Source organism: Henckelia pumila, chromosome 1 (assembly GCF_033568475.1).
Source record: "Henckelia pumila isolate YLH828 chromosome 1, ASM3356847v2, whole genome shotgun sequence".
NCBI classification, from domain to species: Eukaryota; Viridiplantae; Streptophyta; class Magnoliopsida; order Lamiales; family Gesneriaceae; genus Henckelia; species Henckelia pumila.
Genome location: NC_133120.1, coordinates 104,042,746 through 104,186,924, shown reverse-complemented (window position 1 = coordinate 104,186,924; position 144,179 = coordinate 104,042,746). Strand labels below are relative to the sequence as shown.

The 144,179-nt window shown below is 36.5% G+C and overlaps 8 protein-coding genes, 2 non-coding genes and 1 pseudogene across 21 annotated transcripts; 5 read left to right on the top strand and 6 right to left on the bottom strand.

Annotated features, from left to right (window-relative positions):
• Positions 1-21,860: 21,860 nt before the first annotated feature.
• Positions 21,861-25,968, bottom strand: LOC140871263 (uncharacterized; annotated as a pseudogene).
• A 20,805-nt stretch (positions 25,969-46,773) lies between these two features.
• Positions 46,774-48,735, bottom strand: LOC140875378 (subtilisin-like protease). Its single transcript, XM_073279045.1, has one exon. It carries the CDS (start codon positions 48,718-48,720, stop codon positions 46,774-46,776), a length of 1,947 nt encoding a protein of 648 aa, XP_073135146.1. The 5' UTR covers positions 48,721-48,735.
• Positions 48,736-53,005: 4,270 nt separating this feature from the next.
• On the top strand, positions 53,006-55,740 carry LOC140874364 (copper chaperone for superoxide dismutase, chloroplastic). 2 transcript variants are annotated; one of them, XM_073277654.1, is made up of 6 exons: positions 53,006-53,334; positions 53,448-53,474; positions 54,211-54,283; positions 54,386-54,520; positions 54,699-54,916; positions 55,328-55,740. In XM_073277654.1, exons 1-6 carry the CDS (start codon positions 53,071-53,073, stop codon positions 55,589-55,591), a joined length of 981 nt encoding a protein of 326 aa, XP_073133755.1. In that variant the 5' UTR covers positions 53,006-53,070; the 3' UTR covers positions 55,592-55,740. The 2 variants fall into 2 exon arrangements, with proteins under 2 accessions (XP_073133755.1, XP_073133753.1); XM_073277652.1 differs by having other exon boundaries at positions 53,006-53,337.
• Positions 55,718-59,948, bottom strand: LOC140874373 (nudix hydrolase 14, chloroplastic). The gene is made up of 7 exons (XM_073277660.1): positions 59,638-59,948; positions 58,271-58,376; positions 57,667-57,744; positions 57,403-57,495; positions 57,201-57,293; positions 56,625-56,723; positions 55,718-56,094 (listed from the first exon to the last, which is right to left on the bottom strand). Exons 1-7 carry the CDS (start codon positions 59,877-59,879, stop codon positions 55,858-55,860), a joined length of 948 nt encoding a protein of 315 aa, XP_073133761.1. The 5' UTR covers positions 59,880-59,948; the 3' UTR covers positions 55,718-55,857.
• A 998-nt stretch (positions 59,949-60,946) lies between these two features.
• Positions 60,947-66,408, bottom strand: LOC140875506 (uncharacterized). 5 transcript variants are annotated; one of them, XR_012148493.1, is made up of 8 exons: positions 66,279-66,408; positions 63,763-65,428; positions 63,511-63,661; positions 63,268-63,415; positions 62,921-63,166; positions 61,491-62,154; positions 61,285-61,381; positions 60,947-61,193 (listed from the first exon to the last, which is right to left on the bottom strand). XR_012148493.1 is itself a non-coding variant. In XM_073279211.1 (6 exons), the coding sequence occupies exons 2-6, from the start codon at positions 65,405-65,407 to the stop codon at positions 61,930-61,932; spliced, it is 2,415 nt and encodes an 804-aa protein (XP_073135312.1). In that variant the 5' UTR covers positions 65,408-65,428; positions 66,279-66,408; the 3' UTR covers positions 60,947-61,929. The 5 variants fall into 5 exon arrangements, 2 of the variants coding, with proteins under 2 accessions (XP_073135312.1, XP_073135319.1); XR_012148491.1 differs by having other exon boundaries at positions 61,285-62,154; XR_012148492.1 differs by having other exon boundaries at positions 60,947-61,381.
• A 3,513-nt stretch (positions 66,409-69,921) lies between these two features.
• LOC140879068 (probable sugar phosphate/phosphate translocator At1g12500) lies at positions 69,922-72,813 on the top strand. 4 transcript variants are annotated; one of them, XM_073282727.1, is made up of 2 exons: positions 69,922-71,266; positions 72,542-72,813. In XM_073282727.1, the coding sequence occupies exon 1, from the start codon at positions 70,187-70,189 to the stop codon at positions 71,240-71,242; it is 1,056 nt and encodes a 351-aa protein (XP_073138828.1). In that variant the 5' UTR covers positions 69,922-70,186; the 3' UTR covers positions 71,243-71,266; positions 72,542-72,813. The 4 variants fall into 4 exon arrangements, with proteins under 4 accessions (XP_073138828.1, XP_073138816.1, XP_073138813.1 ...); XM_073282715.1 differs by lacking the exon at positions 72,542-72,813 and adding an exon at positions 71,783-72,540; XM_073282712.1 differs by lacking the exon at positions 72,542-72,813 and adding an exon at positions 71,772-72,540.
• Positions 72,814-73,215: 402 nt separating this feature from the next.
• LOC140871251 (mavicyanin-like) lies at positions 73,216-73,808 on the bottom strand. Its single transcript, XM_073273676.1, has 2 exons — positions 73,649-73,808; positions 73,216-73,571 (listed from the first exon to the last, which is right to left on the bottom strand). Exons 1-2 carry the CDS (start codon positions 73,806-73,808, stop codon positions 73,216-73,218), a joined length of 516 nt encoding a protein of 171 aa, XP_073129777.1.
• Positions 73,809-74,735: 927 nt separating this feature from the next.
• On the top strand, positions 74,736-74,931 carry LOC140876709 (U2 spliceosomal RNA). The gene has a single exon (XR_012148947.1). It is a non-coding gene; the product is annotated as a U2 spliceosomal RNA (small nuclear RNA).
• Positions 74,932-87,468: 12,537 nt separating this feature from the next.
• LOC140876713 (U2 spliceosomal RNA) lies at positions 87,469-87,664 on the top strand. Its single transcript, XR_012148951.1, has one exon. It is a non-coding gene; the product is annotated as a U2 spliceosomal RNA (small nuclear RNA).
• A 17,628-nt stretch (positions 87,665-105,292) lies between these two features.
• Positions 105,293-107,638, top strand: LOC140888209 (guard cell S-type anion channel SLAC1). Its single transcript, XM_073295902.1, has 3 exons — positions 105,293-105,822; positions 105,971-106,776; positions 107,049-107,638. The coding sequence occupies exons 1-3, from the start codon at positions 105,307-105,309 to the stop codon at positions 107,407-107,409; spliced, it is 1,683 nt and encodes a 560-aa protein (XP_073152003.1). The 5' UTR covers positions 105,293-105,306; the 3' UTR covers positions 107,410-107,638.
• Positions 107,635-113,437, bottom strand: LOC140888217 (protein TPX2-like). 4 transcript variants are annotated; one of them, XR_012152075.1, is made up of 18 exons: positions 113,088-113,437; positions 112,576-112,731; positions 111,732-111,821; positions 111,342-111,498; positions 110,981-111,095; positions 110,638-110,694; positions 110,285-110,382; positions 110,091-110,166; positions 109,948-110,028; positions 109,745-109,831; positions 109,526-109,578; positions 109,082-109,154; positions 108,931-108,993; positions 108,789-108,851; positions 108,480-108,557; positions 108,353-108,397; positions 108,119-108,249; positions 107,635-108,046 (listed from the first exon to the last, which is right to left on the bottom strand). XR_012152075.1 is itself a non-coding variant. In XM_073295911.1 (18 exons), exons 1-17 carry the CDS (start codon positions 113,275-113,277, stop codon positions 108,166-108,168), a joined length of 1,539 nt encoding a protein of 512 aa, XP_073152012.1. In that variant the 5' UTR covers positions 113,278-113,437; the 3' UTR covers positions 107,635-108,046; positions 108,119-108,165. The 4 variants fall into 4 exon arrangements, 3 of the variants coding, with proteins under 3 accessions (XP_073152012.1, XP_073152018.1, XP_073152015.1); XM_073295911.1 differs by having other exon boundaries at positions 108,119-108,222; XM_073295917.1 differs by having other exon boundaries at positions 108,119-108,222; positions 109,948-110,007.
• Positions 113,438-144,179: the final 30,742 nt, after the last annotated feature.

Below are 144,179 nucleotides of genomic sequence, written 5' to 3'. Positions count from 1 at the left end.
ACAAATATTTTTAAAAAAATTCAACAAAAATCTTAATTAAATACTAAGAGATTGAAACACCAGATATTTGATTTTATTTGTTTGTAGACTGGATAAACGTATTTTTTTAAACAATCTTATATATTTTAATTTGTGTAAGGACCTATTGAGATAAATAATTATATCATAAGTTCATATTTAAATATAAAATATTATTAGATTTTTAAAGTTATTACTATAAAATAAGACGAATTTGTGATAAGAAACATACCATAATTGCACAAGAATAATTAAAAAATAATAAAAAAACACTAGCTTTAATAATTGCATAGGTTTCAATATCAATATTGTGACAATGTAAAACTACATTAAATACTATATTTATAATCTTACATGAGTTATGATAACGTCTTTTTCTAAACTGTTAATGTAGATATAAAATAATGATGACCATAAATGATAAAATTATTGAAACTCGGGTGTTACATTGTTCGAAAATATTGTAAATTTTTTATTAGTTGCAATATTAAACATTATATTGATTCCATAACTAAACATGTAATAGTTTTTCTTTCAAATAGTATATATATTACCAATATTATAAAATATACTTTATTTAAAGAACGACAACGCTTCAATAAAGGGATGATAATGGACCGATTCTAAACTTAGCATTGTATTAAACCTGCCCAGAGAGACGAGTTTAGACTCGCCTAAACGTGTTCACAAACTGGTCCGCGTGGGTCTTCGCGTTTGGCCAAACCCACTATAGAAATTGCTATTAATAAAGATGATAAGAATATTGATTTTTTCATAGAGAAAAAATAATGCATGGTAAATGGAAAAAATCGTGAAATAGATAAAAATTCAGCATATAAAGGAGAAATATATATTAATAATTAAAATTAAGGATTAGAATGCATTATTATTATTATTATTATTATTATTATTATTATTATGATCATCATCATCATAATAATAATTATTATTATTACATAAATCAATACTCGTAAAAATAGTAATTAACACATAAACTAGAACATTACAAAATAAATATTTTATTTAATTTTATTAGCATATCTTACTTATTAGCAAATACATAATAAATCATATCGATTCAAAGCATACATACATAAGAAAGAAAATAAAACAAATGCATGGTACCAAACATATCATACTTGCTCAATATTAATCAACCAAATGATGGGAACTCGAGTTAATAATTGATTATTTCACAGAGAAATAAAAAACGGATGGTAAATGAAAAAAAAATTGAGAGAGAAAAATTCAAAATATAAAAGGAAAAAATAATTGCGCAATAATTTAAATTAAGGTTTAAAATATATTATCTATATTACATTTGTTTTCCATAAATCAATAGTCACAAAATAAATAATCAATACTAAAGATAAGAAATTACAAAATAAATATTTAATTTAATTAACTTATCTCACTTATTAACAAATACAGAATAAATAATATTGTTTGAAAGCATACATAAATGAGTTAGAAAATAAGACGAATTCAAGATACGAAACAAACCATAATTGCTTAAGATTACTCAAGAAAACAATAGAAAATACTAACTGTAATAATTGTATATGTTTCAATATCAACATTGTGACAAAGTAAAACTACAATAAAATCTATATTTATAAAATTACATGAGTTATTGATAATGTCTTATTCTAAATTGTTAATGTAAATATAAAATAATGATGACCATAAATGATAAAAATATTGAAACCCGGGGGTTATATTATTCGAAAATATTGCAAATTTTTTTATTAGTTGCAATGTTAAATATTATATTGATTCCATAACTAAACATGTAATAGTTTTTCTTTCAAATAGTATATATATTACCAATTATTATAAATATACTTTATTTAAAGAACGACAATGCTTCAATAAAATGATGATAATTGACTGGGTCTAAACTTAGCCTTGTATTAAACCTGTCTCGGAGAGACGAGTTTAGACTCGCCCAAACGTGTTGCTATTAATAAAGATGATAAGAAAATTGACTTTTCATAGAGAAAAATAATGCATGATAAATAGAAAAAAAATCGTGAAAGAGATAAAAATTCAACATATAGAGTAAAAAATATTTATTAATAATTTAAATTAAGGTTTAGAATGCATTATTATCATTATTATTATTATTATTATTATTATTATTATTATTATTATTATTATTACATAAATCAATACTTGTAAAATAAGTAATTAACACATAAATTAGAATATTACAAAATTAATATTTTATTTAATTTGATTAACATATCTCACTTATTATCAAATACATAATAAATCATATCAATTCAGAGCATACATGCATAAGAAAGAAAATAAAACAAATGCATGGTACGAAACATGTCATACTTGCTCAATATTAATCAACCAAATGATGGAAACTCGAGTTAATAATTGCATAAGAATCAATATCAATATTGTGCAAAAAAAAAAAAAAAACTGCATTGAATATTATATCTATAGGCTAACATGAGTTATTGATAATGCATTATTTTAAACTGTTAATATATATAACTATAGAATAACAGTGACTGTAAGTGATGAACATTGAAACTGTAAGCTTTTGGTAAAGTGACAAGCGATCGGTCCTACAACTGGTATCAGAGTTAAGGTCATGAGTTCTGTAGTGACCCTGCATGGTATCACCTACTAACTGGCAACTAATAACATGCATTAAACTTAATAAAGCAATAACGCTTAACAGAGTAAAACGTGCGGAAACATAATCCATAATTACATATCAGCTTAGTAAAACATATTCAGGCTAAATCTGTAATGATACAACCATATCGAATAGTTTAAAAGTAAACATTATACAGCTATATCGAATCCTGCTGTATAATTAACTCCTCAAGGCTCCTGCTCCCTAGTCCTGCCTTGAACTACCAGCTCCGTCCATCCTGCGACCTGCCCCGTGAATAGGGTGTCCAAGATAACAACGCTAACGCCCAGTACATAAATATGAGTAAACATATATATACGATGCATGCAACATGATGACTGGTAAAAGGTCATCTGAAAAATCATGCTCAGAACTGGCGCCACATGAGTGCTGCCACCGCACGGATCAACCTCTGGGTGCAACCACACTCATCTAATACACCAGAGTAGTCAGACATAAATGCCCCCGCCGTCGCGGTACTCTCAGTGACAGACTATCGAATATAGAGCTGAGCGGCTCTATAGGCAGGTATAACAAGGTATAGGCTCAACGTGTATATGCACATGACATATGAATAAAGAAAGCGGTAAATCATATCTCATGTCATATAATAATGCCAAATAAAATGCAACATATAAACATGTATACTCGCTGGCAATCTCAGTCAATGTGTACGTACCTCTAGGCTAGTTCAAGTATAGTAGGATCTTAGGTTTCAAGCCTATATTCAAAAGTTCACCGTATCACTACACAAGTTCTATAAGCCTTTACTAAGCTAATAAGTACTCCCAAAACTTTAAATAGATTCTCGGACCATACCTTCGTCCATAGTAAGCCCTTTGGAGTCGCTAGTCCCGGATGACTATAACCACACCTTGGTTATTCCAAAACCTCTATTATAACCGATAGGGCCCTCAAGTGTATATCTCACACTATATAACTGAAGAAGGAAACTCGGAAATTCGTAATTCAAATAAAATCAAACAAGCCCTATTTATAGGAAAAATTCCCGGCCAGGATCGGAGCTTCCGATTTTGGGATCGGAGCTTCCGATCCAGATTACTGCGTGCATGCTTGACATGCCAGGATCGGAACTTTCGATCCGAAGATCGGAGCTTTCGATCTGCCCTCCGTTCGATACTTGTCAAAACTCGCGGCTGAGTCATCGAGCATTGCTGGCAGCTAGAGATCGGAACTTCCGTTCTTGGATCGGAGCTTCCGATCTCTGTGCTTCCGATCGGCTTCCGAAGTGGCTGGGATCGGAGCTTCCGATCTGGGTTCGGAGCTTCCGATCCGGCCCAAAGTCAAAAGCCCAAATTTCCTTCTGAAGTCCAATTACACTCCGAAATTGGTTACTTACTAACCTTTGATCATGTTTAACATATTATTATTTTAAAATAGAATCTGGGTTACTACATTCTCCTGACCTTTAGATATTTCGTCCGCGAAATAAAATCTAAAGACAAATTAAGATAATAATATGAAACATCAAATCATGTTTTATTACAACAACTGTAATTACATCTATACATGGTAATCAAAAGTACAAAGCAAACAACTCAGGATATTCTGCTCGCATATGGCTCTCGGTTTCCCAGGTTGCTTCTTCAACGCCTCGGCGCTGCCATTGTACCATCACAAGTGGTATAACCTTGTTCCAAAGAACTTTCTCCTTCCTATCTAGGATACGGAGTGGTCATTCAACAAAAGAAAGATCTGGCTCTAGCTGAATATCTGTAGACTGAATCACATGAGATTCATCAGCTATATACTGTCGAAGTAGTGAGACATGAAAAATATTATGTATACTGGAAAGATTTGGCGGTAACGCCAAGCGATATGCAACATCTCCGATCTTTTCCAATATCTGGAAAGACCCAATGAAACGAGGAGACAACTTGCCTTTCACACCGAATCTCATCACCTTCCTGAAAGGTGATACTCGTAAGAATACATATTCACCAGGCTCAAACTGAAGTGGCCTGCGGTGAATATTAGCATAGCTGGCTTGTCGATCTTGAGCAATTTTGATCCTCCGTTTGATCAAATCCACCTTGTCTACAATCTGCTACACCAACTCAGGACCCTCGACTTGTCGTTCCTCGACTTCATCCCAGAATAATGGAGTACGACACCATCAACCATACAATGCCTCAAAAGGTGTCATATCAATACTACGATGATAACTGTTATTGTAGGCAAATTCAATCAAAGGTAACTGATCCTTCCAAGATAAGCCAAAGTCCATAACAGAAGAACGTAGCATATCCTTCAAAGTACGAATCGTCCGCTCTGACTGCCCGTCAGTCTCCAGATGATATGCAGTGCTCAAACTCAAAGTGGTACCCAATGCCTGTTGAAAACTACCCCAGAAACGTGAGGTAAATCGCGGGTCTCTATCACTGACTATGCTTACTGGAATTCCATGTAATTGCACTATCTCCTGAACATATAAGCGTGCCATGCGATCATAAGAATATTCCCGGTTGTAAGGAATAAAGTGTGCTGATTTCGTCAAACGGTCAACAACGACCCAGATAGCATCACACTGACGTGAAGTCATAGGTAAGTGGGTGACAAAATCCATAGTCACGTGCTCCCACTTCCATTCGGGAATCTCAAGATTCTGCAGTAATCCACCTGATCGTCGGTGTTCAGCCTTGACCTGTTGACAAACCAAACATCGAGAAACAAATTGATACACACTACGCTTCATTCCCTTCCACCAGAATCTAGTTCGCAAGTCCTTATACATTTTCATGCTTCCAGGATGAACTGATAATTGACTCCTGTGAGCTTGAGAAAGAATATCATTCCTGAGTTCCGCAACATTAGGTACAACCACTCGATTAGATAAGCACAATAATCCATCTGCCTGAAAATGGAATCCAGATGTATTAACCCCATTGGCTAAACGTGCCAAACGCTGAGTCTTAACATCAGATATCTGAGCATCTCTGATCCGAGAATACAATGCTGGCTCAGATAAAATAGTATACAATTGAATTCCATTCCTCCCTTTCCTGTGCTTGAGCATAAAACTCAAAGAACAACACTCTTGTATCATATAAGATAATTCATTAGTCTGAAGTGCAGAAAGTCTCACCTGCCGACTCAAGGCATCAGCAGTAAGATTAGCAGAATCTGGATGATATTTGATTTCACAATCATAATCCTTCAAAAGATCCATCCAGCGTCTCTGTCGCATATTCAACTCTGCCTGAGTGAATAAATACTTCAAACTCTTGTGATCCGTGAATATCTCAAATTTCTCGCCATAAAGATAATGCCTCCAGATCTTGAGTGCAAATACAATGGCGGCTAACTCGAGATCATGTACTGGATAATTATTCTCATGCGTCTTCAACTGTCAAGAAGCATAGGTGTTAGAACCTAATGGGGGGGGGGGGGGATTTAGGTTCTATTGGCAACTTTAGCAATTTAAAGTGATTATGCAAGTACGCAAGCGGAAGACTTAAGCAATCAAATAATAAGTGCGGTAAATAAATGCGTAATGTAAATAAAGCAGTAAAAGGGATAAGAGATGTTTATGGAAGTTCGACGATAAATCGTCTACGTCTCCCCTTCTTGGTTAAGTCGATTAACCAAGGATCCACTAGCACTTCGAACGTCTTGGCCTTGATGGCTCCAAGGATAGCCTTACAACTTGACACGATCACCGCGCCGATACAATTCAACACTCTTGGCTTTAAGGGCTCCAAGGATAACCTCAACACTCGTAAAATACACTTGGCTTCACATACAAGTGTTTACAAAACCGAGCAACCAACTCACAAACTAACAACCCTCGATATTACAACCCCGAATACAACTCGATATGTGAATATATTTTGAACACTCAAAAGGGGCTACAAATTGCTCAATAAATGGCTTGAATGATGCTTGAGAGGATTGAGAGACTTGAAGATGTTGGAATGGATTGAATGGCCTCGGAATGCCTCCTTTTATAGCTGAAATTTTGGCATCGATCGGAACTTCCGATCCCTGCATCGGAGCTTCCAAAATTTGAATTCTGAGACACGCGGGTGTACAGGATCGGAACGTCCGATCCACTTCGAAGCTTCCGATCGGCGCAATAAATATGGTGTCGGGCAAAAGTCTTCCGGACAAGATTATCAGGCGGCCATTCAGGATCGGAACGTCCGATCACGTTCGGTGCTTCCGATCTGCTTCACTTCGTTGCCTTCGATCTGCTTCCGAACAATGTAAAAATCCCTTAGAAAATGATCGGACCTTCCGAACCATGATCGGAGCTTCCGATCCAGTTCTTCGTAGCTTCCGTTCGTCATTCCGACCATTATAAAAATCCCTGAAATAGATCGGAGCTTCCGAACCAAGATCGGAGCTTCCGATCTACCCTTAGCTTCCGAAGATGCTTCTGATCATGATCGGAGGTTCCGATCTCCAATCGGAGCTTCCGATCCCGTAGCAGTAAACTTCTTCGAATTTTGTTTCTGATCTTGAGTATGAATTTAGTATTAATTCATCTTGAAAATTTTAACTCTGTAATAAGCTCAATGTAAATATTAGTAACATTTTAACCTAGATTTGTTAATCATCAAAACATAGAGAAATAAGACTTGTTAATGCATTAAAAACATTAATCTCATAATTCGAGATTTATATGCGTTTAAGGCGTAACAATCTCCCCCTTTTTGATGATCACAAAACTTGGTTAAAAACAGGAGATAAAATATACGATAATCATAAACAATTTTTATAAGCAACAGATTTTAACGAATAAACAAATTTTATCAGATAAACAAATTTTATCCCAATTAATATTTTATCAGATAAACAAATTTTATCCCAATTAATATTTTAACCATTAATTCTCCCCCTTTGTGATAAACAAAAAGTAATGAAACATAGAATTAAAAAAGTACTCAACAATTTCATTTACAATAATAAATTTTTAATACAACGCAAGAAAGAAAAAAAATACAAATAAAAATAAAATAAAAATCTAAGAGTCATCATCATGCTGCGGAGGAGGGTAGCGAGCGGCGAAGTCATCAAATCGAGTCTCCAGAGAGGCAACTCTAGCAGTCAACTTGGTAAAATGAGTGTGCATACTCATCTCAATGCGATGAAGAGTCTCAAAGAGTCGGTCGCTAGGAAATTGGTTTATTGGTGTAGGAGGAACCTCAGGAGCCTGGAAAGGAAGATCGCCAATGGTAGACGCAAAGGCCTCAAAACTGGAAGAGGATGGAATATCAGTGTTGGGCGGACCAGTCGGAAAGCCTTTGGTTTGGATAGAGTGAGGAAGAGAAGAAAAGTCTCGATGAAAATCAGAAATAGGAGAAAATCTAGAAAAAGCTCGACTAGGATCATCAACCCATCGAGAATACACAGGATTCCAAGATAAATCCATCCTGATAATAGACTGATGGTTGATGATATGACTCGACTGGATTTCAAGAGAAGGGATCCCCTCAAAATCAATATCAAAACGACTCAAAATCCGGTTAATAAACCGGGCAAAAGGAAAGGAAACCTTTTTAGCCGTCGTTGCCGTGTGATGCATAGTCTGCATAACAAGGCGCGGAAGGTTACAAGGTCGAGAGGAGATGATATGAAAGAGAATATACAAATCCAGATATTTGCAAGTGGAGAGGTCTCCACTGCGGGGAACTATGGATGTGGTGATGAGTTTTTGAATGATTTGGAAATCAGGACAAAGACTCTTGAGATGGATTCGATCGTCAGCAGCAGTGGCTTGACGACCGAGAATAGTAGAAAGAAAGAGATCACGATCAAAGTTTGGATCATTTTGTGGCCAAGTTTGGGAAAAGTATTCACCGGGTCCATTCTTGGGAAGATCAAACCAGGAGGACAGATCAGCAGAAGAAAAAATGATATGCCTACCTTGAACGATAGTGGCAATGGTGATATCACCATGCCCTAATTCGAGTTTAAGGTTGGCATAAAACTCGTGAATCAGTGGAGGAAAGATTCGGTCGGGGACAGATGGCTGGAAAAAGGATTCCCAATGTTGAGCATTGATTAAGTTCAACAGTAGGAGATGGGATTGGGCCAAGTAGGTAGTATCTAAGATACGACCCGGATGAATCTGACGATGTAAATAATCATCAGGAATGGGCCTAGAAACAGCTGGTTGGGTAGGATCACGGACAATAATAGGGCGACTAGAACTTGCCTGATCGCGACGGCGTTTGACAGACATTTTTATAGATTGGAATCGGATAAAATAGAGATAAGAGAAGAATTTTAGGTGCAAGAAATCGGACTGAGCGATCTGATATTTATAGGGGTTGGAACGATCGGAAGCTCCGATCTGGATCGGTCGTTCCGATCGTGCGGTCCACTGAGGTAAGGCCACGTGTCGATCGAAAGCTCCGAACAGGCTTCGAACGTTCCGATCCTGAGACGGTAATTAAAGATAAGACGGTTAAAAGTAATTTGAAAAGTCGGATTAGATTGGGATCAGACGTTCCGATCGTGATCGGTGGTTCCGATCCGCATCTTGGAGGGAAAAATTACCGCGCAAGATGAAAAGTGGCGGGATACAGATCGGAGGTTCCGATCTGGATCGGTGGTTCCTATCTGGAGCGGTGGTTCCGATCTGCCTTAGGAAGAATGCATGATTTCGACTCTTTAAAATTTATTTTATTTAACATTTAAGCAAATAATTCACATAAAAATGTGAGCTTCTTAATTTTGAATAAATACAATTGATTTGTATTATCCAAAATTAATTTGCTCGAATTTAATATTAAGCTCCCCCTTCATATGACATTAAATTTTAATTTATGCCTACAAGTGATTACAACTCAATCATGCCAAGTTCACCACGCAAACGAATAAAAGTATTTTCATCTAGTGGTTTTGTAAAAATATCAGCAATTTGATTAGTTGTGTCAACATATTGAAGTTCAACTTCATTTCGTTCGATGTGGTCACGAATAAAATGATGACGAATGTCAATATGTTTGGTGCGCGAATGTTGAATCGGATTCTTTGTTAGACATATGGCGCTAGTGTTGTCACAGAAAATAGGGATTTTTGAAAAAGAGACGCCATAGTCAAGTAATTGATGCTTCATCCAAAGAATTTGCGCACAACAACTACCGGCAGCCATATATTCGGCTTCGGTCGTTGATAACGCAACACAGTTTTGCTTTTTGGAAAACCAAGAAACCAAATAGTTTCCTAAAAAGAAACAGGTTCCACTAGTGCTTTTTCGGTCCACCTTATATCCACCAAAGTCGGCATCGCAATAAGCTTTTAAATCAAAGAAAGAATTTTTCGAATACCACAAGCCGAGATTTGGAGTATTTGAAAGATATTTGAAAATGCGTTTTAAGGCGAACAAATGTGATTCCTTTGGACATGATTGAAATCGTGCACACAAGCAAACACTAAACATAATGTCCGGTCTACTAGCAGTAGCATATAATAAGGAGCCAATCATACTACGAAAGGAGGATTGATCTACAGTTTTACCATTTTCATCCTTGTCGAGTCTGATTGCTGTGCTCATCGGTGTAGATGATGATTTGGTGTTCTCCATCCCAAAATTCTTTAGAATCTCCTTAATGTATTTGCTTTGGTTCACAAAGAACCCATCTTTACACTGTTTGATTTGCAATCCGAGGAAATAGTTAAGTTCCCCCATCATGCTCATCTCAAAGTGTTCCTGCATAAGCTTGGAGAAATCTTGACAAAGAGTTTCGTCAGTAGAACCAAATATTATATCATCAACATAAATTTGCACAATCAAAAGATCATTTTTGACATTCTTGGTAAATAAGGTAATGTCGATCTTTCCTCTTGAAAAACCATTTGAAAGCAAGAAAGTAGACAGTTTATCATACCAAGCTCGAGGAGCTTGTTTCAAACCATACAATGCTTTGTTTAGTCTAAACACATGATCAGGCAAAGAAAGATCAACAAAGCCATCAGGTTGTTCAATATAAACCTCTTCTTTCAATTCACCATTAAGAAAGGCACTTTTGACATCCATTTGAAATAACTTAAAATTTCTAGAGCAAGCAAAAGCAAGTAGCATGCGAATGGATTCGAGTCTAGCAACAGGCGCATAAGTTTCATCATAATCTATGCCTTCTTCTTGACTATATCCTTTAGCAACAAGCCTAGCTTTATTTCTAGTGATTGTACCATGCTCATCAAGTTTATTCCTAAACACCCATTTAGTACCAATGATAGATCTATCATGCGGCCTAGGAACAAGAATCCAAACATCATTGCGTTTAAACTCATTCAACTCATCTTGCATCGCAATTATCCATGCATCATCTAACAAAGCATCATCTATGCATTTAGGTTCAACATGCGAAACAAAGGCAAGATGATTACAAATATTATTAAGAGAAGAACGAGTGGCTACTCCCTTCGAAGGACTTCCGATGATAAGATCCATTGGGTGATCTTTGTGAAGCGTCCAATCCTTCGGAAGTGGTGTTTCCTCAACGGAAACATCTATATCATTTAGGCTTGAGGAATCCAACTCTTCTTCGAGTAATTCTACATCATCAATGTTAGTGCGAACAATAGTAGACATAGATTCATCAAAAATAACATGCATAGATTCTTCAACAAGTAAAGTGCGTTTATTAAAAACTCTAAAGGCCTTACTTGAGGTAGAATATCCGAGAAAGATACCTTTGTCGGATTTGGCATCAAATTTGCCAAGGTTGTCCTTACCATTGTTATGTATGTAGCATTTGGAACCGAAAGCTCGAAAGTAAGAAATGTTAGGCTTTCTCCCTCTCCATAATTCATATGGAGTTTTCTTGAGAATTGGCCTTATTGATACGCGATTGATAACGTAACAGGCAGTGTTCATTGCTTCAGCCCAAAAATATTTTGGTAGAGAATGCTCACATATCATGGTCCTCGCAATCTCCACAAATGTCCTATTTTTCCTCTCAACGACCCCGTTTTGTTGAGGAGTCCTAGGACAAGAAAAATTATGACCGATGTCTTTCTCTTCACAAAAGTTTGAAAAACTCTCATTTTGAAATTCAGTTCCGTGGTCACTACGGATCTGCTTTATTGAAAGATTTTTCTCATTCTCAACTCGTTTGACAAAAGTTTTAAAATAATCAAAGGCATCATTTTTGTGGGCTAAAAACAATGTCCATGTGTAACGTGAAAAATCATCTACAATGACAAATGCATAAAGCTTCCCTCCTATGCTAGCGTTCCTCGAGGGACCACATAGATCTAGGTGAAGAAGTTCAAGGGGCATAGAAGTAGATATAAAATTTTTGCTTTTAAAAGATTCCCTTGTATGTTTGCCAAGTTGACATGCATCACAAATAGAATCTAATTTTAAATTGAGTTTTGGCATACCAACAACTAAATCAAGTTTAAAAAGTTTTTCTATGGTACTAGGACCAACATGACCTAGTCGTCTATGCCAAAGAATTTTGTCATCAACATTCAAGGATACAAGGCTTTTAATATTTGATAAAGATAAATTGTTTAAAGAAACCTTGTAAACATTTTTACTTCTATATCCTTTGAAATTTATGGATTTGTCACTAATAAATGATACAGTGAAGTGTTGGGGAGTGAATTTGACTTCATAACCTCTATCGCACAATTGACTTATGCTTAGTAGATTATGCTTAAGCCCTTTCACTAGGAGTACATCATCAATTAGACAAGAATTAGATATACCTATTGAGCCGATGCCTTCAATGACTCCTTTGTTGTTGTCTCCAAAGGTGACTGTTCCCTTCTCCTTAGGTTTGACTGATTGGAGTAGATCCTTGTTCCCCGTCATATGTCTAGAACATCCACTGTCTAGATACCATATGCTAGGAAGAACATTTTTCCTAGTTCCCTGAAAAGAATTGTTTTGGTACCCTTTAGTTCTTTTGGGTCCACAATGTTAGAAAAGAGAGATACAAAATAGACTTCTAATAGTTCAGTCTCTCATAGCAACATTATCGCCACTTTCTAAGAGTGCTCCCAGTAGTAGGTAGGGCATATGGCCACTTTAAAAACCTATTTCCTTGGACAGAGCAACGTTCAACAGGGAGACCAGCCGCAAGTCAAGGCATTTTTAAGCCGGTCTATATTGAACTCCCTTAGATTGTGATCTCATAATGCCGACTAATGAGTTGTTAAGTACTCTTAGGCCTCCATTTCATATAGCTCTTTTGAACATATTGATATTTCAATGATCTGCATTTATGTCTAACATGACCAGATTTGCAACAATAAGAACAAGTAGGGGGTGATCTCATCTTAGCCTTAGCTATTAGACTAGCAAAGTCTATAGACTTCTTACCATAGCCTATTCCTCCCTTATCAAAGCTACATTTCTGCATGCTAAGTAGGTTGTTCAATTTATTGCTACTCACATTGAATTTATCGAATGATTTTTCTAGGTGATCTAGGTCATCCTTAAGTCTAAGGTTATCATGCTCCTTAGTTTCTAATTCCTTTTTAAGATTTCTATTCTCTTTTCTAAGAACCTTAGCCATATCAAACATATCTTTATAAGCATGTAAGAGTTCATCGTAAGTAGGTACCTCGTCATCGTCGTCAGAGACGATGTCATCACTCTTAGCCATGAAGCAGAGGTTTGCTTCCTCGTCGTCGTCGTCGCTATCACTCCAGGTAGCTAGTAGGGCTTTCTTCTTTCCTTTGTCCACTTTCTTCTTGAGTGGGCATTCATTGGCGTAGTGACCTTGTTGTTGACAGTTGTAGTAGGTCACTTCTCTTTCAGGTTTCTTGTCTTTCTTGAATTTGTTTCCTCGCATGAATTTCTTGAATTTTCTTGCGAGGAGAGTCATGTCATCATCGTCATTTTCTTCGACTTGTGTAGTCAAAGCTATCCCTTTGTGCTTGACATCTTCTTTCTTTGATTCTTTTCTTGTGGACACTTCTAACTCATGGGTTTTTAGGGTCCCATGTAGTTGATCAAGATCATAGGCGGCAGTGTCCCCTTTGTTGGATTCGATGATGGCGGTTCTCTTTGCATCCCATTCTTTTGGTAGGGCACGAAGAGCTCTCCTCCAAACTTGCTTGGTAGGATATTGTTCTCCCAATTGTGCTAACTCATTGATGATTTGAGTAAGCCTTCGGAACATGGTGTCAACATCTTCATTGGATTCCATCTCAAATGTTTCGTATTTGAGTTGGAGTAAGTCGATCTTTGTCTCTTTCACTTGGTTGGTGCCTTCGTGACATATCTCTAGCTTGTCCCATATCTCTTTAGCGGATGAGCACATCGATATCCGGTTGTACTCGTTCATATCTAAAGAACAATGCAAGATATTCATAGCTTTAGCATTTTGCGAAATTAATTTCATGTCCTCTTTTGAAAAGTCATCCATTCCCTTAGGAATTTCAACCCCATCAACTATTTTCATAGGTGTATAGGGACCTTTCACCGTCACTTTCCATAGGTCATAGTCTACGGATTGGATATATAGGGACATACGATTTTTTCAATACCCGTAGTTTATGCCATTAAAAAGAGGAGGACGATTAGTAGATTGCCCTTGAGCATAATCACTCGCTAGGTTTGCCATAAAAAGGATTTGAAAAGTATTTTCAAATGGCTTTGATACCATTTGTCAGAACCTAATGGGGGGGGGGGGATTTAGGTTCTATTGGCAACTTTAGCAATTTAAAGTGATTATGCAAGTACGCAAGCGGAAGCTTAAGCAATCAAATAATAAGTGCGGTAAATAAATGCGTAATGTAAATAAAGCAGTAAAAAGGATAAGAGATGTTTATGGAAGTTCGACGATAAATCGTCTACGTCTCCCCTTCTTGGTTAAGTCGATTAACCAAGGATCCACTAGCACTTCGAACGTCTTGGCCTTGATGGCTCCAAGGATAGCCTTACAACTTGACACGATCACCGCGCCGATACAATTCAACACTCTTGGCCTTAAGGGCTCCAAGGATAGCCTCAACACTCGTAAAATACACTTGGCTTCACACACAAGTGTTTACAAAACCGAGCAACCAACTCACAAACTAACAACCCTCGATATTACAACCCCGAATACAACTCGATATGTGAATATATTTTGAACACTCAAAAGGGGCTACAAATTGCTCAACAAATGGCTTGAATGATGCTTGAGAGGATTGAGAGACTTGAAGATGTTGGGATGGATTGAATGGCCTCGAAATGCCTCCTTTTATAGCTGAAATTTTGGCATCGATCGGAACTTCCGATCCCTGCATCGGAGCTTCCGAAATTTGAATTCTGAGACACGCGGGTGTACAGGATCGGAACGTCCGATCCACTTCGGAGCTTCCGATCGGCGCAATAAATATGGTGTCGGGCAAAAGTCTTCCGGACAAGATTATCAGGCGGCCATTCAGGATCGGAACGTCCGATCACGTTCGGTGCTTCCGATCAGCTTCACTTCGTTGCCTCCGATCTGCTTCCGAACAATGTAAAAATCCCTTAGAAAATGATCGGACCTTCCGAACCATGATCGGAGCTTCCGATCCAGTTCTTCGTAGCTTCCGTTCGTCATTCCGACCATTATAAAAATCCCTGAAATAGATCGGAGCTTCCGAACCAAGATCGGAGCTTCCGATCTACCCTTAGCTTCCGAAGATGCTTCTGATCATGATCGGAGGTTCCGATCTCCAATCGGAGCTTTCGATCCCGTAGCAGTAAACTTCTTTGAATTTTGTTTCTGATCTTGATATGAATTTAGTATTAATTCATCTTGAAAATTTTAACTCTGTAATAAGCTCAATGTAAATATTAGTAACATTTTAACCTAGATTTGTTAATCATCAAAACATAGAGAAATAAGACTTGTTAATGCATTAAAAACATTAATCTCATAATTCGAGATTTATATGCGTTTAAGGCGTAACAATAGGAAATAACATATCCATGTTGTGTCAGAACACAACCCAACCCTTGACCAGAGGCATCAGTATAGACAATATATCCTCCTGATCCAGATGGTAGAGCTAGCACAGGTGCAGTAGTAAGACGTCTACGTAGCTCGTGAAATGACTCCTCACAATCCAAAGTCCAAATGAAGGTAACATCTTTTCGTGTAAGCTGTGTCAAAGGCCTGGCCAACTGTGCAAAATTCTCGATGAACCGACGGTAATAACCAGCTAGACCCAAGAAACTATGAATCTCAGCAACCGTCGTCGGACGAGACCAGTTCAGCACTGCCTCTATCTTACTAGGATCAACAGATATCCCTTCACTAGAAATCACATGACCGAGAAACACTACCCGATCAAGCCAGAATTCACACTTGCTCAATTTCTCATACAACTGCTTATCTCGTAATGTCTGTAACACAATCCTCAGATGCTGTGCATGCTCATCCTTGTCATGAGAATAGACAAGAATATCATCAATGAAGACGATGACAAATCTATCCAGATATTCTCGAAATACTTGATTCATCAGATTCATAAAGACTGCCGGTGCATTCGTCAAACCAAATGGAATAACCAAAAATTCATAATGCCCGTATCTGGTCCTAAAAGCAGTCGTAGAAATATCTGAGTCCCGTACTCGCATCTGGTGATATCCAGATCTCAGATCTATCTTGGAGTAAACAAAAGTACCCTGTAGTTGATCGAAAAGATCATCAATCCGCGGCAAAAGATACTTATTCTTGATGGTGACACGATTCAACTGCCTGTAATCAATACATAATCACATTGATCCATCTTTCTTCTTGACAAATAAAACAGGTGCTCTCCACGGAGAAACACTCGGACGAATATATCCCTTATCAAGCAGATCTTGTAACTGTTGTTTCAATTCCCTCATCTCTGACGGCGCCAGACGATAAGGTGCTCGGGATATAGGCATAGTTCCTGGTACTAAATCAATACCAAATTCAACCTCTCGAACCGGAGGAAAACTAGGAATCTCATCAGGGAATACATCAGGAAACTCGCTGACAACTGGTAACTGATCAATACTCGTACTACTCATGGACATATCAACTGCATAGATGAGGTAGCCCTCCCCACCTGACCCCAAGACATGACATGCCTTCAGAGCCAAAACAAGTGGCATCGGAGGTCGCGCACCCTCACCATAAAAATACCAGCTATCACCCTCAGCAGGATGAAACTGTACCAGACGCTGATAACAATCCACAGTAGCGTGATACAAAGTCAGCATATCTATTCCCAAAATACAGTCAAAATCTGCCATCGTTAATATCATCAAATTAGTCGATAACGTATTACCATCAAACTCTAGAAGGCAACCCATCACTAGACGCTTAGTTACTATCTCCTGCTCCAGCGGAGTAGATACAACTAAATTTATATCTAATGATACATAAGGTAATCTATGTCTCTTAACAAAACGACTAGAAATAAAGGAATGCGATGCTCCAGTATCAATTAAAACAAGTGCAGGAATACCACATAACAAAAAGATACCTGCCAACATGCGATCGCTTCCCTCAGTAGCCTGTTCTTGAGACAGAGCAAATACCTGCCCTTGAGACTGTGGACGGTAACCAGAAGAACTCTGTGGTGCTGGCTACTGTCGTGGAAAAGTAGAAGCCTGAGATCCAACCTGTGATCCCGATCCACTAACAGAACCCATGCGCTGAAGACAATCTCTCCGCAGATGTCCCTGTTGACCGCAAATATAACAAGCACCAGTAGCTCTCCGACATGAAGCTGCAGGATGCTTTCCTCCACAATGGCTTCAAAACTCCTCCTTCTTCTTCTTCTTCCCAAAATGGAACATACCTCGTGAACCATGAGAACTAGACGAAGTAGTAGGAGTAGAAGAAGACATAGGTCCAGATTGCACAACAGATTGAGCTCTAGGCTCAACAGATCCACTAGACTGTCCTGGCATCATCAACTGTGCCCTCCTGTTGCTGGTCTCCACCAGACGGCAACGGTTCACCAAAGTCTCATAAGATGTCGGATCATCATAAACGACAACTTGTGAGTAGATATCTTGATTCAAGCCTTGCAGAAAGATATCATATTTAGACGCATCACTGTTACTGATATGAGGATTGAAAGGTAGCAGATCAAGAAATTATTGCTGATATTGATCAATAGTCATTGATCCTTGCCTCAGAGTAAGCAACTCCATCGATCGTGCCTGGCGAACAGCTGGAGGAAAATACAGTTTCTGGAACTGCTGACAGAAATCTCCCCAAGTCACCTGTCCTCTCTCAATACATGCCTGAGCAGCTTTGGCATCCCACCAAAAACGTGCTCGATCTTCTAGAACAAATTCTAGAACTTCCAATTTCTGATCCTCAGTGCAATCGAAAGCACGAAAAGTACTCTCGAGTTTAGACATCCAACTTCTTGCTTGCTCAGGATTCTCGCCTCCCACCAAAGGTTTCGGTCCTAATTGCATGAATTTATTGATAGAGTAGCGACGTTTATCCTCATGATGACGATGTTGATCATCATGATGGCGGTGGTGACGATGATGATGACCACCTCCCTGGCCAACACTACCGTGACTCTCGTCAGCCATATCCTGAAAAGAATTGCACATTAAAATCCCAAATGCGCAAAAGTACTCAAGTCTAAACTAAATCCCAAGTACTAATCCCAAAATCTAAGCATGCTCTGATATCAAAAATGTAGTGACACTGCATAATATCACCTACTAACTGGCAACTAATAGCATGCATTAAACTTAATAAAGCAATAATGCTTAACAGAGTAAAACGTGCGAAAACATAATCCATAATTACATATCAGCTTAGTAAAACATATTCAGGCTTAAATCTGTAATGATACAACCATATCGAATAGTTTAAAAGTAAACATTATACAGCTATATCGAATCCTGCTGTATAATTATCCTCAAGGCTCCTGCTCCCTAGTCCTGCCTTGAACTACCAGCTCCGTCCATCCTGCGACCTGCCCCGTGAATAGGGTGCCCAAGATAACAACTAGAACGTGAGCGCTAACGCTCAGTACATAAACATGAGTAAACATATATATACGATGCATGTAACATGATGACTGGTAAAAGGTCATCTGAAAAATCATGCTCAGAACTGGCGCCACATGAGTGCTGCCACCGCACGGATCAACCTCTGGGTGCAACCACACTCGTCTAATACACCAGAGTAGTCAGACATAAATGCCCCCGCCGTCGCAGTACTCTCAGTGACAGACTATCGAATATAGAGCTGAGCGGCTCTATAGGCAGGTATAACAAGGTATAGGCTCAACGTGTATATGCACATGACATATGAATAAAAAAAGCGGTAAATCATATCTCATGTCATATAATAATGCCAAATAAAATGCAACATATAAACATGTATACTCGCTGGAAATCTCAGTCAATGTGTACGTACCTCTAGGCTAGTTCAAGTATAGTAGGATCCTAGGTTTCAAGCCTATATTCAAAAGTTCATTGTATCACTACACAAGTTCTATAAGCCTTTACTAAGCTAAAGTACTCCCAAAACTTTAAATAGATTCTCGGGCCATACCTTCGCCGTAGTAAGCCCTTTAGAGTCGCTAGTTCCGAATGAATATAACCACACCTTGGTTATTCCAAAACCTCTATTATAACCGATAGGGCCCTCAAGTGTATATCTCACACTATATAACTGAAGAAGGAAACTCAGAAATTCGTAATTCAAATGTAATCAAACAAGCCCTATTTATAGGCAAAATTCTCGGCCAGGATCGGAACTTCCGATTTCGGGATCGGAGCTTCCGATCCAGCTTACTGCGTGCATGCTTGACATGCCAGGATCGGAACTTCCGATCCGACGATCGGAGCTTCCGATCTGCCCTCCGTTCGACACTTGTCAAAACTCGCGGCTGAGTCATCGAGCATTGCTGGCAGCTGGAGATCGGAACTTCCGTTCCTGGATCGGAGCTTTCGATCTCTGTGCTTCCGATCGGCTTCCTAAGTGGCTGGGATCGGAGCTTCCGATCTGGGTTCGGAGATTCCGATCCGGCCCAAAGTCAAAAGCCCAAATTTCCTTCTGAAGTCCAATTACACTCCGAAATTGGTTACTTACTAACCCTTGATCATGTTTAACATATTATTATTTTAAAATGGAATCTGGGTTACTACAAGTTCGATTCTCATTGATTACAAGGAGTGCAATGAAGATTGTTGAATGCAATAATTTTTCTTGCTGGGTAAAACAATCGAACCATGAAGTTTGGCTGCTGTGCGGTTTAAAAGATTTGAGTTGCACTATTACTGCCAGTTATAGATTTTGGTAAAGCAGCAAGCGCTTGGTCCTATATATTGTTACAAATTATTAATAAAATCTTCTTTATTTATAGGACAACATCACTTCAATATACTACAAGATTTTAGAGACACAAAATAAAAAATATATACATTTATTCTCAAAATGGATAAGACGGTTGAAATACAAGACAAAATGTTAACAATTTTAATCAAAAGCATTCAACATTCTAGAAAAAAATTAGCAACAAAAATTATTGCATCAGTAGATTTCGAACAATTTAGCATGAAATTTAAAAATAGAAAAAATGTCCAATAACACATTGATTTTTAACGATATTGACTTGCAAGTAATAGAAGATAATAACACAAGAATTAAGTACAATGAAATTATTTATACTCTTTCAAAGAATTATTTCAGCATGATCCAACAAAAGAATAAAAAAAATAAAGATATAAAAATAAAAATAATTGATAGAGAAAACATCACAAGAATTATTATCGAATATGATGAGAAAATTATTTATTTTAAGAATAAATAATGGATGGCAAACGATAAAATCGTGAAAGAAGAAAAAATGGTTATGTAAAGAAAGAAAAAACGCTGTAATTTAACTTAGAATTTAATTTCAAAATTAGTAGTGGTAAAATAATTTTTCAACACTATGTATTACTTATTATATTTTTTCTTATATTTTATTTATTAAATATGTCATGACATCAAATTTTATATTTTTTTTAATGTCTAATTTATACAAAATTATAGTATTTGTTACAACCATTATTTGCAATAACGTCTATAAATTCAATTAGACTTGTAACATATAAAATATTTAAACAAAGGTTATGCGTACTCATTTTATAAAAAATGTTGTAAAAATCATATTACATTGAATTTAATATTTACTAAAATATCATGAAGAGTATTAACTAATTGCATGTTTATCTGTTCTCATATCAACTCATTTATTTAACAACATTTATCGATAATAAAAATTTGTTCCCATGTGCAACGCACGTGACTTTTACTAGTATATAAAAATAACACAATACTCAAAATCATAACATATTAAATAAAATGATACATGAGTGTATATATTTAAATGCAACATATATATTTTGAGGTGAGTTGAACCATTACATTGATTATGTTAAGCAAAACTTAAAGTATCATTTATAGCATTAAATATTAACATATTCATGGATACAAAAAAATTTACTAAAATTTAAAAACAGTTATCCTATCAAATTTCGGATCAATATTAATACATTATCATATATGTCATTTATGAAAATACATACATATATATATATATATATATATATATCATAAAAAATTTACCGATATTATGAAGCAGTGATAACATTCTATCAAATTTCAAATGTTTGAAACAAAAATTTAGTACATTGTAATAAAACATAGATTATCTTGTATTCTATTATAGCAAATTGAATATTATCTGCAGCTCTATATTGATATGGATTATGCCGAAGCGAACATGACGATAATAAAAATTGCGAAATAAAAATAATCAATAAGGACACCAAAGATTTTATGTGGTTCACCCAATATAGGCTACGTCCGCGGAGCTACTGCAAATCTTTATAACCGGATAAATATTACAAGTGTATACAAAATACTATATCTCACCACACCCAAGCCTCGAGTATTATCGAAAAAATATTTCTCTAACTCACAAAAGAGATCACCGAAAAAAAACAACTCTTTTTTTCTCTCTTTATTTTTTTCTCTAATGTTAATACAGAAGAGAGGTATGAGATACAATAACCAAAATAAGGAAGCTTTATTTATAGGAGATCTTCTCAATCAGTTTCGATAATCTTCCGATGTGGGATTTCTTTTTTCTTAATATTTTTATTTAATGTGGGTCTCACCCCATTAAATCTCACTTGCCTAACAATTCTCCCACTTGAAGAATTGATTTCAATCATGGCTTTACACAGTCAATGCAGCAGTTCATGCCTCCTCGCTTATACTTGCAATCCAACTGAAGTCGAACATAACTTCAGTTTGTCAGTGGTCACCGCCTTTGTGAACATATCAGCTGAATTTTTACTTCTAGGAATCTTTTCAAGCATCAAGATTTCATCTTCCAAAACTGATCTGATGAAATGGTACAGAACCTGCATATGCTTCATCTTAGCATGATAAACAGGATTCTTTGCCAAATGAATAGCACTCTGACTGTCACAGTGTAATGTGCTATCCTCAAGCTTCTGACCCAACTCTTCAAGGAATGATCCCAACCAAATCATCTCTTTGCTTGCTTCCGTGACTACAACGTACTCATCTTCAGTAGTCAAAAGTGCAACAATCTTTTGCAACTTGGACACCCAACTTACTGTCGTACCACCCAATGTGAACACATATCCAGTAGCAAGGGCGGACCCAAGATTTTTTTTCAGAGGGGCACAACTCATATAAAATCACAAAAACATGATTTGTATCAACTAAAAAAAATCAAAAAAGTTAAAATACTATCATTAATTCAAATGTGACTTACAATTGACCTTACGATCTTTCATTTTTTGATAATAATTCATGATACAATCATTTGATAAATTACTAAATATATCCTTTTCAATATATACCACCAAAGAGTCATTTAACCATTGATCACCCATTCTGTTGCGAAGTCGATTCTTCACAATCTTCATAGCTGAAAATGCTCTCTCTACCGTGGCAGTTGAAACCGACAAAATCAAAGCCAATGTTAAAAGCTTGTAAACCAATGGATATGTTATATTTCTTCTACTTTCCACCATCAGTCGAGTAATGTCGCTCAAGCCCTTCAAATTTGAAAACTTAATATCTGAACGAACATCTATGATGAAAGTCTGGAGTTGATTTGATAGTTCCAAAAGGTCAACATCAGAAAAATCTCTTGAATAAAATTCAGCTAACCGAATCAATTTTTGATTGTCAAAAGAAGCAAAAGAATTAGATGGATTTAAACATGAAACACAAAGCAATAACTCGGTGTTGCTCTCATTAAATCGACTATTTAGCTCTTGTAATTGCAAATCAATGGCAGTGTTAAATAATTCAACATGGTAGTGATGGAAATTTGTCACCTCTTCAATTCTACGTCGTGATCTTCCTCGAGCTACAAATGTATCATCCATATTGGGAACATGAATGCAATGTTTCTCACAAAATTTGGAAGCAACATCCAATAAAGAACTCCATCCATCATCCCTCATTGATTGAAGGCATTGTTTAGAAATATCAACCAATCTCATGACATTCTCAATATCTTGATCTTTTCTCTGCAAAGCTTGTGACAACTCATTTGTTATTCCCAATAATTATTGCATCAAATGAAGAGTAATCACAAACTCAAAAGATTGTATTGCCTCTAGCAAACGAGATGCCTCAAATTTTTTATCCGAAAATAAGCCCTCTTCCACGATAACATCAAGTACATCAATCACAGATGCAAATAATATAATTAAGCCATTTAGAGTTCTGTAATGTGATCCCCAACGTGTATCACCGGGACGAGAGAGATATTTTTCTTGATTCAATCCCCGTCCACTAACAATTTCTTCATTTTCTAGACTAGCAATTATTCTAGAAACTTGTGAGTCTCGCAAAGTATCTTGCCGCTTACATGAGGCTCCAACCACATTAACAATATCAGAAATAAATTGAAAAGTCCAGCAACAAGCAAATGTTTCCTCGCTACTACCACCAGAGATAATTGAAGTTGATGAGCAAAACAATGAATGTAATGTGCAGACTCGTTCTCTTTCAAGATGAGAGCCTTAAGTCCATTATACTCACCTTGCATATTGCTAGCCCCATCATAACCTTGACCACGCAACATTGAAATGCTCAAACCATGTGCCGAAAACAAATCATCAAGTGCTTTTTTTAGTGATTTTGCAGTTGTACTTCTGACATGTTTAAGACCCAAAAATCTCTCAACCACACATCCACTTTTATCCACAAATCTCAAAACAACAGCCATTTTCTCTTTTGTAGACACATCACGAGATTCATCAATAAGAACCGAAAATAATCCATCACCAAGCTCTTTAATTATAGCTTTAGTTGTTTCAAATGCTGCAGCCCTCACAATATCTTTTTGAATTTTAGGTGAAGTCAACTTCATGTTCCCAGGGGCATTTTGAAGTACAACTCTCCTAACTTCTTCATTATTATCAGCAAGAAATTGCAGTAGCTCAACAAAAAGTCCCCGATTGCTTGAATCTTATGATTCATCATGACCACGAAATGGGAGACCATGATTCATAAGAAACCTACTACACTTAATTGATGACTCCAATCGAATCCTATAATCAATTTTCGCTTCCTCTGTTTCTTTAACAAAATTATTCTCAATATGTTGTGCTTGATTTAGCAAGTCTCGACATTTGCTAAAAGATAAGTTATGAACACTATTTGGACCCCCCACATGCTCTCGTAACTTTTATTTCTTTTTCCAATTTGTAAAACCTTCGGCAACAAATTTATCACCACCTCCTTGCTCCCCACACTCTTGCTTAAAAAGATAACAGTATTGACAAAAACAGCATCTTTACTAATGCTATACTCCAACCAATCAAATTCATCAAACCATGATGGATTAAATCTTCTTGGCTTGTTATTGAAATCTCTACTTTTGAATTTATGCTCACGGGGTTGGCATGGACCTCTTAAATAATACTCTCTTCGAACTCTTTCACGAATATTTGGTTCATAATCCATAATCCTAAGTCTTAGTCCTGGATCCGACGGAAGATCAATTACATCTGAACCAATATGAAATTTATCAGAAGACTCTTGAGACTTTTTTTCAACACAAGTTTCATAACTTCTTTTTTCAGCAGACCGGTCAGTACCCCTTTTTTCAGAAGATGGTGATTCTTGAACATTTGATTTTCTTGAAAAATATCTTAACATAGTTCTATAAAAGAAATTAAGATATTTGTCAAAAAATAAGAATAATTAGAACCGAGATTCGAGTCATATCAATACTAAATAATAAAACTAAAAAAATATTCAACAATCAATACTCCAAAACCATATAAAATATTCATACTAATTCTGGAAAAAAAAGTAAAAAAATAAATAATGAAACAAATTTTGTGCAGAAAGTGCGACTATGAGATTTGTATAAATTGTGTGCACAAAATATATGAATATTTCATACAATCTTAATAGTTAATAAGCATTGATAGTATGATACTATAATTTAATAGCAATACAATATATAAATATCAATTATCAAAAGTTGTAGCCTGTAAATTAGGGCTTTTATATAATTACCTATCGTGGTTATTAATAGTAAATGAAAGAGGTTTCGAAGATACCGTGGCCAAGGCTATTGTTTATTGATACTTGATATAAGTTGTTGGAATTTGATAATGTTGAAGACGACGTCACGACGAATGTGATCTGGGTTTCTTCCTGATTTCAATTTTGTTTCTTACGGGCAAAGTGCAAAGAGATAGGAAGAAAAGTGTTTTATATTATTTATTTTATTAATTTTTTTATTAATTAAATACTAGGGGTATTATAGTAATTTCACATTAAAAATTGAGGGGGGCACGGGCCCCCCTGGACCCTTGTTTAGTCCGCCTCTGTCCAGTAGTACTCTTTTTGTCATCTAGGTCACAACCCATGTCGGCATCGACATATCCTTGTAAGTTCTGATTAGTCCTCCTGAAGCATAGAGATAAACCAGCAGTACCTTTCAAGTATCTGAGAATCCACTTCACTGCTTCTCAGTATTGTTTTTCAGGATTGCTCATAAACCTGTTCACAACTCCCACTGCATGTGCTATGTCTGGTCTGGTGCACACCATTGCATATATGAGGCTTCCGACAGTAGAGGCATAAGGAATCTTATTCATATATATAAGCATGCTCCTGCTCCGTCGATGGTGATTGGACTTTGGTTGGTTTGAAATAACTAGCCAAAAGAGTACTCACTGGTTTAGCTTCATCCATGTTGAATCTGCTAAGCATATTTTTCACGTACTTTGCCTGAGATAACTTCAAGACTCCGTTCACCCTATCTCTTAAGATCCTCATACCAAGAATTTGCTTTGCAGCTCCCAAATCCTTCATTGCAAATTTTTTTTATAATTCTCTCTTGAGCTTATCAATCTCTTCCAGACACGCTCTTGCTATCAACATGTCATCCACATATAGCAGTAGAATGATATAAGAACCATCAATCTTCTTCACATAATAACAGTGATCCGCCTGGAACCTCAGGAAACCGTTGTTATTCATGAATCCATCAAAATTCTTGTACCATTGTCTTGGAGTTTGTTTGAGACCGTACAAGCTTTTCTGAAGTTTGCACACCATTTTCTCTGACCCACGTACTTCAAATCCCTGTGCATGTTTCATATAAATTTCTTCATTTAGATCACCATGAAGAAACGCTGTCTTTACATCTAACTGCTCCAGATGTAAGTCTTCCTTCACCACTAGTCCAAGTACTGTTCTGATAGTGGTTAACTTAACCACTGGAGAGAAAATCTCGGTGTAATCAATGCCTTCTCTTTGTTGAAAGCCTTTTACAACAAGTCTTGCCTTGTACCGTTTGTTGCCATCAACTTCTTCTTTGATCCGGTACACCCACTTGTTGTGTAATGCCTTCTTGCCTTCCGAAAGTTCCGTCAACTTCCACGTCTGATTGGATGACAGTGAATCCATCTCATCTTCCATGGCTAACTCCCACTTGGTTGAATCATCATTTTGCATTGCTTCTTCAAAGGTTTCCGGTTCACCTTTATCTGTCAGCAAAATATAATGAAGTGTAGAGGAGTATTTCTGAGGTGGTCTAATTGTTCTCGACGATCTCCTGAGTTCAATCACCGGAGTTTGTGGATCAACTTCTTGTGCAGTTTCTTCTTTCTGGTTACTATCCTCAGACTCATTCATAGGAATATCTATCAATGACACTTCATTTGTCTTCTTAACTTCAGGACATTTATCTCTAGCTGGAATGTCTGATTTGTCCTTGTACAAAACTTGCTCATTGAAAATGACATTTCTGCTTCGAATGATCTTTCGATTTTGATCATCCTAGAACCGATAACTAAAATCATTATCTCCATAACCAATAAAGAAACACTTCTTTGATTTTGGATCAAGTTTCGTTCTGTTGGCTGAATCGATGTGAACATATGAGAGACAACCAAACACTTTCAAGAACGAAAGGTTTACTTCTTTGCCGCTCCAGACCTCCTCTGATATTCTGCAATCAAGTGGTACCGAAGGTCCTCTGTTAATCAGATACGCTGCAGTGTTAACTGCATCAGCCCAGACTGATTTCGGCAGTCCAACGTGAAATCTCATGCTCCTGGCACGTTCATTCAGGGTCATGTTCGTCATTTCAGCTATACCATTATGTTGAGGAGTACCGGGAATGATTTTCTCCATCTTGATCTCGTTCTGTGCACAATACTTCTTGAACTCAACATCTTCATATTCTCCACCATTATCAGATCGTAAACACTTCACTTTCAAGTTGGTCTCATTTTCAACCATGGTTTTCCATCTTTTAAAGGTCTCATAGACATCAGATTTATTTTTTAGAAAATAAACCCAAATCTTTCTATTCGAATCGTCGATGAATGTGACGTAGTATCTTGAGCCTCCAAGGGATGTTGGATGATGACAAGGGTGAATTTTGAAATTATAATTTATTTATTATTATATTTGTATTTATTTTTCTATATTTTAAAGTGTAAATTTTTAGCAAATAAAAACGTTATAAACTATGCAATTTGCGTCAATTATATGAGTTATCTTTATAAATTAAGTGATTATTTTATTTACGGTATATTTTATATGTAATTATTAAATCTTCTAAATTGGTTGTATTATTACAGAAATATATTAATTATTAAAAATTTATATATTAAAGAATTTATTTAATATATACGGATTACTAAAATTATTGAATTTGTATAGATTAATTAAGCAAATTTTGAAATTATAATTTATTTATTATTATATTTGTAGTATTTATTTTTCTACATTTTAAAATGTAAATTTTTAGCGAATGAAAATGTTATAAACTATGCAATTTGCGTCAATTATATGAGTTATCTTTATAAATTATATATTTATATATATAATATAATATATAATGTATGAAAGGAATTGTAGTGTTTAGAACATAAATAGAAATAAATTGTCTTAGTTTTCCTTTTTTAGCTAATTATTTTTGGCGGAATTTTACTATATTTGGCAAACACTCAATTATTATTATTATATATATATATATATATATTGATTGTTGAATAAATTATTTTGAAAAATTATGTAAAAATTTCTTTCTAAAGTGTAGCTTATTGATTTACATATTTTGAACTACTTTGATTATGATATTCAAGTTTTTAAATCTATATTTGACTTTTAAAACTAATGTAAGAGAACACATTATCTCGCATCAACTTGAAAATGGATGATGTCCCCTGTCCACCCAGGGGCAGCCATTGAAAAGGACTCATATTTTAAACTCAACCAGTGTCTCATTTTTCTGAAGACTGCCTAAGTCTCAAATTTAGAGGAAAATCTCGATTTCAAAAGCCAATATGACAAATCCCTCTCCCGACTAAAAAAAACATAGAATTAAGGATAAAAATTCATAGATATTCTGTAAAACAAAAAATAAATTTTCTATTTTCTGGTCTGATTTTGCACATTTGCAACCTACTTGAAAATATAGACAATGTCCAAACAAGCATGATGTGACCGAAATTTTCTCCGGTCCGGTGTGGTGAACCTGGCCTTCAAATCTCCGGTGCTTGGGTCAGAAATAAAAGATCTGCATAGACAAATAAGAGTTAGGGAGTGCTAGAAGTCTTTTAGACATGACCTCACCAATGCTTAAGTCGGTGCTCGGATTAGAAGTGCGAGAGAGAACTGAAAGAGAGTAGTGCCGAGTGAAAGTGAATGAATCTAACTACTAATTGGGAGCTACAAATTCTTCAATTTACGACTTTGAGGAAATATTGAAAATATAAAACCGTGATTCGATAGTAAATACATCTGAATCTGTTAAAAGTAATTGATATCTTTTATAAGATACGAGACCTTGTTACCATGAAAACATGAAATACTAAACTATTGAAGAAGTATCCAAGTAAATTAATTGCTAACATAGAATTTTTGTGAGGATCCGAGTACTAATCTCTCATTTCAATACAATTTACCAAATAATCATAATAATTAATCAAGCATCAAAGACTAAATAAAATAAACAAAAAAAATTTAAAAAAAAAAAAAATCGGAGCACCTCGCTCGATCGGTGAAAAACACCCGATCGAGCGAGCCCTGAAGCCAACTTCTCGGGTTGGGAAATATTTTGGCCTCGCTCGATCGGTTAATCTTCACCGATCGAGCAAGCCCAAAATTCTCACTCACTGTTTCCAATATAAGGGCCTCGCTCGATCGGTGATAATCACCCGATCGAGCAGGCTCATTGTGCAGAAAAAAAACAGAAGATCTTTTGCTGTCAAAAGTGTGTCCCTTCCATTCTTTTCCATTTAGCATCATCTCATGTATAATCTATACATAATCATAGGCTAACATGCATGATAACATGATATAGTTAAAGAGGAACAAGATCACCATACTAGAATAAAGTCTCATACTAGAATCATGAGGCTACAACATAATCATGCTTCTAGTGTTTACACTAAATATTGACAGCACAATGAACATCTAAACTCGGATCTCCACTCTAACTCTCAATCTCTATTCTTCATGCTCGCCTCTGTCCTGATCCCGAACTACCTGTTATCATGCACACATACAAACACAACAACAGCCGGATATCTCCGGTGAGAAATACATTTCCCAGTATAAGCAACATATAGCATGCTATTGAGTTCAAGTGTAATTACTATCATAATTAATTCATAAAAATATTCATGAACCACAATACATGCTATAATTCAAAGCATATAACAAAAGCATGCTATAAATCAAAGCGTAGCACAAAACATGCTATATTCAAAGCATAACATAATCAGCCACACAAAGTCATCTATCAAATCTAAGTAGTGTCTTAGTCTTGACTCTACTTTTGTTTTTGTATGACTTCTTGATCTTGACTCTTAGTCTTAACTCTAGACCAAGACTTGACTATTTTCTCAACTCTCATCTAGGGATCCCGGTTTGAATAAGAACGCAACAAATCTCCTACCTACTCTCCCATTCGAGGTGGCGGTACGTTCTTATTCCCAAACTTTGGTCCACTATATCGATCTTCAGTCATAGTAGTCGATCTACTCCTATGCATATCGATACAAGTCCAAACATTCGGTAATTTGGCACATCTGCCTTCCTAAGACATGGCACATCCGCCTTCAACTCTTTAAGATCTAGTGGCTTATCAAGATGCAACCAATTCTAGAAGCATTAATCTAAGCCACCTACAAGAGACAAGCTAATCTAGCAAGGAAAGGCAATAGACTTATCTATCTATGCCATCACCTATCTCATACAATTCATCTATCAATTAAACAATCAAGAACATATATCTATGGACTTGAAAATAAATCAATTCCAACAAGAAACAAATAAGTATGTGGTTTAGGGAAACTCAAATCAATCTAACTCAAGTTATATATCCCATGGTTCGATGTTGGTTTATACCTTTCTTGTCTTGGTTTCAAGCTCTTCAAGGCTATCAAACTCTGCTCCCAAATCTGGTCAATCCATATAACACAACCTTGTGTCAAAATCTGCTCAAACTTCAACCCAACTTCAAGGCAAAAAGGCTACAAACCTTGTTCTTTCTTCTACCGGTTTCGAAGTCGGGATTCTCGATTTGACGTCTCTTGATTGTAAACTGAAATCACAGCATATTTATCAAGGAAACATCAGATTTAATCATGTCAATGGCAGCTCAAGTATACGAGATCAAAACAGTTTCAAATCCGAAACCGACGGAGTAACGGTACAAAACCGGTAACCGAAACTAACTTCTATAAACTCTAACATTCATATCAGCTTCAAATACATCTTATAACAGCTGAAGATCATCATATATCAGCATAATCAAAGGTTATAATCTCGAAATAAATGCTGGAAAATTCATAAGAATTGCATACGACATTCAATCTTCAATCTAGTTGCGATATAACGATATCTAAAAGTTCAAGAACACACAACCATAATCACTTCTGATTCTTCCTCATAACATATTTTCGAATCAGACTAAATCTCATCAATACTTACATCAATAGATAGCCCTTCTTGTGAGGAGTTCGGAACTCTTTTCGAAATTGAATTCAGACAACCGGAGCAAAAGTTATTAAAGATTGAAGATCAAGATTTGCATTTGGGAAGAAGGGTTCTCGATTCCTTGCTGAAGTTGCAGCTCCAATTCTGAAGAAATATGATGAGTACACGTTTAAACTCATATTCAGACAAGTGTCCAAGTCACTTTTCTCATATTTGCACTTTGGCCCCTTAAGTCTTACTTAATTGCAAATCGGTCCTCGGCAAATCTTTTTAATTCAATTTCAATCCTAAATAATTTAAGAATATTAGAATTTAATTCAAAACTCTAAAATTCTCAAATTAAATATACTCGGATTAAAATTAAATAATTTTCGGATTAACTCAATTAATTCCGGGCCTTACAATTCTCCTCCTCTAAGATCGGATTTCGTCCTCGAAATCTCTTGCAATCGATACGCACATAAGATATAGAATAGGAGAAATACGGAATAAGAACTCAGATCAGGAGAATAACTCAGAATAACCCTGACTCATATCAGATTCATCTTCTCAATAACTTCTTCAGTTCTACGACAAATCCACTGATTCAGATTTGAGTTGCTTTTCTTCCTTATCAAATAGTCATATCATTTGCTCGACATAGATTAATGTCTCGTCAAACTCAATTCCATCTGACTGAAGTACATAAGCAGTCTCATTCTAATATGTCGCGAATATCAGATAGAAATTGAGGAAATAAAAGTCGACAGACAAGATTTCTTACTTCTTCAGAAGTGTCATCGGATTCAACAATTCTCGAAGATAATAGTCGTCGCTTGTTAAATCAAACAATACATTCAAAATCAAAGAATTTGCAAACATACTGTAACGCCCCGTTTTTATCTTAAATGAGTTTATTTGAGTTAATCGGAGATTGCAGAGTTCACGAGCCGACTTGATTTTGATCAGGGTCCTCTTTGCAAATTTTGGAAATTTCAGGGACTAAAACGCAAATATTGATTTTTATATATTATCTACACTTAGAATGGATTGAGAAAGTCTTCTTATCCTCCCCCTAACCGAGATCCACCATTGAAGACGCCTCCAAGCATTTCCAAGCTCCCAAATTTCAGTCCGAGCTCGATCCGGCCGTTGGAATTTATTTCTGAAGGCAGATTATCGATCACTGTAGTAAGAGCTCCGTTATATTGTAAGTTCTTCTACGATCGGATACATTCTAGTTTTTGGATGTTGTTAGAATCGTTCGAGATTCGAGTATGTTGTTCTAGACAGAGTTCTGATCGTTTATTATCTATCGGTTTTGAATTAGAGCGACGTTCGGATTTGTTATGATTTTTGGAAGCCATTTTCGAAAATGTAGATTTTGAGATTGATGGGTTTGCTTTGTTATTGTTATTTTGGGCATTGATATGAGTTTATATCAGTATTGAACTGCTGTCTGCATTTCCGATTTGTTCAGTTTTTAGCCGTTATGCCGTCGGTTTGAGTTTTGGGATTTCAAACCGTTTTTGAGTTGTTGAACTTGGCTTGTAAGTTGATCATGGTAATTGATCTTTGATTTGTATCTGAACAGATTCGTTTAGAGTTTGTCAAGCCCGTGTTAGCAGCCTTGTTCGTCAAGAGTTGGACGAAGAATGGTATAGAGAATTACCTTGAGCCTTGTTGTTGTTTAGATTGGTTAGACTTTGATACAATCTTTTGTTGTAGCTTTCTAGAAGTTGGAACTACTGCCTTGAAAGGTAAAAGCAGTCATCGTAGCGAGATAGCATACTCGGACTGTTGGTTATCGAGTTTCCCTTTTTAAATCACATATTGCATCGATACTTGTTCTAGCATGTGGAACTTGTATTTTTGTTGATTGATTGAGTTTTGTTATGTGGCTTATGTTTATGTTTCTGTTATGCATTCATCTTGAGCCTACTTTGATTTCAGCGGGCAGAACCGCACTTTTTTTTTAGACGTTTGGGAACTATGATTGAGTGGCCTAGGTTGTAGTATTTCGCCTAGTGCTAGCATACTCATTATGGTTGCTCAAAGTCTAGAGGAGTGGGATGCGTGGCACCACCTCGATTGGAAGAGTCGGTGAGTCGTTACGTGATCTCATTCTCGGGATCCCAAAAGCAGAGCAGCACTCCCTTGTTTATCAGAATTGATATCCTGGTTTTAAAGACATGCATATCATTAGCTTCGACTTGAATATGTTGTTTTGATAGCATGTTGTATATTCATTACTTGTTATGTTGTTTTTACTGGGAATGTCATTCTCACTGGTTTATCCGGCTGTTGCTTTGTTTTGTATGTGTACTTGGCAATAGGTGGGGCAGGACAAAGTCAGCGAAGGCCTGGTTAGCAACAAGAGGGAGAGCTAGTAGTGAGACTCGGTTTAAAAGTCGTGTCGGCATGTCTACATAGTTGTATTTGAACATGTTTAGATATCGAACTTCGTTATGTTATTGTATTGTTTATGCGAGCTGTGTTGAAAGTTTGTCGTTACAAATCCAATACTTTTGAGCGGTTGTGTAACCCTAGAATTTCATGTATTAGTTGGAGAACTTGTGATTGAAATGCATGATAAAATGTTGTTGGTTTTGGACTCAAGTTCTAGCATGATTTCTGTTGTTTTGCTCTGTTTCTGTCACCGCTCGATCCGCAAGATCTTGCGGATCGAGCGAGGGCAAGCTGTGCAGTCCTCTGTTTCAAATTTTTGTGGCTCGCTCGATCTGCAAGATCTTGCGGATCGAGCGAGGGCTGGGTTTTCCGGGCAGTAGCTTTGGCAAAAGTTGCTCGCTCGATCCGCAAGATCATGCGGATCGAGCGAGGCACTATTTTCAAAAAAAAAAATTTCTTTTAATTGCTTTAACCTTTGGTTATTGTTTGTCTTAGTGTTGTTTAATCCCAAGATTGATTTTTAGAACCGAGGTCTCACATTAAGTGGTATCAGAGAGTTAAGATTCTTGGTTGAACTAGAGTGAGCGGGGTAGATCGAGTCTGCGTGTATTGGCTCCTCGCATGTGTTTGAATTATTTTAACTGTGTACTTAATTCCATGCGAGCATGCTTTATTATTGAGAATTATTGAATTACATGGTTATGTGATTTAATTTATAAAGCATGATCTACTTGAGATATAACTGTTTCTGTTATCGACTGGTATCCGGTATTCCAAGCGGTTGTAAGGGCACTGACAGTAGCGATTGAGATATCTTGTGTCCTAACCTTTGATTATCAGATGGGTCCTCGTCGAGTGATAAACAGAAACACACCGCCAGTTATTCCTACGACTGAGCAAGCTAGCACTGAAGTTGATCAGTTGGATGCTTCAGCGACTTCTATGGAAACCTTGCTGAAGAGGTTTCAGTCGTTCAATCCGCCGTTGTTGATGGGTTCAGAAAATCCAATTGACTGCAAAAGTTGGTTGGATGATATGGATCAGTTGTTTGATTCCATTGACTACACCGATGACCGCCGAATCAGGTTAGTAATTCATCAGCTGCGTGGTGGTGCTAAGAGCTGGTGGATCATGACAAAGAAAGCATTTGAGAGTAGAGGTACGGAAGTTACTTGGACTCTTTTTAAATCTGAATTTTATAAGCGGTTTTTTCCTATCTCGTATCTCAAAGATAAGGGAGCAGAGTTTGCCAACCTGAGGAAAGGGAATCTGAACATTGAAGAGTACGTGGCTAATTTTGATAGTCTGTTGCGTTTTGCGCCGCTAATTGCTGTAGATGAAGAAGCTAAGGCAGATCAGTTCATAAATGGGTTGAACCCCGACGTCTTCACGTTGGTTAACACCAACAGGCCTAACAACTTTGCGGATGCCATGAATCACGCAAAGGGAGCAGAAGCAGGCTTGTGGAGGCAAAGAGGTAATCAGGTGGCACATCAGAAGCAGAGGCAGTATCAGAACCAACCGTCTCAGTATCAGAATCAACCATCTCAGCATCAGTACCAGCAGCAGAGGTATGAAGGTGGTAGCAGTGGGGGAAACAGAAAGGATCAGTACAAAGCAAGAGGTAAACAGTTCAAGAGGCAGGGGAACAGTTCTTTTAGTTCCAGTGGTTCGAAGCAATTCGGTTCAGGACAGAGTTCTGGATCTTCAGCCATGTACTGCAGCAAGTGTGGAGGAAGACACTCACTGGATCAGTGTGTGGGAGTCTTTGGTAATTGTAACACCTGTCAGCAACCGGGAAACTTCTCTAAGGAGTGCCCTCAGCGTAACAGAGATAGAGCTCAGAGTGGAAGTTCATCTCGACCTGCAGCTCAACCCGAGAGGCAGTCTTTTGCAGTGCACTCTTTCCAGCCTCAGCACCAAAAACAGATAGGGAGGTAACTCTAGTGCGAACCAGCCTCCGAGACAGCAGGCACGAGTCTTTGCTTTGACAGAGGATCAGGCTCAAGCAGCACCTAACGATGTTATAGCAGGTAACTGTTCGATTTTCGGTTATTCTGCTCATGTTCTGATAGATACAGGTGCTTCCCATTCCTTTATCTCTGAGAAATTTGTGTTATTGCATGTTTTGCCAACTGAATTGTTGTCTACAGTAGTAGCTGTTACTTCACCTTTGGGTGGAGGAATTGTTTCTGTCAGACTAGTCAGGAACTGTGAACTTTGTTTTGAGGGGAATTTGTTAGAATTCGACTGTATTGTGCTTGGGTTGTCAGATTTAGATTGTATTGTCGGTATAGATGCTTTGACCAAGTACAGGGCAACAGTTGATTGTTTTCTGAAGGTTGTCAGGTTCAGACATGAAATGGAAGGCGAGTGGAAATTCTTTGGTAAGGATTCTCGATCTAGAATTCCTTTGATTTCAGTGTTATCTATGACTCGTTTGTTACAGAGAGGTGCAGAAGGATTTTTGGTTTATGCGGTTGATGTACTGAAATCTAACCCAGCTTTGGTTGACTTACCAGTGGTTAGAGATTTTGCTGATGTGTTTTCGGAAGATGTTCCTGGATTGCCACCTATTCGAGAGATCGAATTCAGCATCGATTTGGTGCCAGGTACTCAACCTATTTCAAAAGCTCCTTATCGTATGACACTTATTGAATTAAGAGAGTTGAAGGAGCAGCTTGAGGATTTGATTACCAAGGGATACATCAGACCTAGTGTATCGCCTTGGGGTGCTCCTGTGCTTTTTGTTCGGAAGAAGGATGGTTCTATGTGGCTCTATATCGACTACCGCCAATTGAATCAGGCTACAGTTAAGAACAGGTATCCTTTACCCCGAATAGATGACCTTTTTGATCAGCTGCAGGGTTCTTCTGTCTACTCTAAGATTGATCTGAGGTCAGGTTATCACCAGTTGAGAGTGCGAGAGGAAGACGTTCCTAAGACCGCATTCAGAACGAGGTATGGTCACTTTGAGTTTATAGTCATGTCATTCGGTTTGACTAATGCTCCCGCGGTTTTTATGGGATTGATGAACCGTATCTTTTAGTGCTATCTAGATGAGTTCGTCATTATCTTCATCGATGATATTCTTATCTATTTAAAGAACCGTACTGACCATGCAGAGCACTTGAGGACCGTATTGCAGATTTTGCGAGTTGAGCAGTTGTTTGCCAAGCTGTCTAAGTGTGAATTCTGGTTAGATCGAGTTGTCTTTCTCGGTCACATTATTTCTGAAGATGGGATTTCTGTCGATCCCAGCAAGATTGAAGCAGTTATGAATTGGCCTAGACCTACTTCAGTGCCGGAGATCCAAAGCTTCATGGGTTTAGCTGGTTATTACCGTCGTTTCATCGAGGGTTTCTCGTCTATTTCCAAGCCAATTACCCAGCTGACTCAGAAGAATGCGCCTTTTGTCTGGATTGCAGATTGTGAGGCTAGCTTTGTTGATCTGAAGAGGAGACTGACCAGTGCTCCGATTCTTTCTATTCCGAAGGGTACTGGAGGTTTCACAGTCTATTGTGATGCTTCTAACCGAGGATTGGGTTGTGTTCTTATGCAGCATAAGCATGTGATAGCATATGCATCGAGGCAGCTGAAACCGCACGAGACTCGTTATCCGGTTCATGATCTCGAACTAGCTGCGATCGTCTTTGCTCTGAAGATCTGGCGTCACTATCTTTATGGTGAGTCTTTCGAGATCTTCTCTGACCATAAGAGCCTTAAGTACTTGTTTTCACAGGCAGAACTGAATATGAGGCAGAGAAGATGGTTAGATCTGTTGAAGGATTTCGACTGTGAAATCAAGTATTATCCGGGAAAGTCAAATGCAGTTGCAGATGCTTTGAGCCGAAGGCTATGTTCTTTATCTCTTTCTACTATTGGTGTTTTTCAGTTGATCGATGATTGTTGCACTTCTGATTTAGAGTTTGAAACATATAGGGAGACTATCAGAGTGTTTGCTATTCAAGCCGAGCCGGAGTTGTTTGTTGCAATCAAAGAAGCACAGAAGTCTGAGCCGAGCATTCAGGTTTCAGTAGAGAAAGTCAGATCGGGACATCAGTCTGAATTCCAGGTTAGAGATGATGTTTTGTTTGTGAATAACCGTGTTGTTGTGCCTGATATTTCGGAATTGAGACAGCGTATTCTCCGAGAGACTCATTGCAGTCGGTTTAGTATTCATCCTGGAGGTCGTAAGATGTACAACGATCTGAAGATTCAGTTTTGGTGGAAGAGAATGAAGAGAGACGTAGCGAGGTTTGTATCTCGGTGTTTGAATTGTCAGCAGGTAAAAGCAGAGCGGAAGCAACCCGGAGTCTGTTGCACAGTCTATCTGTTCCTGAATGGAAATGGGATCACATTTCCATGGATTTCGTCATGAAGCTACCACGATCCGTTCGAGGATGCGATGCTATTTGGGTAGTGATCGACCGATTGACGAAGTCTGCTTGTTTTATTTCGTACAGGATGACGTATCGTCATGATCAGATGGCTGAGTTGTATGTTAGCAATGTTGTGAGATTTCATGGTGTGCCAAAGTCGATCGTTTCAGACAGAGATCCTAGATTCACTTCGCACTTCTGGCATAGTCTTCAGGAGGCACTTGGTACTCGATTGCATCTGAGTACAGCTTATCATCCTCAGACGAATGGACAGTCAGAGCAGACTATCCAGATGTTATAGGATATGCTACGAGTGGTAGTGCTAGACTTTGGCACTAGTTGGCAGGATTCTTTGCCTCTTGTCGAGTTTTCTTACAACAACAGCTTTCAAGCGAGTATCGGTATGGCGCCTTTTGAGGCATTGTACGGTAAGAAATGTCGATCTCCGTTGTTTTGGGATGACTTGTCCGAGTCACCAGATTTGGGACCGAATTTGCTTAGAGATATGGCAGAGCAAGTTAAGGTCATTCAGTCTAGAATGAAGTCAGCTCAGGATAGACAGGAAAAGTATGCGAATGTCAGGCGTAGACCTATGAGTTTAAATCAGGGAGACCGAGTCTTTCTGAAGATTTCACCTTTCAGAGGCACTGTTAGATTTGGGAAGAGAGGAAAGTTATCTCCGAGATTCATCGGTCCGTACGAGATTCTCGAGAAGATAGGCGATCTTGCCTACAGACTTGCACTTCCTCCGTCTTTATCTGGTATTCACGACGTTTTTCACGTCTCTATGCTGCGAAAGTATCATCCAGATCCTTCTCATATCCTTCAGCCTGATGAAGCCGAGTTAGACGAGAATTTGAGCTATTTTGAACGACCGATTCAGATCCTTGATCGGAAAGAAAAGCAACTCAGAACCAAGTTGATTCCGCTGGTGAAAGTGCAGTGGAGCCATCACGGAGTCGAGGAAGCGACTTGGGAGACAGAATCTGACATGAGACAGCGATTTCCGGAGTTATTCGGATGACATGAGTTCTTCTTACTGTCTTTAGTTCTTTATTCTATCTTATGAGTTGTGTTCTCGTTGATTTCGAGGACGAAATCTCTTCTTAGTGGGGGAGAATTGTAACGCCCCATTTTTATCTTAAATGAGTTTATTTGAGTTAATCGGAGATTGCAGAGTTCACGAGCCGACTTGATTTTGATCAGGGTTCTTTTTGCAAATTTTGGAAATTTCAGGAACTAAAATGCAAATATTGATGTTTATATATTATCTACACTTAGAATTGATTGGGAAAGTCTTCTTCTCCTCCCCCTAACCGAGATCCACCATTGAAGACGCCTCCAAGCATTTCCAAGCTCCCAAATTTCAGTCCGAGCTCGATCCGGCCGTTGGAATTTATTTCTGAAGGCAGATTATCGATCACTGCAGTAAGAGCTCCGTTATATTGTAAGTTCTTCTACGATCGGATACATTCTAGTTTTTTGATGTTGTTAGAATCGTTCGAGATTCGAGTATGTTGTTCTAGACAGAGTTCTGATCGTTTATTTTCTGTCGGTTTTGAATTAGAGCGACGTTCGGATTTGTTATGATTTTTGGAAGCCATTTTCGAAAATGTGGATTTTGAGATTGATGGGTTTGCTTTGTTATTGTTGTTTTGGGCATTGATATGAGGTTATATCAGTATTGAACTGCTGTCTGCGTTTTTGGTTTGTTCAGTTTTTAGCCGTTATGTCGTCGGTTTGAGTTTTGGGATTTCGAACCGTTTTTGAGTTGTTGAACTTGGCTTGTAAGTTGATCATGGTAATTGTCTTTGATTTGTATCTGAACAGATTCGTTTGGAGTTTGTCAAGCCCGTGTTAGCAGCCTTGTTCGTCAAGAGTTGGACGAAGAACGGTATAGAGAATTACCTTGAGCCTTGTTGTCGTTTAGATTGGTTAGACTTTGATACAATATTTTGTTGTAGCTTTCTAGAAGTTGGAACTACTGCCTTGAAAGGTAAAAGCAGTCATCGTAGCGGGATAGCATACTCGGACTATTGATTCTCGAGTTTCCCTTTTTAAATCACATATTGCATCGATACTTGTTCTAGCATGTGGAACTTGTATTTTTGTTGATTGATTGAGTTTTGTTATGTGGCTTATGTTTATGTTTCTGTTATGCATTCATCTTGAGCCTACTTTGATTTCAGCGGGCAGAACCGCCCTTTTTGTTTAGACGTTTGGGAACTATGATTGAGTGGCCTAGGTTGTAGTATTTCGCCTAGTGCTAGCATACTCATTATGGTTGCTCAAAGTTTAGAGGAGTGGGATGCGTGGCACCACCTCGATTGGGAGAGTCGGTGAGTCGTTACGTGATCTTATCCTCGGGATCCCAAAAGCAGAGCAGCACTCCCTTGTTTATCAGAATTGATATCCTGGTTTTAAAGACATGCATATCATTAGCTTCGACTTGAATATGTTGTTTTGATAGCATGTTGTATATTCATTACTTGTTATGTTGTTTTTACTGGGAATGTCATTCTCACCGGTTTATCCGGCTGTTGCTTTGTTTTGTATGTGTACTTGGCAACAGGTGGGGCAGGACAAAGTCAGCGAAGGCCTGGTTAGCAACAAGAGGGAGAGCTAGTAGTGAGACTCGGTTTAGAAGTCGTGTCGGCATGTCTACATAGTTGTATTTGAACATGTTTAGATATCGAACTTCGTTATGTTATTGTATTGTTTATGCGAGCTGTGTTGAAAGTTTGTCGTTACAAATCCAATACTTTTGAGCGGTTGTGTAACCCTAGAATTTCATGTATTAGTTGGAGAACTTGTGATTGAAATGCATGATAAAATGTTGTTGGTTTTGGACTCAAGTTCTAGCATGATTTCTGTTGTTTTGCTCTGTTTCTGTCACCGCTCGATCCGCAAGATCTTGCGGATCGAGCGAGGGCAAGCTGTGCAGTCCTCTGTTTCAAATTTTTGTGGCTCGCTCGATCTGCAAGATCTTGCGGATCGAGCGAGGGCTGGGTTTTCCGGGCAGTAGCTTTGGCAAAAGTTGCTCGCTCGATCCGCAAGATCATGCGGATCGAGCGAGGCACTATTTTCAAAAAAAAAAAATTCTTTTAATTGCTTTAACCTTTGGTTATTGTTTGTCTTAGTGTTGTTTAATCCCAAGATTGATGTTTAGAACCGAGGTCTCACACATACTCAATCTCCTTGTTCAAAGCACAAAATCGGTGTCTAATCTGCGTATGTTTTGCTTCTCGATCATCAACTATCTTCATTATGTTCTGAAAAAGCTTCTCGTTCTCTACCTTCATTGCGACACATAAAAAAAATCTGATAGCTGTTCCAGAAATTACCATCTCCAAGTGGCAATATTAGTCAGCTAATACCAAATCAGGTATTAGGATTCTGAGCATCTCCTCAACTTTTGGATAGTTAATTCAGACAATCCATCGATAGGAGGATGGTAGAATGGAATCACATACAACCAATTACTCAAACATATCTGAAAATCGATGCCACAGTCTATCAAATAAATCTAAAGTCTCTAACTCGATAATAGATTTTTAATACTTCCTGTCATCTCATCATGTCATTAACTTCTTTTACAGCTATCGTCTCCTATCTATAGCATAACCAATATTGCATATTCGTTTATTTGTCGAAATCTACTTAGGTAAATCGCAAACTCGTAACGATCAATAGCGCATCAGTACCATACAACTCAAAATAGTACTCTGACACCTTAGATTTCAACATCTTTGCAACATCATCGAATCATATCAATTCCAGAAGCAAACCCTTTTGGCAATTTTTCATAGCAAGGAATAACATTTCTTGTATAGATCCTAGCTATTTCATCATATTGTATATCATCAAATACAACATATCATACTATCTGTAAGAACTATCAAATACGATACCACAATCTCATACCCATATAGATAGTTTTCAGAATAAAATTCAACGACATTTAATCTTCTTTCGATTCTGAACTACAAATATGTTCATAAAGCATTCAATTGATCTCGCTCAGTCTAATTAATTGACAGTCTAGGCTTTAGAACCAAGAATTCTATCACATCTTCATTCATTTCTCATCTGTTAGAATCGATAAATTCTGTAACTGCTCAAATCAATCAGCTAGTCAAGGCAAACAATAGCAAGTCATCATTGTGGCCTTATTCAATTTCTGATCATTAGCCCAAAATCTCACTGGTCTGTATTTTTTTCAATTCTTGCAGTTCTGTTGGTGCCATTCTAAAAGGTACTTTCAAAGTCAATAAGATACTTGACATCAGTTACATATCGAAGTCTATCTCACAGACTGAAAGTAATCCAAGAATTTCATCTGGAACATATCAGTAATTACCTAACCATTGACAGATTAGTCAATTTTGGACTAGCTTTCATCATATATGTTGCATAATAAAGAATTCCCTTGCTCTTTCTCCAATCATCGATTCACAAATAGATAGATAGATATCAAAGAATTTCAAAATTTCAAAATCTTATCGTAGAATTCCCATCCTTTTATCAATTCAGTTCTGAATCTCATACTTTCTGAATCAATCTACGACATCCTTGTACTTGGTTAACATATCTAAACCGATAATTCAGTCATAATCTGACAAATCAAGCACAATACAGTCTCTATCTCTCACATTACCTTCAAACTGTAGTATACATTTCCTGACAACTCTGACAGAAATAAAACCTCCCCTCTTAATTAAAGAGATCACAACTACAGAACATAATGGCTCAGAGGTAATGCAGGCAACATGACAAAGTGTTCAAACAAAACATATGAGAAGGATAGGTATCTCGCAATATAAAACTAGGCAATAGAACAATTACCTGCTAAACATCATCTAAGGTTTGTCTTTCTGACTGAGTCTCAGATTTCGAAGACTCCATACCTTGTGATCTTCGAAAGTCTCGTTGGGGACACACTCTTGCGAAATGGCCTGGCTGACGACATATGTTGCAATTACCAGAGACTCCTTGGCATTGCTCAGTCTGATGTCTTCCTCCACATCGATTACAATACACACTGGTATAATTGGAACTCACCTGTCTTCCACTAGAACTGGGGAAACTACTCTCTGTTTTCTTGAACTGTTTCCCTTGAGCTTTTAGAAATTTTTTTCCTCCCATTGTTGCTGCTACCGCACTCATATCTGGGGAATGGAGATTGAAACTGAGCTGATTGTTGTGGCTGTAGTGGTGGCTGTAAGACAATCGATGTTCTTCGCTGTCTAAGTAATCCAGCCTCTGCTCCCTTTGCTTGATCAATCGCATCAGCAAAAGTATTTGGTCTCCCCGTGTTCACCAAAGTAAACACATCAGAATTCAATCCATTAATGAACTGGTCAGCCATTGCCTCATCACTATCAGCAACATGTGGAGCAAAGCGTAGCAAGGTAGAAAACTTTGCAACATATTCTTCAACATTTGAATTCCCCTGGTTCAGATTGGCAAATTCAGCACCCTTGTCTTTGCGATAAGATACTGGAAAGAAAAGTTGGTAAAACTCAGTTTTGAAGACTTTCCAGGTGATCACTGTACCTCGATGCTCCAAGGCTCTCTTGGTTGTAAACCACCAACTCTTTGCAACTTTATGCAATTGATGGCCTATCAGTCTGACTCTCCGTTCATCACTGTAATCAAGAGATTCAAACATCATTTCTATATCATCAAGCCAACTCTCACAAGCTAATGAATTTTCCGTCCCCTTCAACGTCGGCGGTTTAAAAGACTGAAACCGTTTCAACAGTATTTCCATAGGTGAAGCTGTAACATTCATCAAATCATCGGATATAATGCCCTGTTCTATTCTCGGTGCTTCTGGTGCTTGTGGCACTGTCGGGGCTACATTCACCTGTTTTGGCAATGTTTGTGTTTCATTTGCCTGTTCAGGCTGAGGAACTGCCACTGTTTGTCTAGTAGTTGGTCGTCCTTGTCGTCGAGACATATCTGATTATCAACATGGTTAGGATACCATAATCAACAAATCTATCTCAGTCCTCCTCTGATCATTTTACCTCTGATCAAAAATCAGTTCTGATTCAATCTTAAATAAATAATCAAGGTAAGAATACCAAAACATGCTTCCAATCAATTCAGATAGTCGGGTAACATGTCATAAACCACATAACACATGCTTGAATCATGTCAGATATTCCAAGAAACATGTGTCTTTAACCATCATATCATACTTTCAAATAAAATAAATACAACATCATATAAGTAAATACTTGAAAGTAAACCATGCTAGAATTTACAACATATAATTCAATTATGTAAATAAATCTCAGCATGATCAAATAAGTAAGCAGGGAATAAGACTCGATCTACCCCACTCACTATCTATCTTAGTCCAGAATTTTCTTGCTCTGATACCACCTGTTGTGACGACCCGAGTACTAATCTCTCATTTCAATACAATTTACCAAATAATCATAATAATTAGTCAAGCATCAAAGACTAAATAAAATAAACAAAAAAAAATTTTAAAAAAATTGGAGCACCTCGCTCGATCGGTGAAAAACACCCGATCGAGCGAGCCCTGAAGCCAACTTCTCGGGTTGGGAAATATTTTGGTCTCGCTCGATCGGTTAATCTTCACCGATCAAGCGAGCCCAAAATGCTCACTCACTGTTTCCAATATAAGAGCCTCGCTCGATCGGTGATAATCACCCGATCGAGCGGGCTCATTGTGCAGAAAAAAAAAAAAACAAAAGATCTTTTGCTGTCAAAAGTGTGTCCCTTCCATTCTTTTCCATTTAGCATCATCTCATGTATAATCTATACATAATCATAGGCTAACATGCATGATAACATGATATAGTTAAAGAGGAACAAGATCACCATACTAGAATAAAGTCTCATACTAGAATCATGAGGCTACAACATAATCATGCTTCTAGTGTTTACACTAAACATTGACAGCACAATGAACATCTAAACTCGGATCTCCACTCTAACTCTCAATCTCTGTTCTTCATGCTCGCCTCTGTCCTAATCCCAAACTACCTGTTGTCATGCACACATACAAACACAACAACAGCCGAATATCTCTGGTGAGAAATACATTTCCCAATATAAGCAACATATAGCATGCTATTGAGTTCAAGTGTAATTACTATCATAATTAATTCATAAAAATATTCATGAACCACAATACATGTTATAATTCAAAGCATATAACAAAAGCATGCTATAAATCAAAGCGTAGCACAAAACATGCTATATTCAAAGCTAACATAATCAGCCACACAAAGTCATCTATCAAATCTAAGTAGTGTCTTATTCTTGACTCTACTTTTGTTTTTGTATGACTTCTTGATCTTGACTCTTAGTCTTAACTCTAGACCAAGACTTGACTATTTTCTCAACTCTCATCTAGGGATCCCGGTTTGAATAAGAACGCAACAAATCTCCCACCTACTCTCCCATTCGAGGTGGCGGTACGTTCTTATTCCCAAACTTTGGTCCACTATATCGATCTTCAGTCATAGGAGTCGATCTACTCCTACGCATATCGATACAAGTCCAAACATTCGGTAATTTGGCACATCTGCCTTCCTAAGACATGGCACATCCGCCTTCAACTCTTTAAGATCTAGTGGCTTATCAAGATGCAACCAATTCTAGAAGCATTAATCTAAACCACCTACAAGAGACAAGCTAATCTAGCAAGGAAAGACAATAGACTTATCTATCTATGTCATCACCTATCTCATACAATTCATCTATCAATTAAACAATCAAGAACATATATCTATGGACTTGCAATTAAATCAATTCCAACAAGAAACAAATAAGTATGTGGTTTAGGAAAACTTAAGTCAATCTAACTCGAGTTATATATCCCATGGTTCGATGTTGGTTTATACCTTTCTTGTCTTGGTTTCAAGCTCTTCAAGGCTATCAAACTCTGCTCCCAAATCTGGTCAATCCATATAACATAACCTTGTGTCAAAATCTGCTCAAACTTCAACCCAACTTCAAGGCAAAAAGGCTACAAATCTTATTCTTTCTTCTACCGGTTTTGAAGTCGGGATTTTTTATTTGACGTCTCTTGATTGTAAACTGAAATCAAAGCATATTTATCAAGGAAACATCAGATTTAATCATGTCAATGGCAGCTCAAGTATACGAGATCAAAACAATTTCAAATCCGAAACCGACGGAGTAACGGTACAAAACCGGTAACCGAAACTAACTTCTATCAACTCTAACATTCATATCAGCTTCAAATACATCTTATAACAGCTGAAGATCATCATATATCAGCATAATCAAAGGTTATAATCTCAAAATAAATGCTGGAAAATTCATAAGAATTGCATACGACATTCAATCTTCAATCCGGTTGCGATATAACGATATCTAAAAGTTCAAGAACACACAACCATAATCACTTCTGATTCTGCCTCATAACATATTTTTGAATCAGACTAAATCTCATCAATACTTACATCAATAGATAGCCCTTCTTGTGAGGAGTCCGGAACTCTTTTCGGAATTGAATTCAGACAACCGGAGCAAAAGTTATTAAAAATTGAAGATCAAGATTTGCACTTGGGAAGAAGGGTTCTCGATTCCTTGCTGAAGTTGCAGCTCCAATTCTGAAGAAATATGATGAGTACACGTTTAAACTCATATTCAGACAAGTGTCCAAGTCACTTTTCTCATATTTGCACTTTGGCCCCTCAAGTCTTGTTTAATTGCAAATCGGTCCTCGGCAAATCTTTTTAATTCAATTTCAATCCTAAATAATTTAAGAATATTAAAATTTAATTCAAAACTCCAAAATTCTTAAATTAAATATACTCGAATTAAAATTAAATAATTTTCGGATTAACTCAATTAATTCCGGGCCTTACAATTTTTGTGTTCATACTACCAATTTCACCGAAATCGGAATTCTAACCGAGTACTTGGGAGAAATCCATGTAATGGATCCTTCAACATATGACTCAGTTTCCTTCAACACATGTCTACTAAAGTAAATCTTATACGTCTTTCTTTCTTTCGCCTTCGTGAAGGTAAGTACCTCAGGTTCAACGGTCACGTTCACATTTGGGACATTTTCGATTTTGACATGATACACTGAATTTGCATCGCCAACGTTTGTCACTGTCCTGGAATATACATGTCTTTCCTGATATCTTAGTTCCAAGGAAACTGACGGATAATTCAGCTCTGCTGCAGGCGAGCCCTTGTACTTAGATCCATTGCAATCAATCCTACGTTGAACGATGATCGCGACTTGTTTTTCTGTGTATAGATAGCACAAGTAAGAGATGTAATCTTTGGTTGAAATGTCATATACGAGCCCTGGATCCAGTGCTCTCGGTGGGTTAACATGTCCGGCTCCAATGGCAAATACATCAGCAGGTTTTTTTCGTTCGTCGAGAATACGCCTTTTATCGAGGTTGGTTTGGGTGGCGGATGTCATGATGGCTGACTTAATCATCGCGGGAGACCAATCAGGATGCGAACTTTTGATCAGGGCCGCGATGCCACTAAGGTGAGGGCAGGACATTGAAGTTCCCGAAATCATATTAAAACTTGCCTGTTGGTTGTTGTTCTGGTCCACGGATTCAGGCCATGCTGCTAGAATGTTCAAACCAGGGCCGATGATATCGGGTTTCAGGATCCCTGGACTTGCAAGATTGGGGCCCCTGGAAGAGAAAAATGCAACACTTGGAGCTGTTTTGTCTCCAATCACCGTCCCTTTGAATAAAATGGTAGCTGTTGGAGACGAAGTTGAGTTTATATATGATTTAATCCTCTGTCCCGAAGCGTAAGTAATGTCTATCGCTGGAAGCACATGAGGATCAGCAAAAGTGGTGTATCCATCAGGCTTTTCATTCACCAGGATCATCCCCGATCCACCAGCATCTCGAACCACGTAACCTTTCGCTATTCTGTATATTGGTCCACCTATCTCACACAGTACTATCTTTCCCTTTACATCAATGTCGTCCAATGATCCAGGCAGACACAATGGCGCATTCCGGAATTTTTTGCCTGGAAAAATTAATGGCAAGAACCTGGAGTGAAAATTCTTCGGCTGGAACAGAGTCTGACCTTCAAATTCCTCTTTGTTTCCAAGCAATGCCGTCGCAACTATTTCTCTGTCGATTGAACTAGCACCTACTGTAAGAATCCAGGGAGCGCCATTAGCTACTGAAAACTTTTCGGGGCCGCTGTTACCACCTGAGCAGCTTACAAAGATTCCCTTCTTCATAGCCGAAAATGCACCCAGTGCTATGACATCTTGATAAAATTGAACAAGTTCTGTACCAAGAGAAATCGAAAGAATGTCGACACCGTCCTCTATGGCTGCATCCATTGCAGCCAATATGTCGATGTCATAACAGTTGTCGCCACATGCTTTGTAAATGGCAAGATGAGCCAGAGGAGCCATGCCAGATGCTGTGCCATTGGCTTGGCCAAATACGTTAGCATCAGGGACGAAGTTTCCGGCAGCTGTGCTGGCTGTGTGAGTTCCATGCCCATCATAGTCGACAGGTGGCCCGGGATCATCGCTTGCAAAGCTCCTGGCACCGATAAGCTTCTTGTTACATGAAATTTTATTCAGTCCACATTTCCCCTTCCATTTCGCGGGTGGCGGAGGAACGTTTTCACCGCTGAACGATGGGTGTCCAGGCGTTATTCCGGAGTCCACTACTCCTATAATCACACCCTTTCCATAGTTAGAGGCGGGCCATGTACCAAGATTCTGATACAATCCCAAGAAGTTGGGACTGTGAGTCGTATGTAAAGCATATTTTTCCTGAGGCCTGGCATGTAAAAACCCTTCTTTCTTCTCCATTTTCTTAACTTCTTGTGGATATAACTTAGCTGCAAATCCCGTGATCACGTTTCGATACATATACACCATACGAGATGGCGTCGTATTCGTATTCAGATCTTGTAATATTCCATCCAAAAATGAACCATACCAGCTTTCCAGGGCCTGTGATCGCCCTGGAAAGTTGACATGGATGATGTAAGTTTGTAATGTTCTATGTTGCGCCATGTATGGGCAGAAATGGAATGTGAATATGAAGAAGAAAAGAAACATAGAAGCCATTCTTAATCGCCAACTTTCTTAATTTGTCCACGAATTCCAGGCATGTGTAAAATTAATTAAATAGCACTTTTGTGTTGACATTTTCTGTATTATTGGAACTCATTTGCGTACAGCAACGGGTGCTTTGATTATCTGCAGGCTGGCTTAATTAACAAAGCATAGTTAGTTAAGTCATTATTATTACTATTGAAATTATTTTGTAGTGAATTGATCTAAGCTGTGAAATATATGCTGTCATTATAAAATTTTTCAAAACATATTTATTCAAGGATAGTAAGACTCAAGGATGTTAGTATCAAAATTTATAATAACAGATATTTTTCATATGATTTATCCACGCCGCCCCTTCATCCAATAAAAAATTATTTTGGCATTTTTAATTGAATTTTTTTGTTCCGTCCTTTGTTAGATTTTAATTAAAATTTGTTAAATTAAGTGGCATCGTATCCATATATTTTAAAATGATCTCTAAAAAAGTTTTTTTTAAAAAAAATTTAATTAATGCTAGTCACTGTATAGTATAGTATAAGGATATCACAAAAATTCATGTGAGACGATTCACTGATCAATTTTGTTAAACGAATATCATATTTTGAAGTATTGTTTTTTATGTTAAAAATATTACTTTTATTGTAAATATGTGCAAAGTTAACCAATCACAGATAAAGATTCGTGAGACCTACTTGAAGTGTATAATATAGATATATTAGATAATATAGCTACGTACGTATTGATTTATGTAAATCAATTAATTCTAAAATTATTTTTGCTAAAAAATATTTTTATGCCAATCCATTTTCATTTATACATACATATATATATATACATACATATATATATATATATATATATATATATATATATATATATATATACACACACACACATATTGAATTATCTTTTCAACATGGTACATTATGTTTTAAAAATCCAGAAAACATAATGCAGTTATTAGATTTTGATTGAGTGCACTTTAAAATTGTGTTTGTAGCTAGGCCATAATGCCGTCTATCGGTTCTTTTTGCTATGGTACCCATTTTTGGTCATCCATGAATTCAGAAGTTTTATTAAAAAACAATTTTGAACAAAAATAAAAAAAAAATCTAGGAATTATATTATTGATTTATTAATCAGGAAGGAATTTATTGAAAAATATGGTATAATTAATATTGAATAATATAATGGTGTATATTATGGTCATTAAACTTCAATTATGAAAAAAAAAATTGAGGATTGATAAATGTGAAACACATAGTAAATATGATTGGTATTATATGGTGAATATGAATTTTGTTGTGAAACAACATAATTTATCTCCGTTTTAAAGATATTTGTGAAATTGAATATTAACTTCTATGTGTTTACTCTTAGATAACACTAAAAAACTTCAGTGAGATTGTCTCACGGGTTAATTTGTGTTATGAATCTCATAATAGATCTATGATGTTCGAAGTATTATTTTTTATAACAAAATATCATTTTTTTTAATGATTTTCTGAAAATATTTTATATATAATATATGTGGATTTGAGTAAAAAAAATAATATTTTTATGTCAAAATCTAGTTCATCTGTCTCCCAAATATAAATTCAAAAGATGTTTGCACATCAGCACATGAGAGCTACTATGTTAATTTTTTTTAGACAAAGCTACTATGTTATTAGTAGGTATATAAATGGTTCTTAAATCTTCCGTAAAGTGATACCTAAATTGAACACTACATTCGTTTATTTTATCAAATAAAATTCAAGTAATATAATTTTCTTTTTGAGTGAGTTTTTTTTAAGAATGGTAAACTCTACTCATATGTACAATAAAAAATAATATTTTTGACATAATAAATAGTACTTTTTCATGGATAAACCAAACAGAAGATTCGTTTCGTAAAATTGATTGTGAGACCATCAAGAGTTTTTTTGTTTTTTTTAGGGAATGTTATTTTTCACCTATCATTTTGGTTGGTACATCTTTGTTTTTTAAACTATAAATTTTTAGTAAATTAATTTCTATTTAATTATTTAATTTAATCAATAAAAAATGTATAGATAACATCTTTAATTGAATAAATATATTATATAAATTATTGCTTTATTATTGGATCTGAGCCACGGGAATACAGGCTGTGGGTCTTAACATTTGGACTGCGCCTAAGCTTGATTGGGTTGATCTAGCCCGTTTAAGTTGGGTCAACAATTTTCAGACCGATCAGACCCACATAATAGTATACGTGTTTGAGAATGTTTTTAAAAAATAATTTTGAGCTTTTTTTTTTATCAAAATTTATGGTCGCTCAGAAAATCTTTTATGTATCTCCAAAAATCTCTCTTCCATCGCAACCTACTTTTTGGCTAGCACCATTTTCAAGGGTTGTCATTGATACGACGGTGCCTCGGAGATTTAAGCGGGTGGGAATAGGAACCGTAGACAGAATTGAACATGGAATAGTGTTAATGACTCAAGTTTTGTGGGTAGATGGAGTTTTTTCAGCTCATATCGTGGAGCTACTGACAGCTTGGGAAGGAATGATTATTGCTTCTTAAAATTAATGGTACCAAGTCATCCTCGAGACCGACCTTAGCAATGTGGCAAGTAGGGATGTAAATAAGTCGAGTCAAATGGTATCAGGTTCGGTTTCGACTCGTTTGATATATATTCGTGTTCGTGTTCGGGTTCGGGTTCGAGTTTGGGTTTGGGTTTGGTCCGATCTTTTATCATAAGACTCGAGCTCGGCTTGTTTAGCACATATAAAGACTCGGGATTGGCTCGTTAATAGCTTGTTTATCATATTAAACAAGTCCGGCTCGAGTTCGGCTCGTTTTCATGCTCATTAAGCGAGCTCATTAGGCAATCTCGTTTTTGGACTCGTCAGGCATACAACGGAGCTCGAGTTTGAGTTTTTTTCGATTATAATTTCTCAATAAAATTGACTATAACTTAATTTACAACCTTACCATGATGTTAAGCTTAACCTCCAAACCAACCCAATTTGGAAAAAAAAAATCCACAAATTTAATTCATCAAAGTTTTCGATCTTTATAAATTGACAATATCATTACTAACTCCTCAAGTCATAATATATCTCAAAATCTCTAAATTTATCACAGATCACATTTTAGACACAAATTTCAGTCTCAAACCTTCAACTGCTTCCAAGTTGTACGAGTTCAAGGTGCATTATTCTTTGTTCTATAGTACACAATTATATTAATTATTCCAAAAATTTTATCACACGATCAAATAATTAATAAACTCAAAATGCATGATTCGGTTCTCTTTGTAACTTTCAAATAAATTCTAAAGCTTCCAACAAAAAATGCCAAACTCAAGTTTCAAGCACTTACCCTTAAGAAAGTCAACATTGCTTATCTTAATTCACGAACCAAATTCGGGATTGCAAGTGATATAAATTAAATGAACATATTCGTGAGCCACCAAAACGAGCGAGCTGGCAAACCTCCTAAACGAGCCATGCCCGAGCTCGTGTTCTTAAGTCTATTAACGAACATGTTCGCGAGCTCACGAGCCGAACATCCTTAAGCTCAAACTCGGCTCATGCAAATTGTCGAGCTTAGCTCGATAGGCTTAACAAACAAGCTCGAACGAGCTTTTTACCGAACCGAACTCCGAATAACTCGCGAACAGTTCGATTCATTTAGAACTTGTCAGATATATATCTCATCCACTTCTGCTTGCGGAGAATGACAAGATTATATCTTTGGTGCATAAATTTTTGTTCTTTATTTAAAAGCAATTGTAAAACTTGATGTAGTTGGTGTTTTATACTATGGAATCGACGGTTTAGTTTAATTTTTTTGGTTGGTTTTTTTTTTTTTTTTTGTGTGTGTGTAAATGTGAAACATTGAATGGATATTTATTCTATCATAAAATTATTATAGAATTCATAATTAATAGTTTTAAAATATATATATATATAACAATTTAATATTTCTTCAAAAAAAGAAAACAATTTAATAGGGCATAAATTTCTTATTGTTGAATTAAATTCTAGTCGAGACCATTAACATGCATATTCATACCCGTCAGGGTGAAATTTTACATAAGGCTCGCAGCACATAAAAGGGCCGGAAAATGGCATTTTTGCGGTCAATTTTGACAGCAAAAACAACAGCCATAGCAGCCACCGCTGCAATCCCAGCAGCCACCGCAGTCTATTCCTTCTCTTCTTCATTTTCAAGCTCTTCTTCTCCCAGAAGGGTGTCCAAAACCTTATCTTTTGGATCCCTTAGTTTTTCTTTAAGTCCGAATTACAGGCTCGAAGAATCGTGTCCTGTGAAGAGTTTTGGGAATCCGCCTTTCTCTGCTGTTGAAATGGATCAGAACCCACGCTCCGAGGTAGTGATATCTTTGATTTAGGTGGTTAAGTTGTTGGATTTGGTTTTGTATGCGCACTTTTTAGGATAAAGTTCCAAGCTTTATGTTGGGTGTTTTCTTGATTTTGCCTGCAGAATGGTGCTGCAATGCCGGAGCTGATGGTGAGTTATAATCCTTTGATTTTAATTCTGATTAAATTGTTGCTCCCAGCTTTGTGTTTGATAAATCGTTAATGATTGTTCTTTTCACTACAATAACAGACCTCGTGTTACAGATAAGATTTTGAGGTGAAAATAGCCCTCTTTTTATATCGTCTTAGATATCTTTTGAAGGTAGACTATATTTCTGACAGTTATCCTATTGAAAAGAATATGGATGATTTGATACAGGGGACCTGGATTGTGATTTTTCTGAACTTCAAAATTTTCGTCTCTTCTCCATTGCAAATAAAGTTTAAAGTTTTTTTCATTCCACTGTATCAACGACAGTGTAAATGTATCAGTTTGAGATCCTATCCATATCTTCGAGTAGACATATTTATTAGAGGAGTAGTAATATGTAGTTGTTCAAGCCTATGGATTTCCAATCTGGAAGTAAATTGCTCCGGGATTGAAGTTAGTTATCCAAGTGTAATTAATTCTGTTATACGAACGAGAAGTCCTCTGGAGGGTATGGGTGTGGGTGTGGGTTTGGCTTTGGATTTGGATTTGAAACTCTCATCTCTCCCCTTTATGTCTGTGTATGTATTGGAATTGGGGAAAAAAGATTGGGTATTGTTTGTATTTATTGTTAACGTTGACAATTAAATATTTCTGCAAATAATTTAACTGTGCCTGTTGGAGGTAATATAAGTGTTTGCTACAGATGTGTAACTGTTTTATTGCCATGTCTGCACAGACTGAATTTATGGTGGATATGTCATGTGAGGGATGTGTTAAATCAGTCAAGGCTAAACTTCAGGCTGTTGATGGTAAGGAAAAACTAACTTTTATGTTAATAGTTTAACCTGTGTATCTTCTTCCATTGCTGAGGGCGATTAAACAATAGCCGGTGCTCATTCCTAACCTTGTAGGTGTTAAAAATATTGATGTGGACTTGACTAATCAAGTTGTGCGTGTTCTTGCAACTTCGCCTGTGAAGATCTTGACTGAAGCATTGGAGCAGACTGGGCGGAAAGCTCGATTAATTGGACAAGGAACTCCTGATGGTAACTGTGAACCCATTTCTTTCAAATTTGAATCTCTTCCATTGGTTTTGGAATTACTGCTGATGAATAATTGTGTCTCGGGAGTTTTTTGTCTTCGTGATTCTTATAAGTATGCAGCATTGAAAACTTATTGTACAAAGAGTTGACTTTTTTTTCTATATTTTTTTTTCTGGTGAAGATTTTCTTGTCTCAGCTGCTGTTGCTGAGTTCAAAGGTCCAGTTATTTTTGGAGTAGTTCGTTTAGCTCAGGTGAGTATGGAATTGGCTAAAATTGAAGCTACCTTCAGCGGTTTGGCACGGGGAAAACATGGTTGGTCTATTAATCAATTTGGTGATTTGACAATGGGAGCAGCAAGCACCGGAAAAGTGTTCAATCCGACAAACTGTGATAAAGAGGTTTGTAATTTTGTTTCATACCACCGAGATATTACTTGATAAATGCACGAGGCCTGAGTTTTCTTTATTTTTTGCAATTTTGCATTTTAAATTCTTCCCAAATATGCCCTGCATTCTTGTTAAACGTTTTATTTTTATTTTTATTTTGTTCCTTTTTTTGGAATTGTCTTGTTCACCGTTTCAAAGTAAGCTAAGGGGTGCTTTCTAGTTTCTAGGCTGTGATAGCTCTTCGATTGAATAAATATTTCTTAGGATCAGTAAGATCACCTGAGAAATAAATTGTCTTTGCGTATTTGTTAGGTATATAATGAATATAGCGTGGTTCTCCATTGATGGTGTATCATGCATGTTATTGCTTGTTTAGGCTCTTTTTACTTCATATCATTCTTATCTGTTTTCTTGTTTTTTCAGCCACTTGGTGACCTGGGAACACTAGATGTTGATGATAAAGGCGAGGCATTCTTTTCGGGTGTGAAAGAAAAGCTGAGAGTAGTTGATCTTATTGGACGTTCCATAGCGGTGTATGAATCTGAAGACAGGTCGGATGATGGTCTAGCAGCCGCTGTGGTGGCTCGAAGTGCTGGGGTCGGTGAGAACTACAAAAAGTTGTGCACTTGTGATGGTACAACTATTTGGGAAGCCACTAATGCTGATTTTGTACCAAGCAAGGTCTAATCTTTTGATCTAGCCACTTCATTTTTGCTGCATTTTGTGCTTTTAGAGTTCCATAATGGACGCTTTCCACCGTGTATGTGACTTTTATTTCAAAATCATCTGTGTACATCTGTATACATACATAAAGAAAAAAGTTTGGCTGTACTTAATTTGAGAATCTTTAATGTTAAGAAAATAAAGATACACAAAAGGGGCTCTCTTCAGAAACCAGGTGTGGCAAAGAAACAATGAAAAAGAAATGTAACAAGTTCAGTTTAGACAGAAGTTCAGTTTCTGAGAGGGGGCAAGAACCCATCCCTTTTGGCCATTTCATACAGAGCGATCGCCATAAGTACTTTGGCATCGGATGTCATCCGCCATAGGGTTTTGTAGGGAACTACATGAACCTTTATCAGTTCGCCGTGTTCTCTAAGACCCGTTTGCTTCCCTTGCAGCTGTTTAATTACGTCTTTATCGACTCTTCCTCTATACAGAAATAGACCAAGATCCTCATCACACCCACCCTAGTAAAAAAAGAGTCGGTTTAGCAGCCATACAGAGAGAAACAAGAAATAATATCTTGAATCAAATGTGATACATAGCTAGCTCAAATTTCACAACTTAGAAAACTTGTAAATTAATCTGGAATTTAAATTTTGGCCGGAGTACATTTTCTGCAACGAGGACATAATGCTCCTCGCATCAATTGCAAAATTATCCATAAAAAAAGTAATTAGGCTCGAAACTCTGTTAAACCTATCAAGAAATTCGACTAGGCACAATTCTTTGTTTTCTTGCTCTTTCGAACATCTAGAAAACTCATATAACAATGACCCTAGCAGCCATGAAATCAAGCAGTAGTTTCGAGACAGATTCTACTGAGAAATCTTTCTAGGACACTCGTATTTTTTTGAAGAAGATGATTTGCATATAATTTATACCTAGTGAACCAATTTCAAAAGCTAGCTTACAATATGTTAACAATCAATAACTCAAATACTACGATGAATTTCACTCCGTTGGAAAAATATAAACCGTATAGTAAGAGCAATACCGGAGAAGGAAAAACTCGGCATCCAGTGGATGGATCCAGGAAAGCTGTGAGATCAATGACATCATGTAGATTCAAGTGTAACCCGGTCTCCTCCTCAACCTGTTAAAACATCTGAACAAAGATTTGAAATTTGAAGCCACGTTATCCTACAGTATAAACGAGTTTTTTCACATAAGCCGTCATGGTTTTCAATGAACCACGAGGAAAAATGAACACTCGATGTTGTTGATCATTGACTGAGATGAGTGAAATACAATGATTTGAGGTCCATCAAATTGGAATTCATCAAGAAATTCATAATTGTAACATTGCAAGCAATTTAAATTTTCTCAACTGTCAACGATATTTCATCCCAGCACCTTTATCTAGTAGAACCACATAAGAATCATAATAATTGACCACATAAGAGTGTTTGATGAAATAAACTATTTAAAGCATAGTTCATTTTATACAAAACAATGAAGAGATGAAATGTAGCCTCATAATTTTATGGAAATTCAAACATCTTACAGTCACATCAATCCCAGACAAACTTATAAGTGTGTGTGTGTGTGTGAGAAAGAGAGAGAGAGAGACCTCGCGAATGGCTGTTCCAGCTATATCACCCTTGTCATCATCCAACATTCCAGCAGGTAATTCTAAAATAAGCCTCCCAACAGGGACTCTAACCTTCCATATATATATATGCCAGTGAACCGGAATTTACACTCTTTTCTAAAAAAAATAGGGTTTCATTACCCGTTCCAACTTAACACCAACTAAAATAAGGTTAAACTACCTGTTCTGTTAGCACAGCGTAGGTCTCTTCGTCCGAGTCCAAAAGGATTAGCACTGCCACAGCAGGTCCTCGAGCAAAAACAATTCCAGGAACCTGTACAAATTTGTGGATGAATGACTCTGCAGGGTTCTAAGTGGCAAATAAATAGAGAAGCACACCTGAATAATAAGAAAAGAACCATACACAGAAAATCTATCTGTGCAGCTTCATATGTCAGTTAGAACAGGGATGTATAATTTCTTTGAAACCTAATACCCATAATACCTTTTTGCCTGTTTCCTTATCAATTACATCAGCTTTGAACTTCAAAAAACCCAAACGACTGCCAAACATATCTACACTCTGTTCCAGCAACATAAAAAGAAGTGAGACAACTTGACAATAAAAATAAATGTTTTAGAATGAGCTGCAAAGGTGTGTAACACCTACAACTTTTCTCAGCATTTAATATGAACTTCTGGTACACTAAGTCACTAAGAATATAGAAGTGCTCGTCACCAAGATTGCAATCACAACTTGGGACCACCACCAACAGAGATTATCACTTCCACCCCACAGTGTACTATAATTAAACCAAACTTGGAGTAGCCTTTCAAAGAGTAGAAGGCACACATATCAATACCTACCTTGTCTATATAGCATTCTGCATTCATTACACACAAGGAATTAATCTAAAATCAGTTTTGGATGGACCATTAACATTTATATCCTTACATGTGTAGTACAGAGTAATATAGTTAAACCAATCTGTCAACTCTTTAAACCACATTCGATAAAAAAGGAGTAGGTGAAGTAATATTGCCCAATATGTATGAATGAAAATATTCCTTGGCTCTGCTATCTAGAGAAGTCTATGCGGGCAACTAACTTGAATGAGCACTTTCTTTAATGACATGGCTCCATTAGCCAAAAGTCCTGTTTCCATTTGTATGTTTTTCAGCCATTGTTTAAATAAAGAGGATTCAATAGCATTCCTGCAACAGTGGATGACTTGATCAAACCAGGCGAAAAATCATTATCTCATCTATTCAGGAAAAGCAAGTTATAATTGTATAAAGTGATCAATAAACCAGAGCGGACTATCTCTTCTAAACAAGCATCACGAAAGAGTCCACCCAATCATAACACATAAATAATAATGGCATGATAATAGAATTTCATTCAATTCTGTGTTTGGTGAAATATTAAATTATGAGATAATATGATTGACACTTTGATTGCATTAAACCAACTGAATAACGGAATGCAGCTGCAACAGGTTGTGAGGAACCGCAGAACTGCACTTTTGTGTACACCATTGTATGTTCTATCCATCCATCAGTGAGAAAAATAATTTCACACATCCACTCCATAAATGTGGAAATTTTCTGGTATAATATAGGTCCATGTAATATTAGCATTCTGTTATGTTTAAAGTGAAGTTATGAGTTACCTCTTATTTTAAAAGAGGAATGAGTAGCCAAATTGATCTTCACGATGCAAGTAAAATGGGAAAAACTTCTATCTTCAAAATCAACCACAAAATCTTAATAAAGTTGAACCGGAGTAAACTTTGAATGATTAGCAAGTTACGCAACTCAGAAACCGAAAAGACTCTAATTTTACAACCCCAACTTAAACTAGATGCTCTAGCACAAACAAGTACCTCTTTTAATCCTCATCCAAGATTTACTTAATTTTTATTCTGACACCTTTCATATTTTCATAATTGGACCTCAGGGAAGGCTGAAAAGGCGACTGAGCCAATTTTGGTAGGGGCCAAAAAATAATTTATGTTTTAGCAATGAATCGATTAGACTTGCAAATTACCACTTAAACTCACAAAGACAGTAAATTTCTTTTTATTGAACTTTTTTCCATCCATAACATGTGAAAACAACAAGACTAGTAAAATTTAATTGATTAGTTAGATTTTATTATCCTTTATTCGAGCACATTACGTTACAAGTATTATATGTGAGTGAATTGTCGTTTATATCTGAGTTTATGCTCCACAGATTTAGTTTTGAAAAACTCTTGAAAAATAAAAACCCATCGTTGTGCCCAATTCTATAATTTCAGCTCAAACCCAAAAACCAAAGGTTCTCTTCTACCCTGCATATTTCAAGTGTCGGTTGCGAGTAACCGAATTCTAAAGTTAATCATTCGAGTTTGAAGTAGACATTCAACACGAGCTGGAAATCAACAGCGCCAACATTCACTAGCTTAGTAACAAAAACACTAAAATTAGTGCACCTGAAATCAGAGTCACAGACGCCGGCTGCCGCCTCGACGGTAACGGGTTGGTCGAGCTGGGTCGGGAGGTTGATGGTCAGATGGGATGAAGGCGACTCCGTCTCCGCCATTTTTGCACAGAAAGGTCTAGTTCTGTGGAGATGGCGAGTGCCAAAGGAGGAGGAAGTGGGGAAATCCGCGATGGAATTGAGGAATTTGATGCTCCTGGAAACGTGAAAAGGCTTTGTGGGAAGAAGAAACATTTTAGTATCAAAAGCTTTTGAAGGGTTTACTTTAGGCCAACCAAACCATCTTTCACAATTATCATCGTTTCAATAAATATTTGTATGTCCACTCCACTTAACTAAATAATCTATTTTGATTACATGTTCTATTTTCCTTTTTTTAGTAAAATTGCATGTTCATTTGTGCACACTTACATGTATATTCCAGTCGATGTAATTTTTTAGACAACATGCTCTAAGTTCTCCATACTCATCTATGTTGCATGCTCGTTCAATCTCATTCAATCGAACTCTTTTACAAGTACTTGGGTAAAAAAATAATAATAATTAAAAATGACAATTTTAAAATTTCCTTTTCAGATTCTTTTTACATTAATTTGTTTTAATGCAAAAATATGTATACGAGGGAGAAGAAACCAAGAAAGAAGGATGTTTTAGATATTCTAAAAATTATACAAAAGCATTATTTTATCTCACTCGAGACAAAAAAATTATTCGATTCTCGCTGACTGCGGGTAGATTTTTTAATTTATTTAGGTAGATTTATGTACTTTCTTTGCTCGGGACAAGCATGTTTCGAGTCCATGCTCAAGTTCCGTCAATTGTGCGGGCAAATTTCACTCTTTAGTATGATAATACAATGTAATTTCGAAATTCGATGTAATTTGTACTTAAAAAAAAAAAAAAAAAAGAGTTGATATAATCCCCCACCAACCATAACATGGAGCAAAATATAAGATATCAGAAATGGTAAAGTTGAAAAGCTGTATTACAGTGATTATACTCATTAATAATAGAAATAGAAAAATAAAAAATGTATCCCAAACAAAATCAAAATGAATTCATAAATTAATACTTTAGAATTCAAAACTGTATGTAAAATAAAATTTCTCTATAAAATCTAAGAGTCCACGGCATATAAATATTTGACCAATTTGAGATCAATCGAAGAGCAATCATAATTTACTTCCCTCGACTGGAATCTTGAGGATGACAACTTGAATATGGCATACGAGGACCACTGGAACGATCGGTAGAATGGCTAATCCTCATAAAAGTGTTCTATTTTATCACAAAAAAGACGGTTACATTCCGGTCCGTGCTAAGTTGATCATACCTGTAATTTCCAAGAATGTCTACCATGATGTCTATTTTCTACTGTATTTGTATCAAGCTCCAAATCAATCTGCCATTTGTGAAGGTGTATGCTCAAAGATCGAGAAATAAGTAAAGGATGGACTCGCCCGGGTTGTCTTTCAGTAGGTCCCACATGCAAAATTGAGTCACATTTTTTTCCATCACCAAGCTCCATTAATCCATGCTTTTTTAGTCCTGGAAAAATGGAGGTATTATCATGTGCTCAGTGATGGCAAGTTGTCAACTACAAAGTGAATCGCACGAGCTGCAAGAAACATAACCCCACCACGTTTTCAACTAATCCTGTAAAAGGTAAAAATGTTATCACATCCATGACCATGAACCTTCATGCAGATGGATATCTTGGAACGGGTGTTTCCATCCTGAATAATCCCAACAGAAATGTAAGCATCTCCCATGATGGTACACAGACACCTAGCGTTTTGGGAGTGTATTGGGTTGTGAAATTTCTGTGCAGAATTCAAATTCAACCTTAAAGTTCCCTAGCGTGATCCCAAACGACCAACAGATGAAAGGCATCCCTGCATATTCCCACAACTGAAAGCTCCAGCGAAATTCCTGTTCTTCATGAAGTTAATAGGAAAGATTTCAATTGCTCTTAAAACGAGCCTTAATATCTGTGCTCCACGTCACGCAGTGCATCTCTTCTTTCATTCCTAAAGAATTTTCAAACCGCTACATCCAATCCTACAATTTTTTAAGCATCTAGCCGCATGTAACTAATCCACTTCATCAAGAAAAGCGCTAACATGATTTTCTCTCCTTTTTTTTTAAATATGCACAAATATGCTTTTCTAATGAATAAAAAAGGTAATCTTGAAAAAGGGCCAATTATAATCCACCATGGATTTGTCTCCCTACATCTCAATCTAAAGTCATTTACGGCGACGTGAACATTGCACCTCAATGCCTAGAGCCGCGAGATTGAATCTCCAACCAAACCAGGTTCTTTTTTGCCAAGGCCTTGAGAACACAGGTAAGACAGAGACTGCAGCCACGAGATCAATGCTGGCTTCCTTATTACATCATCAGATTCTGCAATTTGTTGATACAACTGATTCAGGAGCATGTTCTGTCCATTCACAGGTAGCTGGACAATCAGCTGGGCCAACGACTTCATTAAACTAGGGAGAACCTGAAATAAGCAATCTCTGGGTTTTACTACCTTTGAAGGTCAAAATAAACAGGCTAGCGTAGTAAAGGTTTCAGAAAAACAAAGGGAACAACCAATCATGCTCAAGGTTGAAGTCAAGGTTCCCAGGATCAAGATCCTAGGTATACTTGCTTTTCAGTCTTTGAAGATTGGATGGAAAAATCCTACTGAAATCATGAATTAAGAACTAACAAGGAAAATTCAATTGTGTACTATTAAGTTACAAACTTACACAGCATCAAAAAAGTGAAACTGAAAGTCTGTCCTTCCAAATCCTAAATCACGTCCATTCAATTTCCAATCAATAAATAAATATTTTTTCATGGAAAAAAAAGAAGAAAAACTAACTCAAGATGCGTGGAATTAATTCATAATTTGTCTCTTGATCAGCCAAATTTACAAGGCGTGGCATCAAGAGATGAAAATGTTAATTTCTAGTCAATTATAAATTTACAGTTGTCGACCACGCATATTGAACCAAGGATGATTTGTCTAATTCAAATAACTTTTCAGAACCAGAGATGATTTGAAATTGAATACTCGATTTTACAAGAAGTAGCTCTCATTCTGATTTACATTTTAATTGCTTTTCAATTAGAAACCAAATGGGATGTTAACTACACCTTCTCCAGAACCAAAAATCCACAAAGCAAAATAGGGGAGAAACCGAGCGTGTGAATAGAACTTACAATATTTTACAAAACACCGGCACAACCCAATAAAACTTAACATAAAAGTTTAGTTATACCTGTATATCAACAAGGGAGAGTAGTCCTAAAAGCAGATCTAGCACCTTTTTTGAAGGTTCCAGTTCTCCTTCCCAGTTCTTCCAGAGATCAATGTCTTCGCCATTGACTGCATCGCAGAGGGTATTAACTTTTTCTATAAGACCATGGATACAGTAAAATATAGATGGGCAACCAGCAGGAAGATATCTGACAAGAGCAACAACTCCAGAAGCCATTCCCTCAAATGGTGTGATTCCAGGAAATGCCTATATTGCCAATTTGATATTTTGATTGGCCAAAAATAGAAACCTCTAATTATGATTAAAATCAATTTCAACAAGCACGTGGATTACAAGAGTTTCAATACCTCTAGAGATCTCTGCATGTAATAATAAACGAGTTGCTCCTTCAGTGAATCTCTTTCATTTTGAATGTGATCTTTACCTGAAGATATGAAAGCTACGAACATCGAATGAGCATATCTGGCAACTTTTCCATTGGGATGTCCCAAAAAGCTAATGATAAAAATATGTAAGGAACCGGTGGCCATAAAATCAGATATTGACAAGTCTACATACAATTATAAACCTAGAGGTCCAACAAAGGATACAGGAACATAGTAGGAGTTACAACTTTCCTGAATACAGGTGCTGGTAATTGTTCAATACATGTAGGAATAACACGCATATAAAATACGATACGAGCAGTCTGAACCTCATCTCTGGACCATACAGACCGCAACTTCGCCATTATTGAAGAATCTGCAAGGCACCTAGTATTAAATATAGGTGACAGGACTGCTGACAGCAGATGATAAGAATATGGGTAAAACTAAGGTTACTTGCAGAGATCAAGTTAATACCATGATTGTGTGTCAAATCATCATATGAAGGAATAGACTCCACAAACGAGACACAAGCAGATTCATTCTCCTGAACACTTACAATCACGGCTCTAATTGTATCCATATACTCTGGCAAACGCATCCGGCGAAAATACTCCATACAAGACAGTGCAATCAATATTCTCACTGAACTCTGTAACCGAATTTCTTGGTTTACTCTTGAGTCTAGCCTATATTTCGTTACACCAAGGGCGAAAACTACTACCATGAGGAAAGTAGATTCGGCAATTTTCTCTAGTTCACTTATCAGTTTATCCTGGCAGCCCAGAAGTACCAGTGTCGCTTGTCTGTGCCACAAGTAGACTTTCTGACAATAATCCCAAATGAGATTCTCTACAAAACTCCGCCTATCCTCATTGGCTGAGGCATACTGGTTGCACAAAACACCAGTTATTGCTCCTGCTTCCTTGTAAATGGCACTACTAATATGCTCTCCGATCTCATCAAGTACCAAATTCCAATTTTCCTTGGGGAGTGGGTGTTTGAGAACTTTATCATAGTATCGTTGCAAAGGAAATACTTCAATCAACAGTGCAAATGAAAGGGACACAAGCAGAGAATCCCGGTAGGCGACAGAACCACTTCGAGCCAAAGCAAGTGCTATACACTGTAAAAGAAGATTAAGCTCTGGATTGTTTTCAGAATGGCCGAGACATTCGATTCTAGAAACCAAATCTCTAGCCATGATTTCAATTCGTCCCTCAGCAGTATTGGCAAGATGCAAAAAACCACTACGACCAGATCTATTGATAGCCCTCAATGTTCCTGCGGAAACCATGACTGCAGCAAATGAAGAATGAGTAGGACTAACAGTTTCTAAAACCCCTTTTACAAGATCAATTTTATCCAAGGATTGTGACCTTAGGGAATTAGAAACAACCCACTCAATCAAATGTAGTAGCATGAGGCCCTGAGAAATAGTACCAGAGGGGCCATCTTCTTGACTCCAAATTCGAAACAAAATATCTAAAATACTTCCAAAATATAAGCTCATGGAAGAGGAGAGGGCATAACCAATCCCCGCAAGAACATTGGAGGCAAGCTCATCAGACAATAATATATCTCTGCATTCTGCTTCCAGTAACTTGCAAAGAAACTCCAAACAGACCCTTTTGGATTTATCAGTTAAAGAAGTTTGGAAAGAAATGGCACCTAGGAGGAGAATCGCTTCAGATAAGAAAAGGGGGCTTCTGTCGGGATGAGATTGAATAGATAAAAGGTGCAACAAAATGTCAGTAGCAGATTCAACAAACTGAGAAGATTGTCTTGATTTCCTCAACCAAATATAAAGGAGCCTAAAGAATAGGGGATAAGATTCTTGGGGAAAAGAAAGGTTTTGCAAAGATAAAATAGAAAGGAGAAGTTTTGCTTGTGGATCTGCAACGTGAAGAGAAGCTTGAGAACTGACGAGTGATTTTAAAGCTTGGAGGTGATGAGCATGAAAGGATTGACATTGAAGTGAATCTCTGAGATCAGCCCAAGCTTGAATTATGGCCTGGGCGGAGGAAGAAGAGGAATGTACCAAACCACTCTTGCCGTTACCGGTTATGATGGTACTCCGCAGCCATTCTTCAAGGAAAAAATATTGAAACTGCTTCGCCATTTGAAGATCTAACCACAATAACTACAACACGCAAAAAGAATTTAAAAATTTTCATTAAATAAACTTAGAATATAGGTCTTTGCCAGTGAGTTCTGTCCATTATTCTCATTGTCATTTGTTTGTTTTCTAACTAAGAGTAAATATTGAAGCACAAGCAATTACCAGAAATTTGAACTGTAAAACATTATTTTGTGAAATCATATGATAGCCATATAGAATCAACTGGGATGTTATTAATTGTCATTATTTTCAAAGGAGGAAGGGGGTAAAACTGAGAACTCAATGAAATATGTTAGTCACGAGAAATTAAAAACTTGAAGGATCAAACCTTGCATCAGCAAAATCGAATAAAGAATAATATGTACATGCCACAGTCCACACAACAATTTTCATCATATCACGAGACTGGAGGAAATTTCGCAGTACATTTCAGCAAATCCAAGTTCAGATAACGCCAACACATGCTTTCCAGTTGTAGCAACCAAAAAAATTCACACAAGCATTAAGCGTTCGAAATTCACAAACTTGAAGAACTAATATTTGTATATTGTAACGCCTCAGGAGTAAAAATGTTGTCAAAAACCAATATACACAAAATTCAAAAACGTTTCGACGGGAACAAAACTCCGGGATATAGCAAAACCGGTTTTAATAGTGAGAGCCCAATAAATTATCGGTTGGCGCATATAGAGTCGAAGCAGAGGAAGTGAACATTTATATTCAGTTAAAGCAAAGAGGGTTTTGAGTGGAAAGCATTTAAATACCCAATTTCATACAACCGAGTGATAATCCCTCGTTCAGCCATTTTATCAAACAGTCGACGGTACATGTATAATAGTCAATCACACACTCATCCCCTTTAGGAACTTGCCTTGATTCACGACCTCCGGCAGGTGTTTCTGGAGGAGACGAGCGAAATCACCGCAGCAACTGGCCAACTGGGTGGGCTACGACGGACGAAATTGTGGGAGAAGAAAGACTACAAGGCAAGACTCGCGCGAAGCATAACTGCCAATTTATATGACAAGCCTAGATAACCCGGTTTGATAAAAAAACCGGCCCGGCTAATCATAAAGTCTGTGGGTTAAGCATAAATTTTAGTTTTTATTATAAGAAAAAATAAATACATCTTGTCAAAATTGTTCATTATTATAAAAAAATAATAACAGTGCACAACCTAACATAATTAAATTTAGATATCCATTTACTTTCATAAAACAGGGTGATTCTATGCTACACCGGGTGAAACACTACCTAATTTTTTTGAGATATTCACGCGAACATCTCCCTAAATGACAAAAAATACCACGCTATATGATAAAAAAATTACAGGCGGGGTCCACATAATTTTTTTTAAGCAAGAAATTTGCGCGAACATATTAACAAGAAACAGAAAAAAATATATCTCACCCGATATAGCATAAAATCACCCCATAAAACATGTCTTCTCTTTGACTAGAATCGAAATGCGCTTGAACAGTGGCGTCATTAAAAAAAATATTAATTAATATATGGATTTTTTTATATACATTTTGTTTTGTATTAATTTTAAAAATTCATTGAATTCGTTCTTGTGGTTGAAAATAACGGGTACACAATTATGCTTGAATCCAATTGTTGAGTTTACACATACCTGCAACAGTTTATTGTGAATTCATGATTTCGATCGCTGACTTTTGGTACACATAGGAGGAACACATGTATCTATATATAGTTATAATCATTTAATGATTCGGAGAGATTCTTGATTAATGGCTTTGAGTGTTATTTTTTCTATATATGAATTATGATAAAATTTATTGATTTTTAAGATTTATAGATGTTATTCTACATGAGTTTCATACATAACTCAATGTTAGAACTCGAGTTTCATAGCAAAGTTATCGTGGGCAGAATTATAACATCTGAAGTAATTGTTACATAAAAAAACTATTAACATGTCTTATGATTTGATAAATTGTTGTAAGGTCAGGTTTAATCTATGTTGCACTAAATGTAGCATTTGATATGATTTTAGACAATAATAGATAATTTAAATTTAAATTCAAAAAATATATATATCACAAATTTAATATTTATAGTGTAAAATCATATTAAGTAACACACGAACATGATCCCTCAATGTTAGAACTCGAGCAATCTTCAAGAAACTTTACTTGCATGTGTTTTCGGATGGACCACCGAGTTGCGTCTTCCTCAATTCAATTCATTTTTTGGACTATGGCCCCGTTTGGATTTGATAGACATTTTTTAAAAAAAACACTTTTTTAAGCTATAATTTTTGGCTTTTGAAAAAGCTCTAATTTTGACTTAAAAAAGTACTTATTTAAGCACTTTTCTGGTCAACCAAACACTTTATTAAATGAAAAGCACTTAAAAAAGTGCTTTTTTTACCTGGCTTTTGAAACCAAACGGGGCCTATGTCGGGCCTTTTAAAAAAAATTAAAAAAAGTAATTATGTGGCATGATATGAGGTTATCTTAAATTCTTTTTTATAAATAAATATTATATTTTTAATCAATGTCGTGTGTGTGTGTTTCGCGATGCAACATCGAAAGCAAACGAAGAGTACATCAAAGACAAATTAATATTGTAATTGGTCCCAAAGCATGACCTACGCCATTCCTTCACACAAACCATTTAAATTCAATCAAAGACCCTATTCTTCCACAGCTTGGCTTCCAGATTCTCTTCGTCGGGTTGATTGATGAGATGTTAACATAATTATATTATTTTTATAATAAATTTTTAATTTGACACGTGAGATATATGTATTTTATTGATCTCACACGTTTAAATCAATTTTGGATCATTAGATTTAACATTTAGGTACTGTTTTTATGCTAGCATAAACTCAACTCTCTTCATCCTTAGCTAAAGTTGAAGAGTATGACATATTTTTGGTATCTTTAAATTTAGTGTAAATAGAAGATAAATTTTGAATATCATTACATTAAAGTTATCTGAATTTCAAAATAATTTGTCGTGCTAAAAAAATATGAAAAAATCACTAATTTGATTTATACAAAATTTTCAATTGCATAAGCACAAAACACAAGTAGACACTACTAATTGAAAAAAAAAACCGGATTTATTTTAGTAAATTCTAAAAACAAGTAAATGATTTGTTAACAATCTTATCAATTTATTAATATGTTAAAAATACGTGTACACAAATTATCACGTGCGTAAGTAACTAATATATTAATAATATCGTATTCTAATTTGAAATTTAATTTTATAAAAAATATTTAGTAACTAAATGCAGTTGATGAAAAACTCCATTGCCGAAAAGAAAAAGACACACACAACAAAGAATTAAGCAGCTTCGATTTATAAACGTGTCATAAACATTTTGAAGTTGTCAAATTGTACCTCACACCCAGAGACAATATGTTACATATTCGTTATCTTTATAAAAATTTATACATATTATTTTAAGAACAATGCTACATGTACAACCAATTTTGTAAAAAAAATCTTACAACACATTGCAAAAATTAAATATATCAAAATCTGACGATCAATTGAATACAAAATATCGCGATAAAATAACAAATATCACGATATAATTGTTGTAAATATCGTTGTACACGATATTTGTTGTACCTTTAGCATTATCCTTATTTTAATTTTCATATAAAACTAGGAACAAATATACTAAAAAGTGAGATTAATCAAACATTCTTTTTTTTTTTATTTATGATCTTTCTTAAAAAACAAAATGGCAAAATGAAAACCATTGGTGGTAATTAGGGGTGCAAATGAACCGAATCGAGCCGAATAATGGTAAAATTTTAAGGTTTGAATTCGGCTCGATAAGAGTATATTCGAGTTCGAGCTCGATTCGAAGTTCGATAATTTCAAATATTTTGGTTCGAGTTCGGCTCGAAATGAAGTTCGAGTTCGAGTTCGGTTCGAAATATTCGAACCTATTCGTGAACTATTCGGATATTATGGTTCGAAAGCTCGAAATGTATATATATTATTATATAATTATATTATATTAACTAAATATTAAGGCTCGCGAACTTATCGCGAACTATCGAACAGAGTAATTTTGGCTCGAGCTCGGCTCGAAAAAAAGTTCGAACATATTCGAATTCGGCTCGAGTTCGATAAGCTCGAATACGAATCAAATATTTATCGAGCGGGCTCGTAAATCTCACAAACAGGTTCGAGCTCGGCTCGAAAAAAAAAGTTCGAACATGTTCGAATTCGGCTCGAGTTCGATAAGCTCGAATACGAATCAAATATTTATCGAACGGGCTCATAAATCTCACAAACAGATTCGATTTGTTTGAACTCCTAATGGTAATAATAAATTCTGTAAGGAAAATGCTATAATAAACCTAACTAAATGGAAGATTAGATTAGATTAGATTAGATTGAGAGGTGTGATTGATTATGCAACTACATTTATTATACCGACACTGAGCGGGGCCCTCACGCGCCCTAAAATCCAATCATTTTCATTCCTCCACTCTTCATCCAACCGTCCTCATTCCTCCTGTTCATAAATCTAAATCTACACCGTCCAATCAGATCGAACACCCTTCGTCATCATCAGCCAATCTTATCCCACACCCAGATCTCAGCATCAGAATCACACACCGAACACGATTCCTCCGCTCAGGAATACTCGTACACTGTATCTAACACTACCCACGATCGACACACCATTGTTGTGAGAACGCGTACTGTATTCTACGCGCACACTTCCGTGTGTGTGTGTGTGTGCGCTGGGAAAGGGTGAAAGAAGGTGATCTTGGTTTTGTAATGGTGGAGGCACAGTCATGGACGACGAGAAGGGGCAGCAATCCGCGGCTGGAGCCCAACAACGATCAAATTTTGGATATTCCGGTGACCCCAACTGCGGAAATCCGTCAGCAGCAGTATGTGTCTCTGATATCTCCAAATATCACGACGGCCGCCATTATTGCGTCTTGGTATTTATCCAACATTGGTGTCCTCTTACTCAACAAGTACCTCCTCAGCTTCTACGGGTATAGGTACCCCATTTTCTTGACCATGCTGCACATGTTGTCTTGTGCTACTTATAGCTTGCTGGCAATTAAGTGGCTGGAGATCGTGCCGTTCCAGCAAATACACAGCAGGAAACAGTTTTTCAAGATCTTTGCTTTGAGTGTCATATTCTGTTTCTCTGTTGTTTGCGGTAATACTTCTTTGAGGTACCTTCCGGTGTCGTTTAATCAGGCTATTGGGGCTACCACGCCTTTCTTTACGGCTATATTTGCTTTTGTGATCACTTGTAAGAAGGAATCAGCTGAGGTGTATTTTGCCCTTGTCCCTGTGGTTTTGGGGATTGTCTTGGCTAGTAACAGCGAGCCTTTGTTTCATCTTTTTGGGTTCTTGGTGTGCGTTGGTTCTACCGCTGGCAGAGCTTTAAAGTCTGTTGTTCAGGGGATATTATTGACTTCTGAAGGTGAAAAATTGCATTCTATGAATTTGTTGCTGTATATGGCTCCAATGGCAGCATTTATTTTGCTGCCATTTACTTTGTATATAGAAGGAAATGTAATGGCAATAACGCTGGAGAAGGCAAGTGGAGATGGATATATGGTGTTTTTGTTGGTAGCCAATGCTACAATTGCGTATTTGGTTAACTTGACCAATTTCTTGGTCACAAAACACACAAGCGCATTGACGTTGCAAGTGTTGGGGAACGCCAAGGCAGCGGTGGCCGCTGTTGTATCGGTCTTGATATTCAGGAATCCGGTAACGGTGATGGGGATGACTGGATTTGCAGTTACCGTTATGGGAGTGATTCTTTACAGTGAAGCCAAGAAGAGATCCAAAACTACGGCTCATTGATAGGATTTGAACTGAAGCGATAAGGTTGAAATCTTTGTTTTACCTATGTGACCCTTTTTTGCCTTTGATTTAAAGCTCGATTCCAAGACAAAAGTAAAGATAATATAGTTGTCCAGGAAGCTGGTGTTTGGAAAAGGGTTCTCTGTTAATGCTCCTACCTCTTTTGCTTTTCTTTACATATTTGTTCTGAAATGGGTTGGTTTAAGAGGATAAAGTTCTCTCTTTTTCTTTCCCTTTATGTCATTCTATTCGTTCTTTGAACGATATTAGAACACGGATAAAGACTAGATTCTTTTCATATTGTTGATTTCAACTTGCCCAAGTAAAATTGTAAGCATTGTTTTGCCAGAGATACATCTTTCTTTACCTAGAGGATACCGGTGTGAATCAATTCATCATTATTGCATTGCAAGCATGTTTGTTCTATACTAAGATGTGGTTTCTTTGTTGATGCGAATTTTCATTTCTATTATCTTATTGTAGCTAAAATTTGACTCTCCCCTTGTTACTGATCTTTTGGATTGTTGAGGTTTGATGAAGATTATGAATTAAAATGGGAATCAAATCATGAAAGATTAGGGATCACTGTTCACTTGTTTCAAGTGAATAACCACCATGGTTAGTGCCGGAATGAAGGGATTAATTCGAACAACTGGTGTTGAAACGGTGCAGGAACTAGGTGGCCTCAAAACAGTTGAGATATTAGCACAAGATCACAGACGATCTCATGACACTTCCTTGAATGTGTGTCAATTGTTAGGAATTCAAGTGTTTTGTTTTCTGACCTGATATCATGCTGTCAACATTAACGGTATATAGTGAAAGTAAAGGAGTGAACGGAAGAACATTGCAAACATTCTTCTCTCAGAAACAGAAAGCTGACCGTTCTGAGATCTTGACCTTTTGTTGACGGCAACATTCTGGATTCTCGTTATGAAGTCTTGGGAAATTCTTAGAATTTAGTAAAGAGCCACGAGCAGGTTGCTTCAAAGTTTATCTTCAATTTGTTCAATTGAGTTCATGTTTCAAAGTCTTTCTTGAAATTGTTGTTGAACAGATGTGTTTTTTCGATTTATTGATGCTAAATGTGTGGCTAAGGCATAATAAGAGATCTTAGCTACCTGACATATCTATCCACATCCCCTTTCTTGGCTGATTGAAGTAACTAGTAAGCTTATATTTTTCTCTCTGATCATACACCGCATTTGGCCAATAAAAAATACAGACTTGAGCTATGTCAATCTATTATCAACATTGTAACCCGCTATTCTCGTGACTGAAATTTTCAACGTTCTGCAGAGTCTTGAGTTTTGAATTGCTGCATCGCCTGGTTAACCATCAACATTCACTGTAAAAGGGCTGAATCTAGTTGGAAAGGTTAGCAAGAGCATTAAAGTTTTGCAAAAGTTAGTTGGTCTGCCTTTGATTTTAAAATTGGCAGTTTCATTTCCAATTCGAGAGAGCTGTCCAATGCTAAAATTACACAATTATTTAAGTAAAGTTGGGCGTTTTTCCATGGTTTCCCTTTGCGGGCACCTGTCAGTGGGACAATGTTGACATGGGAAAATAACAATTTTCTACCCAACTTATGCCATCGTTAGCACTTTTTTGTACCTTCTTGCAATGTTTGTTAGATGAAGAATTTCTCAAACTTCTACGATACTTTACATCTCGTCAAACAAAAAAGAGAGCTCATCGTCGCATGTTTATAGATGTCGGTATTCAAGTCGAACCCTTTTGTACCATTTCTGCTCCAAAGATTTATTGAACGAGTATAATGAAACAAATTGATTTAGTGCAATCCTAAATAAAGTTTAATTTTTTCAATAAGATGAATTTCTTGTTCCAACATACAAATCAAATTCCAATCTCTCTTCTCTAAAGACGCGCACACGAAGAATAACATAAAAATTTAACAACAAAATGAATGAAATCAAAACAAGAAAATATAGATGTATTTTTCCATAATTAAATCAGGCCACGATCAGCTTCAAAGCAGCCATAACTGTAAGCATCCACATGCTATATTTCAACGGTGAGATTTCATTGGCAGCAGCAGAAGCATCGGGCGTCGGGGTCGTGGATCCCGGTGTGGGCGTGGGGGCAGGAGCTGGCCCCTCAGCCAAAGAAACGGTGATGGAGAACTGCATCCCTTTGCTGCAATGGCCAGCAACTCCACAAATGTACCATTTCTTCCCGGGGTTGGCAAGGGTAACAACATCGTTTCCGCTGATCAGAGGCTTGACAGATGTGTTTGTCGACAAACATTGCTTGAAGTCAGATCCATTCACTTTCAAAACATTGTGAAATCCCTGTTTGTACATGAATGCTGCAACCAAAAAGAATTTGTTAACATTTTAATCGAAATATATAAACATCTATATATAGGAATTCAATGAAACATACTGAGGGTGTCGCCGACACGAAAATCTTTCCCCTCAGCCCATGCAGTGTAATCAACACCCAGCTTCCAACCATCCTCGCCTCCAACCATATGATCAATAGCTGAAGTCGAAGCAACAACGAATGCCACGAAGATTGCTATCAAGAATGCTTTCGCGGCCATTCGGAAACTTTAATTTGTAATTAATGCGCAAGAAATGAGCTTTTCTTTATCGGATGTGCTGACAACTTGCACGGATTTCTGAATGATTTATGGGGTTCCCCTGCCTTCACGTATTTATTTAGATACGGTATTGCGACAGTTTTTCTCCATCGGCCGGCGGCGGCGGCAGCATGCATGGTTGTGCTATGCAAGAATCTCCACATTAATGCAAAATGGCAGTACTCAAACGATACGTACGAAGTCGTAAAAGGCAAAAATAGTTCATATTGGCTAGCTGTCCATTTCGGTCTTTTCTCGGACTTGGTCTTTACTGTATGAAATTCATTTGTCTTAATGGTAATATGAAAACCCCACGACAAATGACCTAGGTTAAAATAACATATGATAATTATGCTCAAAGTTAGATTTAAAAAAAAAATCAATTGTTTTTCTTTTTAGAAAAAAAAAAATTGACGGTAGATAATATTTGTGGATTGCCCACTTCTAATTAGTAATGAAAAGCAATATTTTCTAGCAACATACATAAACATCTCTCCATAATTAGAAAGCGTATATTCGAATCTACCAAACAAGACATTTAATTGCAATAACTCGAACATATTCAAAATTTTTACATTAATCAAATCCACTCACCAGCTTAAAAAATTAACTCGGAACGTATTCAAATTGCAATAAATTGATTAAATTCGATAGTCAAAGAAGTTCCCAAAAATATGTGGGTTTATTTTAAAAAAGAAAAGAAATCCGTGAAATTGTGTCATCTGGATTATGAGATTATCATTGGATCTGACAGACTTGTGATGTGCTGTGCGACCAATTGTACGGACATGTAATTGGAGACGGCAGCTTAATATCCCACATCGATAGATATTCAGCAGGAGACAGAGAAAGGCCTATAAAAAATCAAGTCTGTCCATCGGATCTCTCATACCTTTCTCGGCCTTTTGGCTAAGATCAAGTGTAGTATCTGTTCTTATCAGTTTAATATCTGATACGTGGGCCAATGGCCCACACGATATTAAATTTATTTTTTCAGGGGGAAGGCCCACCAAGGTAGCTTGCTGCCTGGGCTTTCGCGCGTCGCCTTGGCGTTGCACTTCTGCCTTGGCCTGGCGCACCCCACCAAGTCTAGTTCAAAGTTTAAAATTCGAGCCCATTTAGAAATCTAATCTGAGTTTTATATATTTTTCAGTTTCAATCAATCAATTTATTTATTATTTATATTACTTTATCATCATCTTCTATTCCTTTAAAATTTAAATACTATGTTTAAAATTTTTTTTTTACTGAAAACACTAAATATGAATATTTAGTTACTCAAATATGATCAATCGTGGTGACCAATCATCTAGCTAATCAACTATCAATGAATTTAACATAAAAGTCATCGCTACAAATTACTACTAACATAGAGTATAAAAAAATTCCTCGAGTGAAATTAACTTTAAAGTTATCATTACAAATTACTAAATTTTTAATATAAAAATTGGATAAATTAAAAAGACGACAAGTAAAGTTCCTACAATTCAAAAGGTTGAACCCAATTGGAATTAATTGAATCTCACATAGATTAAGAAAACTGAAATTTTTTTATCGTCAACTACAAAATGAATTTTTTTTTATAGATCAAGTAAAATGCTATTCATTTTTATTGGAGGAACGGTTAATCATAGAAAAAAATATCATTTTAAAAAAATAATTAAAAAATCTTAACAAAAAACACAATATCACGAGAATAGATAATTTACATCTTATCTCAAATATTCGTTGAAAAAATATATGTTGCTTATTTTGTCTCAAGTATCGATTAAGAGAATTTTGTTGAATGTGTTCAAATTTTTATAAGATAAAGTGTGATTCGACTTAATTTACTTTAAACATGCAAACATGTTATTCTTAAAAATCTAATAAAGTTAAATTAGTTAATTAGATGTTAGATTAGATATATGTTTTCTCAAACTTCTACGATACTTCAATTCCTTGTGAAATGAAATAAAAAAGAGAGCTCGTCGCCGCCTATTTCTAGATGTCGGAATTCGCGTACGATCCCTTTTGTACAATATTTGCTCAAAAGATTTATCGACGGGGTACAAAGAAAAAAAAAAATTGATTTGAGTGCCATCCTAAATAAAGTCTCATTTTTTTTTAATATAAGATGAATTTCATGCTTCCACATACAGTGCTAATACTACCTCGTTCGAACAAATTCCATCTCTAACGTCATACCCAAAAAAACTAACATAAAAATTTAACAATGAAATCGAAACAAGAAAATAGAGATTTTTTCAACAATCAATTTAAGTCATGATGAGCTTATAAACAGCCATTTATTTGTTTGTCTTATTTTTTTTTTTTAAAAAAAGACCCAACATTGGACTTCGACTCAGACCTAGGAAATTTCTAGCTAGGTTGACCACCTAATCAACGGGGCGATGGCGAGCCGCATCCCACGGGTGCAATGGTCACCAATTCCACAAATGTACCATTTCTTCCCGGGGGCGGTGAGGGTGATAACATCGTGTCCGCTGGCCAGAGCCTTTCCTGTGGCTGTGGACGAACATGGGTCGAACTCAGATCCATTCACCGTCACAACATTGTGAAATGCTTGTGCGTACACGAACGCTGCAACCAAAAACATAATTTATTACCAACATGTTACGTTGGTTCAAATATATAACAAAACATACATAGATCAAACATACTGAGGGTATCGCCGACATAAAACACTTTCCCCTCAGCCCACGCAGTGTAATTAACTCCCAACCTCCAACCATTCTCGTCTCCAACCACATGATCGGTAGCCAAAGTCGTAGGAGCGACGACGAATGCGACCAAGATCGCTATCAAGAATGCTTTAGAGGCCATTCTGAAATGAATTCACAAGAAATTGTTCGAATATCTGAATGAATTAACGGGGTTTCCTACGGGTTTTTTTTATTTTTACTGTAAATAAAAAAACAAATTTCAAAAATACCGTAAAATTTAAAAAATATCAGGAATACTGTAAAACTCCAAATCTGACAGCGGATGCTCAGACACACGTAGGCCGCGTCCGCTCCTAGTAGGAGCGGACGCTGCCCAGTAGGCAGCATCCTCCGCCACGAGGAGCGGACGCTGCCCAGTAGGCAGCATCCTCCGCCACGAGGAGCGGATGCTGCCTAATAGGCAGCGTCCGCTCCTCGTGGCGGAGGACGCTGCCTATTAGGCAGCCTACGTGGCCACACATTACTCATTTAATATTATTTTAATTATAATATATAGTCCGTGAGTATTAAATTATTGAGTTATTTGCACCAAAACCCCTATGAAATATTGAAAATGCACACTTCTCCCATGTGAAATTTTAACAGGCGTCTTCAACCCTGACATTTTAAAAAATTAGCACACTTGCCTCTTCAAATGAGTGATTGTTGCGCACGCGCCCCTCATGCGACTGGACAAAGATTTTGATATTTTTTTGCACCAAATACCCCTATGAAATTTTAAAAATGCATATTTGACTAATGTGAAAATAATTTTTAAATCTATTCAACTCATAATACACGATTTTCATAAACAAGTATTTAAATAATTTCAAGTACCAAATATTAGACTGAACTGATAAGTCAAACATATTGCTTTTTCGATTTAGGACTCTATATTATTGAACCAAAATTTAAATTTTTCAAGAATATGCATTGCACATTTGTAATAAACAATAATAAAATAAAATGCTTATATAATTTTAAATCGAAAAAGTAACATTCATGAACTTATCAGTTGGTTGAATATTTTGATATTTTTAAATATTTAAATCTTTATTTATGAATCATGTTTAATGGAGAAGTTGAAAACAAAAAGTGATTTGATAAAATAATGATAAAGAGTTAAAATAATAATTATTTTATAAATAAATTAATTAAAAATTATGAATTAAAAATTAAAAATTAAAATAAATAAAATTAAAAATATTTGGTACTTATCATGCACTTATCATTTTGATTTAATATTTTGGTACTTTTAGGTATTTAAATATCGTTTATGAATGCATTTTTAATAAAACAAAAAATGTTTGCTAGATGTTTTATAATTAAATTTTTATAAAAATCGTGTATTATGAGTTGAATAGATTTAAAAATTATTTTCACATGGGTCAAATATGCATTTTTAACATTTCACAGGGGTATTTGGTGCAAAAAAATATCAAAATCTTTGTCCAGTCGCATGAGGGCGCGTGCGCAACAATCACTCATTTGAAGGGACAAGTGTGCTAATTTTTTAAAATGTCAGAATTTCACATGGAAAAGTGTGCACATAGATATTTGGTGCAAATAACTCAATAATTTAATACTTCCGTACTATATATTATAATTAAAATAATATTAAATGAGTATTGTGTGGCCACGTATGCTGCCTAGTAGGCAGCATCCGCTCCTCGTGGCGGAGGACGCTGCCTAGTAGGCAGCATCCGCTCCTCGTGGCGGAGGATGCTTCCTACTGGGCAGCGTCCGCTCCTACTAGGAGCGGACATAGCCTACGTGGTTTGAGCATCCGCTGTCAGATTTGGAGTTTTACAGTATTGATGATATTTTTTAAATTTTACGGTATTTTTGAAATTTATTTTTTTATTTACAGTAAAAATAAAAAAAACCCGGTTTCCTACCTGTTTAATTATATAGATATGATATTGTGACAGTTCGCTAGCCAGCGGTTGCATCGTACATAAATATATAGCTGTGCTAATATTGCAAGAATCTCCACTACAGTGCAATATGACCTAGGTTAAAATAACACGTGATAATTAATAATCTATTATTATTATTATTTTCTCAACAAAAGAAACGTATATATATTCGAATCTACAAAACGAAACTTCGCAAATTCATTGGAAGAAATAATAATCTATTATTATTATTATTATTATTGAATTTGCGAGTATAATAAATAATATCAATAATATTAATCAAATCAATACCGTCAAAAAAGTAATAATAATGAAATCAAAATATAGGTATATATATATATTTGGGAGTATACATTCAAGTCATATGGCCAATAAATCTAGTAATTTAATTTGTGTGGAATAAATAGTTAATAACTTTTACTTATTATATACAAAAGTGCCAATAAATTTATTACTTGTACTCTTGTAGGTGTTAGTTATTGTGTAAGGATGAATTTAGTAATTTAGTTAGTGTGTGGAATAAATTAGGGCAAAATCAGTAAATTATAATTTAGTGTGTGGAATAATTATTGTGTGAAATAAATAAATAAATAAATAGAAGCAAAATTAGAAATTTCATTCAATTCAATAAAATTTGCTAATGCGTGAAATAAAAATAATAATAAAGAAAAATTAGTAATAATATTAATAATAATCAAATCAAAATAGGGGTATATATTGGGATTATGTATTTAAGTCATATGTATATTTGAAAATTAGTAATCTGATTTCATTTAGTTTTTGCGTGGAACAAATAAGGGCAAAATTAGTAATAGTAATTTTGTAAATTAAAATTTTATTTACTGTATGGAATAATAAGTAGGGCAAAATTAGTAATTTAATAAATTTAGTTAATGTGTGGAATATGGGCAGCAGGACATACCAATTTAGTTAGTGTTTGGAATAAATAAGATCAAAATTAGTTAATTTAGTAAATCAGAAATGAGTAATTTATTTAGTGTATATCTCTTTTGCGAATAATCAATAAATACAATTGTAATAATTTACAGTATTATCTTTCCTTGATGCAATATACAATGATTTAAAGAAGTGGATGCTCGTGAAAACAAGGGTACATAAATATAATAATGAAGTGAATTGTTTCTGCATCAGTATTGACCTTGATCTTTTTTCGAAACAACTTCTTGTAGAAAATTAAATCTACAACTTCCTTTCTTTTAGAATCTCTTAATTTGGTGTTTTATTTAAGTCACAATTCAATAATTGTGGACTTGTAAATTCAAATATTTCATTGATAGGTTGGAGTCTCCTATCATGGCTGACAGAACGAGACAAGTGATCGTTGTCTTTTCTAAGTTTGAAGACTACAATTATCTTTATTTAGATGTATTGGAGTATGGTAAAAATGGGACTCGTATATAGAATATCATCAGCTCTTCTTTGATGCAGCAAAGAGCCACGCTGTCAAGACTCTTACTAGAGATAGTGATATAATTAGATAAATTGTGTTAACATTATATACATAGTTATTTTCTCAGTCAAATTTCGATGTTAGTTGTTGGAACAAGAGAAAAGACGTACAACCATTTAGTATCATTAGAAAACATGTGTTGAAATATGCTTATATCAAATTGAATGGGTATAGAGAAGAGATCGGATCGAATAGTACAGATCAGATGAGCTCGGTGATCAGATGAGTTCATGGCCAGATCAAATACTGGGATCAGATCGAAGTGATGGTAAGATGAGTCTTCGGATGAGTTCATGCAGATAGATTGCTCGAGTATTGTGACTTGGTTAAGAAGTCAGATGAAGTGTCCGAGAAAGCTATACGCTTGCAGGCAGATCGATGCAGATCGAAATACGAGGGCAGATCAGACTGATGAATGAAGGCTTATCGGGCTAGACCATGTTGACTTTATAATTGGATCGTAAGTTACTGTTGACCTAAAGCCCAAGATAAAAGTCGGTGTAATTCTCTATATAAGCAGATGGAAGATGACCGCAACGAGAATAACAGAAAATCAAAATTCTTCAGAATATATTGAGAGAGAAGAAGAAGAAGAGATTTCGGAGGAAAAAACTAAGCGTAGATTGTGATGGGAAGATTCAAGTATCAATAGCTTGAATCGTGTCTGTATCTAGCTTGATAGTTTGTCTGAGTCCATCTCTGTAATAAGCTCTGTTCTTGAGCTTGGTTGTTTCTATTGGTGATTAATAAAAGTGTGTGTGTTGCTCTCCCGTGGACGTAGGCAAATCTTTGCCGAACCACGTAAATACTTGTGTTGTTTATTGCTTTCGCGTGAGTGTGTGAGTTTGATCTGTGTGCGTTGGTTTTATCTGTTCTGGGATTGTGTTGTTGTTCTTGTGTGTTCGTTTGCTTGGTGAATTCTTGAATACAAAATTTCGGATTGATTCCCAACAAGTGGCGCCGTCTGTGGGAAACTAAGCAAAGATGGTGGGATCAATGAAGTTTGATATTGAGAAGTTCACGGGCAAGAACGATTTCTCGCTCTGGAGAATTAAGATGCGGGCAATCCTGATACAACAAGGATTGGTGGAGGCTCTTAAGAAGAAGGAGGAGATGTCCGATGAGATAAAGAACAAGGATGAAATGCTCGAGAAAGCACACAGTGATTATTCTCTGTCTGGGAGACAGACCTCTTCGGGAGGTGGCCAGAGAAGAATCTGCAGCGGCGGTGTGGCTTAAACTCGAAAATTTATACATGACGAAATCTCTGGCTAATCGTCTGTACATGAAACAGAGATTGTATTCCTTTGTGATTAAGGATGAGAAGAACCTTGAAGACCAGATCGAATAATTCACCAAGATATTGGATGACTTGGAGAATATTGAAGTAAAGTTTGAGGATGAAGATCGAGCTTTGATACTTCTGAATGCTCTTCCTAAAGCATATGAAAATTTCAGGGATGCTTTGCTATATGGAAGAGAACAGACGATAACATTGGAAGAAGTTATGTCTGCTATTCAATCCAAGGAACTTCAGAGAAAATCGAACACAAACACTGAATCACATGGAGAAGGTCTTACGGCGAGGGACAGAAGTGATAAGAGGACATCCAGTGGGAAATACAGGCCAAAGTCCAGATCGAAGAGTCAAGGAAGATACCAGAACAGAAACTTGGGTAATATGAAGTGTTATGCCTATCAGAAGGTTGGACATCTGCGAAGAGATTGTCCTGAAAGGAAAGGAAAGCAACAGAAAAAACCCAAGGATGATGGTACTCTGGCCGTAGCTACAGATGGATATGACTCAGCAGAAGTATTGGTGGTTTCTAAAGGTGATCAAAACCACGAGTGGATACTGGATTCAGGATGCTCCTTTCACATGTGTCCTATAAGATCTTGGTTTGAAAAATTGGAGGAATCAGATCAGGGCATGGTGCTGTTGGGGAATAATCAATCATGCAGAATAAAGGGCTCTGGAAATATCAGAATAAGGATGCATGATGGGATTGACAGAGTACTCACCAAGGTGAGGTATGTGCCCGAGTTGAAGAGAAACTTGATATCATTGGGAACGCTTGATGCTCAGGGATATTCATTCAAATCAGGAGCAGACAGTATCTCAGTGTCAAAAGGATCTCTTGTTGTTATGAAAGCTGTCAAGAGGAACCTCCTGTATGTACTACAAGGTGAAACGATTATTGGAAGTACAGCAAGTATTCAGGAACAGCAAGACAGGACCAAGCTATGGCATCTGAGGCTTGGACATGTAAGTGAGAAGTGATTACATGAGCTGTCTAAACAGGGTCTGTTAGGTGGAGATAAGATCGAATCACTTGAGCTGTGTGATAGTTGTGCTCTTGGGAAATCAAAAAAAGTATCGTTTGGTCAAGGAAGTCACACAACTGAGCAACCATTAGCCTACATTCATTCAGATCTATGGGATCCTTCTCGGACAGAAACTCATGGTGGAGGCAGATACTTCATGTCTTTGATAGATGATTACTCAAGGAGAGTATGAATATTCATCTTAAAGACTAAGGATGAAGCATATGATAAGTTCAGAGAATGGCTGCTGGCAGTTGAGAACAAGAGTGATCGAAGAGTTAAACACCTGAGAACAGATAATGGGCTGGAATACTTATCAGATAAGTTTGTCAAGCTATGTAAGGAGAAAGACATTACTAGACACATAACAGTGGCAGGAACACCACAACAAAATTGTCTGGCAGAGAGAATGAACAGAACTCTTCTGAAAAGGGTCAGATGTATGTTGATCAATGCTTCTCTTCCTAAGTCCTTCTGGGGAAAAGCATTATTTACTGCGTGATATTTGGTCAATAGGTGTCCATCCAGTGCGATTGGTTTCAAGACACCAATGGAGAAGTGGAGTGGAACACCTGCAGACTACTCAAACTTGAGGGTATTCGGATGTCTTGCATATGCTCATCTGAAACAGGACAAGTTGGAAGCAAAGGCAGTCAGATGTATATTCATTGGGTATCCGGATGGTGTGAAGGGTTATAAAGTTTGGAACTTGGAGTCAAGAGGTCCAAAGTGCTTCAACACCAGGGATGTGAAGTTTAATGAATCCAAATTGGGATATAAAATGAATACAGATGGAAAGGACAGTCAGATCAGTGATAAACTACCGATTGAGGTGGAGTCTTCTATGCCAGATGAAGGGTCAGAAGAGATGCAAGATGAGAATGTGACAACAAGAGATCAAACAGTGGATTTAAACACTTACAATCTTGCAAGGGACAGAACCAGAATGGAGATCGGAGCTCCTAAGAGGTTTGGTGAAGCTGATCTGGCTTGGTATGCACTTACAGTAGCTGAGGAGGTGGAGTATTCAGAGCCAAATACTTATGATGAAGCTATGGCGAGTAAACAGAAAAGCAAGTGGATTGAAGCTATGAATGAAGAGATGAACTCACTCGAGAAGAATCAAACCTGGAAGCTAGTAGACAAACCGAAGCATCAAAAGACATTGGGATGCAAGTGGATCTATAAACAAAAGGAAGGAACTCCTGGTACAGATCAGATCAAGTATAAAGCAAGATTGGTTGCAAAGGGTTTTGGTCAAGTAGAAGAGATAGATTTTAATGAGGTCTATTCTCCAGTGGTCAAACATTGTTCCAGTTGGATTATGTTAGCACTGGTGAACTAGCTCAACTTGGAGCTTGAGCAGATGGATGTGAAAACTGTGTTTCTACACGGTGACCTGGAAGAAACCATTTACATGGAACAACCAAAGGGCTTCATACATCAGAAAACCCAGAACAAAGTCTGCTTACTGAGAAAATCATTGTATGGGCTGAAGCAGAGTCCGAGGCAGTGGAACAAAAGGTTTGATGAGTTCATGATTGATATTGGTTTTGTGAGAAGCCAATATGACAGATGTGTCTATCTGAAGAAGGATGAAAGACAGGTTATCTTGTACCTACTGATTTACATTGATGATATATTGATTACAAGTAAAAGTAGGACAGAGATATCATCCTTGAAACAACAGCTCAACACAGAGTTTGAGATAAAAGATCTGGGTGAAGCGAAGAGAATTCTGGGCATGGATATAGTGAGAAACAGGAAAAGATAGAAGATTCATCTGAGTCAGAAGAACTACTTGAAGAAGGTTGTTCTGAGGTATAACATGAATCAAGCAAAATCTGTCTTGACCCCTCTGGGACAACATTTGAAGCTATCTGCGAATCAGTCACCTGAAAGTGAGGAAGACAAGATGAAGATGGCTAGTATTCCATATGCTAGTGGAGTGGGGAGTCTCATATATGGAATGATGTGTAGTAGGCCTGATCTGGCATATGCAATTAGTGTAGTGTCAAGATTTATGGCTAATCCAGGAACATATTATTGGGAAGCACTTAAGTGGATTCTCCGATATCTCATAAACACAACTGAGTTGGGATTGAAGTTTGAGAAACAACAAGATGGAATTGATCCGGTAGTTGGATATGTGGATTCGGATTTTGCTGGGAACTTAGATATGAGAAAGTCATTGACTGGTTATGTGTTCACCTTTTATGGCACAGCGATCACCTGGAAGTCAAATTTACAGTCAGTTATTGCTCTTTCTACCACTGAGGCAGAATTCATAGCTGTTACTGAGGCCATAAAGGAAGGGTTGTGGTTAAAAGGGATGATAGCGGAGTTGGGTGTAAAACAAGATCAAGTTGTAGTACACTGTGACAACCAAAGTGCAATACACTTGACGAAACACCAAGTCTATCATGAACGATCGAAACACATAGATGTGAAGTTGCATTTCGCGAGAGATGTGATTGAAAAAGGAGATGTGATCCTTGTGAAAATAGTATCAGAAGAAAATCCTGCAGATGCTATGACTAAGTCACTGCCGTATGCTAAGTTCAAGAAATGTTTGGACTTAGTTAATGCGGTGATTGGAAATTATTCAAGGCGGCTAGGATGGAGAGCAACATTCAACTTGAAAGAATCAAGGTGGAGATTGTTGAAGTATGCTTCTATCAGATTGAATGGGTATAGAGAAGAGATCGAATCAAATAGTACAGATCAGATGAGCTCGGTGATCAGATGAGTTCATGGTCAGATCAAATACTGGGATCAGATTGAAGTGATGGTCAGATGAGTTCATGCAGATAGATTGCTCGAGTATTGTGACTTGGTTAAGAAGTCAGATGAAGTGTCCGAGAAAGCTATACGCTTGCAGGCAGATCGATGCAGATCAAAATACGAGGGCAGATCAGACTGATGAATAAAAGCTTATCGGGCTGGACCATGTTGACTTTATAATTAGGTCGTAAGTTACTGTTGACCTAAAACCCAAGATGAAAGTCGGTGTAATTCTCTATATAAGCAGATGGAAGATGGCCGCAACGAGAATAACAGAAAATCAAAATTCTTCAGAATATATTGAGAGAGAAGAAGAAGAAGAGATTTCGGAGGAGAAAACTAAGCGTAAATTGTGACAGGAAGATTCAAGTATCAATAGCTTGAATCGTGTCTGTATCTAGCTTGATAGTTTGTCTGAGTCCATTTCTGTAATAAGCTCTGTTCTTGAGCTTGGTTGTTTCTGTTGGTGATTAATAAAAGTGTGTGTGTTGCTCTCCCGTGGACGTAGGCAAATTTTTGTCGAACCACGTAAATACTTGCGTTGTTTATTGCTTTCGCATGATTGTGTGAGTTTGATCTGTGTGCGTTGGTTTTATCTGTTTTGGGATTGTGTTGTTGTTCTTGTGTGTTCGTTTGCTTGGTGAATATCGAATACCAAATTTCGGATTGATTCCCAACAACATGTATAAGTAAGAGACTAGCTTCTCCTTGCTATGCAGACTTTCACATGTTTTTTCTTGCCTATAAAAGAATATATTTGAGTTTCCGAGACATTAAAAATGCAGCATGATATTGAAATATATTTATCACACAATGAATAATTTTGAAACCAAAAAAAAAGGAAGATAATCTTTAACGTGTTACATGTTTGATCATATATATATGTTTTCAAAAAAAAAAATCAAACATTTTAACCACAAATTTGAATTTCGTTGTTATTTTTTTAAAACACAAATAATAAGTTAGAAAACTAATTCAAAAGAACTCATTTAATATACAGTTTATTCTTCCACAAAAACTTTGAAAACAATTGATGTAATAATTTTAAATGTGATGAAATTAAGCCTATTATTTAATATAACATTAACATATAAGTTGATAACAATTGTTTTTGATCTCATGTTCATTGATAAATAATTACTTACGATTATTTGTGATCTCACGTGCAACACACTTGTGCTTACCTAGTAGTTAAAAAAAATATTTTCTAAAGCTTTCATGTATATCGGTAATATAACGTAGGTAGCTTTATCATATATCCCTATTAATAAAATATCATTTTATTCATAAAAGGTTGACAACGAAGGGGACTCCATTCCACATGAGTCAGAGGCTCATTGGCTTATGCGGAGGGTAAATCGAGGGATGTGCACGAGCGGCAGGGACCTGAAGGAGGGAGCACATGGCCAAATCCCCAGAGCATACCCCCCACAATATTTCAGCAGAGAATAGGCTCCATACGAGGATCGAACCCGCAACGCTGGAAAATTTCTTTTCACGTCACATCAAGCCTTACCAACTCGCCTATGCCCCGAGTCAAAGTTTATGCTTCATCTTGAAGCCCTAACCAATATTAGCGATGAGCAAGTTTGGCGTTGGGGTCTACCTAAACTTGGATTAAAATTGTGATTTCAATCAAGAAATACGATGCTATAAATGACAGATTAAAAATACGACTCATGCAATACATTTATTTTTTAAAATTTAAAGTTCTGTTTGAACAATTACTTATAAAATGTTTTTATAAAATATTTTTTTAATTTTTTTTATAAAATATTTTTAAAATTGTTTTAAAAATAAACATGTGTTTGGACAACTATTTTATAAAAAACATTTTATCATTTCAAAAGTCATGTTATTCATTTTGTCTTCTATGGTTCCATGGTAAAAACATATAAAAACACATTTCAAGTGTTCTTTAAAAACTATATTTGAAGAGTATTTTTTAAAAAATAGTTTTCAAAAACATTTTACAATTTTTTTTATCTAAACACATGCTTTAAGTTTTTTCACTTATAAAACACTAAAAATGTTTTTAAAGTACATTTTCAAACGAAACTTAAAAATGGGAAAAAATGTTAAACTTATATTAAGTATGAGTCTAGGGATAAAACTTGAGAATTTTTTTACATTAATCAAATCCACTCACCAGCTTAAATAATTAACTGGAACATATTCAAAGTGCGATAAAATTATTATTCCCAAAAATACGAGCTTCTAAAAACAAAAAATGGAAATCCATGAAATTGTGTCATTCATTTGGATTTTCATTGGATGTGATGGACTTTTGACGTGCTACGCGACCCTTAGTACGGAAATGTTATTGCAGACGACAGCTAAATATCCCACATCGATAGATGTGCGTAAGGAGACAGAGAAAAAGGTATAAAAAATGAAGTCTATCGAACTGGAGGCTCATACCTTTCTCGGCCTTTTGGCTAAGATCAAGTGTAGTATCTGTTCTTATCAGTTTAATATCTGATACGTGGGCCAATGGTCCACACGGTATTAAATTTATTTTTTTAGGGGGAATGTCCACCAAGGTAGCTTGCTGCCTGGGCTTTCACGCGTCGCCATGGTGTTGCACTTTTGCTTTGGCCTGGCGCACCCCACCAAATCCAGTTAAAATTCGAACTTCCGAGCCCAATAGGCTTCTCCAAGTAATTGTTACATTTTAAGAAAAAAAAAATTAACTCCAGAAATAGTGTTAATAGTTACTATTTTAGTAGTGTAAATAAGTTGTGGAATTTAACAGGTTGTACGATATACAAATTATGTATATATTATATTAAATTTTATTATTATATAAATTAAATTAAATAATTCTAAAATAACTAACAGAGTATATAATTCTGGGCCCATATTGGGCTAAATTCCACAGAATAGAATCTGTCTCAGGTTTGGGTCGCCCGGTAGTATAAACTTGGTAGAGGAGGGTTATAAACTTGGTAGAGGAGGGCTAACAGATTGTGTCGGCCAAATTTAGCCTTGCGTTGAATGTGTGAATTAATTTCATGTAATTGTAAACAACGAAAGTTTTGTAAAATTTATTATCTTATCTTTTATTATTTAAATAAGAAATACGTTTTAGAAAGTTCCAAGATATATATACAGGGACGCCAGAAAAATCAAATAAGGAAAGCGAGATGAACGAACACATATATTTCGAGAGAATAACTTACATAAAAAATAGTAATCATCACAAAATCCTTATATATATTTATAATATTCCCAAAAACAAAAAACACTTCACATGAAAAAGAAAAACTTACCGTGTGTCGGTGTGTACAAAAAATCAAAGATGAAAGATCATATAAAGATATAAAATTGCAACTCCGAAAATCTGAGAAATAGAGATGTAGAAATTTGATCGAGATTTTTTTAGGGATTTGGAGAAAATCTAGAATAGATATCATCTCACTTGTTTTCTTCTTTTTATCAGTTTGTCTTCTCATGTTTTTAGTTAATTTTTGTTCATTTTAAAGTTTTTAATCCACCCCCAGTTCAGCTTAAAAATTGAGGGGGGCGGCTGCCCCCACTGCCCCCCTTCCCTCCGTCTCTGTATATATCACATTATATTAACAAAGAACAAAAATGTCACTCTTCGTGACATCACCACTCATCACTGAGACAGGTTATATGCTACATCAGGTATTCTTCACAGGTGTTCTTCACCAGTGCAATATCTGCCCTTCATTGGGCATGGACCCCTTTATTGGGCTTGGAGCCAACATAAATGTGTGACCCCATGAAGGGCAAAGATCCACCGGGTGAAGAACACCGGGTGAAGCATAAAAGCTCCTAATCACTTATTAGAATGTTCAGGAAATAAGAAAAATAAATAAATGAATGAAAAAAAGAGATGAAAAATAAATAGATGAATCTTTCACGCCCCGGACCAAGCAAAGGTGACTTCATGATAGATATCATTGGTACTAGAACTCAAGCGTAAGCGTGATTGTACTATATATATATATATATATATTGTAAAACATGTTACGTATTTTCAATATCCATCTACTTCACTGTTTAATAATAATAAAAAAAAAAAACTATTGACTCTAGTGATCTATATATAATTTAGGAACATGAATATATCATAAACCAAAAAATCAGATACTTTAGAAAAATATTTAACACCTCTTGTGTAAAAAATTATATATAGATGGAAGTATAAAAAGGTGAAAAAAAATACTCTAAAACATTGACTCAATATATGATAACAAACAATGTTCTTTTACAAGAACTTTTGATAAAAAAGTAATGACATAATATCAAATATCACTAAACTCACTATTATTATTATTGTTGTTGTTGTTCTTGTATGTAAAACAAATAAAAGATTTTCATGATAAGGTAATAAATTAATAAAAAAAATATTAAATCTACTAAGTTTTATTATCATTATTTATTACTTTAGTCTTTTATTTCGATTTTTTAAATTTTGTGTAGGTATCCTATTAGATTTATTCGTAAGATGAGTCGATCTAATCCTTATGTAGATTGAAAAAAAATATTTTGGCATAAAAGTCATATTTGTTATGAGTTAGATCGAGCAAGAGATCAGTCTTATCAAACTAACCCGTGAGATAGTTTATATTAGATATAATATAAAATTAAAATAACTTTAAATTTAATCATATTTATAAATGAAATAAACTGAGTAACTTAATTAATTTCTTTCTATAAATGTAGATTACATTTTAAACTTTACTTCTTAATAATTATCTTCGAACTATTTATATTGATGATTAATTTAATTTTCTACATTTATTTTTATTGTATAACCATTTATTTTCAATATTTTTGGAACTTAATGACATGTTAATTTACGTCACTACAAATTTTCTATTTTAATAGTAATTAATTTCAATACATTACATTAATTATTATGTCATTACATTAAAATATATCGATCAATTTCTTATTCTCATATCACTTGCATATAGTATATGTGGATATATTAGAAGGAAATATAAAAAAAATATTTATTTACTCGGCGTAAAAGAATTCAAATGGTAGAAAATAAAACTATTAATTATCATTAAATAATATTTAGTAAAGATTTTGAGTAAAATTAGCTTATTTACCAAATAATACTTTGATACATGTAAATTATTGAAATAAATCTTGAAATTTTTAATTTCTGTCTATTTACTTTAAATTTTTTGAATTTTTTTGAAAATACTATATAATTTTTACTTTAATAATTTATTTATTTTGCAATACTTTTTCTTAATATATTATTTGAAACAAATATTGGATTTTTAAAATTTTTCTATTTAATTTTAAATATTTTATGAGAATTTTTGAAAATACTATATAATTTTTATCAGAAGTATTTATTTATTTTGTAAGACTTTTTAATATAAGTTGTCAATTATAATAATCTATTTTTTGATCAAATATTATTACAAAATTTTATGTTGAAATAATGAAAATACATGGATGAAATTTAAAAAAAAAATCATATAATAACATTTAAAATTTATGTATAACAAATTAAATTTTATGACAATTTGACACAATCAATAGTAGGAAGGGAGTAAAGTAGGAGTACTTATAGAATTAAATATATAGATTCAATTTAAATGAAAGTTATGTGAGAAATCATTACACCTAATTGTTTTGTGTATTTTTCCATCTTTGTCTCTTTCTTTTTGTAATTTTTACTTATATAACTCTAATTATTATCTCATTCATGGTTAATGAGATCTCATATGGGTAATACCCGAATCATTCATTCAAGGGTCCATATTTCAACATATGCATAATTAATATTATAGGATTGACATGACAAATCATGAGTTGTTAGATATCATATTAGGGTAATATCCATAAGGTAGGTTGAACTAAACTTTTGTGTATATAAAACAAAGGGTAAACAAATATATAGACAATGAAAAATTTTACATCTACATTCATACTTTTTCGGTAGATAATTTTTCAGTACAATAATTTATTCTTTAATCGAATATTATTATAAAATTTTATATTGGAATATTAAAAATACATGGATGAAATGAAAAAAAACATATAATAACATATGAAATACATTTTAATAATTTTTGTGATAATTTGACACAATTAATAGTAGAAAGAGAGTAAAGTAAAAATTATAGAATTAAATAGACTCCATTTAAATGGAGTTTATATATGAGAAAATTATTTCACCTAATTGTTTTGTGTATTTTTTCATCTTTGTCTTTTTTTTTCTTTTTTTTTTATCATTTTACTTATATAACCCTCATGATTTATCTAATTTATATAGAGCAAAAGGGTAAACATGTATATAGACAATGAAAAAACTATACTCCTACATTCATACTTTTATAGTAAAATAAATAAATTTTTTGAAAATACTATATAATTTTTACTATAATCATTTATTTATTTTGCAAGATATTTTATTAATATACTATTTGAAACAAATTTGGATTTTGAATTTTTTCTATTTATTTAAAATATTTTATCAGAATTTGTAAATATAATTTTTGCCATAAATATTTATTTATTTTGCAAGTTTTTTTAATATAATTTTCGGTTAGAATAATCTATTCTTTGATCGAATATTATTAATTTTATATTATAATATTGAAAATACATGGATGAAATGAAAAAAAACACCATATAATAACATATGAAATTTATAAACAACAAATTTTGTGACAATTTGACACAATTAATAGTAGAAAGAGGATAAAGTGAAAGTTATAGGCTAATGAACAAATTTAAAATGTGAAAAAAAATTAAAATAAAATAGGCTAATGAACAAATTAATTTAAAAAAACTCTTAATTAATCTCATTATTAATTTAAATAAAAATAATTTATATTTAATTTTTAACAGTATTGCTGCTCAAATTTCATATAATAACATATGAAATGTATGTATAACAATTTTTGTGACAATTTGACACAATTAATAGTAGAAAGAGAGTAAAGTGGGAATTATAGAATTAAATAGACTCCATTTAAATGGAAATTATATGTGAGAAATTATTACACCTAATTGTTTTGCGCATTTTTCCATCTTTGTCTCTTTTTTTTTTGTCATTTTACTTTTATAACCCTTATTATTATTATCTAATTTATATAGGGGTAAACATGTATATAGACAATAAAAAAAACTTTACTCCTACACTCATACTTTTATAGTAAAATAATTTTTTTGAAAATACTGTATAATTTTTACTATAATCATTTATTTATTTTGGAAGACTTTTTATTAATATACTATTTGAAACAAATTTGGATTTTAAATTTTTTTTCTATTTATTTAAAATATTTTAGTCTAAATGTTACATACCATAAAAAATTTGAGCAGCATTACTATTAAAAATTAAATATAAATTTTTTTTTATTTAAATTAATAGTAAGATTAATTAAGTGTTTTTAATTAATTTGTTCATTAGCCTATTTTCTTTTAATTTTTTTTTCATATTTTAAATTTGTTCATTAGCCTATAACTTCCACTTTACTCATTATTATCTAATTTATATAGAACAAAAAGGTAAATATGTGTGATCGAATTGGTAAAAGCTTAATAATCCCAGCAGTAAGTTTACTTCGAATGAAATGACAATCAATTTCTATGTGTTTGGTACGTTCATGGAAGACCGGATTGGTGGCAAGATGCATAGCTGAATGATTGTCACAGTAAATGCTAACTGGTGTCGGAGAGTCCACTTGTAGATCCTTGAGAAGCTGGAGAAGCCATAGTACTTCACTTGTGGTACTTGCTAACGCACGGTATTCTGCTTCAGTTGAAAACTTGGATATTGTTGCTTGTTTCTTTGTTTTCCAGGATATGAGTGCATCACCAAGAAATAGACAGAAACCTGTAACCGATCGTCTTGTGTCTGTACATGCTGCCTAATCAGCATCTGAAAAAGCACGCAAATGAGTAGAGGAATTTGTTGGAAAGAAAATGCCTTGTCCAGTAGTGGACTTGAGATATCGTAGCAAATGATGAACATCCTTCAAGAGAGCAGTGCGAGGAGTAGCTACATATTGGCTTAATTTGTGAACAGCAAACATTATATCAGGTCTGGAAAGCGTGAGATATAAAAGTTTGCCTATAAGCCTTCTATATTGAGTAGCATCTTCAAGTAAATCACCCTCGGAAGAAGTCAAATGATTTCGAGAATCCATGGGTGTATTGGCCGGTTTGCTACCCAAGAACCCTGTATCATTTAATAAAGTGATAGTGTAGTTTCGCTGAGATAAGAAGATCCCTTTTCTGGATCGTGCAATCTCAAGTCCAAGAAAATACTTAAGATTACCAAGATCCTTAAGCTTGAATTGTTTTTGAAGTTCAGACTTCAACATATCAATAAGTTCAGATGATGGCCCAGCAATGATAATGTCATCAACATATACCAGTAGTGCTAAGAATGAAGATCCTGAACCTCGAGTGAATAATGTGTGATCTGATTGTGATTGAACAAAATTGGAGTCAAGTAATGCTTTGGAAAACTTTGTGTACCACTGTCTTGATGCTTGACGAAGACCATAAATGGATTTATGTAATCGACAAACCAATCTCTGAGATGATGAAGCTTGTTGGTTTGGGACAGAATATCCAAGAGGCAGATCCATGTAGACTTCTTCAGTGAGATCACCATTAAAAAAGGTATTATTAACGTCTAACTGAGCAAGATTCCAGTTGTGATTACCCGCTAATGCAAGTAGAACTTTGACTGTAGCCATCTTGGCAACTGGAGAAAAAGTTTCAAAGAAGTCAATACCTTCTTGTTTTTGTTTGTTTTTTTTATAATGAAAATGGCTTCATTAAAAGAGGGTAAAAATACAAGATACACTGGGCATCCCCAGGAGATACACAATCTCAAATAGACACCATCCTCTAGGAGGCCGAAATACTCTCAATCATAGTCTATTTGAGGAACATAAGGAATACATCTAAACCTTCTTGTTGAGTGTATCCCTTGGTAACTAAGCGTGCTTTCTGTCGACTTATTGATCCATCAGAGGCATATTTGATCTTGTAGACCCAACGACAGCCGATGGAGTTCTTGCCTAAAGGAAATGGTATAATGAACCAGGTGTGATTGGATTCCATAGCATCAAGTTCCCTTGCATTGCAACTCTCCATTCATGAAGTTTGACAGCTTGATGAAAAAATTGAGGTTCATATTGGGAGGAAACCGTGAGGACAAAATTCTTATGGGATTCAGATAAAGTATTGTAAGACAGATGATTACTGATAGGATATAGAATTTTGGAAATAGGAGTTGTGTTTTGATGTAATAAGTGGCAATGATAATCCCGAAGATATGTGGGTTGTCTGGTTGTCCTGGAAGATGTGCGAGTATGTTGTATCTGGGAAGGTTCGGCTGGAAGGATATCTTGAGTAAGACCATTTAAGTCAAGAGTTGCAAGGTCAGAAGAGTTTGCTGGTTTAGGAAGCAAAATTGTTGGGAATGGATCCACTGAAATTTCTGAAATGGATTCTGTCTTAAATGGAAATGTTGACTCATGAAAGACTACATTTCTTGATATAAACATCACCTTTCGTGTGAGATCAAAAAGTTTGTAGCCTTTCATATTCTTGGTGGATAACCTAAGAATATGCACATTTTGGCTCTTGGTTGAAATTTCCCCCGATGAGCTGCAAGTGTGGAGGCAAAAGCAAGACATCCAAATACTCTTAACTGGGAGTAATCGAATGCATTATTATAAAGTAACTCATATGGAGATTTGTTTTGAATAGAAGACGATGGAACCTGATTCACAAGGTATGTTGCAGTGAGAACACAATCACCCCAGAAGTGAGCAGGAACTTGAGATTAAAAAAATAGTGAACGAGCCACATTTAACAAATGTTAATGCTTTCTTTCAACTACTGAGTTCTGTTGTGGTGTTTGAACACACGAAAACTGGTGTAAAATTCCTTTCGTATGGAAATACTCGGTGCAAGATAGTTCTTTTGCATTATCTGTACGAAAGGCCTTGATTTTCTTATGGAATTGAGTTTCAATCAAGGTGTAGAATCGAGATATCATATCCAAAGCTTCAGATTTATGTTGCAGAAGAAAAATCCAAGTGAAAAGTGTACAATCATCAACCAAAGTCAAAAAATAACGCTGATTATTGTATGTATTGACACTATAAGGACCCCAAATGTCACAATGTACTAAGTCAAAAGCATTAGAAGACATGTGATTAGCAGATGGGAATGGTAAGCGTTTCTGTTTGGCTAATGGACAAATATGACATGGGCTTGAATTCTGAGACTAAGCTGTGGATATGTGTAAGCAATCCTTCATTCTATTCAAAACACTTGTGGATGGATGTCCAAGGCAGGAGTGCCACAATGAAGTATCAACTTGGTTGATGAAGAAGGCTGGAGATGACTTATGTGTATCCAGAATGTAAAGACCATCGATCAGTTTTTCCTTGCCAATCAGCTTCGCAGTTGGCAAATCTGAATGATGAAAGACATATCAAGGAATTGAATCACTGACTTTGTATTATCAAGGAGAGAACTCACAGATAACAAGTTGAATTTGAATTCAGGGATATACAATACATCTGTCAATACCAAATTCGGACCCAATTGAACATCTCCACAGAATTTAACCTCAATATGATCATGATTTGGCAGTATAACTCATGAATTTTCTACTACATTTAGTGATGTAAAAACATCGACATTGGAATAGATGTGACGAGAAGCACCCAAATCAACTATCCAACACTTTGAGGAATTCATAATTTGAGGTACTGATACAGAGAAACATGTACCTGACATGTTGCTGGAAGGATTTCCTTCAGTAGATAGATTCTTGATGTCAAGTGTTGTGAGATGCTTCATGAAAGATGTCATAAGTTGTTCCATTTGAGACTTGTCAAGATTGGGAAACAAATTAGAGGCGACGGGTTCAATTCTTTCAGCTTGCTCAGTGGATACTTGATTGACAGCAGTGGTATGATCTCTGATGTGTGGAGATTGTCGATGCTTGTAGCCAAAAGGATACCCATGAATTTTATAACATGTCTCAATTGTGTGACCAGGAGCTTTACATGTTGTACAATATGGCCTGCCTCTTTGTGGTTTTTGAACAGCCCGTGAAGTTTGGAATGATTTTTGTGAAGATTCACCTTTTGAAACAAAAACCATGCTTGTAGTGACCCTGCATGGTATCACCTACTAACTGGCAACTAATAGCATGCATTAAACTTAATACAGCAAAACAGAGTAAAACATGCGGAAACAAAACCATAATTTACATATCAGCTTAGTAACATAATCCAGGCTTAAATCTGTAGTGATACAACCAAATCGAAATCTTAAACAGTAAACATTATACAGCTATATCGAATCCTGCTGTATAGTAAAATCATCAAGGCTCCTGCTCCCTAGTCCTGCCTTGAACTACCAGCTCCGTCCATCCTGCGGCCTGCCCCATGGAATAGGGTGTCCAAGATAACAACTAGGACATGAGCGCTAACGCCCAGTACATAGACATGAATAAACATATGTATATAATGCATGCAACATGATGACTGGTACATGGTTCATCTGAAAAGTCATGCTCAGAACCGGCGCCACATGAGTGCTGCCACCGCACGGATCAACCTCTGGGTGCAACCACACTCGTCTAGTACACCAGAGTAGACAGACATAAATGCCCCCGCCGTCGCGGTACTCTCAGTGACAGACTATCGAGTATAGAGCTGAGCGGCTCTATAGTCAGGTATAACAAGGTATAGGCTCAACGTGTATATGCACATGACATATGAATATAGAAAGCGGTAAATCATATATCATGCCATATAATAATGCCAAATAAATGCAACATATAAACATGTATACTCGCTGGCAATCTCAGTCAATGTGTACGTACCTCTAGGCTAGTTCAAGTATAATAGGATCCTAGGTTCCAAACCTATATTCAAAAGTTCACCGTATCACTACATAATTTCTATAAGCCTTAACTAAGCTAATAAGTACTCCCAAAACTTAAATAGATTCCCGGACCATACCTTCGTCCGTAGTTAGCCCTTTGGAGTCGCTAGTCCCGGATGAATATAACCACACCTTGGTTATTCCAAAACCTCTATTATAACCGATAGGGCCCTCAAGTGTATAACTCACACTATATAACTGAAGAAAGAAACTCGAGAATTCGTATTTCAAAATGAAATCGAACGAGCCCTATTTATAGGCAAAATTCCCGGCCAGGATCGGAACTTCCGATTTTAGGATCGGAGCTTCCGATTCAGCTCACTGCGTGCATGTGTGACACGCCAGGATCGGAACTTCCGATCGCCCGATCGGAGCTTCCGATCTGCCCGATCGGAGCTTCCGATCTGCTCTACGTCCAACACTTGTCAAAACTCGCGGCTGAGTCATCGAGCATTGCTGGCAGCTGGAGATCGGAACGTCCGTTCCAGGATCGGAGCTTCCGATCTCTATGCTTCCGCTGAGCTTCCGAAGTGGCTGGGATCGGAGCTTCCGATCTGGGTTTGGAGCTTCCGATCCGGCCCAAAGTCAAAAACCCAAATTCTCTTTCGAAGTCCAATAACACTCCGAAAATGATTAATTACTAAACCTTAATCATGTTTATCATATTATTATCTTAAAATGGAATCTGGGTTACTACATTCTCCCCACCTTTAGATATTTCGTCCGCGAAATAACATCTAAAGAAAAATTAAGATAACAATATGAAACATCAAACCATGTTTTATTACAACAACTGTAATTACATCTTACATGGTAATCAAAAATACAAAGCAAACAACTCAGGATATTCTACTTGCATACGACTTTCAGTTTCCCAAGTTGCTTCTTCAACATCTCGGCGCTGCCACTGTACCATCACCAGTGGTATAATCTTGTTCCGAAGAACTTTCTCCTTCCTGTCTAGGATACGGATTGGTCGTTCAAAAAAAGACAGATCTGACTCTAGCTGAATATCAGTAGACTGAATCACATGAGATTCATCAGCTATATACTGTCGAAGTAACGACACATGAAAAACGTTATGTATACTGGAAAGATTTGGCGGTAACGTCAGACGATATGCAACATCTCCGATCTTTTCCAGTACCTAGAAAGGTCCAATAAAACGAGGAGACAACTTGCCTTTCACGCCGAATCTCATCCCCTTCCTGAAAGGTGATACTCGTAGAAACACATATTCACCAGGCTCAAACTGAAGTGGCCTGCGGCGAATATTCGCATAACTGGCTTGTCTATCTTGAGAAACTTTGATCCTATGCTTGATCAAATCTACCTTGTCTACAATCTGCTGCACCAATTCAGGGCCCTCGACTTGCCGTTCCCCGACTTCATCCCAGAATAACGGAGTACGACACCGTCGACCGTACAATGCCTCGAAAGGTGCCATATCGATACTACGATGATAACTGTTATTGTAGGCAAATTCGATCAAAGGTAACTAATCCTGCCAAGATAAGCCAAAATCCATGACAGAAGAACGTAGAATATCCTCCAGCGTACGAATCGTCCGTTCTGACTGCCCGTCAGTCTCCGGATGATATGCAATGCTTAAACTTAGAGTGGTACCCAACGCCTCCTGAAAACTATCCCAAAAACGAGAGGTAAATCGCGGGTCTCTATCACTAACTATGCTTACTGGAATCTCATGCAATCGCACTATCTCCTGGACATATAAGCGTGCCATGCGATCATAAGAATACTCCCGGTTATAAGGAATAAAGTGTGCTGATTTCGTCAAACGGTCAACAACGACCCAGATAGCATCACACTGACGTGACGTCATAGGCAAGTGGGTAACAAAGTCCATAGTCACGTGCTCCCACTTCCATTCGGGAATCTCAAGATTCTGCAATAATCCACCTGGTCGTCGGTGTTCAGCCTTGACCTGTTGACAAACCAAACATCTTGAAACAAATTGATGTACACTTCGCTTCATCCCTTTCCACCAGAATCTAGTACGCAAGTCCTTATACATTTTTATACTTCCAGGATGAACAGATAATCGACTTCTGTGAGCTTGAGAAAGAATATCATTCATGAGCTCCGCAACATCAGGCATAACCACTCGATTCGATAAGCATAATAAACCATCTGCCTGATAATGGAATCCAGATGTATTAACTCCATTGGCTAGACGTGCCAAACGCTGAGTCTTAACATCAGATATCTGAGCATATCTGATCCGAGAATACAATGCTGGCTCAGACAAAATAGTATACAACCGAATTCCATTTCTCCCTTTCTTGTGCTTGAGCGTAAAACTCAATGAACAACATTCTTGAATCATATGAGATATTTCATTAGTCTGAAGTGCAGAAAGTCTCACCTGCCGACTCAAGGCATCAGCAGTAAGATTAACAGAACCTGGATAATATTTGATTTCACAATCATAATCCTTCAGAAGATCCATCCAACGTCTCTGTCGCATATTCAACTCCGCCTGAGTGAATAAATACTTCAAACTCTTGTGATCCGTGAATATTTCAAATTTCTCGCCATAAAGATAATGCCTCCAAATTTTGAGCGCAAATACAATGGCGGCTAACTCGAGATCATGCACTGGATAGTTAGTCTCATGCGTCTTCAACTGTCGAGAAGCATAGGCAATAACATGTCCATGCTGTGTCAGAACACATCCTAACCCCTGACCAGAGGCATCAGTATAGACAACATAACCTCCTGATCCAGAAGGTAGAGCTAGCACAGGTGCAGTAGTAAGACGTCCACGCAGCTCGTGAAATGACTCCTCACAATCCGGGGACCATATGAAGACAACATCTTTCCGAGTAAGAGTCAAAGGTCTTGCTAACTGTGCAAAATTCTCGATGAACCGACGGTAATATCCAGCTAGACTCAAGAAACTACGAATCTCAGCAACCGTCGTCGGACGAGAGCAGTTCAACATTGCCTCTATCTTACTAGGATCAACAGATATCCCTTCATTAGAAATCACATGACCGAGAAACACTACCCGATCAAGCCAAAATTCACACTTGCTCAATTTCGCATACAGCTGCTTATCTCGTAACGTCTGTAAAACAATCCTTAGATGTTGTGCATGCTCATCCTTGTCATGAGAATAGACAAGAATATCATCAATGAAGACGATGACAAATCTATCCAGATACTCTCGAAATATCTGATTCATCAGATTCATAAAGACTGCCGGTGCATTCGTCAAACCGAATGGCATCACCAGAAATTCATAATGCCCGTATCTGGTCCTAAAAGCAGTCGTAGATATATCTGAGTCTCGTATCCGCATTTGATGGTATCCAGATCTCAGATCTATCTTAGAATAAACAGAAGTACCCTGTAGTTGATCGAATAGATCATCAATCCGCGGCAAAGGATACTTATTCTTGATGGTGATACGATTCAACTGCCTATAATCAATACACAATCACATCGATCCATCCTTCTTCTTGACAAACAAAACAGGTGCTCCCCACGAAGAAACACTCGAACGAATATATCCCTTATCAAGCAGATCCTGTAGCTACTGTTTCAATTCCCTCATCTCTGACGGTGCCAGACGATAAGGTGCTCGGGATATAGGCGTAGTTCCTGGTACTAAATCAATACCAAATTCAACCTCTCGCACCGGAGGAAAACCAGGAATCTCATCAAGGAATACATCAGGAAACTCGCTGACAACCGGTAACTGATCAATACCCGTACTACTCGTGGACATATCAACTGCATAGATGAGGTAGCCCTCCCCACCTGACTCCAAGACATGACATGCCTTCAGAGCCAAAACAAGTGGCATCGGAGGTCGCGCACCCTCACCATAAAAATACCAGCTATCACCCTCAATCGGATGAAACTGTACCAGACGCTGATAACAATCCACAGTAGCGTGATATAAAGTCAGCATATCTATTCCCAAGATACAGTCAAAATCTGCCATCGCTAATTTCATCAAATTAGCCGATAACATATTACCCTCAAACTCCAGAAGGCAACCCATCACTAGACGCTTAGTTACTATCTCTTGCTCCAACGGAGTAGATACAACTAAATCCATATCTAATGATACATAAGGTAATCTATGTCTCTTAACAAAGCGACTAGAAATAAAGGAATGCGATGCTCCAGTATCAATTAATACAAGTGCAGGAATACCACATAACAGAAAGGTACCTGCCAACATGCGATCGCTTCCCTCAGTAGCCTGCTCCTGAGACAGAGCAAACACCTGCCCTTGAGTCTAGGGACGATAACCAGAATAACTCTGTGGTGCTGGCTGCTGACATGGAACAATAGAATCCTAAGATCCAACCTGGGATCCCGATCCACTAGCAGAACTCATACGCTGAGGACAATCTCTCCGCAGATGTCCCTGCTGACCACAAATATAACAAGCACCAGTAGCTCTCCGACATGAAGCTGCAGGATGCTTCCCTCCACAATGACTACAAAACTCCTCCTTCTTCTTCTTCTTCCCAAAACGGAACATACCTCGTGAACCACGAGATCCAGATGAAGTAGTAGGAGTAGAAGAAGACGTAGGTCCAGATAGTACAACAGATTGAGCTCGAGGCTCAAAAGATCCACTAGGCTTTCCTAGCATCATCAATTGTGCCCGCCTGTTGCTAGTCTCCACAAGACGGCAACGGTTCACCAAAGTCTCAAAAGATACCGGGTCATCACAGACGACAACCTGTGAGTAGATATCTTGGTTCAAACCTTGTAGAAAGATATCATACTTCGATGCATCACTTTCATTGATATGAGGACTGAAAGGTAGCAGATCAAGAAATCGTTGCTGATATTGATCAATAGTCATTGATCCTTGCCTCAGAGTAAGCAACTCCATCGATCGTGCTTGGCGAACAGCCGGAGGAAAATACAATTTCTGGAACTTCCGACAGAAATCCCCCCAAGTCACCTGTCCTCACTCAGTACGTGCCTGAGCAGCCTTGGCATCCCACCAAAAACGTGCTCGATCCTCTAGAACAAATTCTAGAACTTTTAGTTTCTGATCCTCAGTACAATCGAAAGCACGAAAAGTACTCTCGAGTTTAGACATCCAACTCCTCGCCTGTTCAGGATTCTCGCCTCCCACCAAGGGTTTCGGTCCTACTTGCATGAACTTATTGATAGAGTAGCGACGTCTACCCTCATGATGACGATGTTGATCATCATGATGATGATGGCGACGATGATGATGACCCCCTCCCTGGCCAACACTATCGTGACTCTCGTCAGCCATATCCTGAAAAGAATTGCACATTAAAATCCCAAATGCGCAAGAATTACTCAAGACTAAACTAAATCCCAAGTACTAATCCCAAAATCTAAGCATGCTCTGATACAAAAAAATGTAGTGACCCTGCATGGTATCACCTACTAACTGGCAACTAATAGCATGCATTAAACTTAATACAGCAAAACAAAGTAAAACATGCGGAAACAAAACCATAATTTACATATCAGCTTAGTAACATAATCCAGGCTTAAATCTGTAGTGATACAACCAAATCGAAATCTTAAACAGTAAACATTATACAGCTATATCGAATCCTGCTGTATAGTAAAATCATCAAGGCTCCTGCTCCCTAGTCCTGCCTTGAACTACCAGCTCCGTCCATCCTGCGACCTGCCCCATGGAATAGGGTGTCCAAGATAACAACTAGGACGTGAGCGCTAACGCCCAGTACATAGACATGAGTAAACATATGTATATAATGCATGCAACATGATGACTGGTACAGGGTCATCTGAAAAGTCATGCTCAGAACCGGCGCCACATGAGTGCTGCCACCGCACGGATCAACCTCTGGGTGCAACCACACTCGTCTAGTACACCAGAGTAGACAGACATAAATGCCCCCACCATCGCGGTACTCTCAGTGACAGACTATCGAGTATAGAGCTGAGCGGCTCTATAGTCAGGTATAACAAGGTATAGGCTCAACGTGTATATGCACATGACATATGAATATAGAAAGCGGTAAATCATATATCATGCCATATAATAATGCCAAATAAATGCAACATATAAACATGTATACTCGCTGGCAATCTCAGTCAATGTGTACGTACCTCTAGGCTAGTTCAAGTATAATAGGATCCTAGGTTTCAAGCCTATATTCAAAAGTTCACCGTATCACTACATAATTTCTATAAGCCTTAACTAAGCTAATAAGTACTCCCAAAACTTAAATAGATTCCCGGACCATACCTTCGTTCGTAGTTAGCCCTTTGGAGTCGCTAGTCCCGGATGACTATAACCACACCTTGGTTATTTCAGAACCTCTATTATAACCGATAGGGCCCTCAAGTGTATAACTCACACTATATAACTGAAGAAAGAAACTCGGGAATTCGTATTTCAAAATGAAATCGAACGAGCCCTATTTATAGGCAAAATTCCCAGCCAGGATCGGAACTTCCGATTTCAGGATCGGAGCTTCCGATCCAGCTCACTGCGTGCATGTGTGACACGCCAGGATCGAAACTTCCGATCGCCCGATCGGAGCTTCCGATCTGCTCTACGTCCAACACTTGTCAAAACTCGCGGCTGAGTCATCGAGCATTGCTGGCAGCTGGAGATCGGAACGTCCGTTCCAGGATCGGAGCTTCCGATCTCTATGCTTCCGCTGAGCTTCCGAAGTGGCTGGGATCGGAGCTTCCGATCTGGGTTCGGAGCTTCCGATCCGGCCCAAAGTCAAAAACCCAAATTCTCTTTCGAAGTCCAATAACACTCCGAAAATGATTAATTACTAACCATTAATCATGTTTATCATATTATTATCTTAAAATAGAATCTGGGTTACTACAATGTTATTCCCGGAATTATCATTAATGGGATTTCCAATCACCCTTTGGCGCTCCTCTTGGACAATTAGAGCAAAAACACGATTAATTGGTGATAATGGATCTGTAAGTAGTATCTGACTCCGAACATGCGCAAATGAATCATTAAGACCCATCAAGAAAGCCATAGTGTAATCCATTTGGAAATGGGCATCAATGTTTTTGACACCATGACAGATGCACTTACCACAAGAACATATAGGGCGAAAATGATTCAATTCTTACCAGAGAGATTTGAGTTTAGTAAAATATACACTGACTGGATCATGACCTTCACGAAGAGAAACTAAATCACGCCGGAGTTGGAAAATGCGAGGACCATTACTCTGCTGAAAACGATCTTCAAGATCAATCCAAATATCTACGGCCGATTCCACAAACAAAATATTTGCTGATATATCCAACGGAATTGAGCAGCCATGAAATCACAATGTTGTTGTTTCTATTCCAAGCATTGAGCAAATTGACTTCAGAATCAGCAAGTTTGGAAATTGATCCATCAATAAATCCCAGCTTGTTCTTGACAGATAAAGTAATCTTCATTGATCTGTTCCATGAAGTGAAATTATCGCCGGTGAGTGGCTGCGAAACAAGAACTAAGCCCGGATTATCAGAATGATGAAGATAATATGGGCTCATCGGATCATCCATGGTCGATCGTGGAGGTGTATGTCAAACAGAAGGAATAGGATTTGTCATGAATCTTGAAAAAAAAAATTGGAAAATCAATCAAGAAGATGCTGTTGATGATGATGAACGATCGAGAAGATAGAGAGTAGGGTGCGGAAGCTCTCTGATGCCGTATTACAAATGATGAAGGAAAATAAAACTGTATTGAGATGATTAGTTGTACAATCTTATATACAAGATCAGTGTAACTATTGTAACTGATTCATTAACTAACTTGATTACACAACTAATATATCTACATTTATATATTGTAATATAATATAATTAAAATATAAGAACTCACATAATTTAATTATATCGAGATACATTCAGTATTGCTAAGAGTAACTGCCAAAAAATCTTTTTGAAAATATAAAATATATATCGTGTGCATAACGATCAAAGATGGCATATTCCCACAAGCTTGCCTTATTGGCTAAATGTTGTATTCAAACCCGTGTAATAGAAAACTCCCTCCCTCTGCTTTACAGCAAATAGAAGATAAAGTGGAACACCTGTATTTGCTGCCATACCTTTGAACCACAGATGGCTGATTTTCGTTCACGAGAAACCCTTATAATAAAGCCGCTTTTGGCACCAAAATTTAAAAAAAAAACACCATTAATTTCTCTTTGGAATTACAAGTAATCTACCACCACCAAGATCCTTGTTCTCGTGACCCTTCAAAAGTGAATGATATATAGTGATCACTTGTATATGAAACTTGAACTCAGTAGCTTTGAGATCATATATTCATATTCAGGGTGAACATGGAAATGGTAAGTACCTTCCCAAGATCACTTGATACACATTTTGTTGATATCCATGAAGTGCCAGAAGAAGAAGAAGAGCAAGAGCATGAACATCAAGAAAATGAGACAGAAAAAACAGGGGGTGCAAAAGAAGAAAGACAGTTCAACAAACCAATCAGAATTCGAGAATGGAGGAAACCTTATCGGAGTTTCAGCAGGCAAGTTTCCCTGGAAACTGGTTTTTCGGCGTTCAACAGAGAGCAGAAGGAGAAAATGGAGAGGCAATCATTGGCAAGAAGTGGTAAAAGTTTTGGAGGATTTGGTTGTGCGGAAAGAAAGAAAGCGGACTTCAATATTTTCAGAACAAGATCTGGTCTCGTTAGGCAGAATTCAAGGTTACCATTTAAAAGGGACACTGGGATTAACGTTGAGCAAAGTGATGGATTAGGTGGGATTGAGGAATCTGTGAATGAAAGTGTCCCCGCTGGAAGGTACTTTGCTGCTCTTGCAGGACCTGAACTAGACCAAATCAAGGTACATATATTGTGCTCTGTCTTTTTATTTGTTTGGAATGGACAATGGCACGTATAACTCCCTATTGTCCCAAACAAAATCGTGATCTACCTTGAAACTCGAAAGGCTTAGTTTACTAGTAATAATTTTTAACACACTTGTTTTGCAGGAGTCTGAGGACATACTTCTACCCAAGGATGAAAAATGGCCCTTCCTACTTCGGTTCCCTATCGGTTGCTTTGGTATATGTCTGGGGCTAAGTAGCCAGGCCATTCTTTGGCTTTGTCTATCGACAAGTCCAGCCACCAAATTCCTCCACATTTCACCCTTGATCAACTTATCAATCTGGCTACTAGCCTTATTAGTGCTTCTTCTAGTATTTATCACTTACACACTAAAGTGCATATTCTATTTCGAAGCCGTGAGGAGAGAATACTTCCATCCTGTCCGAGTCAACTTCTTCTTTGCTCCTTGGGTCGTATGCATGTTCTTGGCAATCGGTGCTCCACCTGTTGTAGCACCAAACATGCTGCATCCCGTCATCTGGTGCGTGTTCATGGCACCTATCATGTTTCTTGACTTGAAAATATACGGGCAATGGATTTCAGGGGGGAAAAGTCGCCTGAGTAAAGTTGCAAATCCTTCTTCCCATCTTTCGGTTGTGGGCAACTTCGTTGGGGCGATTTTGGCAGCAAAAGTGGGGTGGGAGGAGGCAGGGAAGTTCTTGTGGGCTGTAGGGTTCGCACATTATCTTGTTGTGTTTGTGACTTTGTATCAAAGATTGCCTACAAGTGAAGCGTTGCCTAAGGAGCTGCACCCTGTTTATTCTATGTTTATTGCTACTCCAGCCGCAGCAAGCATTGCATGGAGTGCTCTTTATGGTGAATTTGATGGCTTGGCCAGGACTTGTTACTTCATTGCCTTGTTTCTCTATTGTTCACTGATTGTGAGGATCAACTTCTTCAGGGGATTCAGGTAATCAAATAAAACGTAAAAAAATCAATTAAAATCCAGTTTTATTAACGATCGTCAGTAGATTGACATTTAAAATTGCAATGAGAGAGACCTCTAATTTCAACCGAAAATTAGAAAGTGGTTTCATACTAGGTGAATTTCATCATAATCATCAGAAATTGTTTAAAGAACTAACTAATGAAGTTTATCAAATTAGAACAATCTAGCCTTAACATCTATACTTTTGGATTATGATGTTACAACTATACTAAAATATATTATGGTATTGACAGGTTTTCAGTGGCATGGTGGTCCTACACCTTTCCAATGACAACGGCTTCAATAGCAACTATCAAATATGCAGAACAAGTCCCTTCTGTAATAAGCCAAGGGCTAGCTTTGACACTCTCATTCATGTCATCAACAATGGTGTTTATATTATTCATTTCAACTCTTCTTCATGCTCTAGTGTGGAAAACATTGTTCCCTAACGATGTGGCCATTGCCATAACAAAGAGAAAGGTAGGGAGGGAGAAGAAACTCGTAAGAAAGACGTATGATATAAGGCGATGGACCAAGCAAATGCCCCTTTCATTTGGTTCAGCTAATGGAAAGCACAACTCAGAAGTCAAGGATAATGAAGCCGAGAAATAAGTCAGGCAAGACATAGGTGTCAAATATCTAATCAGTACAATAGAAAATGAAAACATAAAGGAAATGTATGCTTAGAAAATATTGGGGATATTCATTTCATTAATAGTTTAAGAATTCGAAGATGAAAATCAACAAAAGGAAATATTGTCGCAACGAGTATGCTCATTAGTATAATTATCTTACCTTACCATTATTCATTCGAACTGTATATGTTTCATTGGAGCACAAAAAGTTTAGCCCACAGATGACAGAAAAAGTTTAGCCCACAGATGACAGAACAGTGGCAAAATTTGAGGTAACTGCATGGTCAACTTTATTGAATATTGAACAGATTGTCTAGCTATACAGTTCTTTTCTGGAAAGAAAGATTTGACAAAGCAAAAAGGATTATATTGCTGTATGTTCCAAAGTAAAAAATTCCCCACGACAAATATTAGTATTTGCGGGGTAACAAAATTGCTTTTATAATATGCTTGGGTATTTCAATTTCTTCATCCTCCCTGAAGGGGGCTCAATTTTTCGAGACCAGATTCAAAGAGGTACCAAGATCCGACTGAAGAGATTTGCCAACTTCAATCAAAAGGTGAAACAATTGAAGCTTGATGTTCTCTTTCAAGATTTTAGCCAATGCTCTCTCCTGATACAGCATGATTTTAGATGTAAACCTAAACTTCAAGTTATAACTTATCTAAAGGAAAAATTACATTACCAGCTATTATCTAATGTCAGTAGTGTTCGATTTTTCCCTCGTGGGCATCAAATTGCTGCTTTTCCTTCAAACAGGGACAGTTCTAGTTTTGATGGTTGTTTAATCTGTCATTGTTTAACAGGAAGATAACTCTGTAATGAATTATACAATTAGTCAAGTGAAATCAAAAAGTCAAAAGCATATTAAGAACTAAATATAACATTTTAAGTGACACAATAAGGGGCCATAATTTACCTCATTTCCTTGCTGGAAGCAACCCCATCTATTCTCTTTTGAACCCTGTTAACGAATCACTTTCTTCATAAGAAATCTCAAACTCGTGTTTTAAAATTCTTAACATAATAAAAGGACATCAAGGAACCTTGGCTATTATGCTTGTAGACCGAGGCAGTTGAGACCCAAGATTGGTACTTGGTTGTGTTTCAGGTGCAAGAGAAAGCTGCTTTGCAAAAAGAGAAATGTGAAGTCATAATGTACGTTCTTTCCATGATTTAATTGGTCGATGAAATCAGAAATACTGTGCACAAAAATGAATTGCTGAAGAATGAAAGCAGGAGATGTAAACTGACAGTCAAACAATTCATAAATGCTTCTTGAAAACAGTTCAAATGAAGCAGCGGTGAAGAGCAGGATGAGTGTATACCAAGCGGACAGTTATTCATAACTTCACCTGGCTGAAAAGTTCAATCGGAGGATTATGATGGCACCTCTTGTCTGTGGGAAAATTGAACTCCTGTGATGTAGGCAAGGCAAGTTATTGCTGCAGTTTTACACATCAGATATATCTATAACAGGGATTTCATGGTAATTACCGAAGGCACATTCAATTCCTTCTTATGGTGAAAAACTCCAATATCCTCCTTGCTTCTCAATATCTAAAACCAAAGTAAAGATAATAATATGAATCAAACCTTTAGTGCTTGTAAAAATATACAGGTTTGACATTTTTTCCTAAGGCATTACCTTCTTGTTAAGGGTAAGAGCTTTTAAGCCATGGGATGACCCACAAGCCTCTGGCTTCGAAGCATTCATAAGGCTGGGTCCAAAAATAAAGCACAAAATTTAATGTGCAAGAAGGGTTAAAGGTGGCCATGAAACATTTTAAAAACTGAAACAAACATCAAAATCAGTCCAAAAGTAGTGAAAACTTTAGAACATCGAAAGATCTGACAAGCATGCATTCCAATGAAGAAAACAGCATGCGCAGGTTAATAACAATAAGATGACAGTGTCCATCAATAAACCATAAGAAACAAACCTAACTACGAAAAAGATTAAAAAGAGTGAAAATATGTTGAAGAGTCAATTTCACCATGACACCAACTAAAGCAAATAGCAATTACTCAACGTCATATCAAGAACTAGGAAAATAAGCCACGACCAAACTTAAAAATCCCATTGTACTACCTAGCAAGTTCTCGGTTTCCACGTTCTGAGGTCACCATAAATCTATGTGAGGCCTGCGACAACAAGACAGTAATGAACATCGCATAATCTCAACTGAAATTAATGTTTATGCACCACACCAGATTTAGGATAAGCCTATCCCAATCAATACAATGACCTCAAAGAACAAAGTAAGAAAAGCCTTGATATTGATAAATTGAGTGCATTAACTTTAGTAACCTTAGCAGACTGTTGGCACAGGACTGTGGATTTTGTAACAGCTGAGCTGTGGAGCATAGCCCTCTCTGACGTTTTCAATTTAAATTCCTAAATGTAAGTCGCATGGAAAATTCAACATCCAACTACGCGTGTAAGTTCTATATTCTATCAGCAAAAATACCTTGACAGAGAATGCTGAATAGAAACCTGTTTTTACTACTCACTTGAAAATCTGTTGGACAAGGAGGGCTTCTCTTTGGAAGAAACGAAGGTGTCTCGAGAATCTGAAAATGTAAGATATGAATCTGAACATCATTTTATAATCTGAAATTGGTCAACCCTTATAAAAGATAATAAAGATACCAACTTTTCTGTTTAGAGGAAGAGCTTTGAATCTAGGAAATTTTGATGGCACATATTCGGCTTCTTTGTTATATTTTGACCTGAAACTCGACCATCGAGCAGGACACTCAAAACCCCATAGAGTAAAATCTCACACTACAGCACCCTAGCGCACATAAACTTAATAACATAAATGCTGCATGAATTGACCAAACCAACCTTGTTCTTAGAGCCCTGCGTGCTGTCTCAAGATCGGGGTCTCTAGAAATTGTGTTTCGTCCTTTAGAATGAGTTCTGTTTCCATCCAGTAATCCACCCTGTCAAATCATTTAAAAGAACTAGATCCACATCTTTGCAGCAATTCAATTGTAGAAACACAACTCATTCTAAAGGATGAAACAGAGTTCCTACACACCCTATGTTCATTTCCTATAACAGTTCTTAAATCAAGCAGATAATGGCAGAAAAAGAAGCTGCATAATGTACTTTATACTCGAAATGCAGCAATTCATTAAGAGGATCTAGACCATCTTAAGACTCATAAATTATTCTTTCAAATGCATTTAACACACCTGATTTGGTGCCTTGTGGACATAACTAGTTTGCTGCAGCTGCATTGCATCCACAACCTGTATTGAGAGGAGATAGAGTTTAAGAAACCTTCAAAGAAATAAATAATTTCATAGTCACTACACTATTTGGGAACTTATCAAGCAGACAAAGTAGCTGAAACTGCTTCAGCTCTGACATACACCAGATAGACAAGGCAAACCAATATAATACCTGAGAGTTCATTAATACTTTCAATAGCAGGACATCAAGGTATCTATTTTTTAAACAAGAGCCATAAAAACAAGTGAAGAAAAATTAAAAACTGAACTAGCTATCTGACAAGAAATTTATCCATATCCATACCTTGCGAAGATGACCATTTTCAAGCTTTTGTCTTTTTGCAGCTTGATTCTCGACCGTAGATGTGGTACCTGAGCTTTTGGCCGTTTTCTCTACGAATGATGTAGTTGACCTGACACTTGAACAAAAAAATATCATCAAGCAATCATGACACATGATAGTTTACCAAGTGATGGATTCCTGTGGCCGACAATGTTCAATACTTGAATGATATGATTATCTTTATGGTCAAGCAACTTAGCAAAATCCAGTTCTACTTGGCAATTATAAGAGACAAATATGAAGAAGCCTGGATTTTCTAAAACTTAAAGTGCTATGGTGAATCTGCCGACATAATTTAATTGCATTAATGAGGAATAATCACCTAGGATAACCAGTCAGGAAAGGACCATTTTGCTTGGCCAATTGACTTGCCGTTGGCTTCATAAGAGTTGAACTCCTTGGGAAAGATGGCTTCTTTGACGACTTGGTTTCAGTCTTTGATATACTATTGTCCACCATGTGATTAAAAAGGGTTAATCCTGCACAGATACAGCATTAGGAGAAGACATGGAAAAGTATTTTGATGACAGAAAAACAAAAGTCTAGACCATTTATGCAAGGAGATCTTCTGAGATCCTTTATTAAGAAAGGATAACCAATTTGTTTGAAGCTAAATTACGTTAAAATAAAGCATGGGTAAAATACTAGAAAAACATTACATAGAAAAATTGAAATTTCTTCATTTAAGTAAAAGGCAAGGTGGAAAGAAGACCTGAGGGTAACTTTTTGTTTGGATTCTGAAACTTCTGACCGCTAGCATCTTGTAGAGTGGTGCAAGTTCCATTGTCTTGCCCTTCTCCATCTAAATGATGAAGTTATGTAGTTATGTTAAAGTCTCAACAGATAACATCAATACCCGGGTATAATAAATTGAACGACAGAATCTTGTCATCTAAAGAAAAAGAAAAAGAATAAAATATAATAATAATAAAAATAAAAGTAGCCAAAAGAACATAATTCATTTCCCCAATATCCTTTTGCTTAAATGTTTGTGTTGCAATAGATTACACCGTAGCAACATAATGTATTGATATCGTTAATCAGTTTAAGTTGCAGCTCTACCCCTAAAATCGGAATCTGGGGTCCTCTCCTGCTTACACCATGCAAATCTTAACCCCTTTCTGAGCTTAGTGTGAACTTTGAATATGAAGAGAGTAGTGGTTTTCCTGTTATAATCAAGTTGAAAAATCTATGGCAGCCATCAAACTGGTTGAATTAGAACTAAACTAAGCAGGGATCGAAATTAGGCAATTGTATGAAGGATAGATTGTTATAGCGAGTGTATCCGGAATCAATAATCAAACAATGTTTTGCCAATATCCTTTCATATATCAAGAGCTAAACTCAGAAAACTACGAGTGTCCGCCTAGTCAACTAAAAAAGCTTTAAATGTAGGACCTATGAAAATTCAAGTGTCTCGTGAGCATGTAGTGAGGGTAAAAATTAATCCGCATTACAAAGAGTCGCCAATAGATTCACAAGGTTCTAAATTTGTTTTAATAGCGTAATTCATGCTGCAAATAAAACATGTCTGATGAAAACATGATTAGACAAACCTCGGTAGCTCATGTCCTCGGTCAAAGTTTCTTCGACTCCCTCAATATCAGAGTCACATTCAGTATAGTGCATGTTCTCAATATCTTTAGCGCTGGGGCAGATGCTGATATCTTCCATCGACATCTCATCTCTAGGTACCAACCTTGCGACAAAAGCTGCAAAAGAAAATTGCCGGAGGTAGTTAATTTGAACCCAATAAATAACATTGCAAGCATTCGATAGCTCAAACAGCTGGAAAAAAAATGCCGCTCATAGCTTCACGCACTTCATCACAAAACAAATAGTTAACCCTATACAACAGAGTTACTTTGCAGCCAGTGCCTCAAGTTACCAAAAGTTCGAACAAGATTAAATTTTACAAAAAACAAAATTGAAGAAATCCAAAAATTACACTTTCATCGCAAGGTGTGCGTGACTATAAAAAAAAAAAAAAAAAAGAACCGTGCACCTCTCGTCAGACTTAATATCGGAAAATGCAAAACATTTGTGTGGAGACAAAGAAGACCGTTACGAGAAGGAGGGTAGCTTCCGGCGGAGTGGAACCAGACTTCAGCTTGGCGCGCCTCCAGACTCGACTCGGCTCGGCAGAAGTCGAAAAAGCGAGCGGCGTCATACTCATAGTCGAGATCAATCTCATACGCCGTGAAACTGTACTCCACAATATCATCATTGGCAGCATCCTCCACCATCTCTTCCTCCATTTCTGGCCAATGCGAAAATCGCTTCGGCTGGAGAATCACGGGACTGTGAATGGATTCAGAAAAAGCTGAAAACTGAAGTATCGATTTGTTGAAATGCGAGAGAAGGGAAAAACTGTGCGTACTAATAGTATTTTCGGTTTTTGGGCGAACAGAGCAGAGAGAGCGGTGAGGTTTCAGGATCCGGAAATTTGAATAGTTGGGGCAATATCACGGGTATGGTTGGATCCGAATGTTATTTTTTTCCCTCAACTGACTGACCATTTTGTCCCTTGCAAGAGTTTCTTGAATTTAAGATAAATGATAATTGCATCATCATTATTAACGCGGAGACACCCAATAGGCAATAGCTCAATCCTATTTGATAATAATTAGATGGATAATGCAAAATGTACAATACTATATCGTAAAACGATATTTATAAAAATTATATTACTAAATTTTACTATTATATCGTGAGACTTTGACATTATATCGTGAGATTTTGTATTCAATGTATCATGATATTTGATAATAATTTTTTTTGTATATGATGTAAGCATTGTTGTACAAGTTTCGTTGTACCTGTAGCATTGCTCAAATTAAATGAATAGTAGTGTATCTACGTCTACACTTGCTTCTATTTTATATATAACAAGCATCGTGTGATTTAAAAAAAATATTCCACATTATCCTTATAAGTAGCTAATATGAACATATAAAATTTTCATATAAAATTTGGATTGAATTACTTGAAATGGAATAATTCCATATTTTATTATATTATTAAAAAAGAGCACCACTTAGTAACTGAATTAAAATTAATTTAGTTCAACCAAAGACGAAATATATAAAATATCCTTAAAAAAAGAATAAAATCTCTATCTCTATTTAAAATTTTATTTGTCCATGATTTTTTCCATTTTTGTGTCTTCATCTTTTTTTCAAATTTAAAATAATTAAAATTGTTTGAAACCAAAAAAATATTATATGTATAAAATACATAATATTTATATTTTAATTACACGCAACGCGTGTGCAGACTAGTCAATATTTTAAGAGAGTGTGTGCATATTCTGCTTTTACTAGAATTGATAATTTATAGATTATGAAGATTTGGGGAAGTTGAAAATTATCAAGGTGGTGTTTGATAGATAGGATTTTCGGATACTAAATTTTAACTATAATCACTTTTATAGAAACAGAATTAACATCTCACTAATTTCTTGATTCCACTTAAATTAAGTGGATTTGAGCTTTAAAAAGAAACCAAACATATTTTTTAAAACGAACAGTTGGTAACGTTTTTATTTTTAGTGATAACAAGTAGTCCCTAAAATTACTTGATTTATGAGAACTGGTGGGAAGTAACTGAATTAAAATTAATTTGGTTCAACCAAATACGAAATATCTAAAATACCCTTAAAAAGGAATAAAATCTCTATCTCTATTTAAAATTTTATTTGTCCATGATTTTTTTCCATTTTTGTGTCTTCATCTTTTTTTCAAATTTAAATAATTAAATTAGTTTGAAACCAAAATATATATATATGTATAAAATACATAATATTTATATTTTAATTACATGCAACGCGTGTACAGGCGTGACTAATCAATATTTTAAGAGAGTGTGTGCATCTTCTGCTTTTACTAGAATTGATAATTTATAGATTATGAAGATTTGGGAAAGTTGAAAATTATCAAAGTGGTGTTTGATAGATAGGATATTCGGATATTAAATTTTTACTATAATCGCTTTTATAGAAACAGAATCAACATCTCACTAATTTCTTGATTCCACTTAAAGTAAGTGGATTTGAGCTTTAAAAAGAAACCAAACATATTTTTTAAAACGAAAAGTTGGTAACGTTTTTTATTTTTAGCGATAACAAGTAGACCCTAAAATTACTTGATTTATGAGAACTAGTAGGAAGTAACTGAATTAAAATTAATTTGGTTCAACCAAAGACGAAATATCTAAAATACCCTTAAAAAGGAATAAAATCTCTATTTCTATTTAAAATTTTATTTGTCCATGATTTTTTCCATTTTTGTGTCTTCATCTTTTTTTTCAAATTTAAATAATTAAATTAGTTTGAAACCAAAAATATATTAAATGTATAAAATACATAATATTTATATTTTAATTACACGCAATGCGTGTGCAGGCGCGACTAGTCAATATTTTAAAAGAGTGTGTGCTTCTTCTGCTTTTACTAGAATTGATAATTTATAGAGTATGAAGATTTGGGGAAGTTGAAAATTATCAAGGTGGTGTTTGATAGATAGGATTTTCGGATATTAAATTTTTACTATAATCACTTTTAAAGAAACAGAATCAACATCTCACTAATTTCTTGATTCCACTTAAATTAAGTGGATTTGAGCTTTAAAAAGAAACCAAACATATTTTTTTTAAACGAAAAGTTGGTAACGTTATTTTTAGTGATAACAAGTAGTCCCTAAAATTACTTGATTTATGAGAACTAGTGGGAAAAAGGCTGCGTGTAATTATTTCAATTTACAAAGCGTCAAAGCGTATTATTGTAGTATATATAATTTTTTTTTCTTTTAGTAATAAGTGGAGGTTGTTTGACATTTTTAATGGGCCAAGCACCATTTCCCAAACGAAATGGTAGAAGATTAGGTGTTGCGCAATAAAGTTTGTAGTATTGCCTATAGAACAACAATTATCCCACAGCGAAAGTAATTCAGAACACGTTAATACGTTATTGAATGAAAATTAATTGTAGCTTAACTTTAGTTTAAGTGCAATTACTCTTTGCTAAAAAAAAGTGCAATTACTCGTGTGCTGTAATGTGTTTTCAAGCAATTCAACTAGTTCAAAGCACCATTTTTATATAAGAAAATATTCTAGCAATGTGTTTGAACTGTTATACGATTTAAAATACTATCGTCACATCATTTTTATCGACTATAACTTTGAGTAAAACAATAAGTGTGCGATATATAATTCAAATTTATCTGCGTTTCATGCAAATGATAAAAAACTATATACAAAGTTGATAATTTTATTGCAACGAGGTCCACTGGCCTGTCCTTATGCAAGTTAATGCAGTAGAGTTTTTGAATTTTGAAGAGAATGGCTTGGGGAACTGGGGCTACAATTGAGGCCATCCCTTCGGATATAAATGGAAACTACGAAAGTAACCCTGACCGTTGAATTAGTTTGTGAGGTCCCATCATCGAAATTTTAAAATGCATAGGATTCTTCGAATTTATTTAGGTTAAAGAATAAGATTGGCCATTGACAAAGCGTGCCACTGACACGAGTTGTTTTTTTTCTTTGCTTTTCCTCGTGAGTGTACTTAAGACAGCTGATTCCATGCACTTATGGAACCATGATTTTTATGTAGGAGACGAACTACATTGGGGATTTTATATTTTCAAGTCCACCACAGTTCTTTTTTGTACATGTAGTACTCATTCGAAACTTACGCTGTTCAGACTAAAAAGCCATTTAATGTGGTCCTTTTTTTTCATCTTTTTGTACAATGATTTTTGTTTTGACTAACGTGTTATCGGAATCTAGAAAATTATCAATTTGAACCACCTATTTTAAGTGGTGGTCTGATGGAGTTCACTAGCTCAATGAGCCTGACCGATTTTGTGTTTGATTTGATAACTCTTCCGCTAGTTTTATCCTTTAGATGCATAAAAAACTGATTTTTAGTTTTTAATAATATCGATTTGTTATGTACAGTGGTTAATCTAGATGCATTCAAAGTTGGTTCGAAGATGAGATAAATAATACAAGGATAAGTAATATAATGTAATATAAAATAAATAAAAAATAATTGTTAATATAGTTTTTTATTTGATTGATAGATTATAGTTTACTTGATTTGATTGATTAAATTTTATATAAAAATGATAAAATATCATTTTGTTCTTTTAAAAATAAATAAATAAAATATGAATAATATTATTTATAAGGGTAATATAGTAATTTAAATTCAATAATTTGATTGATATAAGATAAATGATTAATGATTTGATTGTTGTAAAATAAATAATTAATAGATAGATAAATAGTATGACGAGAAAAACGCGAGATTGAATATAATAAGTTATACATGTACTAATTATTTATTATTTTTTTTTGAAAGGATACATGTACTAATTATACTTGTACCAAATTTTTTCAAAAAAAATAAAATTATACTAGTACCAAACGGTACCTACTATTTGTAATACGCCAACTAGTCAGAGATATTGATGCTAGACGTACACTAATCAAATTTCCTCATATCTATTTTGATTTTAACGAAAATTAATTCTTTAAATTATGTGCATTATCTAATAATGTTCAATAAGATAAATCCAAAAGAGTAATTATTTTTGAATTTTTTTTAGATCTTTTGTACAAAATACGATATATTTGTTATGATATGATTTTGAATATAGATGATTATCAAGATAGATTTTTTGGTTAACGTAGATATCTCAATCTTATATATCTACATATTTGTATCTTGTAATTGTACCCTATAAATAGGAGTTCTCAGTTATGAATGAAACAGTTCTGAGTCATTCTCGGAACTCACTTTTCTCCCTATTCTCTTCTCATCACTCTTTCAGTATTAAATTTATAATATGTTATCAGCACGAATGTTTTATATTTTAATTTGTTCTCCTGAAGAGCACACTGTATTATTGAAAATATCATATTTATGATATATAGACATTGATGCTCCAGAAGTAGTACAATTTATAGTTTGTGTTGATGTTCTTGAAGCAACACAACTTTATGTTTATGTTATTTCTCTTGAAATTGCACAAATTAGTTTAATGTTGATGCTTGTAGCGTAACATAATTTTGTATTGATTATCTAGCCAGATCTATGATTTAAGATTTAAAATCTAATAATCTTCAAGAATATTGATTAAAGATTTAGAATGATAAATTTTTCTGAAGAATATGAATATCAAATATGATATCTATAAAATCTATAATCAAATATATTTCAATATTTCTGAAGAACAACCAGATAAGATCTAAGATCTTTATAAATATTTTTGAAAATAATGATATTAGATCCATATCTAAAAATATTCCAGGAGATATTAATTTGATTATAGAAATATATTTATTGATTACTCTCGAAGAAGTATTATATTATTTACCGATATTTTTGAAAATTATTTTTCTTTGCATCAGATCTGTCAATATTCTAGAAGATTATTGATATGAGATCTATCAGTATTCGATCGAAAATCTATCAATATTTCTGAAAAATATTGATTTCATATCTAAACATTCCTGAAGAAAATTATAGCTACAATTTAAAAATCTAATACCGATATATCAATATTTCACACACATATATATATTGATATAAAGATTATAAATTTTCAGAATATTGATTAAGATTTGTATCGATAAATGATATATCATCTAAAAATTGTCAATATCTTGAAGATATCGATTATTGAATTTAAATATTCCTGAAGGATATTTATGCACAATAAAAAATTTATCGATATTCTTAAATTTATTGATATAGTGCATAAGATTTGTTAATGTTCTCGAAGAATATTAAAACAACATACAAATCTGCTGATATTCTTGAAGAATATTGATTTATTGTGAATTATAAATATATATTTAAGTTCTTTTCTCGATAAACGCATATTGTAATAAATATTTATTTATATATTCAATTATGCTCCAAAAACAGTATAATTCATAAGATTTATATCGATATAAGATCTATCAATATTCATGAAAAATATTTTTTATATCTATATATATTCATGTAGAATATTGATATAAAATCTAAAGATTTTTAATATTTCTTGAACTATATTAACCAAAATCTAAAGATTTATCAATATTTCAGCAGAATATTGATATAAGATCTAGTATATATCAATTTTCTTGAAGAATATTGAACTAATATACAAAGTCTATTGATATATATCATGAATGATATTGATATAATATATAAGATTTGACCGTATCTTGGAAGAATATTGATCAATGATTTAAAATTTGTTAATATTCTCAAAGAATATTAAACGTAGTACTCCCGATATATTTATCAAAATTCTTGAAGAATATTTATTTGAGATCAAAATTTTGTCAATATTTCTGGAAAATATTGATCTATAATTAACAATAGATTAGTAAATAAAGAGCGATTAATATTGAAAGTCACCTGATTGATGTGATTCATTTCCTGAAGTTAATGAACATAGTTTATATGTTGTGTCATGAGTAGATTAAATTTTCAAGGAATATGATTTTTTTTATTTCAGTAGAAGTGAAATATATAAAGACTACAAAATATCGGCATGAATATTTAGAAACTTTATGTTTCAAGTATTCTAAAAAAATATTCATACATGCAGTACGATAAATAAATAAAAAATATCGTAATCAAATATTATACTAGATGTACATTGATTTCTCATATCCCTATTTACAGAATAACGTACCTGAAATACGTTAAAATATTTTACAGGTTTCAATGAAATAAATTTGTGGGGCAATTGATACATACCCAAAATAATATTTCCACCCTAACAAAAATGGATATATTAAATGATTCAAAAGATCATTAAAGTTTTGCCATTTCAAAGAATTAATACTAATTCATCTGTAGTGAATTAAGATATAAGGACTCAAAGGAGTCGATATTTATATTTGACATATGAGGTATAAGAAGTTACTAAATCGTACATGAAGTACGTTAAAAGGATCTCTATCAAACATGATACATAATTTGTGGAGAAAATTGATTATTACCCAAATTACGTTTTCAAAATAACTTAACATAGATGTATTAAAGATCCAGAAGATCATTTGATTATCATGAAAAATGACGTGTTCGATAGTATTTGAGTTTTTTTAGAATCCAAAGACAATATTCGTTCAATATAATATATCATTACAAAATTGCTCTAGAAAAGCTATAGTACTCTAGAAGAGTTAATATGCATTTCTTGAAGAAAACATGACATTATTGTTAATAATGAATATTGTTTTTATATCTCATAGATAAATATAATATCAAGACATTTGATCCAGTAGATATCAAAATAAAACCGAGTAGTACACAAACCCAATTTCTCAAAAATAGTATTGTATCAACGTTAGTATGATAAAATAGACATCACAATAAACCAAGAGGTTATTGACATTTTAATTTACTGATATTGTAAATATGAAGTTTATTAATATCGTAAATAAAAGTTTTTTGATATCGTAGACTTAAATTTGGTATCGCAAGCTAGAAGTTTACATACCAATAAAACTGATTGATACAAATACTTTCATAGTGTGGCATATTTGATTTGTTTTGACATCTCAATTACACAATAATATAATAAATTATTGATAGAATACAAGTGTATTATCCAAATAACCAGAATTTATTGGATTGATAAATAAGATGATTCTTGAACCAAAGAATCAGAGGATTCTAACATTAATTCAAGAATTCTTACGTGTTAATAGCATAACTATCAATAGTTCAATTGGGACCGAATCCTTATATTTTTGGAATGAAAAGTAATTATAAACGTGTGTCCATGACTCGCAACTTGATGTTTGCGAAGATATTTATTGAGAATAATTTCCAAAATATACAATCAGTAAAAATGTTTTAGTTGATTAATGCCTCCAATCAACTAATAGACCATAGATTTTGAAAATAACGCGTCATATTTTGGGATGTGATATGTTGCCTGCAGCAAATATTGTAAATATTATGCCAACTAATTATTATTAATTTTTTACTTTGAGCCAAGTTTTATGGGTTAAAATTTATTGATTGTGCGTTAAATGCTCTACAAGAAATCTCCCAAAGAGACTGAAGACATGTTGGAAATACTTTGATTCTTATGATTTAGTATTTCGAATCAATGACAATGAGATTTGTATGACGCGATTTCTCAATTGTTGCTTAAGTTAAGCAATGTTTTCCAACATTGAGGGGGAGGAACATAGAAGCTAAATGTATATCAATGAGAATGTATTGTCTCTAAACTATAAAATGAACCCGATGTTCAGAGTTTAGTTTTAAAATACATTGTCTGATGTAATGCGATATATTAGTTATTGTAATTTTTTCAGTTGAACAATTTTTGTTTTCTCGCTTTCTAATTGGTTTTAAATCTAAACTAATAACCCCTACTCAAAAGAATGAAAAATAAGTAAAATTTCAAATTAAGGAGGTTGATCGTCTTGAAGAGATCATGACATAAATAATAGTAAAACTCCATAAGAGGTTCATGTATCTGAAAATTATGATCAATGTTCCTGTAGGACCATCTCACTTGCAAGTAACTCTGAAATACGCCAGAAGCTTGGTCGACCAATTAGTTCAAATATATTGTATTTTGAGAGAAAAAGATATAATAAGAAACAAAAAGATCAAAAACTCCAGAAGAAGTGATTTGAAAAATGATCGATCAAATAAAATAAAGATAACATTATTCTTGAAGAATACTTATGAAATCTCAGTATGATATCATTGAGTTTTCGTACGACAAAAGGATATGAATATCATAAAATGTAAATCACTCTTGTAGCATGAAGTTTTTCATAAAGACTTGAAATTTACTATGAGAAGTCAGTTATATTGTCATGGTTGTGTTGACCAAGTATTTGTATGATTCGAAAAATCTCTAAAAGATTTTAAGTGTCAAATCAAATTAGATTCAACCTCCATGATTATATTTTCGATAAAGCTACATAAGTCACTAAATGGAATAAAAATAATAATAATCCAGACACATGTGATACAATCGGCTTAGTACTTCAGAAAAGTTTACTAAAGCTATCAAGTATTTGAAATATAAACATGAGATTAAAACTTGCAATGTATGGAGTTTTTTTTTTTGAGCCATAGATCTAATATTTCCCAGAATGAATATATGTTAATTAGTCATAGTACACAACAAAGTACTAAAATACATTTATATGGATATATTATATCCATTAATGAATGTTTGATCATTTAAATGATCAAAAGATTTTTAGTCCTGAAGTACTTTATATAAGCATCAATCGAAGATAATGTGACGAATCTTTTCATATGGACATTGTCGATATCAAACTTTGAGAAAAAAAGATTCAATATCGGGCAACAACTTAAAGATTTCAACTGATTCTTGCAACAGGGGGAGTAATTCTTATGACTTGTTTATGATTTTTCCCAAGTGGTATTTCATAATCAGGTTTTTTATGAGGCAGTCAACAAGAAGCAAAAGATGTCGTACTCTTTTTCCTTCACTGGATTTTTATCCCATTGGGTTTTCTCTAGTAAGGTTTTAACGAGGCACATCCGTCTTCAAGAAACATCCAAGAAGAAATATCAATTGTTGTACTCTTTTTCCTTCGCTCAGATTTTTATCACACTGAGATTTACTGACACTGTTTTAACGAGGCAACACTTGAGTTTCCATGAAGTTCCCAAGAAACCATCTTGCCAAACGAAAATAATTATCTAAGGGGGAGTGTTATGATATGATTTTTAATATAGATGATTATCAAGATAGATTTTTGGTTAAGATAGATATCTCAATCTTATATATCTATATATTTGTATCTTGTAATTGTACCCTATAAATAGGGGTTCTCAGTTATGAATGAAACATTTATGAGTCATTCTCGGAACTCACTTTTTTCTCTATTCTCTTCTCCTCACTCTTTCATTATTAAATTATTTATTGAATGTAAAAATTATAGCTACGAAAGATGATAATTTTATGAGTAGGTTACTCGAGTTTCGAAAATCGGATTACATGAAGACTAGATCCCAAGTAAAAGTTCAGGTATGGGGATGAGGGACTAATCCCCACGAGGACGAGATTGGAGAATACCCAAACAAAAAATATAAGAACTCGAGTTTCGAAAATCTGACGAGAAAGAAATCATTGTTGTTGGAAATGTGTTTTAAATTAAAACGTTGAATGAAAATTATTGTTCATGAATATGAGAATGCTCTTTGACTCTCCACATTCTTGAGTTAATTTGAGATTTTTGGCTATTCACATTCTTGAGTTAATTCCAAGAATAATTGAGTTAATTAATCTTGCATGAATCTTGATGTGTCTTTTGGAACCTATAAATAGTGTGTTCATGATTTCCTCAATCTACACACAAAAAAGGTATTCAAGATCTCACATCATTCTCTTGCATTTCATATTGTTAGCTTCTTATTTGACCTCCGTTGAGTTTTGGTAATAAATTAAAGGTACGATTTGAGTTCACCGGAGTAGTGAATTTGTGCTTAGTTTGCTACTGGTTCAACCATTTTATCCTTAGAAACAGACGTCTATACGTGTTGATCCTCAAGCATCTTGTGAAGGCGACGAATCTGTTTTAAGCAAACTGTACTTAGATACAGGCCTCGGTTTCTCTACAGTTTTCTTACTATTTCTCGTTCGCTTTATTAAAAAAAAAAGATTGACTCCGAAGGGGACCTCATCCCATATGAGTGGGAGGCCCATTGGCTCATGCGGAGGTTAAATCGAGGGATGTGCACGAACAACAAGAACCTGAGAGAGGGAGCAATATTTTCAACCCCCAAAGCATACCCCCACAATATTTCAGCAGAGAATATGCTCCACACGAGGATCGAACCCGCAACGCTGAATAATTTCTTCCCACGTCACCTCAAGCCTTACTGTAGTGACCCTGTAGGGAATCACCTACTAACTGGCAACTAATAGCATGCATTAAACTTAATACAGCAAAATTCTTAATCAGAGTAAAAACGTGCGGAAATATAATCCATACTTTACATAACAGCTTAGTAAAACATATCCAAGCTTAAATCTGTAGTGATACAACCATATCGAAAAACTTAAAATAAACTGTCTAAAACATTTATACAGCTAAACAAATCCTGCTGTATAAGATCCCCTGTAAAGCTCTGACTCCCTAGCCCTGCCTCGAGCTACCGGCTCCGTCTATCCTGCGACCTGCCCCATGGAATAGGGCGTCCAAGATAACAACTAGGACGTGAGCGCTAACGCCCAGTACATAAACATGAGTACACATATACATATGATACATGCAACATGATGACTGGTAAAGGGTCATCCGAAAAGTCATGCTCAGTACCGGCGCCACATGAGTGCTGCCACCGCACGGATCAACCTATGGGTGCAACCACACTCGTCTAATACACCAGAGTAGTCAGACATACATGTCCCCGCCGTCGCGGTACTCTCAGTGACAGACTATCGAGTATAGAGCTGAGCGGCTCTATAATCAGGTATAACAAGATATAGGCTCAACGTGTATGTGCACATGATATATGAATATATAAAACGGTAAAAAATACATCATGCCACATAATAATGCCAAATAAATGCAACATATAAACATGTATACTCGCTGGCAATCTCAGTCAATGTGTATGTACCTAACACCGAAGTCTGAACTAAGCTGGAAAAAGACAACCCCTAGCTGTCCTAGGTCAACTCCCGACCCGACCTGGTCTCAATCCCGACCCGACCCGACCTGGCCTCTTGGTCCGACCCCGAGCTCTTCCTTCCCGAGCTATTCCTTCCCGAATTCCCGAGCTACTCTTTCCCGAGCTACTCTTTCCCGAGCTCCCGAGCTACTCTTTTCCGGGCAAAGATATGAAGTGAGATGGAAGTGATGTGAAAAATAACTGAATCCCCAGCTCCTATTTATAGACAAATATTTGGGGTGATCGGGATTCTTGAGCTGGCGTCGAGACGTACGAGCTCCTATAAGCACGCCACGTATCAGATGCTTGAGCTGAGTCACTACCATTATTGACAGCTCATTCTTAGGCGCCAACTGTCATTTATGCAAGCGTCCACACACCTGTCTGCCTGTCCTGGAGGGTTCAGGCTTATACATTCTCTGATTTTGATTAAGTGTTCATTCCCGACCTGAACACAATGTGCCCTTCCCTTGACCGAACACTACCTTGGCCTTGCACTTCACTTTTCTGAGCACCTTAGGACCCGACACGAGCCATGATTTTCCTTGACCGAGCCCCTCGTGTCCGAACCCTCCCTTGGTTCACCATGACCGACCCGAGCCCCAAGGAAACATCCGAGCTCAAACCAAGCTCCATGCCTAAGCTAAATCCACACACACACGGCCAAGCTCTTGATGCTCAACCATGTCCGACCCGAGCCACTCATGACCGACCCGAGCCCATGGTCAAATCCATCAAACCCTAGCTCATTTTCATACCATGTGTTCTTGATCTTGACTTGTTTAATTAGTAACCCTTAATCATGTTTAACATATTATTATCTTAAAATGGAATCTGGGTTACTACATTCTCCCCACCTTTAGATATTTCGTCCGCGAAATAAAATCTAAAGACAAATTAAGATAACAATATGAAACAAAAAACCATGTTTTATTACAACAACGGTAATTACATCTTTACATGGTAATTAATGAAAGAGTGGGTGCCCAGTGAGCCAACTTGTGGCTATGGGCTTTGATGACTCTTTGTACAAATGATCTTTTGTTTAATGTAATTTACACTTTTATTAATGGCAATGACTTTATCTTTCTTCATATTGTTATATTGTGATATACTATTGTTGTTTTGATAAAGACCTTGAATATACTATAGTGTATGTAAGATGTGGTAGAACATGGGGATGTCTATCATGAAATACATCTTATAGTCACTGTATATTCTAAACTGTTCCTAGTCGATTGAGCCGTCCGATAATAAGGATAAGGATCGCTCGAGTTCGAGACTAGCATTTGCGATGCGGAGTACCACGTTTCATTGGTAGGGATCATGGAGATGTTCGAAGCATGCAAATGGATATTCATAGGATGAATAATCGAACTACCCTATCCGGACTTTCCAAGTGGTTATCACTTATCGAGTGGATAAAGTCCGCGGTTTTGGTTGTACACCATTAGTCCTTACTACTTGAAACATCATGGAGACTCTATATGCTAGTACTGTGCTTTGACTCGTTTACCGACTCTATGGGGGTCATCAGGTGTCGGGATTGGGTACAGTTACAACACATATAGGAGTCGATGCATTGTTGTCAAGGATTCACCACATACTTGCGAGTGTGGATATCCTATGCGATCTGAGGAGATATTAGTGTGACGAATCTCTGGCCAGAGTACTTGATGTGATTTAAGAAATGGTTTCTTAGTAGCACATGCGATGTCACTAATTTGATCTTCAAGATGTATTGCATAGTTATCGAATCTTGAGCGACTCTCGATATACCAATGGTTGTTGATTCGATCGGGATATATGGATGAAGGGACCGTACTGTACGCTAACCAAAATCTACTGGTTCTTGTAGGCACTATCAGTGATACCTAGGGAATCATGGGGCGATGTTGCTAGGCGCTTTACCATGATTCGTTGGGCAAGTCGGAAATCGTTGTTCCGAGTCACAAGGAGTTGTGAGCCCACGGCTAGCTGTATCCCTGAACCATTGAGGGTCACACAGTGTAATGAAGTTTTAATCCCCGTTGAGATAGTTAAATTTAAAGAGTTAAATTTAATGAATAAATAAGTTGGACTTCTTAAATAAGAGTAAGGGAGTAGGATTTCCTAAAATGACATAGGGATGTACATTTTTGGAAACCACTGAATTCGGATTCTGGAAAATTTATCTTGACTTTAAAATGTGCAGAAATGGTTTCTGTGCACATTGGTAAAATCGGTTTATCAATCGGAGTCACGATAAATTTTATATTAATTTCTGAACATGCTGGCTTTTCTTGTCGGGCCTCAACTTATGACTAATGGGCCCTAAGGTGTTAGTGGCCTGCATTATAAATAAGTTATTGCAGTACAGAAATTACATACAACTGGTCATAATTTGAGAGACAGAAAATCGAAAACCCTAGCTCTCTCTCAAAAGAAATTCGGCCGCCCCCCTCCCTTCTCTGCGTGAGAAATTCCGGTCTGTGATTTTGAATTGCAGTCTGGAATAGCGAATCAAATTCGTTTATTCTCTTCGTAGAAAACTTCTGATAGATTTTCTAGTGCAATCTATCAGAGGGATTAAACCTCCATTCGTGGACCTGATTGAAGGACAGAATATTCATCAGTTCCAGGGAGAGACAACAAGAGCAGATTAAATCTGTTGGTGTCCAGAATCTCGATTCGAGATTAAAGGTAAAATTTAATAATAGTTATTTAATTTTACACACACTTATAATTTAATCGTTAAACGGTTGATACCCACACTATGGAATTGTTCCATAATAAAATTTTTAAACTTCCGCTGCACCGGGTATCAATCGTGATTGATCTGAACGCCAGTTTTCCAACAGTGGTATCAGAGCCAGGTTGCTCAGATCAAACGATTAAATTAATCGATTGTACAAAAATTTTTGAGTCTTGATTTTTTAAAACAAAATAAATATTTTAAATAAAAAAAAAAAATTTTTTCGGGCAAAACCCGGGCAACGATTGGATCGCTGCCCGGTGGGGCAGCGACGGTCGCTGCCCCGGGCGGCGCACGGCGCCGCCCAAAGGGGGCGCACAGCGCCGCCCAAAGGGGGCGCACAGCGCCGCCCACGGCGGCGCACGTCGCCGCCCAGGGGCGGCGCTCAGCGCTGCCCAGCGCAGCGCAGCGCAGAGCGCTGCGCAGGGCAGCTCTCGGCGGCCCAGGGCGGCGCCGTGGCGACGCTCGGCGCCGCCCAGGGCAGCGCACGGCGCCGCCCCAGGGGCGGCGCCAGGCGCCGCCAGGGCAGCGATTGTCGCTGCCCTAAAGGGGCAGCCGGGCTGCCCCGGCCCTCGCCCACGGGTGCGGGCCAGCCCGGGAGTGTCCCGGGCGGCCCGCGGGAAAAATTATTATTATTTTTTTATTTATTTAAATTAATTTTAATGTGTTAAAATTTTATTTTTGGTCCGGTCAAAAATTGTTTTTGATTGGTTCACGAGACATCGGATCGAATTGTTCGAGTCCGAAAATTTTAAAATTGATTTTTGGATAAATTTGAATTTTTGGAAAATTTTAATATTTTATCCTTAAATTGAATTTTGAAATCAATTATTTTTGGTACAATTGATGATAAGATTTGATCTTATGTATATATTAAGTAAAATATGATTTTATCTATAAAATTAGATTCTGTAGATAAAATATGATTTTATTTAATAAAAGGTAAAATATGATTTTATATGTAAAATATGATTTTATATATAAAATATGATTTTATCCTGTTTAAATTTAAATTGCCATATGCATGATATCCAATAAATTAATTTTGAATTAAATGTTATTGGATAAGGATGATCGATTGCCATGACCAATTTTGTAGGTGTATGTTAGGAATTTACATTTGTTTTATTGTTGTTGGTTTTATTAATGGGCCTGGTTTATGGCCCAATATGAATGTCATATGTAATAAAAGTGGGCTTGGTTTATGGCCCGTTCCCACCCCTAAAATGTATCCCCTACTTGTCATTGCTATTTATTGTAAATACATTAGATTTAGTGGGAGATCAAGATTTGAAGATGGTGGGCCCAGCAGACAATAAAGACGAAGAAATGTAAATTGGAAGCTAATGTAATAGGATTGCATTGCATATTGCATATTACCTAGGATTGGACTAAGACTCGTGATTGGCAACCACGAGTCAATTAGAAATGGAATCGATCATCCTATATATAATATATGATATTATGATTGTATGCATGTTTTAGACATAATTGTATGAATCCGGCAAGCATACAATAAATTGAAAAATGATGAGACAAATTTTCATAATTAAAAATCCCTCATTTTAAATATGATTTAAAATTGATATCAAGATAAATAAAGGAAATTTGAATTTGTTTAAATGTTCCTACCTTCCATCAACGGTCAATGTATGTGATGCTACCCGCGGATACGGTCCGGCTCATATTATTGGGGGGGCCCGTCCGTCGAAAAGCTGTACATTGGATCGACACATGTTGTAAGTTGGGTGGAACTCCCATGGGATCGGCTCATATTATTGGGGGATCCACATGGCGACCGTCCATCACAACTTAATATTGATGGGTCATCTTGACATGTCACTATAAACGGCGTCATATTATTGGGCCCTTATTGGACATGAGGTAAATACATGGGGGTTGCTTTGGAAGCAATTGGGCTCTACCTTTTGAGAATTATGGTTGGCTGATATTATTCGGGACCATAAGTTTGTCAATTGGACTCCATGTTCTCACTAAGGAAAACAGTTTCCCGTTTTCACTAGAGGGTAGTGAAATCGTTAAAATAGTGGGAGTGAGATTCATAGAATAAATTTCGCATATTTTATGTCTTAGTAAATTGCTTAAACAATCATCGATAATTGTCTGTTTCATCTCAGTAATCCACATGTTTCTATTCTCCAACAAAACAAACTTACTGGCGCAAACAATACAGAATGATTCCATAAGTTAAGATTGTCCTAAGTTCAGAAAAGATTTTCTAAAGTGTTAGAAAAGGCTTCTCCGAAAACAGCCCCGGCTGATGTAACTGCCGAAAGGTTGGCCGAACTAGAGAAATGGTTGGACCATGATCTCAAGGCCAAATGTTACATGCAAAATTGGACAAGTCTAAACAAGTTTGCCATCACTGCAAGAAACCCGGTCATTGGAAACGTAACTGCAAGGAATACCTCAAGCAGTTGCGAACTGCAAAGGGTATGTTTTACATTAAAATGTTTTTCTTAATACTACTTCTTGGGTATTGGATACCAGATGTAGATCTCATATTTGCAATGAGTTGCAAATGATGACAAGAAGTAATAGGCTAAGGATGGGTGAGACCCAGTCAAGGCTCGGAAATGGTTCCAGAGATAAATCCAAAGCTATAGGAGACATTTTTGCAGAACAATTTTAAGTTTTTTGAGAGATGTTTTATTTGTTCCAGATTTGATTAAAAACATTATTTCTGTTTCTATGCTTGATAGAGATAGTTATTCTTGCAATTTTGTGAATGGGATTTGCAATATTTACAAGAATGAATGTTTGATTGGAAATGGACAACTTGAAAACGATCTATACAACTTAAAACTAAAAGACGTTCCAATAAATTATGCTGATAAACCGGCAACAACAAACAAAAGGAAAATCGATAGTCAAAACCCGGCAAACCTTTGGCACGCTAGACTAGGTCATATTTCCTCAAGGAGGATGAACAAGCTAGTGGGAGAGGGCATGTTTGATATGTCTGATATTAACTCTCTACCTACTTGTGAATCCTGCCTAAAAGGGAAAATGACTAAATCTCCTTTTAAGGGGAAACCTGAGCGTAGTCAAAATCTGTTGGATTTGATCCATACAGATGTTTGTGGTCCATTTAGAGTTGGGACTCAACATGGCCACACCTACTTCATTACCTTTACTGATGATTATTCAAGGTATGGGTATTTATATTTAATGAAATATAAGTATGAAGCATTTGAAAAGTTCAAAGAATTCAAGGCTGAAGTAGAAAATAAGCTAGGTAAAAGTATTAAAGCACTTCGATCGGATCGAGGTGGAGAATACTTAAGTACCGTTTTTTTGGACTATCTAAAAGAGAATGGGATTCTCTCTCAGTGGACTCCTCCTATGACACCACAGCTTAATGGTGTATCGGAGCGTCGTAATCGAACTTTGTTGGACATGGTTCGATCCATGATGAGCTTCACTGAGCTTCCACCTTCGTTTTGGGGCTATGCGCTTGAAACGGCGGTATTGTTGTTGAACAACGTCCACACTAAAGCAGTGGACAAAACACCATACGAGTTATGGAATGGCAAAGCTCCTAAGTATTCGTACTTAAGGATTTGGGGATGTCCTGCTTACGTAAAGCAGACAGTGGGAGATAAGTTGGATAGTCGATCCAGCTTATGTTATTTTGTAGGGTATCCGAAGAATTCAATCGGATATTATTTCTATTATCCTGCTGAAACAAAGGTGTTTGTTTCTAGGAATGCCACCTTCTTGGAGAAGGAGTTCTTATTGGATAAGAAAGGCGAGATGATGGAACTCGAAGAAGTTCGAGAAGAACCCGAAATACAAAATAACGATCCTACGCCTCAGGAACCATTACTGGACACGCCTGAACCTAGAAGATCCGAGAGGACTTCTAGACCTCCTGTTCGATATGGTCTTCTTCTTGAAGGGGATCAAGATGAACCCGACATTGGATGTGATCCAAGAAACTTCAAGGAAGCAATTTCTGATGCGGATTCAAATTTATGGCTTGAAGCTATGCAGTCTGAATTGGATTCAATGCATACAAACCAAGTTTGGTCTTTAGTAGATCCTCCTGATGGAATTGTTCCAATAGGGTGTAAATGGATCTACAAGAGAAAGCTTGGGCCTGATGGTAAGGTATTGACCTACAAGGCGCGATTGGTGGCGAAAGGTTACACTCAAAGACAAGGAGTTGACTATGATGAAACCTTTTCACCAGTTGCAATGTTCAAGTCCATAAGAATCCTTATTGCCATAGCTGCATGGTATGACTATGAGATATGGCAAATGGATGTGAAGACTGCTTTTCTTAATGGAGACATTAAGGAAGAAATCTATATGAAGCAGCCGGAGGGGTTCACATCCATGGGAAGCGAGCATAAGGTATGCAAGCTTCAGAGATCAATTTATGGTCTAAAACAAGCATCAAGAAGTTGGAACCAGAAATTTGATGAAACAATAAAAGATTTTGGTTTCATCAAGAACCCGGAGGAACCGTGCGTGTACAAGAAAGTAGTTAAGGATGCTGTGACATTCTTAGTACTTTATGTTGATGACATCCTACTCATTGGGAATGATGTAGGGATGTTGCAGTCAACAAAGATATGGTTATCAGGTAGATTCTCGATGAAGGATTTGGGTGAGGCATCCTACATTCTTGGGATACAGATCTATAGAGATAGATCTAAGAGAATGATAGGACTCACTCAATCAACCTACATCGACACCATATTGAAACGGTTTTCAATGGATGGGTCCAAGAGAGGACATCTACCCATGTGTCATGGAGTTTCTTTATCCAAGTCTATGTGTCCCAAGACTGATGCAGAGATAGAGAATATGACACATACCATATGCGTCAGCTATAGGTAGTATCATGTATGGGATGATATCTACCAGACCGGATGTAGCATTTGCTCTGAGTGTCACGAGCAGATATCAGGCTAATCCTGGTCAAATGCATTGGAAAGCCGTGAAGGACATTCTTAAGTACTTACGAAGGACTAAGAATATGTTCATGGTATATGGAGGACGAGATCTGAAATTGGAAGGCTATACCGACTCTAGCTTCCAAAGTGACGTGGATGACTCGAAGTCAACCTCTGGATTTGTGTTCATGCTCAATGGCGGTGCTGTCTCTTGGAAGAGTTCCAAGCAGGACACCACAGCGGATTCCACCACTGAGGCTGAATACATTGCAGCATCAGCTGCTGCTAAAGAGGCCGTTTGGATGAGGAAGTTCGTCCAAGAGTTGGGCGTCATTCCTGAATTTGTTGGTCCAGTCCCGGTGTACTGTGACAACACGGGTGCCGTTGCTCAAGCAAAGAAACCAAGGTCTCATCAAAGATCCAAACACGTACTGAGGAAATACCACATCATCCGGGAGATTGTGGAAAGAGGAGACATCACTGTCGAACGAGTGGCCTCTGCAGACAATATCGCTGATCCGCTTACTAAGCCCTTGCCAGGACCATTGTTTGACAAACATCGCGAAGCAATGGGTCTACGTAGTATGACTAGTTGGCTATAGGGCAAGTGGGAGATTGAAAGAGTGGGTGCCCAGTGAGCCAACTTGTGGCTATGGGCTTTGATGACTCTTTGTACAAACGATATTTTGTTTAATGTAATTTACACTTTTATTAATGGCAATGACTTTATCTTTCTTCATATTGTTATATTGTGATATACTATTGTTGTTTTGATAAAGACCTTGAATATACTATAGTGTATGTAAGATGTGGTAGAACATGGGGATGTCTATCATGAAATACATCTTATAGTCACTGTATATTCTAAACTGTTCCTAGTCGATTGAGCCGTCCGATAATAAGGATAAGGATCGCTCGAGTTTGAGACTAGCATTTGCGATGCGGAGTACCACGTTTCATTGGTAGGGATCATGGAGATGTTCGAAGCATGCAAATGGATATTCATAGGATGAATAATCGAACTACCCTATCCGGACTTTCCAAGTGGTTATCACTTATCGAGTGGATAAAGTCCGCGGTTTTGGTTGTACACCATTAGTCCTTACTACTTGAAACATCATGGAGACTCTATATGCTAGTACTGTGCTTTGACTCGTTTACCGACTCTATGGGGGTCATCAGGTGTCGGGATTGGGTACAGTTACAACACATATAGGAGTCGATGCATTGTTGTCAAGGATTCACCACATACTTGCGAGTGTGGATATCTTATGCGATCTGAGGAGATATTAGTGTGACGAATCTCTGGCCAGAGTACTTGATGTGATTTAAGAAATGGTTTCTTAGTAGCACATGCGATGTCACTAATTTGATCTTCAAGATGTATTGCATAGTTATCGAATCTTGAGCGACTCTCGATATACCAATGGTTGTTGATTCGATCGGGATATATGGATGAAGGGACCGTACTGTACGCTAACCAAAATCTACTGGTTCTTGTAGGCACTATCAGTGATACCTAGGGAATCATGGGGCGATGTTGCTAGGCGCTTTACCATGATTCGTTGGGCAAGTCGGAAATCGTTGTTCCGAGTCACAAGGAGTTGTGAGCCCACGGCTAGCTGTATCCCTGAACCATTAAGGGTCACACAGTGTAATGGAGTTTTAATCCCCGTTGAGATAGTTAAATTTAAAGAGTTAAATTTAATGAATAAAGAAGTTGGACTTCTTAAATAAGAGTAAGGGAGTAGGATTTCCTAAAATGACATAGGGATGTACATTTTTGGAAACCACTGAATTCGGATTCAGGAAAATTTATCTTGACTTTAAAATGTGCAGAAATGGTTTCTGTGCACATTGGTAAAATCGGTTTATCAATCGGAGTCACGATGAATTTTATATTAATTTCTGAACATGCTGGCTTTGCTTGTCGGGCCTCAACTTATGACTAATGGGCCCTAAGGTGTTAGTGGCCTGCATTATAAATAAGTTATTGCAGTACAGAAATTACATACAACTGGTCATAATTTGAGAGACAGAAAATCGAAAACCCTAGCTCTCTCTCAAAAGAAATTCGGCCGCCCCCCTCCCTTCTCTGCGTGAGAAATTCCGGTCTGTGATTTTGAATTGCAGTCTGGAATAGCGAATCAAATTCGTTTATTCTCTTCGTAGAAAACTTCTGATAGATTTTCTAGTGCAATCTATCAGAGGGATTAAACCTCCATTCGTGGACCTGATTGAAGGACAGAATATTCATCAGTTCCAGGGAGAGACAACAAGAGCAGATTAAATCTGTTGGTGTCCAGAATCTCGATTCGAGATTAAAGGTAAAATTTAATAATAGTTATTTAATTTTACACACACTTATAATTTAATCGTTAAACGGTTGATACCCACACTATGGAATTGTTCCATAATAAAATTTTTAAACTTCCGCTGCACCGGGTATCAATCGTGATTGATCTGAACGCCAGTTTTCCAACAATTAAAAGTACAAAGCAAACAACTCAGTATATTCTGCTCGCATATGGCTTTCGGTTTCCCAAGTTGCTTCCTCAACGCCTCGGCGCTACCACTGTACCATCACAAGTGGTATAGTCTTGTTTCGAAGAACTTTCTCCTTCCTGTCTAGAATACGGAGTGGTCATTCAATATACGACAGATATGGCTCTAGCTGAACTTCAGAAGACTGAATCATATGTGATTCATCAGCTATGTACTGTCGAAGTAACGACACATGAAAAACATTATGTATACTGGAAAGAGATGACGGTAACGCCAAACAATAAGCAACATCTCCGATCTTCTCCAGTATCTGGAAAGGTCCAATGAAATAAGGTGACAACTTGCCTTTCACACCGAATCTTATCACCTTCCTGAAAGGTGATACTCGCAAGAACACATAATCACCAGGCTCAAACTGAAATGGCCTGCGATGAATATTAGCATAACTGGCTTGTCTATCTTGAGCAGTTTTGATCCTCCGCTTGATCAAATCTACCTTGTCTACAATCTGCTGCACCAACTCAGGACCCTAGACTTGTCGTTCTCCGACTTCATCCCAGAATAATGGAGTACGACACCGTCGACCATACAATGTCTTGAAAGGTGCCATATCAATACTACGATGATAACTGTTATTATAGGCAAATTCGATCAAAGATAATTGATCCTGCCAAGATAAACCAAAGTCCATGATAGAAGAACGTAGCATATCCTCCAACGTACGAATCGTCCGCTCTGACTGCCCGTCAGTCTTTGGATGATATGCAGTGCTCAAACTCAGAGTGGTACCCAATGCTTGCTGAAAACTACCCCAGAAACGTGAGGTTAATCGCGGGTCTCTATCACTGACTATGCTAACTGGAATCCCATGTAGTCACACTATCTCCTGGATGTATAAGCGTGCCATGCGATCATAAGAATACTCCCGGTTGTAAGGAATGAAATGTGCTGATTTTGTCAGACGATCAACAACGACCTAGATAGCATCACATTGACGTGACGTCATAGGCAAGTGGGTGACAAAATCCATAGTCACGTGCTCCCACTTTCATTCGAAAATCTCAAGATTCTGCAGTAATCCACCTGGTCGTCGATGTTCAGCCTTGACCTGTTGACAAACCAAACATCTTGAAACAAATTGATGTACACTTCGCTTCATCCCTTTCCACCAGAATCTAGTACGCAAGTCCTTATACATTTTCATACTTCCAGGATGAACAGATAATCGACTCCTGTGAGCTTGAGAAAGAATATCATTCATGAGCTCCGCAACATCAGGCACAACCACTCGATTCGATAAGCATAATAAACCATCTGCCTGATAATGGAATCCAGATGTATTAACTCCATTGGCTAGATGTGCCAAACGCTGAGTCTTAACATCAGATATCTGAGCATCTCTGATCCGAGAATACAATGCTGGCTCAGATAGAATAGTATACAATCGAATCCCATTTCTCTCTTTCTTGTGCTTGAGCATAAAACTCAATGAACAGCACTCTTGAATCATATGAGATACTTCACTAGTCTGAAGTGCAGAAAATCTCACCTGCCGACTCAAGGCATCAACAGTAAGATTAGCAGAACCTGAATGATATTTGATTTCGCAATCATAATCCTTCAGAAGATCCATCCAGCGTCCCTGTCGCATATTCAACTCTGCCTGAGTGAATAAATACTTCAAACTCTTGTGATCCGTGAATATCTCAAATTTCTCGCCATAAAGATAATGTTTTCAAATCTTGAGAGCAAATACAATGGCGGCTAACTCGAGATCATGTACTGGATAATTATTCTCATGTGTCTTCAACTGTCGAGAAGCATAGGCAATAACATGTCCATGCTGTGTCATAACACATCCTAACCCCTGACCAGAGGAATCAGTATAGACAACATAACCTCCTGATCCAGAAGGTAGAGCTAGCACAGGTGCAGTAGTAAGACGTCTACGCAGCTCGTGAAATGACTCCTCACAATCTGAGGACCAAATGAAGGCAACATATTTCCGTGTAAGCTGTGTCAAAGGCCTGGACAACTGTGCAAAATTCTCGATGAACCGACGGTAATAACCCGCTAGACCCAAGAAACTACAAATCTCAGCAACCGTTGTCGGACGAGACCAGTTCAGCACTGCCTCTATCTTACTTGGATCAACAGATATTCCTTCACTAGAAATCACATGACCAAGAAACACTACCCGATCAAACCAGAATTCACATTTGCTCAATTTCGCATACAGCTGCTTATCTCGTAACGTTTGTAAAACAATTCTCAGATGTTGTGCATGCTCATCCTTGTCATGAGAATAGACAAGAATATCATCAATGAAGACGATGACAAATCTATCCAGATATTCTCGAAATATCTGATTCATCAGATTCATAAAGACTGCCGGTGCATTCGTCAAACCAAATGGCATAACCAAAAATTCATAATGCCCGTATCTGGTCCTAAAAGCAGTTGTAGAAATATCTGAGTTTCGTACCCGCATCAGGTGTTATCCAGATCTCAGATCTATCTTGGAGTAAACAGAAGTACCATGTAATTGATCGAACAGATCATCAATTCGTGGCAAAGGATACTTATTCTTGACGGTGACATGATTAAGCTGACTGTAATCAATACATAATCGCATCGATCCATCCTTCTTCTTAACAAACAAAACAGGTGCTCCCCACGGAGAAACACTCGGATGAATATATCCCTTATCAAGCAGATCCTGCAACTGCTGTTTCAATTCCCTCATCTCTAACGGTGCTAGACGATAAGGTGCTCGGGATATAGGCGTAGTTCCTGGTACTAGATCAATACCAAATTCAACCTCTCGAATCGGAGGAAAACTAGGAATCTCATCAGGGAATACATCAGAAAACTCGCTGACTACCGGTAGCTGATCGATACTCGGACTACTCGTGGACATATCAACTGCATAAATGAGGTAGCCCTCCCCACCTGACTCCAAGACATGACATGCCTTCAGAGCCGATACAAGTGGCATCGGAGGTCGCACACCCTCACCATAAAAGTACCAGCTATCACCCTCATCCGGATGAAACTGTACCAGACGCTGATAACAATCCACAGTAGCATGATGCAAAGTCAGCATATCTATTCCCGAAATACAATCAAAATCTGCCATCGCGAATATCATCAGATTAGCCGATAACACATTACCCTCAAACTCTAGAAGGCAACCCATCACTAGACGCTTAGTTACTACCTCCTGCTCCAGCGGAGTAGATACAACTAAATCCATATCCATTATACATAAGGTACTCTATGTCTCTTAACAAAATGACTAAAAGTAAAGGAATGCGATGCTCCAGTATCAATTAAGACAAGTGCAGGAATACCACATAACAGAAAGGTACCTGCCAACATGCGATCGCTTCCCTCCGTAGCCTGCTCCTGAGACAGAGCAAATATCTGCCCTTGAGTCTGTGGACGATAACTAGAAGAACTCAGTGGTGCTAGCTGCTGACATGGAAAAGTAGAAGCCTGAGATCCAATCTGTGATCCCGATCCACTAGCAGAACTCATACGCTGAGGACAATCTCTCCGCAGATGTCCCTGCTCACCACAAATATAACAAGCACCAGTAGCCTTTCGACACGAAGCCGCAGGATGATTCCCACCACAGTGGCTGCAAAATTCCTCCTTCTTCTTCTTCTTCTTCTTCCCGAAACGGAAAGTACCTCGTGAACCACGAGAACCAGACAAAGTAGTAGTAGTAGAAGAAGACATAGGTCCAGATTGCACAACAGATTGAGCCCTAGGCCCAAGAGATCCACTAGGCTGTCCTGGCATCATCAACAGTGCCCACCTATTGCTATTCTCCACTTGATGGCAACGGTTCACCAAAGTCTTATAAGATGTCGGATTATCACATACGACAACTTGTGAGTAGATATCTTGATTCAGGCCTTGCAGAAAGATATCATACTTGGACGCATCACTGTCATTGATATGAGGACTAAAAGGTAGCAGGTCAAGAAATCGTTGCTGATATTGATCAATAGTCATTGATCCTTGCCTCAGAGTCAGCAACTCCATAGATCGTGCCTGTCGAACAGCTAGAGGAAAATACAGTTTCTGAAACTGCTGACAGAAATCCCCCCAAGTCGCCTGTCCTCTCTCAGTACGTGCCTGAATAGCTTTGGCATCCCACCATAAGCGTGCTCGATCCTCTAGAACGAATTCTAGAACTTCCAGTTTCTGCTCCTCAGTGCAATCGAAAGCTCGAAACGCACTCTCGAGTTTAGACATCCAACCTCTTGCCTGTTCAGGATTCTCACCTCCCAACAAGGGTTTCGGTCCTACTTGCATGAACTTATTAATAAAGTAACGACGTCTACCCTCATGAGGACGATGTCGATCATCCTGATGGTGATGGTGACGATGATGATGACCACCTCCCTGGCCAACACTACCGTGACTCTCGTCAGCCATATCCTGAAAAGAATTTCACATTAAAATCCCAAATGCGCAATAATTACTTAAGACTAGAGTAAATCCCAAGTACTAATTCCCAAAATCTATGCATGCTCTGATACCAAAAATGTAATGATCCTGCATGGAATTACCTACTAACTGGCAACTAATAGCATGCATTAAACTTAATACAACTGATTAGTGCATTTTGTATGCATTAGTTTGTGTTATTTTTATTTTTATTTTGCATGCATTCATATGTTTTTGTGGTTGTTTTAGTTAGTTTTAGCATCTTTAATTCATTTATTTGCATAATACTCTTCCTAGTCTGTTTTGAAGAAAAACTTGGCATTATTTAGATTTTTGGACAGAATGTTGCTCGCTCGAGCGAGAGGCTACGCCCGCTCGAGCGAGCTAGACGGGGCAAAAAGGATTCCGAGACAGAAGATGGCTCGCTCGAGCGAGAGGCTATGCCCGCTCGAGCGAGCAAGGTTGGAAAATTTATCTCCCGGATAGAGAACTGCTCGCTCGAGCGAGACCCTATGCTCGCTCGAGCGAGAATCGCGCACAGAGTTTTTAAAAAAAGAAAGTCTTACTCGGGAAGGATACCAACTTTTGAAGACCCTTGGGCATATAAATATGATTCTTATCAGCAGAATAAGGGTTACACATCAGATTTGAAGGCAAGAGGCGGCTACTACACCTTGGGAGAGAAGATTTCTCGTTTCTTCTTCTTTTCTTATTTTTTTATTTTCAATTCATGATCAAAAACTTTGTTTGAATTATGAAATTGATTCTTGAGTAGTTTTCTCTTTCGATCAAGGCCACGTGATTGGGCCAGACAATTTATGTATAAAACTCGTTTGTTTGTTTGAGATTTTTAGATTTAATTTGAATTTATTGTTTATCGAATTTATATTTGTCTTACAAATTTCTTGGCCAGTTATTTGTTTGCTTGTTAATCGATTCCAAGTCGACAGAGGAGGTCTCGAATTCGATCACTTTGATAGTCAACATAGTGTAAAACTGACTAGAAATAGAATTCTGCTTCATTATGCGGTTTGGGTGTAAACTGAATTTTCAAAGTCATTCATGCATTCAAGTTTAATTAGAATTACGAAAGATTAGTTCATCAATATTTGAATAGGTTTGATTGTTCTAGAAATAGTCCTTTGAACAAATTAGGAAAATTCCCGTGAATTAAGATTAAGTCTGATGTCTTAGATCGACTTCTTGTTACATGAGTTGTCTGGTACCTACGTGAGTCCTTGATCGAACTTTTCCCAAATTTGAAGTAATCCAAATTTTTCTGCTGCGTTTTAATTAATTTAATTTTAATTGAAATTTTATTTATTAGTTAAAAATCTGAATCATCTTTATTCATTAGTCTAGATTAAGTAGAAATAAATATATTTTGGTAATCATATATTTACAGTCCCTGTGGGTTCGACACTTGGACCTTTGTCCACTATATTATTACTTGACCTGGTACGCTTGCCAGTTGAATTTATTCACACCGATTAACGCGGTCAAGTTTTTGGCGCCGTTGCCGGGGACTGTTTTGATATCAGAATTTTTGTTTCTCTTGAGATTAGACTTTATTTTAATTTTTTTTTATTAAATTCTGAATTCCTCTCTTTTCTTTGTAACTTTCAGGTGCTAGGATAGATGGCGGACAATCGTACTGTTTGGGATATTATTAGGCCGCCAGTTGAAGGTTATGGATCTATCATCGTTCGCCCCGCTGTTGAGGCGAACAATTTTGAACAGAATCCCTCTACAATTCAGCTGATCCAATTACAAGCTAGATTTGGGGGTACGTCTGTGGAAGACCCCTACGCTCATCTGGAGCATTTTCTGTCGATCTGCGACACGTTCAAAGTTAATGGGGTAACATCTGATGCAGTGCGACTGCGGTTATTCCCATTCTCTCTTCAAGGCGAAGCTGTTGAGTGGTTAGATGATTTACCTGCGGGTTCCATCACTACATGGAACCAACTTGTTCAGACTTTTCTGAACAAGTATTTCCCTCCTACTAGGATGGCGAATTTGTTCTCAGATATTATATCTTTCAAGCAAAAGGAGGGAGAATCTCTACATGCGGCGTGGACCAGGTTCAAAAAGATGTTGAGGACATGTCCTCAGCATAATCTCACACAAAGCCAGCAAACCCAGACGTTCTATAATGGAGCCGATCAGTCGGTTCGATCTATGCTGGATGCTGTGGCTAATGGATGCTTGTTCAGGAAGACGCCAGCTGAAGCCTGGGAGATCATTGGCAACATGACAGAGAGAAATATTGGGTGGCCGGATGTGAAGAAAGAAAAGAAATCCGGAGTTCTAGAGGTCGATGCTTTAATGGCCCTGAATGCAAAGATTGACGCGCTGACACACCAAGTGGCACTCATGAAAACAGCGCCGGTCAATCAAGCACAATGGAATATGCAACAAGACCAGCAGTTATTTGAAGTAGAGGTTGTTAATTTTATGGGCAATCAAGGAAGGCAGCCATACAACTCCAACAACAGCTACAGTCAGAACTGGCAGCCCAAGCAAGAGGAGAAAAAGCCGAGTTTTGAGGAGATCATGATAAAGTACGTGGCAGGTACTGAGGCTCGCTTGCAGAATCAGGAGAGCATGCTGCAGAAGCTGGAAATTTAGATGGGCCAGATTGCAACCCAACTGTCCACACGTCCTGTTGGAGTTCTGCCGAGCAACACTGAACCAAATCTCAAAGGCATGAATGCAATTATGGTAGTGACGAGATCACAATCTGAACAGTCTAAGAAGCAACCGGAAGAAGAGAAGGCTATGGAAGGGCCAAAAATTGATGAAGAAAAAGAGGAGGTGCGTGCAAAAAAATCCTCCACGACAGGTAAGAAAGGTAAAACTTCAAAATTTGAAGTTAATGATAATGTTGATATATCTACCCTACCTTTCCCTCATAGAGCTAATCAATTGTTATTTGATTCTCAATTTAAAAAGTTTCTTGAAATCTTCAAGAAACTGTATATTAACATTCCTTTTGCAGATGCATTAGCTCAGATACCAAGATATGCAAAGTTTTTGAAAGACTTGCTGAAAAATAAGAAAAAATTGACTGATCTTACGCAGGTTACAGTGAATGAGGAGTGCTCGGCAGTGCTGCAAAAAAAGTTTCCAACAAAATTTCAAGATCCAGGGAGTTTTTCTATACCCTGTCATATTGGAAGTCTGTCTTTTGATAATGTGCTGTGTGATCTAGGATCGAGTATAAATTTAATGCCATATTCTATTGTTCGAAAACTAGGAATAGAAAATATTGAACCTGCTGCTATATCTCTCAAATTTGCTGATGGATCTATTAAATATCCGAGAGGGATTGTAGAGAATGTCCTAGTCAAGATTGATAATTTAATTTATCCTGTAGAATTTGTTATCCTTGACATGGTAGAGGATTTAGAGGTTTCCCTGATTTTAGGACGTCCTTTTCTTGCTGCTAGTAGGGCGTTGATTGATGTTGAGAGAGAAGATTTGGTGTTGAGACTAAACGATGAACAAGTAGTTTTTACTATGTCTAAGTCGGCTACTGAGAGCCCAATTTTGAAAGCTTGTTCTGCTATTCGTTTGATTGATATGCTTGATGTTGTTGGTGATGCATGTCAGCAAGTGCAGTTGTCTGCAGGAATTGGTCCAATGCATAAAATTTTTAATGATGTAGCATGCAAGTGCAGGACTGATTCGAGTTTTTCACAGACAGTGGATAAACCACCTTGAATTTCGCCACTCAAGAGAGGAGTATAGTCGGGCTATAGACTATAAATTTAGCGCTGACTGGGAGGCAACCCAGTGTTTTTGCTTTTGTTTTTTATTTTGTTTTTGTTTTGTTTTTATTTGAGTTATGTTTTTTGTCCCATGCCAGTTGGTCGTGCCTGCCGATATTCTAGAATGCTGATACCGTCCCGAAGGATTCTGTCAAGAAGGAAGAGAATGAATCGAAAACCAGGGGAGTGTTATTTTTGTTTTCTTTGTGTTTTTGTTTTTCATTGCATTGTGTGTTTGTTTGCATTCTGTTCATTGTTCTGGAGCATTGAGGGCAATGTTTTGGATAAGTATGGGGGGGGGGGGGGGGTAGACTAGTTTTGCATTTGTGTGTTTGTTTTTCTTCTGTCATGTTTCATGTTTGTTTTCATATTGTTTATTTTTGTTTGTTTGTGTTGTCTTGCATGAGTGGGATGAGTCATAATAGCCAATGATGATGAAGTTTATGTTAAAATTTTTTTTTTGATTTTTTGAAAAATTTTGCTCTTGACTGGACATGAGAAACTGTAGGTTGAACCGTAAATATTTTAAGCACGCATGTTAAACCAGTGGATTGTAGCGAAAGATTTGATGAAGTTTCTGTCTTTTTGACCATGGCACGGCAATAGGTGGTTTGTGGATCTTGATTGTGTACTATGAATTTTGATGAGGCTCTAGTAAGATACTTATGATCTTGGGCGCACCTAGAAAATTTTTTTTAATACAATTCCATCCGGGTCTTGAAAGGATTAAAAATCCTAAAAGATTAAATTTAAGGCTAAGCTTTCGGATTAAATGGGATTGATGCTCCATCCGGGCTATAGACGAGGGGATTAGAAAGAAAAAATAGAATGATTTTTCGTATCCTAGCAAGTTATAGCTAAGTCAGCGGGTAATTATTGGGGCTACAGCAATACCGGGTGCAAAATCCGGAGGTATGTAATTCATTATCTCAAGAGAGGTGGGTATGTCTAGAGGTAGTTGGAAGGAGTGGACACTTGAAAAGTGAAACTTGCACTAAATTGTCATAGGTCACTAAGCAGATTTGAGACGAATTCGGTCTAAGTTGTATGAAACTAGAATGACATTTCACACACG

Excerpts from the sequence above, each read along its gene's own strand:
- LOC140874364 (XM_073277652.1), top strand. The coding sequence starts at position 53,071 with ATGGCATTTTTGCGGTCAATTTTGACAGCAAAAACAACAGCCATAGCA. Across the intron at positions 53,338-53,447 it reads AGAACCCACGCTCCGAGGTA|AATGGTGCTGCAATGCCGGA; the intron begins GTGATATCTTTG and ends TTTTGCCTGCAG. Across the intron at positions 54,917-55,327 it reads CGACAAACTGTGATAAAGAG|CCACTTGGTGACCTGGGAAC; the intron begins GTTTGTAATTTT and ends TTGTTTTTTCAG.
- LOC140875378 (XM_073279045.1), bottom strand. The coding sequence starts at position 48,720 with ATGGAGAAGAAAGAAGGGTTTTTACATGCCAGGCCTCAGGAAAAATAT.
- LOC140874373 (XM_073277660.1), bottom strand. The coding sequence starts at position 59,879 with ATGTTTCTTCTTCCCACAAAGCCTTTTCACGTTTCCAGGAGCATCAAA. Across the intron at positions 56,724-57,200 it reads CTGGAACAGCCATTCGCGAG|GTTGAGGAGGAGACCGGGTT; the intron begins GTCTCTCTCTCT and ends ATGTTTTAACAG. Across the intron at positions 56,095-56,624 it reads GCCGAGTTTTTCCTTCTCCG|GGTGGGTGTGATGAGGATCT; the intron begins GTATTGCTCTTA and ends TTTTTTTACTAG.
- LOC140875506 (XM_073279211.1), bottom strand. The coding sequence starts at position 65,407 with ATGGCGAAGCAGTTTCAATATTTTTTCCTTGAAGAATGGCTGCGGAGT. Across the intron at positions 63,662-63,762 it reads TGATTTGACACACAATCATG|ATTCTTCAATAATGGCGAAG; the intron begins GTATTAACTTGA and ends GGTGCCTTGCAG. Across the intron at positions 62,155-62,920 it reads TCTCCCTTGTTGATATACAG|GTTCTCCCTAGTTTAATGAA; the intron begins GTATAACTAAAC and ends TGCTTATTTCAG.
- LOC140879068 (XM_073282727.1), top strand. The coding sequence starts at position 70,187 with ATGGTGGAGGCACAGTCATGGACGACGAGAAGGGGCAGCAATCCGCGG.
- LOC140888209 (XM_073295902.1), top strand. The coding sequence starts at position 105,307 with ATGGAAATGGTAAGTACCTTCCCAAGATCACTTGATACACATTTTGTT. Across the intron at positions 105,823-105,970 it reads CTGAACTAGACCAAATCAAG|GAGTCTGAGGACATACTTCT; the intron begins GTACATATATTG and ends CTTGTTTTGCAG. Across the intron at positions 106,777-107,048 it reads AACTTCTTCAGGGGATTCAG|GTTTTCAGTGGCATGGTGGT; the intron begins GTAATCAAATAA and ends TGGTATTGACAG.
- LOC140871251 (XM_073273676.1), bottom strand. The coding sequence starts at position 73,808 with ATGGCCGCGAAAGCATTCTTGATAGCAATCTTCGTGGCATTCGTTGTT. Across the intron at positions 73,572-73,648 it reads TCGTGTCGGCGACACCCTCA|CATTCATGTACAAACAGGGA; the intron begins GTATGTTTCATT and ends TTTTGGTTGCAG.
- LOC140888217 (XM_073295911.1), bottom strand. The coding sequence starts at position 113,277 with ATGGAGGAAGAGATGGTGGAGGATGCTGCCAATGATGATATTGTGGAG. Across the intron at positions 111,499-111,731 it reads AAACAAAAAGTTACCCTCAG|GATTAACCCTTTTTAATCAC; the intron begins GTCTTCTTTCCA and ends GTATCTGTGCAG. Across the intron at positions 110,029-110,090 it reads CTCTTCCTCTAAACAGAAAA|ATTCATATCTTACATTTTCA; the intron begins GTTGGTATCTTT and ends AATGATGTTCAG.